This window comes from Salarias fasciatus, chromosome 6 (assembly GCF_902148845.1).
Source record: "Salarias fasciatus chromosome 6, fSalaFa1.1, whole genome shotgun sequence".
Classification (NCBI taxonomy): Eukaryota; Metazoa; Chordata; class Actinopteri; order Blenniiformes; family Blenniidae; genus Salarias; species Salarias fasciatus.
In genome coordinates, this window is record NC_043750.1 from 20,933,728 (window position 1) to 21,059,446 (window position 125,719).

At 41.0% G+C, this 125,719-nt stretch overlaps 7 protein-coding genes and 1 long non-coding RNA gene across 12 annotated transcripts in view; 3 read left to right on the forward strand and 5 right to left on the reverse strand.

The window, feature by feature from the left end:
- Positions 1-2,416: 2,416 nt before the first annotated feature.
- elmod2 (ELMO/CED-12 domain containing 2) lies at positions 2,417-6,597 on the forward strand. The gene is made up of 9 exons (XM_030093994.1): positions 2,417-2,534; positions 3,891-4,038; positions 4,120-4,148; positions 4,854-4,951; positions 5,038-5,167; positions 5,441-5,574; positions 5,805-5,873; positions 5,972-6,105; positions 6,230-6,597. Exons 2-9 carry the CDS (start codon positions 3,894-3,896, stop codon positions 6,385-6,387), a joined length of 897 nt encoding a protein of 298 aa, XP_029949854.1. The 5' UTR covers positions 2,417-2,534; positions 3,891-3,893; the 3' UTR covers positions 6,388-6,597.
- A 1,590-nt stretch (positions 6,598-8,187) lies between these two features.
- On the reverse strand, positions 8,188-10,120 carry ucp1 (uncoupling protein 1). 2 transcript variants are annotated; one of them, XM_030094099.1, is made up of 6 exons: positions 9,995-10,120; positions 9,510-9,708; positions 9,179-9,376; positions 8,989-9,090; positions 8,508-8,688; positions 8,188-8,409 (listed from the first exon to the last, which is right to left on the reverse strand). In XM_030094099.1, the coding sequence occupies exons 1-6, from the start codon at positions 10,118-10,120 to the stop codon at positions 8,295-8,297; spliced, it is 921 nt and encodes a 306-aa protein (XP_029949959.1). In that variant the 3' UTR covers positions 8,188-8,294. The 2 variants fall into 2 exon arrangements, with proteins under 2 accessions (XP_029949959.1, XP_029949960.1); XM_030094100.1 differs by having other exon boundaries at positions 9,504-9,708.
- A 4,457-nt stretch (positions 10,121-14,577) lies between these two features.
- On the reverse strand, positions 14,578-35,755 carry tbc1d9 (TBC1 domain family, member 9 (with GRAM domain)). Its single transcript, XM_030093799.1, has 21 exons — positions 35,111-35,755; positions 28,984-29,094; positions 27,189-27,307; positions 26,534-26,762; positions 25,590-25,851; positions 24,853-25,060; positions 24,234-24,440; positions 23,922-24,086; positions 23,476-23,626; positions 22,253-22,467; positions 22,047-22,164; positions 21,032-21,317; positions 20,781-20,910; positions 20,438-20,536; positions 20,242-20,310; positions 19,330-19,570; positions 19,080-19,145; positions 18,251-18,337; positions 17,130-17,198; positions 16,631-16,734; positions 14,578-16,450 (listed from the first exon to the last, which is right to left on the reverse strand). Exons 1-21 carry the CDS (start codon positions 35,229-35,231, stop codon positions 15,680-15,682), a joined length of 3,828 nt encoding a protein of 1,275 aa, XP_029949659.1. The 5' UTR covers positions 35,232-35,755; the 3' UTR covers positions 14,578-15,679.
- Positions 35,756-39,149: 3,394 nt separating this feature from the next.
- On the reverse strand, positions 39,150-47,163 carry LOC115391066 (aminoacyl tRNA synthase complex-interacting multifunctional protein 1-like). The gene is made up of 5 exons (XM_030095161.1): positions 46,679-47,163; positions 44,100-44,178; positions 42,399-42,607; positions 41,995-42,163; positions 39,150-40,156 (listed from the first exon to the last, which is right to left on the reverse strand). Exons 1-5 carry the CDS (start codon positions 46,970-46,972, stop codon positions 39,990-39,992), a joined length of 918 nt encoding a protein of 305 aa, XP_029951021.1. The 5' UTR covers positions 46,973-47,163; the 3' UTR covers positions 39,150-39,989.
- Positions 44,615-45,400, forward strand: LOC115391067 (uncharacterized). Its single transcript, XR_003931720.1, has 2 exons — positions 44,615-44,763; positions 45,058-45,400. It is a non-coding gene; the product is annotated as an uncharacterized LOC115391067 (long non-coding RNA).
- A 7,471-nt stretch (positions 47,164-54,634) lies between the features above and the next one.
- Positions 54,635-69,241, reverse strand: rnf150a (ring finger protein 150a). The gene is made up of 7 exons (XM_030094801.1): positions 68,745-69,241; positions 59,926-60,176; positions 58,787-58,858; positions 58,509-58,591; positions 57,658-57,754; positions 57,321-57,531; positions 54,635-54,785 (listed from the first exon to the last, which is right to left on the reverse strand). The coding sequence occupies exons 1-7, from the start codon at positions 69,193-69,195 to the stop codon at positions 54,655-54,657; spliced, it is 1,296 nt and encodes a 431-aa protein (XP_029950661.1). The 5' UTR covers positions 69,196-69,241; the 3' UTR covers positions 54,635-54,654.
- A 2,676-nt stretch (positions 69,242-71,917) lies between these two features.
- Positions 71,918-80,117, forward strand: znf330 (zinc finger protein 330). 3 transcript variants are annotated; one of them, XM_030095169.1, is made up of 10 exons: positions 71,918-71,985; positions 72,362-72,515; positions 72,614-72,633; positions 72,719-72,789; positions 73,002-73,078; positions 74,042-74,168; positions 74,295-74,399; positions 74,980-75,026; positions 78,139-78,256; positions 79,596-80,117. In XM_030095169.1, exons 2-10 carry the CDS (start codon positions 72,396-72,398, stop codon positions 79,874-79,876), a joined length of 966 nt encoding a protein of 321 aa, XP_029951029.1. In that variant the 5' UTR covers positions 71,918-71,985; positions 72,362-72,395; the 3' UTR covers positions 79,877-80,117. The 3 variants fall into 3 exon arrangements, with proteins under 3 accessions (XP_029951029.1, XP_029951030.1, XP_029951031.1); XM_030095170.1 differs by having other exon boundaries at positions 71,945-71,979; positions 72,357-72,515; XM_030095171.1 differs by having other exon boundaries at positions 71,965-72,048; positions 72,357-72,515.
- Positions 80,118-109,149: 29,032 nt separating this feature from the next.
- The window catches only part of inpp4b (inositol polyphosphate-4-phosphatase type II B), a 161,030-nt gene continuing 144,460 nt past the window's right edge, over positions 109,150-125,719 (reverse strand). The window contains exons 15-22 of one of the 2 annotated variants that reach the window (XM_030093257.1): positions 124,772-124,944; positions 123,125-123,248; positions 121,693-121,819; positions 119,873-120,013; positions 118,961-119,058; positions 118,567-118,679; positions 117,633-117,787; positions 109,150-110,265 (exon numbers count right to left, since the gene is read on the reverse strand). In XM_030093257.1, coding sequence (XP_029949117.1) covers positions 110,133-110,265; positions 117,633-117,787; positions 118,567-118,679; positions 118,961-119,058; positions 119,873-120,013; positions 121,693-121,819; positions 123,125-123,248; positions 124,772-124,944 — 1,064 coding nt within the window. In that variant the 3' untranslated portion in view covers positions 109,150-110,132. Of the gene's footprint in view, positions 110,266-115,066; positions 115,263-117,632; positions 117,788-118,566; positions 118,680-118,960; positions 119,059-119,872; positions 120,014-121,692; positions 121,820-123,124; positions 123,249-124,771; positions 124,945-125,719 lie in introns of those variants that run through there. The other variant, XM_030093256.1, reaches the window with a different exon arrangement.

A 125,719-nucleotide genomic window follows, 5' to 3' on the forward strand; every position in this document is an offset into this window, starting at 1 on the left:
AGCGTAAACATCCACAGTTCACCAGAGCAAACTGGAGCTGCTGAAACAGCAGCATATATTTATGTCAGTGCTCTGCATCAATTGTACTGCACACTGGGCCCTGTATCCAGCTGGAGCAGCAGTGGTGAACGTATCTATACTTGATAGAATTCTACTTGATAGAATACCAGTATAGATGCTGAATGGTTTCCTGCATTATCTACAGCATGAACAAAGCTGCTGCCTTACCTCAGAACGGCTGTGTGCTTCATAACACAGGACACCTCCACCTCGGTTGGAGGTGGAGGTGGAGTGGATGCTCCATCCTGACGATACTACATCTCCCTTCTCCACCCCGGGACCAGAGGAGGAGGACTCCTGGTCCAGGAGTGACTTCTGTCCTCCTGCAGAAACGTTACACAAACCACACGTCATGCAACACGACAATGCTACATGGGATATGATGTCCAGGTGGGTGCAAAGCTAACTAGCGCGCTGCGTGGATACATATTTAAGACAAAAACCTCAGATTTCAGTGGTGGATTACTGCATGGTAACACTGGTGGTTGTACAGATAAGAGTTTTAAAACTTACCAACAGCTCCACCTCAGCCGGGCGGCCTCTCCGTCCACACAGCCTCCTCTGCCTTCACTCGCAGGTCTATGATCAGAAATTTAGTCCATGACGTCAAACCACCGCCGGTTCTTCCTCAGGATCCCACTGCAGCTGTTGTGATCCTTTATTTTTCTGCAATCTCTCCTCAGTTTCTTGCATTTTGCGCGGTGCTGACCGGGGTCTGGAGCCGATAGAGAGCAGCTGCTCCAAGAAGACTTGGTGTTTTTTTCCCCTTTTTTTCCCCCATTTGCGGTGTTTTTTGTTTTTTTTTTTTTCATTTTTTTTTCCATTTCTAATGGCGCCGTTCGGTTCCTTTGAACCTCCTCTGCAGTGATGGAAAGCAGCCGCTGCTCCTCCCGTGAATACCAGTGTTCAGTAGACTTTTCGGAAGGGTTTGTTGAGTTGTTGCCGGTTTCACCTGTGGAACAGATCGTCACAGATAGCTGGCTGCATCGCGGCTAGCTAGAGTGGCACTTGTCACGGACCAATCAGCAGACAGGGGTGTTCAAGTCCCTCGTTGGTCACGGCTTGTCACCCTTATGACGTCACCACTGGCAATGGAAACGCGCGCATATCCGATCCAAACTGACCAGACCTGAACCGTACCGAAACTGTGGAAACGACGCTATACAGTGACCAACTGACACTATGCACCATAATGGTGATTGAATATTTCAGCACCATGGACAGCGCCTTGGACTTATTAAAACAGTGGCCAACTGATACCATGCACCACAATGGTGGATTGGCTATTTCACCACTATGGATAGCGCCTTTAATTTTACATGATACATTGACCAACTGACACATTGGTGCATAGTATCAGTTGGCCACTGTTTTAATAAGTCCAAGGCGCTGTCCATGGTGCATAGTTATGGTGCATTATGGTGCATAGTGTTAGTTGGTTTCTAAACTAAAATTATTCAGATATTTTTTTACAGTATTTCATTTTGAATGAAAAATGCTTATACAGCTCCAGCTTTAAATAAAACAAGAAACTGAACTATTTTTTATAAAAGATCTTAATTCTTGTTTATTAAATGTAATGAAACACGTTGAGATATGACCACATTTACTGATTTGTAGCATCAGGCAATTAACTTGAAATGGGAAGTGAGGGAATTGATGAGAAAGGATACTGGTATTAGAGTTGTCCCATTGTGTTGTTGGCCACAGGCTTTTGAACTGTATGCTGAGACACCCCCCCCCCCCCCCCCCCCCCCCCCAGAAAAAAAAGTCTTCTTCTTATTTATAAATTACACACCATTCCAACCTTTTTGTATCTGAAGTTATATATGTTAAATATTTAAACCTGCTCTTTAAATTTCATTCGTTGCATCAGTATGTCATTATGACAAGTTCTGCTTTTGGATTGCTCGTTGCTCCTTTCCTGTGAAGTGTGTTCTAAACACAGCTTCACCTACAGACAACAGTTTTCTGTAAATGTATAGATTTGCACAATATATTAATTCTGTATTGATGTTAATTTGCTGTTCAACTCCTAAAAACAATTTGCTGATGATGCATTTTGTGCAGATGGTGCAGGCTGCAGTGCACTGAGGTAACAATGGATGGCGCTGCAGAACCGCGCAAAAGACGAAGTGTTGTGTTCAATCAAGTCAGGTTATTTCTAATATTAGGATTGCAATCCCTTATAGAGAGCCATAAGACTACATTTGAAATAATAATAATGATACAAATTTGATAAAATACTTAAAAATATATTAAATAACACGAGATTGTTCATGTGAATTCGATAAAAATCTTTTTTTTTTTTTCGTAGATGTGTGCTTGTCCCATATGACCGTGAATGCATCGTAAGTGTTGTCATGAGAAACGCTGTTAGCCTCAGTCAGCAGCACACGGCTGGGTCGCTCCAAGTGGATATAAGTTTATTGCCCTTTTTCCCGGTCTGACAACATTTCTCCTACAAAAGTGGGGTAAGATCAACCGCAGCTACTCACTCGTTGTGAAAACTAATCCTCACATCGCCCACGCCACGCCACCTCATCCATTGAAAGAAAATTGAGGAAGCTAACATAGGACTACAACGACAACCTGTTGTTCATTGTCTGACGGGAGTTTCACGCTATTAAGCGTAGATTGTCTCTTGTACTTGACGGAAACTCATTGTTTTTTGTCTTTATGTATAAGCTTTTTAAGTTTCCGAACTCGTTGTGTTTTATTTTGTTGATCAGCCACGTTTATGGGAAGTTAGCATTAGCTTTGAAGCTAGCTCTTGACGTGTCAATTGTTGAAACTGAAAGAGCGTTTGTTGGCGGGTTCTGTGCTCACAGTAACACGACCCTCTTATTGTTGGTGGTTTATGTGTCTGAAACGATGACACGCAGTCAGCCGAGCGTCCGATAGTTATCCATGTCCTGACCTGCTCCTGTCGGTGGGTATTGTCACTGTGACAGTGCCATTAGCAGCTGTGCTCTGGAGCTGTAAGTCACAAGGTGGGATGGATAGAATACAATGGAACAGAATAGAGTAGAAAATAGCACCTCTCATACAGTCTAGCTGAGTGGTTTTCAACCGGCATAACATGTCATCACCCAAATTTATTGAGATTTTGCACTTCTCAAATTGAATAATAAGACTGTGCAGTGTGAACCTAGATGGTAAAATAGAAAATCAAAGTATGCCACCTCAAAAAACAAGTTTCCTGATAAAGGATCGCAATATGTAGCTTTAGCTGAGTATCCACTCATTGATTCGATATATTTTAAGCTGTTCATTCAAGTATTTAATCATTAATCATTACGCTGGCATAACAATCCTAACATTTCATTATCAGCCATTTTTAACAGATTTACTCGGTGTTTTTATGCAACAAGCATGAAATTAAAAGTGAAAGTACTGAGACATATATAAAAAAAAACAAGACAAATTACGCAGCTATAGTTGGGAATCCTCACAGACTGAATCTACCACAACCAACACTGTCCTATGTAGAAAAACTATTCAGTAGTAGTAATTAAAAATGAAAAAAAAAATAAGTGTAAAAACAACCACCACACATAGATCAATGCAAAAAATACAAAATCCTCTTAGTAGGCTGTAAATGTGTACTTAAATCTTGATAAACGGAGCACAATATCCACCGAACTTCAAGTGTCATCTGCAGGTGATTGCACTAAATATTTGCTCTAATCCAATCATACTGACAGATGCATCTATGAAATATAATAACTTCAATAAAACCTGTACACTTCTTCCAAACAGACGTCTGTGGACTGCATTGAATTATTTATTAGGCTGTCAGATTGACTTCATTTGTTCTTGCTTTACAGAAAATGTTGGGCTACATCTGGCATTACTTTTACTCATCCTTCCTGAGATACATTCAGAAGTGGCTCATCAGACAGGTAACAGGGACGTGTGAGCTGCAGAGGATATGCTCTGGATACCAGCCAGGAGCAGCCAGGACGACAAGAGCAGGTGAAAGAAGTCATCCTAGCTCATTATGACCTGACTGTGTGCATAAGCTGCTATTAATCTGCTGCTTGTATTCTTTTATAGAGTACTCTTTGAGGTCGTCAAAGAGCAAGGTAAGATATCGTCACAGGGTAAATTAAATCGATATGGTTCATTATTCTTTTAACTGAATGATAAGTATTTTGTGTTCAGATGAGCTGGGAAGTCTAATCGGAATCATTTGGTATAATTTGAAACGATTAAAGTGAAGTGGAGAGGTCACACAGTGCTTTAATACTAAAAAGCTGCAGAAGGAACTCAGCATGAAATTATCAATACTTATGCTTACATATAAATCTTGAAAATATTTTCACTGCAGCACACAGGAGATGGACACCTGATAAGTCATTTCATAATTTTTAGGGTCTACCAGTATGTAATCAATGGAATCACCCTTCCTTCTTGGTTATCTGTAGGCCTTTGTGTGTATGAATTCAATAAAAAAAGCATATCCTCTGACCTTAATCAGTCCTTATCTTTTACTGCCCTTGCCAAGCTTAGACAAATTGTATCTACATGTCATTCATGTGGCTCAGTCAGCGGTTTCCCATCAGCTGTCAATTCAGTTTAGAAACAGGAATGCCGGGTCATCGTTTTCTCCCTGCCAGGTTGTTTTTGTCAACCTGTTTTCAGGTTGTTTTTGAAAAACAAGTTGTTTTGCTTGTTTTTTGGGGGGGAGGAGTTGTAGATTAAGACAGTCTTCTGTCCAATGGCTTTCTGTATAGTTTCTTTCAGTATTACTACCTCCTTGTTTTATTCGTGTTGTTGTTCTCTTGCAGGTTTTAAGAGGAGCTTTGGAAACAAGCAAGGATAATTTAGGACAAAGTGTGGATCAGGTTATGAAAGAGAAGAGCATCAAACCGGAGAAAGATCCCCAGTGAGTTTGAATTAGTCTCACACTGCTCTGTATTCTGGATGTATCTTTGCATTTCATGATGAATTATTCGTTTCGTCCTTTTCAAGGTTCAAGGAGCGGTTCCACATCTGTCTGCTCCAGATCACAGGATACGGCAGCTTGTACGCATCTGTTGAAGACTTGAGGACAGTGACCTTCAGCTCAGACAACCCTAAGCATGAGGCCATGCTTTTTAAGGTATGGAGCCCTGCATGCAGATCTGTACAGTTCCTACCATCAAACATATTAGAAGATCTGAGGATTGTTTGATAGCACAGTGGTTTATTCTTTATCCTTGTATTTTGTGAGTCTTTTTTAGTGCATTGTGTTTCCCTTTTAATAAACACTGATGGAAACCCCTGATGAACATAACGTTGGAAAGCGTAAATCACATTTGTAATCACAATCATATTGTGTCCAGTGCAGTGATGTTTACAGATGTTTCACCCTAAAATCCCTGATTCTCTTCAGCTGTGGGACCTGTTGATGCCGGCGGTGAAACTGGAGTCCAGGATCACCAAACAGTGGGGCGACATCGGATTCCAGGGAGACGATCCCAAGACCGACTTCAGAGGAATGGGTCTCCTGGGCCTCATCAATCTTGTGTGAGTATTCAGAAAAATAATGTCATGTTAAACTTTGAAAGCGTTAACACAGAAGAACTGCCCAGCAGTTCACACCAAACTTGCATTTTTAAAGGGTGCAGGCCTCTTTTTTTGCAAACAGCGATGAGTTTAAACACCAGAATTAGATTTTGGTTTCTGAATTATTAAATTGCACCAAAATGTAATCAGTCACAGATTGTCTGAATGTGGTCTTTCTTTTCTGTGTGCAGTTTTTTCAGTGAAAATTACACGATGGAGGCTCAGCAGGTCCTGTCACATGCAAACCATCCTAAACTTGGGTAATGTTCAAGAATTACTGCACTTACTGTTGCTGTTTGGTCCAAATTGTACCCATCTAGAATTATTGTTAGTCATCATCATCAATTATGTGTTTTAGGTATTCATATGCTATAGTTGGGATCAATCTGACGGAGATGGCCTACAGCCTCCTGAAGAGTGGTGCTTTGAAACCACATTTCTACAATACAGTTCAGGGCTGGCCTGAGCTCCAACACTTTCATCAGCTATACTGTGAGTACAAAGAAATATTAATATCCTGTCTTTCTGTATCTCTGGTCGTTCAGGCCAACAACTGTAAATGTTAAAAAAAAAAAAAGAAAAAAAAGAAATCTGAATTGTGTTTTTTTTCTCTCAGGTTACCTGGCATATGAATTCGATAAATTCTGGGTTGCGGAAGAGCCGGAGAGCATCATGCATTTCAATCAGTACAGAGAGAAGTTCCATAATATCGTGAAGGCACATCTGCAGGACCCTGATGTGTCTCTCACACTGACTGTCAGCTCTGGAAACTGACAGAAGTCGTCGTCAGCGTGACATTTGATCTCAAACTGGTCGAAGCGGAAAGATTCAGCGAAGGAAATGCTGAATATAAAAAAAAAACTTTACAGACACAAGCTGCCCTGCATTTCACATTTCTCTGAAACACAAACGCCTAAATCCTCCTGTATTCCGTCGTGTAATTCGTTAGTGATATTCAGTGTCTTTACCGGTAGTTTTTGCAAATAGAGCACAAATCTAATAGCCGATACCTCAAACGTGACCATTCCAGCGGGGAATTGATTTCAGACTGAGAGCAGCTGCAGGCGACAGCAGGTTAAATGATGGCTGCATCTTTTGTCAAGCACTTACAGAAAGCGTGTGTCCAGAATCGCATTCAGGACAGAAAAGTGGTGAATAACCGTGTTCTGCTGACTGGTCCTGATTCTGACTGGCTGAACGGCGCCGGCAGAAGACGATCCACTCAACTGTAACTCTGTGTAGAGCAGTGAAACGTCCGGCCAGTAACAGACACAGTCTGCTAAAGTGTTGCGTGTGCGGGAGACGTACTGCCGTGTCCCTCGCCGCCCAGGCTGTGGAGCAGCGCCTTGAACCCTGCGTCGCTGTGTCATGCCACTTACGTCCCCGTTTTGATAAATTAATGTGTGTTTTATCACTGACACAAATAATTGTATTACATTATTTTTATGCTGTGCTTTATTTTTGAAGAATGGATGTCATGACTCACATGTTGCTCTAAGTTAATAAATGGGTTATTCTACTGAATTGGTTCAAATTTCTGTCCCACAATGAAAATCATATTTTAATAAGTGTTCAGACCTCACTTAGATATTAATATAATTTTATTATCTATTTAATCACAAGGCATTAATTGAGGTACTGCACCGTTGCTGTATAAGTTAACAGTCTGTGCTTTTGTGGATATTATTTGCAAAAAATTGCAATGCTGATTGCACTGTGTTGTTTGCCATTTCAGAAGCCAGTTTGTAAAACTTGATTTTTGTTTAAGGTTTGTGACAAAAAAAGTAATTGTTTACATTTTAGCGACTCATCGTTCTGAAAAAACAAACTTTATTTTTTGCTTTTTATGCTTGTAAAGCAAAAAAAAAGATCAGTTTGAACTATTTCAGTGATTGCACCTTTTTTGTTTTTACTTGAAAATATGCAGCGATGCCTTGCAGTGTTGAAAGCTCACGTTTTTGTTCAATGATTGTCACGCAAAGAATAATTTCATTAATTTCATTATATTGTCATTCCGGTTCAAATTTCATACGGAAACCACTGTTATTTCCTTAAGGGTGAATTAATGTTTCATTGGTTATAATACATGTTTCAAGTTGAAATATAGCAAAAAAGACTTATGATGCCACCCTCAGACAAAGTACTACTTTAACTACAGCAGCAACATGGTTGCTACTTAAAACAATGCAATAAACAGCTGTTTTTAGTAAATTGAATTTATCAATTGATCAGTCAGAATTTTATGATCATGATTGGTAAATGTTTGTGTACTTTAACCAATTATGACTTAAGGAGTCAGTGTGATCAGCTTCATACATCTTACAGCTTTTTACATTTAAATTTTGATACATTTGAGTAAAATAAATATTCTATTTTAAAAAAAAATCTAGATTGATTTTGATGCAAAATATATAATCAATCAATATATAGATTGATTTTGATGCAGAAACCACACACACACACACACACGCAGTCTGTACTTTGATAAATATGGTCAGTGTTTATCCCAAATAATCAACAAATTTCACAAAAATTCTAACTCCAGAATTCTCCAAATATGCTTTTGTTTTGATATGTGAAATATGTTTGTCACAGCAGGCGAGTTAAATACATGACAGCAAGTTGAAATCTATTTAATATGTACACAAACATGCTTTACATAAACGGACGCCGGGGCTTGTTCAGTTTGTGGCTTCAGTCCTCTTTTGTGCTACCATCATGGCCCTCTTGATTTGCTCAAACGAGACAAACATCACAACATTCCATGATCCCAACCTCAAGAACGAGGGCACGAATCTGAAAAATGAGAAACAGTTTGGAAATTAGGCATCACTGAGTTTTCATGTCATGAAACATGAGGTGCAGGGATTCCAAAGCTGAGTGGGAGAGTTTACCCTTTGTAGAAAGCCGTTGGCCCCTCTTTTGTCAACATTGTCCAGGCACAGTTGATGGCGCTCTTATACTGTCCCGGCGGTGAGTTCATGTATCTCGTTTTCACTACATCTACGGGCGAAGCGATCACAGTGGTGGCAAAGCCGGCCCCGAACGCCGACACAAAGTGGCACGGCAGATTGTCTGTGGAGGGATTTAGAAAAGGCTCGGATGAAAGATAGTACCTATCTTCTTTTCTCAGGAAGGAAACACATTACTGCAGATTATGTAACTTTGTGGCCGAGAAAAGGACAATAACATTATTATCACTGTATTTATGGCTCTCTGGAGGCGGAATGCACCATGTGCTGCTGTGGCAACATGTTGTTATCAGACGTGAGGGAGTTGAAGAAGAAAGGGGGTGTGTGGACGTCTGCCCAATCACCTCCCTTTGGGTTGGCACTTTGTGTGTGTGTGTGTGTGTGTGTGTGTGTGTAAATTTACCTGACAAGAGGTTGTGCCTGAGGATTGCCTCTTTGATCAAGTCGTATGTAACCAGCTCTGTGCAGTTGACCAGTGCGTTTCTTGTGATGTTGGGTAGTGTTCCTGGGTGACACACAAGAGAGCGTTCCTACTGACTGAAGGGTTTCCAGGCTGCGTTTGCCTGTCGCGATGCGCAAAACTCAAACGACACCTTTCCAGAGTCCGCGCATGCCCTCGTTCAGAAAGATGTGTCTGTAGGCCTGCATGGTGCCGCTGTAGCGGCGGGACACGCTGTTCAGGTTCATCTGGGCCTGGAATCGAACCTTGACCACGTCGGTGGGTTGTGCGAAGGACACGGCCATGGCGCCCGTCGTGCAGCCAGCCAGGATACGGATCAGCACATTGGGGTCTGGCAGGGTCACACGAAAACAGGCAGATGCAGAGTGTGACGTTGTATTTCAGTCAAATATTTTTAGATTGAATTTCTTGATTGATAGAAACAAACAATAGAATTTGTTCTTCATCGAGTCTTACACACTCACTGTCTTTGCCGCCGGTGTAGAAATTCTTGACATTGTCGTAGAGGCCGATTCGAATGGAGGCGAAGCACAGCTGTCTCTGCAGCCCGGCGACCAGCCCGTTGTACAGAGACCGGGGCCCCTCTGTTCGGACCATAGTGCTGATCGTCCCGAACACCCCTCTGTAGCGGATCCCATCCACCGCTGTCTTTTCGCCCTGAATCTGGGGGTCACAGTTCGTACACCAGGCTGAACCAGCTTCACACCGTGAAAGCAGAACATTCCTAACATCACATGTTGCAGCAAGGCTGATGTGTGCGATTGATTCATGACGACCGAAGTTGACATTTTAACTGCTCAGTAAACAGAAGAAACATCAATCTGTGTTACTAAGCACTTTCTAGCCAAACTAGAGCTTTTTTGTGACTCTGTGTAGTAAAACAAAATTGTTTTGGTACGAGAATGAGTCCTGTCTGTGGTCTTCTTGCTCCTTCATGATGTTAAAGTACCTGCAGTCTAACTTTGGCCGTGTCCAGAGGAAATGTGATCATGTCGGCAAAACAAGCTGCTGCTCCGGCACTCGCCATCTTCACCCCCAGGGTAGGAGGCACATCTGAGGGTTTTAGTCCGACCATGTTTCCTGCTACTGGGGAGACCAGTATTCACAAAAATGCACAATATAGTGTCAAGTCAGTTTTGCATCTTCTCACACACACAGACGTTAATCTCCTGCACTGATCATTTCTCTTCTCCGGTGAAAGTCTGACACCTTTCACGGCGTACATTAACCCCTCTGCCTAAACAAAAGTACAGATTTAGAATTAAGAAGGAAAAAAAAAACACACTTACATTGTCTGTAAGTCAAGCTTCCCTTTGATCCTTACTTTTTTCAGAAAAGGTTTAATTGCCCAGGTTTAAATCCATCAGTGGCTCCACTCCACAGAAGAGAAAGAGGCATGTTTTGCTGTGTATTTATATAATTTCTGGCCGACTTTTTTATGACATCCACAGAGAGGCGTTACTGTGTACTCCTGTACACCCAGGTCAAATCAAAGTCCACAGACTGTCAGAAGGTCAATGTGCAATTCACCCCACTGAAAAACAACTGATGTACTTCCCAATGAGTGATGGTGACTCCACTTTTTTTTACTCAAACTGATCTTCCTAAAGTATTGATAACATATAATCAACAACTGTTACAAAACATTTGTAACACGTTTATATATGTGAAGATTCCTCCTCTGTCCTGTATCTGCCAGTAACTTCATATTCAGTGACATTTCACTCCATTAGAATCAGCGTCTGGGCTAAACAGCAGCGATAACCTGGAGTGTCAGACAACCCGCTGGAGGCTTGTCTTTCCACTCACTTGATAGCCGGTGTGTGAAGAGCAGCTGATTGCTTTAATCACTGTCTGTTCTGCAGACTTTACAGCCGAGGCGCACAGCACACTGCCCTCTCACCCACTTTGACTCCTGCCTTCGCCCGTAGTGCTGCATGCGCTCACGATTGGTGTAATGCAACGACTTTGTTCATCTTGTTCATGAATGATTCTTACTGTGTTGCGTTTGGACACGTTGACAGAGACGAGCTGTCGGGGAATTCGGGAGGGAGAATTGTGACATCAGGCGGTGACTGAAGTTCACCATGAAGCAGATAAGAGCTTTGCATCACACCATGTTTGTCTTCTCAGCAGTTTGGCAGAAATTTTTTTTTTTCAACTGAAATCAGCTTATGTAGCTTTAAAAAAAAAAGGAAAAAGGAAGATCAGGAGAAAACCGGATGGATGTTTCCAAATCAATACCGAGTTGAGACGATAAATCCTGACCTGAACCACCAAATACTCCTCCAGAAACTGTCCAATGAGGCATTCATGAAGCACTCTCTACGTACCTGAAGGTGTAAAAACTGTTTTACAAATAGACAAAAGTCACATTTACTCAAGATTGAACAATCTTTTTTTTTTTTTCAGGCATTCTGTGATTACAGAGTACAGGAAGAGATGTAAATAAATGTAATTCAAAGACTAAAACAACTGTACTGACGTTATTTTTTTGTTTGTGAGCTACACCTAAATATGTACAGTGATGTCCATTTTTCTCTTTTTGCTGTTGAGTCTTTCTGTACATTCCCATTAAACTCGATGGGGTATAGATTTACTGGAGGATGAAGTTTGGAGTGGTGAACCAATGAGACGCTGCCTAAAATGCACCAATTGGTCAAAACTTCTTAAAATCTCTCAATATATAGAAATAGGCTGTACATTGGGGCAGTAGGTTAGCACAGAGACTGGTTCGAGTCCAAGCTTGGGGGCTTGTCTGTGTAAAGTTTGCATGTTCTTTCTGCGTATGCATGGATTTTCTCCAAGTACTCTTATTTCCACTCACCATGTATTTCAGGTCATGGTGCCCCAAGGTGTGAATGCAAGTGAGAGTGGTTGTCTGCATCTTTGTGTCTGCCCTGCATGGGCTGGCGACCCATCCAGGATTAACCCTGCTCTCACCCATAGCTAGTTGGAATTGAACAGATTAAAAAAAGATAACCCTAGCCCCTAAACCCTAACCCAATTCCAGAGGCTAAGAAGCACTGCCACAATGGTTCTTCTCACTCTGATGCAGAGTGAGTGTTTGCTGTGGTGGGGCTCACCAGAACTGAAACTAGGAGCAGTTTCACACTGAATTGAACCCTGTCGCCATTTTTGACCATCCTGATGACCGGCCCGGAGCTCTGTTGGTCATTTTCCACTTCCAGTCACTCTAAATTTGGACTCTTTGTGTATGAGGTCCCTAGATCAAGAGATCATGGTGACCTGACCAGGGTGTATCCTGCCCTCAGTTAGCTGGGATTGGTTCCAGCGCCCTGAACAGGACAAAGTGGTACATAAAACGGATGGATGATTCTCAAGTATCAATCTTATCAAAAGCCACACATGAAAACACCGGAGAAAATGAAGAGACAATTCGACATGGAGAATAATTCCAGAAACACAATGGTGCTGTGACTTGAGCAATGTAAAAACAGTGACATGCTGTCATGTCACTCCAGTGAGTCTGATGTGGATGGCCATGTTGCATTATTTAAAATGCAGATTGATTAAAATGTCAAAAAAGGAAAGTCTCCTCCCGGTGGGGAAGACCTAGGACACGCTGGAGAGACTATGTCTCTCGGCTGGGGTGGAAATGCCTTGGGATCCTTCTGGAAGAGCTGGAGGAAGTGTCTGGGGACAGGGAAGTCTGGGCATCTCTGCTTAGACTGCTTCCCTGCTTCCCCCACGACCCGGTCCCGGATAAGCGGTGGAAGATGGATGGATGGAGAAAGGACAACACTGTGGCTTGCTGAATTATACTTAAAATACAGCTTCTCGCTGAACTCACTTTTATTTCTAAAGCACTTTAAAAACAATCAATGTTTACTGCAACAAATTGCTGTACTTAAATAGACATAAAAACCTGAAAACATAAGGTGCAAGCGATGAAACAATCAAAATACAATAAAAACAATAAAATTACGACAGTAAAACCAGCGGCCGAGTCTCAACCTGGGTTGAGACCTGAACCATGACCACTGAAACCCACCAAGTGCTCCAACCGGGATATCAAAATGTCATGTGTTGAACGCAGCAGTTTGGTCCAGAAGAGCAAGAACCATGTCATCACAAGAGTCGTTGGTCAGGAGCATGTCGTTAGAAGTCCTGAGCAATGCTGACTCTGTGCAATGCAGAGTTTTAAAACCTCCAGGTAGAGCTGTACTTGCAAGTGGACAATCTTCTCCAAGATTTTGGAGATAGAAGGCAGCTCGAAGATGGGCCTGAAATTGGACAGAACAGTCTGATTGAGGAAAAGTTTATTTAGAAGGGGTTGTGCAAGTACATGTACATGTAATCTAGAAGGGTGACACCAGAGGACAGGCTGCTGCTGCTGATGGTGAGAACCCGCCGCCTTACGCTGGAGCAGAGCCGCAGGGATCACAGACAGGAGCTGAAATCAGAGCCCTTATCAATAAAAAAAAGCGCAGAAAGTTGTTACATACTTCAGGGGATGATTCTAAGCGGAGCTGATTTCTTAAATGATTCTTATAAGAAGTTTTGTCATCGCACTTTCCTTTGTATGGTTATGCCCTTTTCTGTATTTTACATTTGAAATTCCCAAATCAAAGCTTCTCTTCCGTAAATTCTTAAACAGCTTTTAAATCTTTCATCACAACTGTTAAAAATATTTTTTTTGTTAATTTCATGAAATTGCCCTTATAAATAACAAAATTATTTGAAATCATAACTCAAAAAGCCATATTTGTATATTGAAACACCATGACAGACGCTGTATGTCACATTATTTAGATGCCCCAAGTCCTGAGCTGACACACACTTAATTACTCATGAAATTAACTATAGTTATGTCATGAGGTGTCCAAAGAAAACATGTGGAGAAAGTGCTCGTGTGTGTGTGTGAGCTCAGTGAACTGTGATTGGCTCGCCTGGGCCACAACCCCAGTGCGTTTACCCCGTGGACACAAAGAAAGAAGGACGGTGAAAGAGGACGGTGTTAGAGAACATAGCTGGTAGTTATCTGGGATGTGCCACAGGACCCGGTCCCCAGGAGACCAAGACCGGCAGGCGCCGACCCCGCCAGGCCAGACGTTTTAAAATCATGGTAACTGCTGACGTAATGTTCAAAAGGCTCATATTTCCATTAAAAAAAGGGTCACATTTTTTTCTTTAATAACATATTTCAATAACCAAAGTGCTTTTTAAAGTATATAATTCTTGTTTGCACAGAAATAAAGGGAAAAATTTGTAGCAGGTATTTAAAGGGTATTATGCTCATTTACTGGCACATTGTTCTTTAAACTGGTCTGCACGTGGCTCAAGGACTAAAGTTTGATATCCATGTTGTAACATGAACACTCAGCAAACCTCCTTTAGATGTATTACGTACATGAAATGTCTTATATATAAGCTGCTTGTGCAAGAGATAGTTGGTGGTCAATGACCTTCCACCAGAGGGCAGTAATGCTCAGATTTTTAAAAGCAGATGAGCATTAGTGAAGTGTAAAAGAAAACAAAAGGGACTGAGGCATTGCATTATTCAGTGGAGAGTCAGTCGTACTAATTTTATTTGAATGGAGTGACACACAATGCATCAGCATCCGGAGTAACAACCAGTGGACTTTTAGAACGGGAGAATTCCACATCAGAACAAAACGAGAAGGGACGGAAACTGAAATTTTTAAAAACTGAATTTTTTTAAAAGAAAAGGCAACGTGAAAAATGCTAAGTTAACAGTAAAAATGTAACAAAAAACAAAAAATGTCTGCAGTGCAGACGACAGTGTGGCAAAAGGCAGGCAAATACATAAAATCACGTGAAATCACGATACCGTGTAAACATAAAAAATTGCAGATTCCCGACAGCGTTCTGGTGTCATCATCATTTCTTTAAACATAGTTCCTGATCTGTTGGTTTCTTGTCAGGTGAGAACATTGTAGTTGCATCATGTCTACCTGGATGTTATTTGCTATAGTTGAATATGACACTGTAAAATGATGTGAAGTGACTACAGGAAACAGTATTTTTGAAGGTGAATGATCCAGGGGTCACACGTACTAAAAATAGCATAATTGTCCAAAGTGGTACACGGCTTTAAAGTGAAAAAGAACATTTTAAAGAAAAGAAAAGATTGATAACAGCAACAGAGGAAAATCAAACCAATAATTTTCATAGCTTAGAAGTTTTCCATATTTCAATCAATAAGAAATATCTTTAACATTCTGGATTAGCAGCAAAATGAACTGTAAAGTAAGGAAGCAACAGTTTGACCAGATATAATGTAAGATCATCATATTGTATGTACGGCAGCAGTAGACGATCAATATCCCAAGTTGGAACGAGAACTGTATCTGTGGACATTTACATCTAAATAGCCTAAGAGTACTAGAGAATACAGTATTACCACCTATGCATAATGTTTTATAAAGTACAGCTACTACATAACACACTGATTTCATCAGAGCAGAATCTATTGATTGTTAAGTTAAAAGTCTTTCATTTCTGGTAAAATACATTGCTAGGAGCAGTTTTAATCACAATCATTCAACAACCATACACACTTATTTTACATGTACCTTCATTCTTTACAAAAAAAAACATCACTGACTGATAATCGTGTTTATTTCTTTTCGAACAGCGAAAGTCAATCTCACCCGGACAGGGAGATCTCATAGTCACTCGTCGACAGCAGGGGGCGCCCCGCTTTGCGCACATTCTTGGCGTTGGTTATGCGAGCTGCCACTTCTACGGGCTTCTCAAAATATTGCACCAGGGCCTGCTCGGTGAGGACGGAGGCCAGGAACTGCTCAAACGTGATGGCCCAGTCTTTGTCGATGCTCGTGCTGTGCGGCAGCCCCCGGTCGTTGGGCCCGCCGCCGCGAGGCCCGCCGCCCCGCTCGCCGTTGGTCCCGCTGTCGCTGCGCACCAGCACCGTGTCGTCCGCGATGTCCTCGCACTGCAGCTTCTCGTCCAGCTCGTGGGAGCCCGCGCTCAGCACCGAGTAAGACGACATGGACGTGTCGTCCTTGGTCTCGTCGTCCGAGATGAGCATGGCGGACGACGTGCCCGCGTCTTTGGGAGACGAGTCCTCCAGTTTGATGTCTTGCATCGGCGGCATCTGCTCGCTTCCTTCGTCCCCCTTCCCCTCCTCGAACGTGTTTTCATGGCCCGTGCGGCTGAAGACGTCTCCCAGATCCTGAGCCTCCTTGGTTGGTTTGGGATCGTCTCCTGTACACATGCCGGTCTCTGGTCGGCCCTCCTGGCTGAACTCCTTCCTGCCCGAGGAGGAGAAGAGCTTCCCCACCTCGCCCATCTCCAGCAGCAGGCTGGTGACGGTCGCTGTGCCGTGGTACAGTTCTTGCTCCGCAACATCCTCACTGAACATGCTGTAGAGAGTCTTGCAAAGTTCGATGAACTGGCTCTGAATGAGAAAACATTGAAATTAGATCACGGTGCTGCATTGTGAACACACATCTCGGCAGAGCATTGAAGTAAACACACTTCCTTTCTGCAGCACGTTCTCACCACTTCAGCACTGTGGTTTACAGTTTCACCATTGCTTCACACACTTCAGCGAGGACGGCTGGCGGTGGGATCTCACCTGATTCAGCTTTGGGAGGTCTTTTGTGTTTTCTCGTTTTGGTTTTGGCTCTTGGTTCCACAGTTTCAGGTAATGACCGTAGTCAGGAGTGTTCAGCTTCTTCACTGTAAATACAAAACAAGATGTTCAAGGGATTTTTTTTTAATTCATGAGTTCATTTTTCTTCTTGACCATTACAAAGATGATGATACAAATATTAAGATATTTTTATTATTCTGAGAGCAGTATTGGAAATCTATCAATACATACAATAGAAAGGAATGGTACATCATAAACATGCTTCAGATATCCTTGTGGAATAAAGACGACTGTTTAACTCATTTGAAAACTAAATGCAAAATCACTATCACCTTCACTCAACAAAACTTCAAAGTTAAAAAAAAGAAAATCCCCATCATTCATTTTATCATTATTAAAAATAACTCCATTTCGTGTTGTATTGATTACTACATTCAAACTTTTCGAGACTTTTTGTAATAGACATGAATGTTCTGCGTACCTTTTTCAGTTTTGAATGTAACTCTGACAAAGCCATCATCCTTCTCATTTCTGCACTTTGAGTCGTGGCCTGAGGAGAGATGGAGGTAGTCGCGGTTAAACATTAATATTCTCTCAAATTTTATTTAAGATACTTTTTTAAAAATCTTATCAGATTGTAGCAGCAGCCCTCATTCAGTGTGGAGTTTAATAGGATGGACAACTTTCATTATTGCGAATGCTACAGAAGTCACAACAAGGGGACAAATTGTGGCTGAGCGCTCCGATCACATTTAATGAAAGTATGGCAGCCAATTTAATAAAAATCACTTATTGTATATCTGTAATTTAAGTCGTCATACATGTGTGTCATATTCTGTTTTTAATGTTGAATCAGTTCAGTAATTCAGTGATCTGGAGTCATTTCAACGGATCCCTGGACAAATGTGCTTAAAATAAATGACACATAATCATTTATTATCTGAGAAACCAATAATCAATTGTCTTTTGGATAATTGGTTCAGGAGTCAATTTTGTGTACACGGCTGTACAGTATGCGGCCCACAGATGCATTAGAGCATTAGATGAATCGCGGAATATGAGTGAAATAAACAATAAATACACTGGATAGTTCACACCAGGTTTGATCGCTGCCTTCAGGACTCTCTGCAGGAGGATCACCGCAGGATGACACACATAACATGACCTAAATATTTCGTGTGTCAACGATGTAGGTTTCACCTGTCTTAAATTCAGATAGAACGCAACCGCAATTTCCACTGCAGGTGATGTGACATGCACACAACCACAAAAACCCGAGGATTTCACAACACAACACAACACAGAAACATTCACTGAAACATGCTCCAGCTGTTAATAGTGCAGAAAAAAAACCACAATGAGTTTATCTTTGATAGAAATGTGATCATTTCACATCAGTGTCTGGTTTTGAATATGCATCACAGAAAATTCAGCCTGTGGCATAAAAACAGAACAACCTCCCCCTCAAAAAAAAAAAAAAAAACAAACTCTATGATCTGAATATTTATTTATGTTTATTTAAGATGATATCATCTTACTACACCAACACGTAGATGCTATTTGAGGAAAGTAGTAATATGATATCCATGAAATCAATCTCACCAATGGATGTTTCTGGAGTGATGTCTTCGAAGAAATACTGAGTGGCTTCAAAGGCAGAGTCCGGCTCTTCCTGCTCATGTGTGATCTCTGGAAGCAAAAGTTAAAGTCATTATCCGAAATTGCTTGATCTTTCATTCCCTTATCATTCTGTCAGGTTTTATCTCTCCCTCGAGCCCTTTGACTTTATTGGTGGTAACTCAGTAACAGCAGGCGTGCACTCACACTGTCGTAGTGTTGAGTATGTAGTTTACCGACAGTATATTAAAAGTATATTTAATATACTATGTTTAATATGGAATAATGGAGATGTTTCTCAATTAATTAATTAATTTTAATTATTTATACTAATTTAATAAACAGTATATTTGACTACACAGTGCAACTTGACATGAGAGGCTAACAAAAAGGAGCAGCTGAATACACACTTTTCATGATTTTTTTGGTCTTTTCCATGTCGCTGCTGTCCATGTTGCCCCCATAATGTTTTGAACTTGTTCATATTTTCACAGACATAAAACTGAGATGTATTTTAAAAAAAATATATAGTTTGACCGTTTTATATGTATTCTGTGCAGCAAATAAATTAAATGAAATGTCTCAAAATTGCAATTAAAAGTCTTAATTTTGCATTGTATTTAAAGTTTCATTATCAAATCAACAAATATGTATATTTTTTTGTATTAGACGTCAAAGTGGAAGCATTCCCCCATGAGATGTGATTCAAGCCACAGGGCAAAACATTTCCTCTCTCCCTTTTTCAATGCAGCTAATAATTCAATAAAATTATGGATTTTAATTTCCCCAAAGACAATTTTCTGTGATCCCTCACCAGGTAAGACGTGCATCTTGTAAAGCAGCTTCAGCTTGTCGGTGAGGTCCCCGTGACACAGAACACCTGCAACACAAAAGAACGGCTGCTTTAGAGGTCGACCACATTCACCACATCCAGACGCAATGCATCATTTTAAATTGGAATCAAGACGGCGTAAAAACATCCATTTGTCAAATGAGCAGCAACAATTATGCTACAGGCCAACACGATCACGGAACGCGCACAAGGACACACACTCCGTCCTCACCGAACCCGTTGATGAACTCGCGGAAGTTGATGAGCGCGTCTCCGTTTTGATCGAGGAGATGGAAGAATCGCACGGCGAGGGGGTCGGAGTGGGCGCCGTTGGCCCAGGGGAACAGCAGGTTGAACAGGCCTTTGAACTGCTCCACGTCGATGCGGTACTGCTCCAGGTACGGCAGGCTGGGGTCGTGGCGCTCGGTGGGGTTGCTGCTGCCGCCCCAGTAGCAGCTGGTCAGGTGCTCGGCCTGAAAGAAGGAAGAGAAGCACGTTAACTGGGAAAATCAGCAGAATTTAAATGCCAAATGTGTTATTTGATCAATGTCACTGGATTGCAATTACAACTTTGAAGCACTCTTACAATAAATACCCAAATATATTGGTAACACTTTACTTGAAGCACCCGGTATAACACATTATAAGTAGTTATAAACACTCATAAATGATCATAATGCTTTATAACCGACTATACAGCATGGTTAGAGTTAGGGTTAGGGTTGGGTCCTGATGTTATAAAGCATTGTGATCATTTATGAGTGTATAACTATAGTTATACAGCGCTATAATGTACTTATAATGTGTTATACAGGGGTGCTCCAAGTACAGTGTTACCATTATACTAAAAAAAAAAAAAAAAAAAAAAAAAAAAATCCTTTTTGAGTTTTATTGTATGTATCTAACAAAATTCTGACTGTTTTTTTATTTTTTTGTATGTATTTTAACGTGCCTACTAATCTTTTTCTTGCATTTTAGCACATCATTTCACACAGTTAGACAGCTCCACTGGCAAATTAATCTTTTGCATTTCTTTCTTCAAGCATTGTGCACAAAAATATTTCAAGGCACCAGTAAACAGCTGAAGCAATTACAATAAGGCTCACTTGCTATTCTACGTGTTCTTTTACGGTTTAAAACTCACCTTGAAGAGCACAAAGAGCTCCTCCAGCTCGTCAATACTGAAGGCAGTCTCCGAGACAATCGTTCTGACCTGAAACATAAAATGACATTAAGTAAAGAGAGTGGAACTGCAAGTTTCCAATTTACACCATAAAGTCGAACGACAACGTTCAAGGATTGGCAATTCTGATTATTTGATTATTTGAGTTGGTGCTCACCACATTGCGTTTAGTTGTGTCTTCAATGGTTTGGATGACCCTCAGTCTCTGTTTGAATCTCATCTGTTCAATCACATCTGCTCGGATTGAGCCAAATTTCTGTAGCAAAAGGAAGAGAGAAACAACAGAGAAAAGTAGGTCAACCTGGCTGTGAAATGACTTACTGCGAATGCTGTGGAAACAAAGATGACTGGAGATAGCCGCATTAAAGTAAAGAGACCGCTACACTCCTTTATCACATTAAAAGTACAACAAAGGGGTGATACAATGTGGCAACAAACCACATGATCGTACAGGAAATTCGCATTTATTAGCCCGTTACGCTTTAGGGCCGATACGGTACCTCATAAGAGCTGCGGACCAGTTTGAAGATGTCGACCTCTGGGTGCGGTTCTCCATTATCAGTTAGTAAAGAATGCAGGTGGGGGATGGGAGGGAGGGTGCTGTCCTTATTGGTGACACTGTCCAAATACCTGCAAGGGACAAAAAAAAAAAATAGGCATCAAAACAACGGAAACATCTGTCAGGAAATGAGAAGACGTTCATGAAATTATTATGAAGAAACAACACTACCAAGAACAGCGGCCTCCTCACCTCCCCAGTACAGTCATGGCCTCCCCGTCGTCCTTGCAGCTCAGCAGCTGGTGGATGTTGGCGTGCAGGACGGACAGCGCCAGCTGAAAGATGACCTTGATGCCGTCGTAGAAGAAGCAGTCCACCACCACCACGGCGCTCTCGAACGGCATCACGGACAGGAAGAGGGTGAGGAACCAGGACAGCGAAATAGTGGAGATGACCCCGAGGTCCTGCATGCAGTCGTACAGCTGCGGGACGTATTCCCGAGCAAGCTCCTCAAACACGCCCTGGTCAACAAGAGCTCCTGGGAAAAGAGTGAGAGGGAAAATAACACTGTTACCGTCTACAAAACAATCAAAACATCATTCAAGTAGGTGTTTTGGTGTAGAGAACAAGAGATTACAGGAGTGAGCTTATTATGAGTAGTTTGCTGGTTCTAATCCCATTTCTTAAAGGTACCGTGCTGTGTGTGAACCCTGAGCGAGGTCACACACCTGCCCAGGTTGCATTGTTGAGGATTTTCAGCGTAATGTGCCAACTCAAAATATGCGGATCACAAGATCCACTCTGGCAGTGCAGGAATGGATCAGCTGAGATTAGTATCTGCATCAAGTCACGTCAACAGTAATTCGTTAATTATAACAAAGCATAAATGGTCAAAATTTTTAGCTTTGTTGTTTGTAGAATTGCCTTCTTCACACAGAATATTTAACAAGGTAGAACTGTGATGTGATGAATTTAACAAAATACAACCTGGTCACAAGTGTTGTTGTGTTTTGAAAAGTATGAGTCATGAAAGATGTTGGACATGTGACAAACTTCCACTGATCCATAGTAATTAAATGTGATTGAACATTATAAAGCTACAAATACATTGTTCTGTATCTTTCATAACAGTTTTCATTCTTGCAAAGTTTTGAATATAGTTTCTCAAGTGATTTATTGGGCACGATTATCAGTTTTTCCCATTCGGAAACGGGTTCACACCCGCAAGTCTTCCATGTGATTTCTGCCTATGACTACCCACACTGACCTACGACCCGCGTGTTGTAGTAATCAGGCAGCATCCTCTCGCAGAGCGCCACCAGCAGCCAAAAGGCCTCCTCCTCTTTGGCATACAGCAGCAACACCGACGTCACAATATTCATAGCCTGCGGAGTTAGAGCAGAGCGGATCAACAGTGATCACAGGTGGCCATGATTATGCCAGCTGATGCATGAATAAAGAGAGTTTAAGCACCTGGCAGTATCCAATGTTGGGATTCCTGAATGCATAGGCGGTGAGGACCCTGCGCAGGGCAGCAATCCCCATCTCGTTCTGAAAGGCCGGGTGCTCCGGCAGAGAGCGGTGCAGGTCCCGCTCAATCTCCTCCGTTGCCAGATTGTATTTTCCCATCGATTTCTCCACCAGGTCTTCGTAATATCCGGGGTGAGTGGCCATCTCGTTGATTGCTCCTGTAAAAGCACAAGATTTAAAGGTTGAAAACGGGCTTGATTTAAAATATCCTCCAAAGACAGGAAAAGCTGTGGCAGCAGGGGTGGGTCACAAACAAAGGTAGCATTCAATATTCACAGCTTGAGACTTTAATGACCCCAGAAGAATAAATAAATCATTCCAGCACCTTAAGATCAAGACACATGGACGAAAGTCTCAAAACAGAGACATGAAAAAAAATCTCTTATATAAGTGGGACTGACAGGAACTAAAATAAAACGGAGATAAATTCAATATTTCATCAGATTATATAACTATCACAGCATCTAAATTAAGACTTTATGCAGTTAAGTGTTAATAAACAAATTTCTTCGTCACCAAATGCTCCTAGATGTTTTTTCTTCTTTTCTTTTTTTTTAATCTGTGTGTTGAACTTGTGGAATGAACTGCTGTTGAGAATGATAAACACGATGGAGAAAACAGAGGAAAACAGAACACACTTAATCACACACCTAAACTAATGAGCTGGCTGAAATTTGCCCCCAGGAGCAGCAGAAACTCAAACTGGTTCCAGCAGCTTCAGCTGTAAAATCAAACACTTGACCAAGTTTGTTCGAAGCCAGAACGATCGGTGTTTTCTTAGAGGAACACCAAAGTAAAGAAAACTCCTCCCAGGAGGTGCTGTGAGCCTGACGCACGACCACAAACAGCATAAGTAGGTCACTGGAGACCGAGGGAGGAGCCTGGCAGGTAACGACGGGAGTAAAAACAGCTGCTGGTGTGCAACACATGACGGCTGCTGTAAACAGGAAATTCTGGAGCGTGCTCATACCTGAGTCTGAAACATGCAGCAACAAACCTTGATAGTGTCGGCAGGTGACTGAAGTTTCCATTTGACCTAATATTTGCTGCGCCAGGTTTTTAACGATGGGCTCATAAACGACAAGCCTAACTGTGCAGAGGTGAACATGCAGGGTGTGGTCCAGGTACGGAATCTAACATCTAGTAGTTTGTGTTTTTTTCCTCACCAGAGAAAAGCAGCCACAGTTCTCCTCTCATGTTCTCCGGAATCCCCTTGAGGACGAGCTCCTTGGTCTTCTCCGTGCGGTACATGCACACCCCCTGCCCGTACTCCGTGAAGTGGTTCTTCCACGCCTGCTCCTTCAGAAACTCTTTTGCCTGAGAACGCAGAGGGAACAATTACATGGCTGAGAATCGCATGCAGTTCGCAGCAATCCTCCACGCAGCTTTAATATGGATGCGGATAATAGCGTGAAAATGCCAATTATGGAAGGAAAAGAAAAAATGCATAAAGTGACGGTTTAGAATCCAAGATTACCAAAAAAAAAAAAAAAAAACATTAATGGAAACAGGGTGGATCAGAGCAGAAGAGCAAATTACTCAGTGCAATAGCACAAAAGAGAAAATAAAATCCTTTCTTTTACTGTATTTGACAAAGTGTAATTTAATTCACCAGTTTGGGATTAAACTCCTCAGGTGTGCGGTGGCGATACATGGTCATGAGGGCTTGTGTGGCTGTGGGTACGCTGCTGTCATTCAGGTTGAATGTGCGCTCGCTTTCTGAACCCAAACTGTGCTGCGGACTGCTGGAGAGCAGGGATCCATGCTGGGAGTAAACCTGGGGACACAGTCAGGCCCTTTACAGTCAGAGTCCTGGATCCTTATTCAGTCACTGCAAATAAACTCGTAAGCACGATAAAATAATAAATGTTGGTGGCGGAAGCTCTTCTGATGAAACGCATTTGACACTTGAAACGCTTCTTACTTCATCGTCTGAACTGTTGAGGCTACTGTTGAGTTCCCGCTCCAGGTAGATCTTGGAGGTGGTTTGCTGCAGGAAATCTGAGATCCTCTGCACCAGGAAGTCTCGGTCCTTCAGGTTAGCAAATAGAAATGTCATGCGGTTTTTGGTGCTGATGGAGAGCGGGCTGGGCAGCACATTGGAGCTGTCTGCCTTCTCCACGATTGTCACCTGTAGGATATCAGGACATTGACAGATCAATAAATGACAAACATCTGATATTAAAGGTTTCATTAGAAATACAGAAAGTCAAAATCTGATGTAATTTTGACAATAAACAACCTGCATAATGCAGTTAAAGCAAAGCTGCTCGTTTGTAAAGTCAAAAATCATCTAAGAGAATCACAAATCCTCAAAAGGACATTTAGAACTTGGTAAAGGCTCTGGTTGCATAAATAGTAGAAAAACAGCCCAAACCAAGCATGACTGTGATGGATGTGGTAACTGTGATTCAGTGTGTCAGCTGCATTTTGAGCAGTGTGTCATCCGTTGACAGAACAGATGGGCACTGACAGCTTCCACCTATCGCCATTACTCAACACGTTCTTACTGAATTTCCTCTGCAAAATGTCCCGCAGCTCACCTCACGCAGGGGGATGATGAGGCTGCACAGCGTCTCCTCCTTGCTGGTGAAGCAGATGTAGTTGGTGGAGACGAACATCTGCCCCAAGATGTGCATCTTGTTAAAGGGAGTCCACAGGGTGCAGTCCGTGTGTCCGTCCAGCTTTTCGTCTTTGGGCAGACGGAAGAGCGCTCGGTAGCGCTCACTCTTCGCTCTGGCGTCCAGGTCTCTGAAAGACACAGAAGTTACGTAACACACTTTTTCATTGTCTAGTTTTGAATAGCTGGTTTAATGCAGCCTGCAGAGCATCTCATTTCTGCTGCGTTTCTTCATAATACTTTAACTTAAACTTACTTTAACGTCTCTCTTATATTTCTGTGTAAAGCAGTGTGAACTGAATTGTGTATGAAAGGTGTGTTTTGACTTTTCTGAACAAACCAACACTGTGTAGATACAGTATTTCACTTGTGAACCATCACGCAGCCTCAAACCAAGTGATGCTTACATAAATATGCTGAGCAAATAAAATTGGGATCCTGGGGCCATTTTTAGAGGCGCTTCAGTTTTCCCTCACAGTGTCCTCTTTGTTTTATTTTCTTGTATTTGAGCTGGATTGCTGTTACATATCAGTGGACTCTGCATAACCAGCTTTCCTGCCAAACACATTAATGCTCCACCGACCGCACGTCGTAAACACGTGTGAGCCAGATTCATTATTGATGAGGGGAGAAGTGTTGCCGCTCCGCGGCTGTTCGTACCTCTTGAGCGCCGACACCTTCTTGGGCGACTTCTTCTTGAGCTTGGGCAGCGAGCGGTCCTGCTCGAAGCCTTTGTTGTCGAGCAGCTGGCGCATGGCGATGTTGGCCAGCTGCTCGGCCAGCTTGAAGGTCTCGTTGATGTTGAGGAAGACGGAGAAGAGGTGCTCGTTGGAGCGGGTGCTCACTTTGATCACGTCGGGCAGCAGGAGGGTGGCGCTCTTCTCCAGCTGGGTGATGTCTGCCCAACGGACCACCAGTTTGGCTGGTGCGCATGTCAGAGAGTGAGAATAAGAGAAACAGAGATTCAATGTATTATTTATCATCTGATTTTAAAAAGAAGCATTAGACAAAGGGAACCCTGTTGGATAGATTATTGAAAGGGTTGACACTGAGACGAATCCAGAGAGGCTGCATGCTTGTAAAAACAGGCACAAAGAGCATCTTTTAATAAGGTCAGAAAAAAAAAAAGAATTGTAGCCTTGTAAAGGTTCCTTCAGATATCTGAACAGAGGCCCCTTTAATAAAAACAACAACAACAACATGCACATGGCCGGCATGGAACACTTAACTATTTATCACAACAACACAGAAATTTAAATGTTCAGGATGACTGAAAAAAGAGTCGGGAAAAAGAGAAAATTCACTTTCACAAGGGAATGGCTCCTGTATCACAAAAACACAGCTGAAGACACAAATGTTTCAACTAGATTTGTGCATAAGAAGGCACTTTATCAGTTGAGTTTTCAGTATAAGCTGTTCTAATTTCCTTTCACTGCTTCCAATACTAGCTTGGAGAGAAACGAGAAAACATTAGAAAGAAAACTGAAAACAAAAAAGCAAAAATGTGTCAGTAGTTCCTGATTGTGAGTAATTTTAGAAATGTAATATATAGTGTATCTGTGTGTCAGCTACATGTTTCGAAGCTGTCGGAGTTCACAGGCTACCTTCTTTTCCCAGTAAATAGGAGTAGAAGCAGAGGTGGTTGATGCTGAGGTAGAGCCATCCCTGTCGAGGCACTTTGCCCTTCCAGTAGCTGCAGGAGTAATAGTTGACCAGCTTCTCCTCCTCCGGCATCCCGAACAGCTTCCGAAACTTGGCGCTGGCCTCCTTGAACTTGTCGGTGTCGTCGTCCTCTTTCACATCGTGGTTCTTGTTGAACTCTGCGATGATGCCCTGCGGCGAGGTGGAGATAATGAGCCGGGAGAGCTGGGGTTGTCAAATGACATGCAGAACTGACTTCATTAAGAACACGATTTGACAAATTACTCGTTATTTATAGGTCAGACCGGCTTCATCTTTTTACCACTTCTTCACAAAAGGTTAATAATTGACTCTAAAATATGTGACCGTGTGTGACTGATGTGCCGCTCCTTGTTGGCTTGATAATGGACTAGTATTGATTCGTCCTCACTACTCTCTGCCTTCAGCTACAGTCAAATGGGGTCAGTGCCAGCCCCCAGCGACCCTAAGCTATTAAAGTGTGTCTGTGTGTACGAGTGCGTGTGTGTGTGTGGGACCTCTCAAACAAACAATAGGAGCCCTTCATGAGCGAAAAATCTGCAACCTGAAATCCAAAGATCCACCTGTGACTGTATTCACCTGGACTTTTCCTTTCACAAACGTGGTAATGTCGTTCTCGTTTTCAAAGATGGAGAGCGTCTGAAGCAGGTTGTGTTCCAGCCACTCCCAGTGCTCCGTAATCTCCTTACGAGAGGTTCCTGCAGGGGAGGGAGAGAGGGGAGGAGGGAGAGGGGGGGGAGGAGAGGGGCGTCAGGGCGCTCGGGCAGAGGTAATCGGAGGAGCACGAAGGTGAAACGTTTCACATGCGATACTGTGGGACTGTGGAACAATCAGCTCTTCATTATTCATACTTAACTCTGTAAAATGTGAAATGCAGTCAGGATCATGCCAAGAAAGTGACTGGTAAATAGAAAGACCTTAAATTAGCAATGATCTAGATTAAAGGTTTTGTGATTTTTATTTTTTTTCAGTGCAAAAGTTGCATGATTGAAGAAAAAAAAGCTGTTTCAGATTTTCATCTTCTGTGACAAACTGACTGTCATTGTTTTCAAGAGGTAATCAGTTCAGAGATCAGAGATCTTGGGCTGGGCCTAGATTGAGCCATTTTACAGCAGAGCATGATAAGGCTAATGAGAGCAAATACATACAAGTCAATAGGAGTTATAATTGAAAGAATATCCTGTGTTTCACCTTGAAATGCAACGCTAAAATTACATTTTCTGTTACTGCTGCAAAGCAAGATCTGAAAACTGATCTTTTTTGGCCACGGGAGGAATTGATTGCAATAACGTCTGCCACAGTGACCCATTATCCCTCAACACAGCTGCAAACAGTCCGCTCAGTGAGTGCACACAGACTGCATTAGCCATGTCTGCCAGGCTGCTCCACTCTCCTGCTATCTCTGGGAGGAGGAATTAAGAACTGGGAGGCGAGGAGAGGGTGGGAGAAGGGAGCCAAATCCATTTTAAAACCAAGCCAGGCTTTTGTAGGCCTCCATTTCAGACAGAGCTCACCAATGAGCTCTTTTAATGCTTACTTGCTTATGCACAGAAAACATGTAAATGCTGTAAATTACTGTGCTGTCCATGTCATAAAGATGCGTTAGAAGTTACACATAACTTGTAATAAGTTACATCAATTGCTCAGGTTGCAAATTTAATCATGAACAGTTGCAGTTGTGTTTTGATGTGAGCTGCGTTCCGCTTTGGGCCTCCATCCTTTCCGCTGTGACGCTTTGCTGGTTTCTGAGTTTCAGTCCAGGCAGTTTGCCAGCATAAGCTTAAAGAAATAACAGGCTTTTATTCAGAAGCAAAATGAAAGTGGAAGGTTTTTCTCAATACACACCTAAACGTGAAATATTTTCAAACTCGCGAACGACACCTCAGAGCAGAGTGCTGCCTCTAACCACAGCGGAGTGACACTGCTAATTTGCATGACTTACTGTGACAAAACTGCTGATAAAGCATTCCTGTTTCTAAAAATGGAAAAGAGGAAATGGAAGTTTGAAGGGACAAGTGTATGCAGCTGACATTATTGTGAAGACCGGCCGAAAACATGCACAAACTCTCCTAATAATAAAGCCCTGATGGGCGATCAGCTGGGAAACGTAGCGCCCCTTCCAGTAACCCTTCCCTTTAAAACCACTGGGGCATGACGTAATGCTCTGCATTCACCAGCTGACATGGGAAAAGGCAAGATGGAGGGTTTTATGTGAAGGCCTTGTGGAGGGATTTGCAGGGTTTACAGTTGCAGAGGGGCATCGATGTATCCACGCCTGTATTATCAAATCGTGCAGCGGCCGAAATGCACAAGTCAACAATATGATGTAATGAAGCGTTTGTTGTTAATTAGTGGGGGGTTAAATGGCACATACCATGAGCAATGATCCAGTAAACTAAAGAGTCAGGGGTCTGGTAGAGGATCCTGTATGGGGCCATCCGAGCACTGGAGTCCAGAACAACGTCCAAGGTTCCCACCAGCAAACCTGAAACAACCCAAACCAGCTGTTATTAAAACCAGAAAATAAATTCTACATAAAAACTACTGAAGTACAACATCAGGTCAAGGAGGAAAACCATGAAGTCTCGTGGTTCAGGCTTCGAAAAACATCCTGTATCTTGCAGATCTTTGCTGAACACATGAATATACAGTATAATCCTCGTGTGTGGGCCTCTGGGGACGAATGATGACATTATGACTATTTATAGAAATACTGCCTGCAGTATAAACCAAATTATGTAATGATTGATCCTCCTAAAGAAATTCTAACCAATCACCTTCATCTAATAACTCAATTAACTCTTTCTAGTCTGTTGCTAACCCATCAGTATGACCCAGTGTTTTACTAGTCACGTTAACTTGATGCTGATGAGAGTTCATCCACCTCAACCATCGAACAGACTGTTTCAGAGATTTCAGGAGATTTCAGGACTCATATCTTGGAGTGCTCTTTAAAGACGCTCAGTGTGTGACAAACTGTTGCATGTCTTATGTAAAGCTGGAACAGCTGAGAAAATAGTGCTGGTGGGTCCAACAGAGTGGGTTTAGGGAGTAGACTTCTTCTTTCTCTTGAACGCATTAGTCTCTTTGAGCAATATCTTGGCCTATTTCTCTCATCTTTTAAACATTATGATGTTTCCTCTGTTGCAAGAAAATAAAAGCTGGGGTATATCCCCCATCCCCTGCAGAAAATCACAACCCGACTGTAAGAAGCATTTAATGACACTTACTATGGTTTTTAAGAAACCCCCACTTTGTTGCTCTGTTGATGAATCATCGATAAATAGTTGTGTGCATTGAGATGAGGAAGCTGTGCAGCTTTGGTTTGTTGTCAGTATTCTCCACTGTGGGTCTATGTATGTTGAACTGTCATGACAGACGGGTTATTTTTGCTCTGCAGCTCAGCGCAGCAAACAGTGTGAGTCACACAGACAGCGAGGACGAGCTGGAGGAGAGACGAAAGAGGAGACGAGACAAAAAAAAGGATGATCGACTGTTTTCTGTCTTTCAGGGGAAACTAAAGTCTGAGGGGTAGAAATATAAAAGAAGTGTATCTGTTTGACCTCAACTCGTTTGCTTCATTCTCTCATTACTCAATTAAACATCTTTTGAAGAAATTTAAGCATCACTAAGTAGTTGATAGTGAACATAGCAGATGTTCTGAAAACTGACAGTTGTTCATTACTTAGGTGTGATTACATGATGAGACTCAGACTAACCTCAATAAAAAATGGTCAGCAGTTGAGAATTAATAGCCTCCTAAACACACTGAAACCAGTGAGACAACGCAGCCTGACACTTTGGTCATTGGAGACCAGCAACGTTTGTGTAAAGGCTTCTTCCTCTTTGGATATCACAAGGCTGAAGGCAGCAAGAACAGACAGTCACACATTGACCTCAGAGAAGCCTTTAATGTGTTGAACCATCAGTACCAACTTCAGATCACAGCTGTGAATTAAACACCATTCTGCAGGTGTTCACTGTTTCATCTCACAGCGTTGTGGTGAAAAATGTGAGAAAAGCACCACGGTGGGTCATATTCAGATGATACTGGCACTGCAGAGGCAGAGGAGTTCAGCTTCCAATGTGTGAGCTGAGGTTTTAACACAGGAAACTCACAGATGAGGCCACCTCTGCAAAAACTTCACACAAATGAAGTCGGATGTCTTTTTGTTTTTAATCTCCCAGTGATTTTACACTGTGCTGGTGTAAAGAGTAAATGCTTAGTTATGTGTGGAGGTGAACCTTGACCCCACGCCTTAAAAAACATCACATGTCTCTGCGGCATCAACTCATCAAACCCGAGTCGATGTGACTCCTTCCAGCTCACACCTCTGCCTTCGCAGTGAATTGTCTTTCCTCCTGCTGAATGAGTGGGTGCACAAGAAATACAACAAAGTGAGCACTCGAGCCCCAAAACAAAGCAGCTGTAATGGTACATGGCTCACTTGTTATTTGCTAGATTGGCTGGAAAACTCTAAGGGAGGAACCGCCTCCAGAAGAGAAAAAAAAGCAATAAAAATCATGTGATGCTTTGTGCTTCTCCACTAAGAAACACATTCGGAGGAGTCTATTGTTGGAGCGACACTAATCACCTTCTCTGAGATACAGTGACTTTCCCCCGGTGGAAGTACAGGAAATACAGGCATAGAGGGACACAAACAATATTTTCTATTGTTTACATCTTCTGCCAGAAATAAACAGGTTGAAGACAGAGGCACTGATAAGGAGTGTGTATACTGAACATACAGATGACCGCAGTCTGAACCCGGACTCAAAACTGACCCACAGCACAAAGCAAAAAGCATCTCCACCTTCAAGCTTTCACAGCATCAGTTTAACATTTTTTTTTTTTTTTACTTTAACTACTTTTCTACCCTGCAGTGTTCCACATCTTCTCCAAGCCTGCAGACAGAAAGCACAAGAAGCGGTCTCAGTGGTCTACCAAGGACGGACGTCTCCTGAAGACAGCGTCTGTCTCTTACACAAGGAAAACATAGAGTAGTTATCAGCTGCAGTTTAAAACTGTGTTTCACTGACTCCAACTATTGTGAAATACAATGCTAGAAGCTGTGCAGCACATGACAGGAGAGCCCCTTTTGGAGTTTGTTTACAGTCTGATGAATAAAGGGTTTGTTTTGAATTTTCCACTTTGCTTCGTAAGAGGATGACTCTACTGTCACATCTGGAAAACAGAAGATTTACACTTATAAGCTTCTGAACAAAGTCCCACCTCACAGTCTTTAAGATACTGTTAGTGTAAACAGTTTGTGTATTTACTTTTTGATTTGTCATTTTATTTTGTAACTTTATTCCCAATGTCACAAAGTGCTTAATGAGAATAAAACAACTGATGAAAAACTACTAATCACAATAGGTAGGATCATATAAGAAACCATTAATTGATAAGGAAATCACAGAATCTGGCCAAGCAAAGCCTTCATAAAGGATTTATTAATAGAAACTAAACAAAGGCCTAAAAATAAGATGTAAACGTCCATCAGAACCTGCAGTCATTATATAAAGACAAAAGCTGTACTTTTCAGTTTTCACACTGCTGGGACTTCAATAAAAAAGTATTGTGTCTTCACAACTCCCTTCATACATTCTGATCCCAACAGGAGACTTTCTCTTAGGAGAGAAAGAGTTTTTAGAATCAGACAACTGAAAACCCAAAATGTCTTTAGTTTTCCCAGTGAATGCATATCAGTGGTAATCACTACAGTCACCATTTACTGTCTATCAATGCCTTGTGTCTTATGCTACAGGCTTTTTTTAAATAATACAAAAACAACAACTTCCATCAATCCATCTTATATACCATCCCAAAGTTAGAGTAACAGAAGATGGGGCCTTTTCCAATCTATCACAGGGACCAACAAGCAAATAAGCCCAAAACAAGCATTGCATTGTGGGAGTGTAACGGAATATATCCCAAGAAAAGCCATGTGCAGGAAAACATGCAAGTTTCAAGTAACGGGGGAGCCCAGATTTAAACCAGGACCTTCTGGCTTTGAGGCAGGAATGAACAACGACAGCAGGTAACATCGCTTTAGAGGTATCCCTATGATCTTCTTTGGATAATAAATTATTGTTGCTTTTATGTCATTGAGTACTTCAGTGATATTGTCTCAGGCTGGAGTCGTAGTTGGATGAAATCTAGTCTAGTCAGAAGGAAAGCCATGTTTGACTGATGAGCTTGACAGGGTTCAATTTGAACTTCCCAAGAAGGAACACCTGGTTTCAGTGTTTATTATTATCAAACACCCAGAGTCACATTCGGTCACAGTGTTCATTCTTCTCCAGACCACCACTCAGCTCCACAGCATGCAGCACGGAGCGATTCGCCTTTTCCCTCTGAACCTCACTGGCCCTCTTCCAGCTCCGACGCTGGAGCTCCAGCCCCGTTGAGCTCAATATGTTGATTCAAGTGTGGTTCTGCAAAACGCTTCGACCCGGTGCTGAGGTTGAAATCCCCTCTCTCTGGAGGAACAGCTTGAGGGCAGTGCCACTGTCACAGGCAGGCAGCCGGGTGCCAACTGGCACACAATGGAAGTCAGCAAGCTCAGCTTTTACATAAAAATGACATCATCCCCTAGCACCACTTAGCACATGGTGTGTTGCTACAGAAAACTCACCAGAGACGGAGAAGAGGAGGAGGAGGCTGCACATCCAGTTAGGACAATAAAACCATTTAACATCAGCAAGATCGATACACAAGTCTGCTGGAGTCTCACTAACATGAACAGACCCTAAAATAAATGTTTACATTCTGCCTGACTCCAGCAGATTAGGGTCGGAATCATATTCATTTATGCTTTTTAACTATTATGATCTTATCAAAAGACAGCACAGACATTTACCAGTCAGCTCTCTCATATCACCGTTAGAATATTTTTGGTTTGATTCTAGGCTTGGGGATCTTTTTGTGTGGAGTTTGGATAATCTCTTTGTGGTTGGGGTTTTTCCAGGTACAGTGCTCCAGTTTCATACCACAGTCAAAAAACATGCATTCATGGTTAATTGGTGTCTCCTAATTGCCATTAGGTTTGAAACTGAGTGTGTGTTTGCCTACTGTAGACTGGGATGGGCTCCAAGACTCTGGGGTTTTAAGTCATATGAAGCTGGATTACTGGAGCTTGTTCTGCCACAGTCGTTTTATGGTGAAAAAATTAAAACTGTGCATTAATGTCATTAAGAAGTTTTGCTGGCATCTGATTCTCTGGATTCACTCTCTAGAGATTTTGCAATAATGGTTTCTCCACTACTTTAAGCGCATCTAATGGTCCATTAGGTTCTTACTTCATAATTACAGGTGTAATAAACAATACGGCATAAACACTGCAAATTAAATTAGCTTTTAGGTTGTCTAGATTTCATTAGCATATTTAATCTTTTCAGGATTCTCCACTCAGGGAAAAGTCAAATTTGCCCATGCTTACATTACGAGGTCACATACACATTCATTTTAGAAACTATTTCAGATCAACTCTACTTTAGTTGTGCTGTGAAGGCCTTGACAAAAAAAATCTTGAAGTGGCAACAATACTTTCTTTCCAAGACCATCCACTCTTCATTCAGACCCGTCCTCAGAGATTTGACTCCTGACTCTGCTGAGGATGAGTGGGCAGTGACAATGTTCAGAGAACAGAAACTGAGTTGATGAGCACTGATCAGTCAGAGATTAAATCACCATTATGTGTTCTGACTCAAAAGCCACTGGGACCCCATTGAATTCTAACATAGCATTCATGCAGCAGTTTGCATTTCTAAAAGTCTGCCTTTCATCTGGTTTTACCAGACTAGTTTTCCAGGTCAAGAACGAAACCAATGTTCACAATCCTGCAAGAAAAGAGGGCATCAGATTGTCTAAGTGTGAACCTTGGTCACTCATTTCAATAACCTGTCCCTCCTCCTCCTTCTCTTCCTGCTGCTTGACCCATTTTGGATGGAACAAGCTAGCAGGAGGAGGAGGAGGAGGAGAAGGAAAGGGAGGTGGAGAAAGAAGGAAGAATGGAGAATGATTCAGCATGAGGCAGCAAACACACCAGGTTGCTTCTTGGTGGTCAGACAGACTCACTGTTGTTGAAGCTCCATGGCTGCAATTGTTTGATTTCTAATGGTTAAAATCTAATTTCCCCTTCACGTCAGAGGTTATTCCTTGTGCAAAGATCATTGTAAGGGGACTGCATGGTCGGACAGTTGATCTGTGCTGCCCTTTGACCTTCCAGTGGCTTTGTTGGGTGTCAATACATTTGGTCAAAGTTTGTAAAGAGTGTGTGCAAAATCAGTAAGTCCAGGAAACTGTTCAGATGCATGCAGGTGAAAGGCCACCTGCAGGTCACATGATCCCTGCACTGTCTCCTGGTGTTTGCCAATGCCATAAACGTAGCTGTCTCTCCTTATGCCACCGCCATCGCAAAGCTTCCATTCAACCCGAATTGAGCGCATTATTATTGGTGTGTGTCCTCAGACCCTGACAGCTGAAAGATGGCACTCACCCGCCAGTCCTCCGCCTCCATCCCCGTGGCCCTTCCGTTTCTGGAGGATGAAATACGGATTTGCTCTCTCTGTGATCCATAACGCTCCTGCCAGCAGCACATCTTCGGGACTGACCCACATAGTTCCGCAATTTTTTAAGGGAACATTGAAGACATCGGGCGGCTGACGGCGACCGTCAAACCGGGACGGTACGGTTTAAAAAAGAAACAAAAAACTTAAATAATTAAAACACTGGTGAGATCCTGCAACGCTTTTCTTTTTTTTTTTTTTTTAAATCTATTCTCGGCCCTTATATATTAGATGTCCAGGTTGCAGTGCGGTGCGCGTCCAAGCGGAGCTAAAATTAAACCCGCCAGGCTCGGATCGGCTCGGATCGGCCCGCAAGATGGAAGTCCGAACGCGGCTTCTGGAGCGCGCAGACCTCTTCCACTCGCTGGCCTGCCGAACACATGAAGAGGAGTCGGAGGAGTCTCGGGGCTCAGCTCGGGATCAGTCTTTGTTGTCCACGCTCCGCGGCAGGTGCGACTCTTCGCCGCTTCTCTGCGCTCGTTGTTCCGCTCGCGAGACGCGCCGTGCGGCCGGTTACAGTAAACAGCCTCCACGCTCCTCCAGCCGCGATCTCTGGGCTCGTATCGAAGTATATAGGCGACACTTGTATAGAACGGTATCGCTGCAGTGATCCTCCTCCTCCTCCTCCTCCTCCTCCTCAGCTGAAGCGCCGCACGCGCAGAACAGGCGCGCGTCACGGAGCGCGCAACGTCAGCTGGCAGGAGGTGGAGGCGCCCGAGGAAACACCGATCAGAGATAAACCCACATTTAATAAATGTGTTTCCACCCAGATCTGCTTTCCAGAGTGAGGCTGCACGCAACTGAAAACACAAAGAAAGAAAGCAAGTCAATGTTATTTATGCACTTTTCACAGATAAAAGCAAAAGTGTTTCATGTAAGACAATGATAACATTTCTTCAGCTGTTTGTTTTTTTAGAGAGTCAGTGCAGTCTGTGCTGCATGGAGCCTGGGCTGAAACGCCCCATCCCCACCACCTTCAAACTGAGAGCAACGTCTGACCTGTTGACCTCAGACCACATGAAGAAGAATGTGGTTTCAGCTGGTCAGGCGGGTTTTGGAGAGCCAGCTTTAAAAGTTGATATTATGAAAAAGTTAACACGAGTCCTAAAATTTGCTGGCAACCAATGAAGAGAGGGTGAGACTGCAATAGACCTTGTTTTGGTGCTGGACAGAAGACTTGCCACATTATTTTGCACAGAATGAAGACAGTCCAGATCTGATTTCATCAAACATCAAAAATACTATAATCCAAATGAGATTTAGATAAAAGTGGGCATTATCATCTTAAATTCAGCCCTTGAATTTATCTACCAATATTTCTTGAATAATGAAAATTGTTCCTCATCAAGTGTTTAGAGTGATACTTAAATTACATCTAATTGTCAAACAGGACACACAAGTCTTTAAGACTGGGCTCACCTGAAGAGCCAGTAAAGTCAATGTGATGTTGGATGTTTAGAATCACCTCATGCTCTCCGCATAAGGTGATTCTGAAGTTTGATTATAGCTCCTATAATGAAACTTTCAGTGTACTCATTGTTTAACTGAGGGAAATTGTTGTTTAGCCATAACATTTTTCGAAACTATCCAATTTATAAAATCCAGAAAAAAACTTATCAGTCATCAGCATAAAAATTAAAAGAAATAACATTGGCCAAGAGGGAATAAGAACAGAATCAGGTACAGACTGTTTGAATATTCCACAGGGCTTGTTTGCTGTTTCAGACATTACTCCTTTAGGATGAACTCTAAAAAATCTCTCAGGATGTAAACCATTTTCAATAAACACAACCAATCCCAGATAAATTCTAAAGCCTGTTAATCATGATCTTGTGATTGATAATTTCAATGGCAGAGGAGAGATCAATAACTGTACTCTCCAGAGTCTGGTCCCGTCATGTCAATAAAATGTCATTAGAAGCTTTTAAAGTGGTTTCTAGAGATTATGTCCAGAGCTCCCCATTTATGGTTCATTGGAGCGAGAGCCGCAATTGCTGTTTGAAACTACAAGCACTCAGGTGAGGAGCACACAAATGGACATGGACAAGCTTTTCCATCGCAGTACCAACAGCTGACTGCTGAGTGTTTGATGAAAGTGAGTCACACTGATAACGCATCTCTTCACATGTGGTAGTGTTTAAGTTTGAGATAACATTATAATGCAATCAGTTTGTTCAGTGTTGCCAGTATTTCAAATAACACTGGGTCACATGACCCACAGAACAAAAGTACACTTGTTCCTCCACAGTTCACCCTATATCTAATGATCAATAATCACAACTTAAAAGGCTGATTTTCTGTCTAAACCAAACACTGAAACACATCTGTAGGCTGATACAGTCTTTGGAAATCAATGATCAGGACTGGCCTTTGGAAAAATAACATTGTCACATAATGTAGTTGACTTACTTTGTGTTTCATCTCCACCACATTAGTATAATACACAATATTGTGATGACACATTTAATGGGTGTTGTCTTGTCTAGGTAAAAAAAAAAAAAAACAAAAAAAAAAACATGATTTTTCCATTTCTCTTTTTGCCCCAGATGAACTATAGCTTCTCAAGACTGGATCTGGACAGAAGAGAGTTTAATCTGGGAGCATATATCCATTAACAAAGCCAGCTAACGGCCTTCTGGAGCACAGAACATATTCTACCTCTCTATTACTTGTTTCTATTAATACATTTAAAACACAATGACAATTACAAAGAGGAACATTTTTATAGATGTGAAGCAACAGACAAGTGTCTGTTCTGAAAAAAAAAAAAACAGACTAAGATTATGACTCATGTGGGTTTGATTGTTTACTGCCATTTCATCGCCTCAAAAACAGGATATGAAAAGTGGTGGAGAAGCTCTTCCCTCACAGGTTGACTCAGATTAACTGTAACGCGGTTTGAAGCGGTTGTTTACCAACTTTCCCCTTCAGCAGACCGCCGCATGTCGACAGGCTGCGCACTCTTCCACATGAGAAGTTACTGCAGTTGTGGGGATGGAAATGAGTCGATGATCTTCAGTTTGGTTTCCACAGCGAGGTTTGTGCATGAGCGCACCACAGGAAGGTGTGTGTGTGGGGCGACGGGGTGACATGACATTAATATTGGTTGTTGACATTTTAACAAGACTGGTTTTAATAATGCCAGCCCACAACAGAGAATGAGACGTAAAATCCCCTGATCGGGGTACTTCTGATAATAACCCTGCCCACATGTTTGTGCCCCTGCAGTAAATCTTCGCAATAAATAGCATTTAGTGCAGCACTGAGAGTGAACAAGAGGAGAGGCAAAGCCTTTATCTGAGGCCGTGAGAGGACCATTTGGCTCTGAAAGGTAAATGGACGTTAGTTAAACAGAGCGTTTTACATATATAACACACATTAAAACGGTCCCTCACCCATTCATTCATTCAGACCAATAACAACAGTTACCATACAGGGTGCTTACACACCATGGAGATTCATCGTCTTACCAAAAAGACACATTTCAACAAAGACTGACCGTTCTATCCAGTGATCCAAGTGCACTCCAAACTCTTGACTTTAAATCAAGTCTCAAAAGATTCAGGCTGACTTGTTGGAACATTTCACAAGTGGAATGAAGGTTAGATATCAGCTGGTGTCTTTCTCAGATATCAGGATCAAGACAATTTCAGGGAGAGGACTAATCACAGTGAACATAAAGGTCTGTAGTGCATAGTGTTTTAGTAATGACACATTGATCTGATCTAATGCTGATCATCGCTAATGAGAAGAAATTGTCTCCTAATCTCACTGGGATTGGATTGGACACAACACGTTGTTGGTTCACATGCAACAAGTGATGAAAGCACAGGGGTTTAACGATACCAAACCTGATGGGACTTATTGCAGAACAATGTGTCTATTTTCCTGAGAAAAACTTGTTACCTCCTGTGCAGTTTCTCTTTCGAATATCACTTTCATGTGTAAAACGTGAAAAAATTCCCCTCTGTGTTGTCAAATAATTGCCATAAACTCTGCTTCGAACAAACTGTTCCACTTGGTTCTTGAATCACATCCCCATTTTTATTACATAGTTTCTCAGTTCTTCATTTAAATAAGGGAAGGAAAGCTTTTAGTGTTATAAAGCCAAAACCATACGACCTGACATGAAACATGTTTCATGACACAAGATGTTTGCAATCACAGAATCAATACAAAATGAGATGAAGTTACAGTAAAATAAAACTTCTCTATCTGCATGTGGCTGTTTTTATTTAAATCAGGATGGCACAAATAAGAGATTCTCTACTAAAATAAATGACATCTGGATAACAAATATGATAGAAAATATAAAACAAAAGAATACATATATCATAGATGTATTACAATGACTCATTCACAGTATCAGGAAGAAACAAAAACATTTCAAAATGTATCCATACAGTCAGCTTCAGTTAAATTGCCCCTATATCTCAGGGGAATTTCAAGTTTTGTTTGTTTAGTGGAACTGGACTTTACAGTTTCATTTTTTTGAACACAAATCTCCCAACAGAAGGGGATTCTTCAAAGTACTTTTCTATAATTTCAAACCATGCTGCATATGGCCGTGTACTGCATGATCTCATGTCTGAGTCTACTGAGTTATTCCCCTGACAGCACGCTGTTGTGAGTAATGTAGGGATCCTCTTTGGTCAAACTCAAACTACATCACTTCATTTGTAACAGTCATGCACACGTCTGTCCAGCAGAGGGCTCTCAACTGTCATTTCCTGACTGTGGACAAAAAAAATAACAAATCCATTGCATCAGAGCAGAAGTGAAGGCATCGACGTGCTGCTGCAGCAGTGTTCATTCGATTTGGCTGTTTTTCATGGTCTGGACAGTGCACACTCCCTTCCCTTTGACTTCTAAGGCATCTCCTTTGTAGGTTGCAACACACTGGGCGTCCGTGCAAAGATCTGGCTGAATATGCTCCCACGCCATCTTTTCCAGGGTCGAACCTTTGTCCGGCTCACCTGCAATCAAGAGGCCAGTTTGGGTCAAACGGATGCTCTCTGCACGTCGGTGACCATTGCTCTGACTCAGGATTTATGATTTCAGGAGATTCTGTGAGGCCTACTGTCATCTTACAACCCTGCACAAGCAACAAAACCCAAGGTAGTAATATTCTGCTGCACAAGTATCATCCCTCTACAGACTTCCCACGGGATTATGGAAACTAACTGGGGGGATTTGTTTTCATTCAACCAGAAGAGATGAGATCAGTGAGGCGAGCGGCGAGCTTCGGCCATGACGTCTGCTCACCGTGTCGACTCCAAATCACCCTAATCCAGAAAAGCTTGGTGGTGCATTGATTTTCAGTAGGCTAGATTATTATAACGGTGTGTTTACAGGTCTCTGTGAGAAATCCGTTATGCAGCTGCAGCTCATCCAGAACGCTGCAGCCAGAATCCTCACCAACACAAAGAGGGTGGAGCACGTCACACCTGTGCTTTAATCTCTGCACGGGCTGCCTGTGTGTCAGAGGACTGGCTTCAAGATATTACTTCTGGTCTATAAAGCTTTGAATCGTCTCAGACCTAAATACATCTCAGATATACTAGTAGAATATAAAGGGAAATTTATACTGTATACAGGTCATTTATTTCACAGCTTGTGGGAGTATAATGAAGTCCTGGTTGGAATAAGGCTAAGAGATCCGTTTATTCAGTGGGAAAATAATTATTTGATCCCCTAACCCTTGTAAGCTTGTCCACTTTCATAGAAATTAACAGACTCAGTTTTTTTATGATTATAAGCTGATTATGGCAGTATTCATAATATCAAATGAAAAAACAGATTAAAAAAAACACAATATAAAAGTTATAAAATGCTGTGTATTTTTTTGAGTGACGTACTCAACCAACAACTCACTTAGAACTTTGGCTTTCACAAATTGGCTGGTGCCCGTGGAGCAGACAGCATTGTACAAACAACCAATTAACAATCCTCCTGATTATAACTGTCATAGAACACCTGCTCCACGAATCACTTTCCAACTCCTGCAGCACTATGGCCAAGACCAAAGAGCTGCCAGGAGATGTCAGGGAGAAGACTGTAGATCTGCACATGGCTGGAAGGGGTTAGAAAACCATCAGCAAAAAGCCTTTGGTGAGAAAGTGACAAATATTGGCGGCTGTCAGGTTCTTTCCCCTTAAATAGTTTAAAAAAATTAGGACGCGAACACAGAATGAATCAGGCAGAGTCAAAATTAGTCTGTTCATTTGTACAATGGGCAAACTTACAAATTCAGCAGGGGATCAAACAATGATTTGTCCCACTGTATCTCCCGTTTTGAAGATAACTCATCTACTGCACAAGTTTGAGATAAAAGTTAATATATTATGTCTCCAGCTCACTGCGTTAGTCTTCTAGACGTTTTTCAGCATCTCTGTCTGATGAAGGAGGATTAATTCTGCTTCCTGTTGAACTGCACTGGCGTCAGCAGCCTGTGTTCGCAATGCATCAACATAATTTTGTCAGCTACACTTACAGCAGTGATCAGCATAACCAAAAACTTCTGTGTTTCAATCTCCACTGTTACCTCCTCCCACTTCTCTTTCATCGTCACTCTGCCAGTTGGTGCAGCGTTTGGACCAAGCCAGCAACTCAGAAGTTTGACTTTTGACAGAAAATGCTATTTCTGGTAAGCACTAATGGTGTGAAAACATACAAATATGAACACAAAGAAATGTGTGATTAAAATATAGCTGATTACAATGATGAAAACAGACAAGCTCTCACTGTGTGTATATTGTGAATCCCCCCAGGGGGGTTAGAAGTTATTCAGGTTGCAGTGATCAGGCAGTCGTACCTGAAAATTGTTGAGAAGTGACTCTGTCTCCTGGCACTGCCCCACTGGGAGGGTCGAGGATTTCCACTTTGTCTGAAGATCTGGCGCACAGAAGCACCGCCTGGCTCACAAATCCTTTGGTCATGGCTGGCTTCAGGTTACACAGCAGGACCACCATTCTGTTCTGCACCTGCGTGAAGGACAGGAGATCGAATATCTTTCAGAGGATCATCACAGGACAACAGAAAACAAGAGAAAAATGATCAACTTAAACAATTTATACAGATTCTGTCTTATCTGCTGCTTTGAGAACTGGATTAAGAATTTGATTCGACTGTAATCAAGTTGATGAAAAGCCGACGGTGGTGCTGACCATTGTATAAGAGACATGCCATGATTGCACTGCTCAGTCTGTCACATCACACCTGGTCCACAGATACGTGTTTGGACAGTTTGCTGACCACCATCCTGGGAGAAGCTTCTCCAACGTCGACCTGCTCCATGTACAGACTGTCGGTGTCTGGAAGCTGCACAGCTGTGATTATACGGCCCACACGCAGGTCCAGACCGGACACGTCGGCGCCTCCATCCTCCTGGCAGGGTGCTGCCTGCTTCTTTGCAACTCGTTCTTTTCCTGGCATTAAATAAAGATGTTACAGGAGTCATTATTTTCCCTCATTTGTGCTTTACTCAAAAAAAAAAAAAAAAAAAAAATCAAGAGAAAATATATTTTTCCAGCAAAAAAAAAAAAAAAAACTGCACTGAAAAGCAGAATCTGTGAGGCGCTTCCCACTGCTACATTAACTTATGTAGTAAAATATTCATAGTTTAGTTTAGTTCAGTTTATTGATTTATTTGACAGGGACCATGTACAAATACATTAATCTTTCAAAAGAAAATATACTTTGTACCAGATTTAGCAAATGCTAATTTACATCTGCAGTCCCTGGGCAGGTTCACAACATTAACAATGCAATTACATAGTAACTGTTTGTTAAAAACTATTACAAAACACAATATATTAGCTCATTTAAAATTAATATACATCAGTGTCAAATCCTATGTACAAAATCAACCGGACTGATGCTGACACAGTTGGTTATCAATAATATATTTCTTCAGGTTTCTAGAAAAAATGTTTAAATCTACAGGACATTTCAGACTGTCTGGGAGCTGATTCCATTGTTTCATGGTTTTGAATGAAAAAGCTGTTTGAGCAAAGGCTTTTTGGGATCGCACAGTTTTTGTGAACTGTGGATCGAGATGTTCGAGTTGTTTGCTCAGAGTAAAGTTGAACAAATTTTTTTAATGGAGGTGGAGCAATGTTATTGACAATTTTAAAGATTAAATTTTCAAAACTTAATATTTTATACCTACTGAGAATATTGCAATGATGATAACGAAGAGGCTTTTTTGTCCAGTACCTTTAGTGCCTGATTATAGACGGATCTGAGTGGTTTGAGTGTGGTCTCATTGGCCTGAGACCAACAAGACAGGCAATAAGTGATGTGAGAAATGATCATAGCTTTAAAGTACATAAAAGATGCCTCCGTAGTCAGACTATTCCTAATATGTCTAAAAGAAGAGATATTGCATTTAATTGAATTGACTAGTTTTTTGATATGCTTCTTAAAACTTAAAGTTTGGTCTAAATGGATGCCTAAATACTTCAAATCTGTTGCAATGCTTATTTTTTCTCCATTGACAAAAATGTCAGGCATTTTCTTGGGTTTGTATGATTTTGTGAAAAACATTCCAACTGTCTTTTTAACATGAATATTAAAAATAAGACCAGGAAATGGTGTAGTGGTGTAGTGTATTGAAAGTGTAGCTGCTCACTGTCTGTTAAATGGTATGACACTTTCTTCTTTGTTTACATGCTGTCAAACCTCAAATCTTCACTACAGAGTATAAACTATTATTCAGCAATAACAGTGTTGATCATTGGGATATCCGCACATCTTCTCTGGGCATGTGGAACAATATGAAACACATCCATCCCTTATAGAACTTTACCCAACTCAGCATCAGTAGACTGAGACCAGAACCAGGCCACTCATATCTGTACTGCTCTATGCATACTGTGAACTACACACGCACACGCACGCACACGCCCCTGGACGCACCTTTAGCCTTGCTGTAGGAGGACACCCGGCCACGGAAGCCCATCTCGTGCAGCTCCCGGCGGATGGTGTTGGAGCTGACTTATGGAGTGAAATTAATGCCAAAACCTCTCCAACACAAAAAACGTGTTTTATTCACAGCCGATGATTCACACACAAACACAGTGTGTTTTGCAAAAGCAAAATGTCATTCACAACTAATGCACTTAGGTTTGTCCATCAAAAAAACGTTCCACAAATTAAAAAAATATATATCTGCACTTACATTAGAATATTCTTTAAGTGCAAAATAAAATCTTTCAAGATTAATTTTTTTTTTCCGAGTACAAAAAACAATTCTGCGGGTTGGAGAAAAAAATCTGCAGGTTGGAGAAAAAATTCCGCGGGTTGGAGAAACTTTTCTGCGGGTTGGAGAAACTTTTCTGCGGGTTGGAGAAACTATTGGCTCCCCAGCGTCACGTGACTTTTGGCAGCGATTTTGCACCTTCCTGATTCGCATCCGCAGGACTTAGGATTTATTCACAACTGCCAGTGTTGTGTAATTTGCATGCCACAACAGGAGGTGGCGCTGTTGATGCCGTTTAACGCATAGCACCATCCACCATGGCCAGGACCACAACCGAGTGAGTCAGTCGCCCCAAAACAACACGCCCTGAGCAGCCAACAGGTGAGTTTGTGGTCATTGTTGATGAAAAATTAAATTATCTTCGTGGGTACATGTCATTTCTGTCACTGCCGGAGCTAACCCATGTTGTGGTGTCCGTGGTGTTAGCTGGTTGCTAGCGTTAGCCACGCTAGCTCAGGGCAGTAGTGGCAAATCAAACACTCTTTCCTCCACTTCCTTATAGATTACTGTTGAATTTATATCATAAATGTCCTCACTCATAGGAGATTGACTTTGAGAGTACATTGTAACTGACCTCATGTTAAAAGTCATAATGGGCGTGTGTGTGTTTTTCAGGAGAGCTGCTGATGAAGTGAATGAACCTCATCCAGACTGCGCTCCTGTCATCACATCTCAACACACGGAGGTGAAAGCTGCGGAAAGATTCCAACAGAGAGAAAGGAGATAGGAGAGTGTGACGGCAGTTACTGCACCTGCTGCACCTGAACCTCACACACCTGATGGTTATCAAGCTCCACAACAGAGCGACATGGTGGAGAATGAGCAGTGTGTCAGTTGTAAACTTATGAATGGTGAAATGAAGTCCATGTGTGCTGAGATGAACCGCTTGTTTTGTTTATCTTGATTATATGTGACCAACTTCTGTTTTTCTGTAAATAAAAATTGATGGCTAACAGTCTTCCTCTGCTTCATTCTAATATTTATCCTTAACATTTCATTCTGTCAGGACAGGTAAATCTCCTCAGCTGTTACTGCTCATATGGTGACAAAAACCAGCCTCTGCTTTAATAAGTAAATAAGACTATGGTGAAATTAAATATTGTAGCTCAGTAGCTATTTATGAAACTTCATTTTAATGGGAAATCCTCTGTGAGACTGCGCCATTTACCCATGCTGCAATAATGTCACCATTTCTGGTTTCAAAGTCTTTTCTGTTTATTACCAACCTTCTTGTGTAGCAGCGACACTGTTAAAGTTACAGTTCAAATAAGGTGCAAAAGTCTGTGCACACAAATATCACTGCAACTGTATAAAGTACGATTAGATTGTGCATAAACAAATAACACTGCAAATAAAATGAAGGAAAACATTGTGCACCTTGCAGTCCACAGGCGTCCACACAACTAAGTCACAAAACTTAGCAGCCTCACAAAGATGTGAGTCTGTCTGGCTGTAGTATTTCTGTGTCTGGCTGTAGTATTACTGTCTTCAAGACAAAAGTTTGTGCCCTGACAACCTATAGCGCCGTGCTGCTGCGATGCTTTGATGGACATTTCACTTCCAGGCAGCCTTTTCCACAACAGGAGCGGTAAGTGAGCCCAACCGGGTCTGAACCGGGTCCAGCTGGTCTCCATACAGTCCGTCGCCTTTCTGTTTTGGTCCATTTCTCCTTGTGTTTAATTCTGTCTTGTTGCAGCACAGTACATGATCATTTACTGTAAACACTGTAAACGTGAACGCGCACAGCGCCACCTCCTGTTGTGGCATGCAAATTACACAACACTGGCAGTTGTGAATAAATCCTAAGTCCTGCGGATGCGAATCAGGAAGGTGCAAAATCGCTGCCAAAAGTCACGTGACGCTGGGGAGCCAATAGTTTCTCCAACCCGCAGAAAAGTTTCTCCAACCCGCAGAAAAGTTTCTCCAACCCGCGGAATTTTTTCTCCAACCTGCAGATTTTTTTCTCCAACCCGCAGAATTGTTTTTTGTACTCGGAAAAAAAAAATTAATCTTGAAAGATTTTATTTTGCACTTAAAGAATATTCTAATGTAAGTGCAGATATATATTTTTTTAATTTGTGGAACGTTTTTTTGATGGACAAACCTAAGTGCATTAGTTGTGAATGACATTTTGCTTTTGCAAAACACACTGTGTTTGTGTGTGAATCATCGGCTGTGAATAAAACACGTTTTTTGTGTTGGAGAGGTTTTGGCATTAATTTCACTCCATACTGACTACTGATCCGGAGGCGCTCTGAAACTCGGCTGTCAGGGCTTCGATGGACGTGAAGCACTTCTCCCGGGCCACCCTCTCCAGGATTTTTCGGTCCTCCTCTCTGAGCTTCTGTGGCCGGCCGCATCGGGGCAGGGTGGTCGTTCTCCGTTCCCGTTTCCACTTCACGATGACAGAGCTGACGGTGGACTGGGGCAGAGCCAGCAGAGCCGAGATCTCCCGGGTGGACTTCTTACTCAGGTGGCATCCCACCACGGTGCCCCGCTGGAAGTCACTGAGCTCCTCACCCCGACCCATCCTGCGCCGTTATAGCGCCTCGTTTACCCGAAAACGGTGGTCAGAGTCTCTGAAAACCCTATTTTAATTTTTAAAACAGCTTCTAAGGTGGAACTTTCAGACAGCCGAACCACTACCAGTGCGCATGCGCCTCACGGCCAGTAAATACTTCTTCCGCACTTGCGCAAGCGACAATAACAACAATGGCGGCTGTATAATAAGCTTGAGTCATCGTAACAGCGATACATTTCTCCATTTGCTCATACGAATGTCCATGTACTCACTGTTCACTGTTCATGGTGACTACGGGTGAGTGGGTTCATTTCAAAAACCGTCCCTACAGAGCCCCCTCCCGTCCCCCTCTCCCCTCCATCCTAGTTCAATCCTTCAACCCTCTCAGGTCTTTACTGCTCTCTGCAGGAAACACACGGCATTACAGGACAATTTTAATACTCGCTGCACTAAAAGACTATTGAAAATCTACATTCTTTATATTTTGAACTTTAATCTGAAAGTTAATAAATATAAATATGTTTTGTAAAAGTGTTGTCGCTTTTTCATTAGGTTTGTTGCAAATTTTCTAACAAAATGAAAAGGTTTTGACCTTTTTCTGAAAAAGAAAAAAAACACCACTATATTTAAATATTGTACTAACAAATTTGATCGTAATCATCACAGGAAAACAATCCTTTCCATGAGGTTGATCAGTTAGATTGGTCTGTATTGACAGTCAGCCACACAGTTACGGTCAATAAAGTACAAATCCAAATCAAGGTGCATTACTGCTCACATAAATTCAGTTTCAGTGGTTATTTTCCACCAGCTAAATGAGGAAAAGGATTTTTTCATAAACAATGTACCTACCTATTATCATAAAATCTCTTCAAATATTAGAATTTTTGGATTGTGATTTTGGATGAACTGAGACAAAAACCAATCGGTTGCGTTTATGGTTTTGAGGGATTTTTGTGAAAAAAAATTCTGGCAGGTTTACTAAATAAAGTTGCATTGTCACAAGGTTTATTGTAGTAGCCTGGATGACTATTGCAACATTCAGTTGACACCAGAGGAGCTGGGTCTCAGTACAGAGGGGGCGGAGCATTCTGGACTGGCCCTTATGATAGTAATTTTACCATTCAAACAATCCCTCATGCTACTATCAAACAACACTCTAATGCTCACTTTTATTGAGCCAAGCAAACCTATATGCTTAAGAAAGCAGAATAAAGTCACAAACCAGTTCACAAACTTCACACACACACACACACACACACACACACACACACACACACACACAAATGCAGCCTGACAGCTAGGTGTCAATCTCCGAGCATCCGCTGTCCATGGTGCTGAAATTTCAGATTAAAAACTCACGGGCTAAATCTTTACCATCTTTGATACAGCTTAAATATAAAATGAACACAGCTGGTCTAAAATTACACAATCTATTCAGATAGATATAGACACAGCTAAATCTTTTGGAATTCACGTATATTAGAAAAAAATACTCAGCGGTCTCTTATATTTGAGAGCAACACAAGGCACATTCAAATAGGCAGGTGTTTAAGACTACAGCATTCTGATAAAGATAATATTTTTGAAGGTCTCACTGACTCACCAATGGCTCCGATGTTAGGTTTCGGGTAGTACTGCTAGGGGCTAGCATAGTGTTTAGCATACTGTTTAAGTTCCCTCCAAAGAGTTCAGATCAAGTGCAAAAGAAAAAACTCGTTCATGCCGCACAGCCAATCAGCGCTGGCTTACAGCTCTGATGCATTCACGGACAGTCGTAATGTAAGAATTGGCAAATTGGAGCCCACAATCATATGCGTATATCTTCTCGCACACACTGCACATTTTATTATAATAATTTATTTACGAGTAAATGTGAACACCTCACATGAAACGGGGCCTAATGACCTTGTGGGCCCTGGGACGACCGCCCCCCGCCCCGCCCCCCTTCCCCCCGGCTCCGCTACAGGTTGACACAGTTGAGAAGTAATAGCTCTCTTTGATGTGTGTAGCATCCCCATATGATCCACTCATACATTCACTAGTCTCACCTTTATTTTTATCCTTAAAATTGAAATACATTCATTTTCAGCAATATTTATTGGAATACACAATACATAATTTCCTTGAGAGTCTGGTGTGATTGTTACCTTAGCCAAGAGGTTTATCAGTGGAACATAAATGGGACACACGTGTTGGATGAAAACCCATGAATTACTGAAAACAGAATCGATTTTGAACATTGCATTATCTTGCAAGTTAAACTGTCCACTCATTGACTGATTATGAAAGGAAAGCTGGTAAAAAATGTTTTAACATGTGCTGAGAGACTCAATAATGGGGACTATAGGAGAATATGACAATAAAACAGAACGTGGGGTGCAAGATTTTAATATCACTGTTCTTCTTGCTGTACATTTAGGCCCATATTTTAATTCAACCTGGCATTTTTGATTACTTTTCACTGTTATTAATTGTGTCTTTTTTCTATAGATTTCAGTATAATACTCATTTAATTGAGTTAATAGACTTTTTTTTTTAGTCAAACAAGCTTAATTACCGATTACTATTCTTGCTCATTCTCAGTTGGTCTTCACAGTTAAAAATTAGTTTCCGGAATCATTACCTATGTTCAGCAAGTACTATTTCTTTTTCAACATAGATAAAACAAACAGGTTTGTAAAAGTTTGAAAAACCTGATTTAAATTTATTATGACACACAAAGACATTCCTACACATGCATTGTGCACAGTACAAGAAAAGGACAGAGACATAAGTACTCATACTTACAATGTGCTTATATTACAAAATAGCAATGCTGTTATTTCTGCTGGGTATATCCACCAATCAGCCACAATATTAAATCAATTGTATATTTTCTCATTTTCTTGTCATTAACAGTTCTGCTACTACAAGTCATGGACTCCAGGGATGAGACCAGCAGATTCATAAAGCACTGGAAGTTCATGCCTTTTCTGAACAGACTTTCCTTCTTGGTTGGTCCAACAGAAGTCCAATGGGAAAGAGAGCAAGGAGAATCATAAGGCCATGTGTTTCTTTCACAATTACTTAACTTCTTAGAGTGAAGGTACTATCAATAAAGAAAATAATTTCTGTTGTGAATGAGTACATCAGCGATGATGATAACTGAGATATGCAGCAATGTTAAAATGTATTTTTCTCTACCAAATTGTGTCAGATCACTTCCACCACAAAGTGTGGAAATCATGGCTATGAATTTAATCTAATAAACTGAATGAATGTATGGTTTTGTCAATACTGAAAAACTGATGATCGTATATTTCTGGGTCTAACGTGATTCAACTTGACTCCTTTTTCTTCCATTGCAATTTCTAAAAATTAGCGCCAGGGCCAAACAGAATGAGGGCAGGAGTCACATCTGGCCTGCAGATCGTTGGTTTCCAGTCTGGTGTACATGATCCGAAACAATGCAACGTTAACATCTTTGGCAGAAGGTCGTCTTCCGCTCCTCTAACAGCGTGGAAACACATGACTCAACAGATCAGATCCTCTCCTTTCAAGATGTAATTGTAAAAAGAAATCGAACAGTATTTACCCAACCCATTAGTGGTTTTAAAGTTGTGGCTGATTAGTGTGGTTTACAATATATTGATATACTCTCCATCTCACATACACTTAGTACATTAAAAAAAAAAAAAAAAAAAAAAAAATCACAACATCATCGGGTAAGCAACAATCAACTCCATGCCAAATTCAATACTGTAGCCCTCTCTTTTCAAAACTGTTTGAGAGAAAAAAAAAGACTTTCATTCTTCATTCAGTTCAGCCTTCCTCATTCAGCAGAGGGGTAAAGTGCAAGATAGGAAGGTTAACACAACCAGGACGAAGCAGGTGTTACAATACACCCCAAACAAACAGGACACTCTGGATTATAATAAAGCAATGTCATATAAGGCTTTATTTTACAGGTCCGTCATTTCAGAAAATACTTCAGATTATTTTTAAAATATAGGTGATAGGAAAAACATGTTCTGATATTATTCATTGGGAAAATATAGAAGCCTTTTCCTTTAGTACATTCATGTAAAATTTGAAGTGTGACAGAGAACATATGAATAATCTGTAAGCAAGTGTTTAAATTATCTGAATTCATTATACATTCAGCTTTGTTTTATTGTTAAGGTGGTGTTTTAATATATCTATATCTTATGTATGTATATATATATATATATATATATATATATATATATATATATATATATATATATATATATATATATATATATCTGATACATGACTTTTTTTTTAATGGGCAGTGTTTTAATTTAAGAAACCCCCAAATGAAGTCTTTTTCTCACTTGAGTTTCAAGTATTCAACCCATGTTTTCCCAAAAATTAGTAACAATTTCATATTTCTTTCGAGACAGCTTGATGCAAACAGAATAAAACAGTTTCATGGGTACATTAAAGCCAATTTATGTCATAAGGAATACAAACTGCCCATCTGAATCTTTCAGAAACAGAAAACGCTATGATCGTTTGTGTTTTTTTTTTTTAATTTTTTTTATTATTATTATTTCAAGTCCCAAGTATCCCAAACAGCTGTCCAGGGTGTACCATGCTGTTTTACTCCAATGTGAGTTAAAATTAGCCCCCATGACCCTAAGTTATGCAAAGCAGTGGAGAAGATGGATGGATGCTATTTCTGTAAAAAGAAATGCAAATTGGAAAAAAAAATGTCAGGCCTTATTCGCTGATCACACAGCTTTGTGCCTCTGTGCAATAAAACTTGGACAGCCCTGGCAGCAGTGAATCTTGTGGCACTGCAAACATGTGATTCGCTGTGTACCTGCAGACCGCTGGTCAAGAGGCAATGAATTCAAAATGTGAAAGGAGAAAACAAGCAAAGATAAATTAGGAGAGCAACAAGTACGGACAGGTAATCTTACATATTGGGCAGTTTCATTACTCATGTGAGCTGAACACACACAGGCTCTGGAGTCCAGATTACTTCTATCCGCATCCAAACTCGGAACAGGCAGGAATCACAGTCTTCCTCAACCACCAAGTTCACAACATAAAACATGAAAAAAGAAGAAGTAAGAATTGTTAAATAAAAAAAAAACAAAAACATCAAAAAGGAAATGAAAATGGGCATAAAAGAAAAGAATTCCTCCTTGTATGTATTGAGAATAGTTTATGAAAAGAAGTGATCTTAAACTTGTTGATCTGTAGACAGTATATAACATTAAAATACTGAAGTCACAAACGTTCAACTTTTAAATTTACTGACAATCACAGGGCGGGGCAAGAGGGTCTTTCCTGTAAAAAACATGAACCCCTGCCCTCCCTGTCAACACTGTCAGTACAACCGCAATGCAGTGTTTGCACCTATCAGGCTGCTACGGATGGGAAAAAAACAGTCTTTCAAAAAACTGAAGTTTGCAAGGTTACATCTTAACACACAGTGACCAATAAGTGTGTGTGTGTGTGTGTGTGTGTGTGTGTGTGTGTGTGTGTGTGTGTGTGTGTGTGTGTGTGTGTGTGTGTGTGTGTGTGTGTGTGTGTGTGTGTTATATAACACAATCCCAGGTGACAGTAGGACCTAATGGAAACAATGAGTGGAAAAGAAACACTGCCAGTGCCAGTGAAAACTCTGCTGGCTGCATGGAGCCAGTCCGAGGCTCTGTGCTTCTTCAGTGTGCAAGTCTGCAGGAATGTGAGAGGAAACAGACCCGTCGTGCACGAGATTCAGCTGAACAAACAAAAAGGGGAACAAGAAATTGTAACAGAAACTGTCATGCTATGCTGTGGGTCCAGATAAGGTTGGCACCTTTTTTTTTTTTTTTTAAGCTTATGCTGAATGATAGAATCATTAATGTGAAACTGACATGCCAACTTTCTGGCACAATAAACAAGTACTGAATTAAAAAAATATATATAATTATCCTTTTTTGCCACATGTGTTAAACAGAACAGAAACATCTCTCGCTGTTAGCTTTTTTTTGGTCTGCAACATCTTCTGAGGGACATTTCTGTCACTTGCCACTAACAGCGGTGACTCACTAATGAGTGTGTGACGTGTGTTTGGTCTCCGGCAGGTTGTAGAGTGGGATACTTTACTTAACACAAATGATCCTTAAAAACAGCACAGCAAGTCAAAACTCATTTGCAATTGCAAAAGTGCTCAATTAATGTTTGGTTTTTATCAAAGCTGTGTAGGCAATTGCACAAATGGGAACATTTTTTTAAACATTTGTTTGCACAAGTAGGCTGTAGTGCGCCATAGCGGTTTGCATTTTTGTGTGCAGATCTTTGCAAAGACACCTTGCACCATGAAAACGTCAGTATAGTTTTCCCAACATTAGCTTAGTGTGGACATATTCCACGACTGTAAACATTTTTATGCCACATATGGTACAAAAAGAAACAGGCTTGGGACCTCAATGTCCTCCGTTCGGCCAGAACAATGCATAGTTCCCTTGTTTTTTTCAAATATAGTACTTTGTGTGTGTGCTCATTATTTCTTAGGTTTCATATTGTGAAAAGCATCGTTGTCACTTGAGCCAAGAGAATCAGTGTACATTAAAAAATAACGATGATTAAAGTACAGCAGATGAGCTTGGCACCTGACACGAGAATTTATGACATATTTGTATTCGCTGGCTTGACAAGTGTAGGTTTGCACACAAACACACTGCCAGATTTTGGGAGTGACAGCTGTTATACTCGTCAGCTATATACCGTATGCAGCAGCAGGAGGGAACGTGAGAGTTCCTCTCCTGGCAGACAGCAGGGAGTGATCACACACTTCATGTGCTGTGATAACATGTTGTAATCATTAGCAGCAGTTTCAGTAGGGCAGAGGCTGACATCGCTTCAAACCGCACATGAAAAGTCGTGATTGTCAATTGTGAGCATGGAAACAATTTGCCACGTGTTTGGTGATTTCATCTCTGCGGTGGTGATATTCGGTTGGTAGAGTAGAAGCTAGAAACTAACATCCACACAAACAGTCGCACGTGTAAGTTCAAGAGATTACAGCATAATGTGTGCTTAAAGATTTTCAGACCCCTTAGCGCCACGTGACCACAAGAAACCAGCTTTTCAAGGTTTCACAGGACGATAACATGTGCCCGAGTCAGGGGGTGAACAAGTGCTGGTGGGAATTCACACCACCTGTTCAGGACTCGGGGAATCTACTCTCTGTATGTGCTATATATGTATACGTTACACCAGGAACACCTCTGGAGTTGTTGGCAGTGATCTCATGCGAAGAAGTTGAAGAATCAACACACACGACCTGGTATAAAGAACGTCCTGCAGCTCCTGAGAAGAACAACAGGCTTAATTTGTCAATCTCCTCCGTGATGCGAAGGGCTCCATCTTCTCCGCCGTGTGTGCATTTTAATGTTTAATTAAAGGAAATGACGTGGATAAAAACGGGGCCACTGCCACTAGAACGCTGTGGTTGTCTGGTTGCTGTGAAAGCTGGAAAATGGGCAAGCTGCATGTCTACAGATGCAAGGACAAAACAGAACTTGGTGTTTTGTGCTGTCGATGGCTGTATTGCTCAACTGCCCATCTTTTGCCAAGTCACCTTCTCCAAACAAGCCAGAGCTGTTGCTAATTTCCAGTGGGCCACTAATTGATCAGTCCTGCTCTCTCCCCGTTGTTTTTTCGTGGCAATTCATATTTTTCTTTCACGCTCAGCTCTGACTGGATCTCGATTTGACCTCGTGACACTCCCGCTCCCTGGACAGATCCACCTCCGACAGGCCGATCTCCACCCCCATGATGGAGGTGTCCGAATCACTGCTGAGAGGAGGCTGGTGTTCACCTGAAGGGATAGAAAAGAGTGGGGAATAATTACTTACTCACTCCTAATGCAGTTTAAAAGGACATAGTGTCTTTAGCGTGTCTGTGCCAAAGTGCTGCCACAAACCCAAAGCTAATTATTTGAATCAGTTAGTTGCTACTTTTCTGTTTCACCTCAATAAAGTTTGGGAAAACACAAGCCTGGATGCACGTTGTCACGGGAACGATTTCAGCACCGCCAGTGTACCTGCAGGGCGACTGAGGCGTGTATGAAGACGGATAGACGGCAATAAATAACACGCAACAGCCAGCGCATCCTAAATCTCGGCAAACAGGGCTTTTGCTCTCACTAAATGGAGGACTTTGGAAAGAATAATAGCTGCAATACCATCTACAGCAGCTCCCATCACTCAGAGCAAGGCACGGCACAGTCGCTGCTTCATCACCGACAACCTGCAGCGGCAGAAATCCTGAGAGATCGGCTTGTTCATCTCATGCTAACTGCCCATCAGTGGCTTTGTCTCCGTTTGCTCAATAGCACTGAGACGTAAGACCGATAGCCTCCATCTAACGTTGCAATTAGTCTTTAGAATAGACCTTGCTTGTTGTGGCTCGTCGAGCAGATAAACCTAAATATAAATCCTCGGTCTGCCGACACGTCAGTATTTCTGTGCTGCTGTCAAGCGTGAAGACATGACTCTAAATCACTGTTCATCAGTTTGCAGCCCGATGAAACATGAAGAGAAAGCTAGATTTAAAAGAAAAACCCTTCATTCTTGCTTTATTTTTTGATGATCATAAAGGTCAGAGAATCAGTTTCAACAACTGTGAACGTGACACCTATGAGCCATAACATTAGGACCACCCACACATGAAGTCATTTTCAGTTTTTCCGCTCATATTATCTGCTAGTTAGTGGGTTGATCACGTCAGGATGTAAGTGTCCTCATAGCTCAGATGCTTTAATTGATTGTGACGTATCCCGGAAGTACCACAGGCTAAAATCATATGAGACTGGCTCCAGCATCAAGTGACCCTGAACGTGGACTCTAAAACTGCAGCTTGTAGGTCATTCCTGTTCTGCAGTGCTTCATTGGTCTCAAAACTGTTGCAAGGACAGAAAAGCAGTGAACCTGTGAGAGAGTCATGGACAGCAAAGGCTGACTCAGGTGGTTCCTCCCAACAGATACAGAACTGTAGATCAAACTGCTGCAGAAGTTAATACTGCTTCCATTGAAAAGGTAGTAGAGTGCATTAGCAGCAAAAGCTGGAACTTCTGTGTATCAGGGAAGTGCTCATAATGTTATAGCTGAACAGGTTCCTGTTAACTCCTGTTTTTGATTCATGTAATATCATATAGGAGAAGCTGGAAGGACAAGTTGCACAAAACAGAAATCAAATAACATAAGTAAAAACACAATAAAGTAAAATGCTGTTCCTTGTTTTTCCCTGTAATAAACAACAGCATAGTTTTAATCTTCAACTAAGAGCTCGATTTAGGAGGCAATGAGATCAGAAATGAGAGCATGCGTATGATCCTAAATATGCATATACACAAACACAAGATAACGCACTGATTTGTAAGAAAAAGCTGCAGTCTTTATGCATTTTCATAGGGAACTGAGATGCAACAAATTGTCTAATTAGGTTTGTGAATCATGAGTCAAGTTTTTTTCCCCATCAGCATCTGAGCTGGGAAACACTGATTCGGTTCAGCTTGCAAGTTTAAACATGTTCCCGAACTTCCTGCTGGCAGCCCAGGGGTGCAAGACACGACTGCAACATTTAAACAAATGCTTCAACAGCTGAACAGCTTTTTGAAGACAATGAGGTATCACAAATAACAGAATTATATGGCATTTGTCATTACTAAACAGTTCACCAAAACCACAATTTATGTCTAATAGCTTAAATATCTTAAAATGACTGTGCATGAAAATATGGTCAGACAATTATTGTATCACGTGTGATTCACAACTAATTTGTGGTGTTCAAAAATATAATGTACTGGTAGTAAAACAGAAGCCTGAAAATGACTTTTTTTGATGCATTAGGCTTCTGACAGTATACTGTAAAGTGCTCTCTTTTTAGGTGCAGTGAACCTCATCAGATAATTTTAAACACTTTAAAAAGGGGGCAAAACACAGTGGTATCTATGTTAATATGAGAACAGTCAAGCAGAAGTGTGGACCATTTTTATATTCCAAACCAGTACCAGATATGGTGCACAAGATTGACTACATCCATGGCTATCGTATATCGAGCACCAGTTCAGCTAACTCATCGTAGTTCATTTCGAGGCCACGGGAAAAATGTTTAAGTTGCTAAATATAGTCATTTGCTCTATGAAGGGCTAAAGTTCAAATCCATACGCAAGGATACTGGACTTTAAAGATTACATAGGTTTCTAAAAATGCATGAAAGGAGAAAGAAAAAAAACCCTATCGAGGTAACTCATGATCACTTCTACTTTTCAGTTAATCTGGAGTATTTTCAGCCACTGTCACCGTCAGCAGCCAGTTCATTAATCACAGTAAATGCGGACGTGTGTACGTACTGCTGGCAATGCTGTGGCTCTCCCCAGGCTGAGGCGCTGGCTCCGCCTCAGGGTGGAGCTGCTGCAGGTCTGTCGCTCTCCCAGCTGGATCCAGCACCACCGAGCTCTCATTCACGGTGATTTCACTGGCGCCGCTGATGGGGTTCGTGGGCGGGCCCCCGACTGACGTCTCGTAGTCTGGTGGAATCTCATCTGAACAGTCGGGGTTGAGCTGGAACAAGTCAGGAACATCTTTCAAGTTAGCCTCATGAACACTGTCAGCAGTTTGACCAATACCAGAGATCTGGCAAAACATAAATACATGATCAAGATCAAAATGAAGTCTAAAGAAACTTACTAGGATTCCCAAAGCTTTGAGGATGTTCATTTTGCACATGGGGCAGGTTCGGTGGTCTTGCAGCCACGGGTCAACACAATGCTTATGGAAAACATGTCTGAAAAAAAGTCCAAAAAATCAACACTCCTTAAAAACTGATGGTCACAAAATTCTAATATACCATGGAATGTGTAGAATATAATGTTTCTGGCAGTGGTGTCAAACTCACTCTAGTGCTGGGGTCTCATACACCCTCATTCACCTCAACTAGTAAAATTACGGCACAGTAATCTATAAACACACATTCTGAAAGTCCCCCTTAGTTTAATGGGACAGAAGTGAGATAAGGAAAATGTTAATGTGGGATTCATTTTTTACGAGCTAAGACATCCTGAAAAAAAAAATTCCAATCTGTCATCCTCTTTATTCCAGTCTTTCCTTCCAGAGTCAGCCTGTTGATTCTCAGAACACAGGGAGGTGCAGCGTTTTGCATGAATGTATTTACAAAGTCACCCTCACAGTTTGGATTGCATGTGAAGGTAACATCAATAAGGCAGTTTGCTTTCACAGCAGCATCTTTGGCTGTTAGGTGCAGGGTGTCAGTGCTTTGCTACATCTCAAAATAAAACAGCACAATCCCCAATGGATAAATGTGAAATAGCAGTTACTTTCCACAGCAGTTACAATCCACTTAATGTCACTGTAGTTGTCACGCGATACAAAGTCATCCCCTGGACTGGATTGGTCATTGTTGGCTGAAAGCTGTATGTTTGAAGATGTCCGTCTTTGTCTTTTAATGCAACGGCTGAAATGTGAAACGACTAATATTTGATTTGCGGTAAGTGAAAAGAGTTTAGCCCAGCGAAGCTTACCTGCATGGTAATATCCTCACTACATCATTCGGCCGATAACCTTCAATGCAAACGGCACAGTTGTCGAAGTCTGACTCAGTTTCCTATAACACAAAAGTGTGTTTCTGAATGAGTCAACAGACCACAGAAATAGAGTTTTCAGTGATGAATAAATGCTGTTTAGCTGATGTGAGTATTTAACGTGTATAACTGAAAAAGAAAATCATTTTACTGCAATACTGAAAATGCTTTCAGTCTATGAGAAACGTTTCACTTGCAGTGTGACGAAAGTCATTTACCTTGTCTCCTTTCTTAATGGTGCGCACTTGAAGCTTACTAATGGCCTTTTTGGCAGCATCTCCCAAACGCCTCTGTAGAAACAACAGATATATCTTTAATGTGTGACAGATGCAGTATTTACTTTAACAGTGGACATAAAACTAAAAAGACAGCAATAATGCAAGAATCACACTGGTTTGAAAGTATACGGCAGTCTTGTTTGTTGGTCTGTGTCAAAGCAAAGTGATTAAAAGTTGCAAACTTTTATGCTAGGGTGGAAATAAAAACAGTTACAAGACTGAGACAAGTGTTCTGCAGTCAGAGGTGAACAACTCTCTTTCTGCACTTGAAGCTGCAACGTCTGCTGTGAAAACAGATCAGTGGAACTCGACAATGATTCTTCAAATCAAGATCAAAAGCTGATACATTCATATTGCATTGTGAACAATAAGAAGTGATATATTTATTCCAGTCAAGAACGCTTCCAATAAAAAGCCAAAGGAGTCGGACGCCCTTGTCTCCCGCCCCCATTAGGACCGAGGCTCCCAGAGTGTTTCAGCTCTGTCCCTGCAGCCACTGGCGTCATTAAAAACCCAGAAAATCTTCTGCATGAATTATTCAAGGCTTTTAACAGTACGGGATCTTTGCAGGCTCGATGCATTGAACAAAGCTTCATCAACAGAAACATTTTTAATGTCAAACACAAAGTCCTAATTGATCTGTACAGGTCGAAACAACTTTTTGGGCTCCCTGGAACAACTGTTGAAAATAATTTGCTGATTGTGGCCAAAATCAACATAATGCAAAGAGAAAAGGCAAACAATGGCAGTTATGGCTATGACTTCTGTCACAACACGGCCAGTAATGATTCGTACTGTGCAGACGTCACATGAGCGTCAGAGCAGCCGTTCCTACTAAAGACACGGCAAAAAAATAAGTATTTCCAGCACTGGCTGAAAGGGCCCAAAAGCTGAGGAAGTTGATGGTTCACTGGGTTTCTATGCTGCTGTTTGGCCAGCTGTCAGCTTAATTCTGGCCTTCCCTTACAGCCTCACAGAGCTTAAACCATATGGAAACACAACGGCTGAGACTGCAACGCCGCCGCAGCCCGTTGGCCCTCCAGAAAGAAACACACGGCACACAGCTCACACAGTCCTACCTGGTTGCGATCGCGGGCGTTAGCGTAGCGAAACCTCTGGATGTAGTAGAAGACGAGCCAGGCGAGGGAGATGATCATGAGCACGATGAAGGAGATGGAGACGAACACGACTGACGTCCTGCTCACGTACTTCTGCAGATTTCTGGTTCCTACGGTGATGTGCAACAGGACCATGATGCGCTGCTCCAGCAGAGCCAAGATTTCTCGTCCTTTAGGCTCCGGGATCATGATGGCCACCACATCACCCGTATCTGCACACACACACACGGATAACGAAATGTTTTCACTTCCACCCCTCACCACACACTATATTTCTTGAAGATTTTTTTCATGTACTGATCGATATGTTAAATAGTTGAAAACTTTTGCTTCCCTTTAATTTTTTCGCAAAGAATGAAAGAATGTTTTACAATGAATACTTAAATTAACATAAGTTTCACTTGGTCAAATGTAATGTACAAAAAATATAATGCAGCAGTTAAACTAATTTGTGTAGTGAGAAACATAAATTCGGCTCTTATTGTATCCGCTGGAAGTGTTGTAATTAGATGATGACAGAAAATTAATTGTGAAGCAAAGGGCCTGGATGATTAAATAAGCACTTTCATAACATCTTCAATTAAATGTGAACAATTTTGGACTATTTAAAAAAGAGGATCTGGAGTGAAAGTGAACTATTTGAAGCTATAATCTTGTAGAAATCCACAGACAATAAGAGAAATGGTGGCAGACAGAAACACACACAATGACATTCATGTCAGGAAAATAAAAAACTAGGAGCCAAAAGAAATAAACCCGGTAGAGAATCGAATGGAATATAGATTAAAGCTCATGACATAATGCACACAGTAGATTAAAGATTATGGGTCAGACAATTTATGTTATAGGCAGCAGGAAATTGTGCATTATGTTACATACTTTTGACCCAATCACACACAAGCACACACACACCTGTGTGTGTGTGTGCTTGTGTGTGTTTAATCTTGAGCCGACTGCAGAGAGCTTAGATAAGACAAGTGAAGTAAAGCTTCGCTCTCAGTGTCAGAGGCTTCCAGCCAGCAACCATCTGTTGATTTGCTTGCTGTGCAAAACAAAGTGTTTTGCATTGCAGAGTCACTGAGTTTCTCTCGACCCGTTCAACTGAAACACATTCGGAACGGACAACTGATTTACACAAGGCGTTATAAGTTTTAGGTAGATTGATTGACACTGTTAATCTTTTACAAAAGCCTCAAGACACATGGCCTTTCAAATAACTGTAGCTATGACCTCTACAGGCTCGACTGTTAAACTTGAACACACTCTTTTACGCAGTGTGTTCACACAGGTTCAAGAGACTGTTGAAATCAGGAAATCATTTATCTGGATAATTTGGCTGCCTTCATGCTATTGAGATATGTTTTGGTAAACAGAGTGTGAAAAAGCTTTTCATCATTTTTCCTCAGTCTCTAATCTCAAGATTTCACAAAATTACATGTACATACAATGTTATTTTGTTTATCTTGTTACTCATCTTGCCAAAAGGACTCTGATCCCATAGTTGAACAAACACTTGATGTCACAAAAGCAAAAGGAAAATGCAGGGTTTGTATCAATGTTCACACAGTCATTTCAGTCCACAACCATTAATGACAGAATCTCTTAATGTGTCAAAAAAAAGGAAAAACAACAAATAAGAAATTCATCCAAAACAGATACAACTCATGATAAAACGATGCTGATTGGCTTTTTTTTAAGCTCATGAAAACAACATCACCAGCAGTTTTAGAAATTACAGAAAAACACTACAAATAAAAGTTTATGGGCTCAGGTACCTTCATTTTCTGGGTTCGATATATGAAAACAACTCCAGAAAAATTTCATTTAGTAGTGAAGAGGGAAAAACAGTACTTTGTTGTATATCTGTTATATATCTTTAATGTATAAATCTCATACCAGTGAAAATACAGATTCACAAATGCCACAGAAAATGACATGAAAAATTATTTTCTATCTAAAATAATCCATTTATTTTGAACACAGCTCAATCTCACCATTACTGGTTTTAAAGTCCAACATTAGTTGAATGTATGTCGAAAAAAAAAAAAAGCATGCGTGATGGCGAAATGACTAATAATGGGACGTCGTGGGGGAAGAACACGTCCGTCCTCTGAGCTGAGCAGCAGCAGGTTGATTAGTTCAGACCTTCAGACTAAACACTGTTACATCAGATTCCCTCTGCTGTCTGTTTATTGCAGCGAGCCGTGGAGGCTCTCCTCGGTGGCTCACTCACTCCATCTCTCATGATAAACTGCTCTTGATTCAACCTGTCACACCGAAAACAGAGCTGCCTGGATGTGCAGAGCTGTCGCAGCGTCAGACCGGCGAGATTCCGTCACAGAGGCACTCGAGCCGACAGAAAACACAGAGTTTTGTGTTTTCCGGGGAGTTTAAGGCTTTGAATCCAACAGACAGGCAGCAGAGTGCAGCTGTAATGCATTATTGCTGTTATGCTCATAAATCCCTTTATGTAAGAAGCCTGTTGCAACAATCTGCACAGCTGCCACATTTATACGGCCATGTTTGAGTAAAACTGGTGGATTTATTTATGCAGGAATCAGAACATTCTACTGTGAGTTTATAGACTTGATATGTAAATTTGAAATCTTTTTTCCCCAGGAGATTTTTTTAAATACTTATACAATATATTCTTTTACTTTAAAATCTATTAAATAGTTACAAGATAGTTGTATCTTACAGTGTATGTGTGTTTTGTTTTTTTTCCCTCAGGGTTTTTTTTTTCTTTTCTTTTCTTTTGGGGGGTAATGTGTAGAAAACTTACATCAGGTTATATTTTAAATGCTTCAGTTGTGACAGTGGACCATGGATATGGGAGAAATGGGCTGGAAGAGTCCTTCAGCTGGCTGTATCTCCTCTATCAACAAAAGGATTCAAACATTTATTATGTGAGAGAGTTTATGGATGCTGGAGGCTCAAAAGCAAACACTGCGTCAAACAATGATGGAGAAAACAAATGCTTGTGTTTGGTCAGCAAACAGACTGTAATATGCTGCTGAACACTGAGTGTCTGTCCAAACTTTCAGGGTATTTTCTGCCTCACTTGATCAGTCACATTTTTGATTTTGTCTTTCTAGTAGATATAAAAAGAAGGCCTAAGACGATTTAGGAGCTGACATAAAGAATAAGTCGATATTGATGGACTCCAGTTAATAATTATTCTTTAAATCAACAAGTGAATGTTCAACACCCACTGACAGTGTAAATTCATACAGGTTTGATCTGTGTCATGTGGCGGCCTCAGGCCTGCAGGTTTATGATTTATTAATCGTCACCAAATAGTGCAAAAGGCACATCGTCACGATGCAACAGCAGCCCTCTTGGTGAAACTCCTGCCTCTTGAGTCAAAAGGCAGAACTTTTTATTGAAAAAAAAAAAACACCTTGTAAATTCAAAACTGTAGACCCTGAAAAACCCCCATGTAAGGCCAGCATGATCTTCAAGACTAACAGAAATGAGGAAGGCATATTAGGATATGTAAGATTTCCCTAAGCCTGGACTCTTATCTCCTCCAGTTCGCCGTGACGCAGTCGGAGCAGACAAAAATAGCTGCTTCTAAAACGGGAGGGCAGTGCTGGAGACTGACACTGAACTGGCCTATCTGTGCTTTCACACCCACAAAATGTAGAAGCAAGGAGGGATTACTCTTGAAGGAGGTTAATTCAGTGGCTGCCAGTGTGTTTAATTTATGTAGAAGGATGTTAAATCTGCCGCACAGTGGGTAACACTGAGGCAGAGATTACTGCAGATTTAAATGGTTACCTCTGTATTAACGGCCATGCGCTGAACTAAATGTCACATAAAATAGTCTGCATGACGACTGCAGAATACTGATTCCAGGAATATTTCAACATATTCACATACACTTTAATAACACATTCTTGTAAATTGGCAATACTGAGAGCAATCAGATGTCTGTAAAGCTCTGTCTGCAGAGCGCTCTCACATCCTGTGTTCGCTCTTCTGTTTAATTAATACAAACACTGAAGTTATACTAAAGTGAAATAGGCTGTGACATGTACACTAACCACATTTGTGGATATATCAAGATATAAAAATGGTTTTATTAAAGTAAAAAAAGGGATGAAAATTGTTTAAAGTGCAGTTGTTCTACAGACATGACTGGAGCCTTGTACAACCTCAGGGCCGCAGGCCGGCTGCACCACACCGGCTTGAGAGGGGTCAACGAGGAAGCATCAATCAAATGAAAATTAGAATACATGAAGCATGCAATAAAACTAATTTTCTTTTATTCTAAAGGTGGAATGTTTATTTTTCCACTGATCAGAGTTCATGCTTGTGAGCGAAACTTTGTCTTTGTTTATATTCACTGTTCAAATTGCAGTTTAAATCCCCATTATTAAACAAAATACACAAAGAAATACGGGAACCAAGTGGAAATAGCAACATGTAAAACCATGTAACAATCTGCTTTTAAACAAATTATATTACCACACCAAGTGGCCCGTTTGGGGAAAATTAAGAGGGGCAGCCAACAACACCAATATTCCCATTCAGTAAAGTTTCAGAGGTAATCAGACAGAGATGTGACGGAGCGATCTGACACTAGAGGGTAATTGGATTCAGTTTCTTTGTAGGTTAAAAGAGAAATTCCAGTGCAATCAACTTAGGAGCCATCATCAGGGTTTCTATTTGAAGCCTACTTCTTACTTTTAATCCATTTAATAAACAGATTAAGATTGGAGTACATACTAAATGACTTTGTGCAATCCACGCTGCTTTTTGTTTCACATAACGCAATAACTTACCGCAACAAAGTGAACAAGTGAACTTCTTATACTTTTAACTCTATATGATCTGAAAAATTGTCAGAATATTGAGAGCATTTAACCTGGAGAGTAGTTGAAAGATGGACCAACAAAGAAATGTGAAGAAAAACTCTGTTCAGAACTGATGAATGCAGCCAGTCCGCCCTGACTTTACAAACTGAAGTCAAACTAAGTTTTAAGACGACTCAGACTTGGTGTAGACATGTTAACTTGCCTTTAGGCGGGACTGCCTCGTGTGTGTGTGTGGATTTTTACAGCCCAGCTGTGTTGGCTCCTCTCGGGGAAGCACCTCTTTCTTTCTCCAGCAGCTCATTCAACGCTTTACAGCCTTCCTGTGTCACTGCTCGTCGTTACCTTCCCCTCCTCTCTTCCAGATTTGCCTCAACGCCTCTCCTGGCTGCAGTTTCTGTCGTCTTAAAGCGTCTGGGTGTGTATTTATGTCACGGCTGGAAGCAGAGCAAGACTTAAAAATAGCCAGGTGCCTTTTTCTGGCTGCAGGTGAAACCTGGAATGCACGCTTGAGTCTTTTGCTTGAAACCTTGACGACAGCGGGCGAATGGGGGCTGGTTAATGGTCAAACGAGGCTGTCCGCATTAACAGGAAACATGCTGGCGGAGCAGTTTCTCAAGTACTAACGGTAGTCTAAAAAAGATGTCAGGCTAAATATTACAACAAACTGTTGCTGATTCACACTTTCAACACACACAGGGAAACATTACCTGTTCACCGTGTGCCAAGTAGAACAGCTTGATAAGTGTGTGTGATCAATATACTTTTACAAAAACTAACAAGTTCGGAACTCTCCTCCAAAGCGAACGTAATTCAAAAGAAAGCTCGGTTGTGAAAGCCTCAGTGTCAATGTTTAGTCTCACAGTTTATGAATGAGTAAAAAATGTTTTCAATATAGGATTTAGGATATAAAGGATTTTCACATATAAGGTTAGAAAAAAAAAGTGCCATCAAGAAGACATTAAACAATACAATTTGGAGGATCTCGTGGAGAAGCTGTGAAGAAAAGGCAACAAAGACAGGTGAGTCCTAACATTCAGGAATACCCGTGGCCATCAAAATTACTCACACTCAAACCACTCAACATGGAACGGAGTGAATATTTTCCATACCATTTTGTCAAATTTAGAGTTTCGGGGCAAATTCCTGCTGCTTATATGTGAATGCAGAGTCTATCCTGAACAGGCTGCCATTTTCACACACACTCACACACACACACTTCCATCTGCCCCTCACAGTTTGAAGTCAAGAATCAACCTTAAAGTCAACAATTAACGATAAAGTCACGCTACAGGACTCTGGCAGAGAAACTGATTATCCTGGAGAAAACCAGGGACTCGAACAAGGAACTCGTTTTGCTATGAGATGAGGGGGCGAGCCACTATTTTTATACAGCCAGAATAATATTCAATCAATATGAAATAGTGCACAAAATAATAAATATAGTGTGTAGAAACAATTTGATTTGTTTATGTGTTCCAGTTCTAAGTACAAAATTAAGAAATAACACAAAATATGTAACTAAATTAATATTTTCACATGTCAGATGGTATGTTCTTAACATCTTTCTTTCATTCAGAGTTGAGTAATTATGCATTCATGTATTTTACCCAAATGCTGCAGTTCTGAGCTTTCCTTTTTCTGCTGTGTCTCTCCATCAATATTACAATCAATTTTCTATCAAAGCATCAATTGTCATCCACACAATATCCTGACAATAATGACAGTTAAGTAAAGAACATCTGATATTTGTCTATATTACTAAACTGAAGTTACACAATACACCAGTTACAGCACACAAAGGAGAAACCTGTCGAACGTGCACACTCTGTCTTGGACAGAAACTTTTGCTAGATCATGCCTGAAGGTGTGTTGTTATGACCGTTTTTATTTACAATACATGCTGAAAGTCAAACAACATGTTTAACTATGGGGGGGGGGCTTTGCTTTATGGTTCAGATCATGACTTTTGGACAGACACTTTTGCAAAAATCATGCCTGAAGGTGTGTTGTTATGACCGTTTTTATTTACAATACATGCTGAAAGTCAAACAACATGTTTAGCTATGGAGGGGGAGCTTTGCTTTATGGTTCAGAGCATGACTTCTACTTTTCTTTTGTTAGCAGCACAGAAGAAAAAAAATTCTCTGACAAAACAAAAGTCTGCATCAAATCTGAAAAACCCTTTTAGGAGTCAATTATAGTACTTATCCTCTCCAATCATGAAAGTGATTTTTTCCCCTCGTCATCATCATCTGCGGCTCCAAACACTTCAGTGTTTTCAGGCAGCTGCATTTGCTGCTTCAGAATATCAGGTAACCCCATCAGACGATGCTGCAAACATGATGAATCTGCAGTGAAATGAGAACTCTTTATACTGCAATTCTACTAATCTGTCACTGAAATATTTCAGAAGAGCGCCATGATGAAAACACTAATAGATGTCACCATCTGTCCTGCCATCATAGCAATTCTTTTTAATGAAAAACATACTTGCTTCTCTTTGTTTGGATCTCTATTCAAGAATAAACAACCAGACTCTTGGAAGGAACCGAGAAGTTCCTCGGTTATAAACAGCAGGGTGAAAGGTTTCCATGTTTGTGGCACCAAGTGTCTCGACTATTAAACATTGTTTGGTGCCAAAATCTCTGGGAATCTGTTTGTGTTTAAAACACTGCCGTGTCTCTGCAGACTGGCAAACAAAAAAATGAAGACAGGGGCAAGAGACATGTCTCCAAATGTGAACCAAACTTTTATGTTGATCAATGATTTTAAGATTCAGTGCCAAGTCTTTTCCCCCAAGTTAGACAAAATTCTAACAAAAGTAACGCCGTTGTTACTACATCGTGAAGGCATTCTAAAGTGATCAATACAGACATAAAGGCTATAGCATATCTGAATGCTGTGTATTTTGGTTGCACAGCCAGTTTAGCCGTTGGAACTCTTGCCTCAACGCGAAAGGGTCCCAGGTTCAACTTCAGGTTGGATAAGGAGTCCTTCTTGTGCAGAGTGTGCATGTTTGCATGGATCACTTTAAATTCTCTGCAGGTGTGGATGGGAGTGTGTGTATGATTTGGTGTCTCTCTGATGGACTGGCACCCCATGCCATAGTCACTCATTTTCAGCAGATTTACAATTTGCTGTTGAAGCAAGAGCACCTCTCAAAACATACACATTAATGTTGTATTTCATGGTTACCCAGCTCACACCAGCGCTATTTACAACCACACCACTTCAAAACTATGTATGCTTATGGATCTACATTGATCTTTTAGAACAGAACAGAACAGAATAAAACAGAATAAAACAGAATAAAACAGAATAAAACAGAATAGAATAGAATAGAATAGAATAGAATAGAATAGAATAGAGGCTGTATAGTGGAGCAGTGGTTAGCATTCGTATCACAGCAAGAAGGTCCAGGTTCAAATACTGACTTGGGTCTTTCTTTGTGGAGTTTGCATGTTCTCCCTGTGGAGTTTCTCCCACAGTTAAAAAAGCACGTGTACTAAGTTAATTGGTGGGCTTACAAATCGCCCCTGGCATGATAATGTGTGTGTGGTTGTCTCTCTTTGTCCTGTGATGGACTCGTGGGCTGTCCATGGTGCATCCTGATCTCACCAATAGTAAACTGGGATTGTCTCCAGCATGCTGTGACCCCGCAGGATTAAGCAGCTCTGAAGATTGGTGGATGGAGAATAGAACAGATATTAAACTTTGAATAATCTCAATAATAAATGTGGTTGCACTGAAGAAGATTAGCTACGGGACTTCAGTAGAGGCTAGAGGAACTATTGGCCCGAGCTGATCAATAACAGAGTTAGTTCATTCCACCTCTGTGTTCAACCTGTACGGGAGGTCTGCTCTGGTCTGCGGAGGTTATCTCACCAGTAAACTGTCGATAAAGAGCAGGAGGACAAGAGGGAAATGACCAGAGGGAGCTGATTCTGAGTCGGTTCTTACCTGGATGGGGCATTGTTATGGTGTCGTTACTGCTGCTGGAGCCCACGTTGTAGATGACGACCGCAGAGGCGTTGTGGCTTGCGACATTCCGGATTTTCTCCCGGTACGTACAATTCCCCGCAGCCACCAGCGCCACCCAGGCGGTGTTGGGCAGCACCGGGAACCGGACGCCGGGCTCGCACGCCTGCCGGTCCTGCAGGAGGGCCGGGACCACCACCAGACCCTTGGCCTCCCTCTTGGGCGAGTGCTCCCCGTAGCGACCGCACTCCGTCTTCTCCGTCCTGACCTCCAGAGTGACGGGGTCCAGGTAGGTGATGTTTACAAACGCCGTGTACCACTCCTCCTTCTCCGCCACCGTGAAGTCGAGGCACAGCAGGTGCACGAAGCAGAACGACAGCAGCCACGTCGAGAGAGCCAGACTGCGGCAGGCTCGGATGAGGGATGGAGCCATGGCGCGGCGGGTTTGAGAAGGATGAGCTCCGCGGCTGTCCTCCTCCTCCTCCTCCTCCACCTCCACCTCCACCCCCTCCTCCTCACTGCGCGGCCAGCATCCCGTCTCTGCTTTCAGGAATGAGTACTTCACGGACACATTGAGGCTCGCATGGCGGCGCGAGGAGACGCGGAGCCCACAGAGGCAAAGTGTGGACAGAGTTTGTGAGGAGCAGCGGAGCGCAGCCCGGACCTCCTCCACCACCTGCGGCAGAGGACGGCGCTGTGTTGTTATTCACCGTCAGCTGTTTTCAGAGAGTCATTCTGATTGGCCGAAGGCTTGTGAGCACGTGACCTGCGTGTGTCCAATCGTTTCTTCCGGTGAATGAAGTCACGTGGAGCAACCGAATATTAAATTATTAATATTACAGCAGAGACGTTCAATTTTTTTCTTTATTGTCCTTTCTTTTGCAGTAATATGTAGATTACAGGGAGCATCAGTGCTGCAGAATCATGTTCTGCCCTTTTATTTAATCAGCTTTACAAAGAGACTGAAATAAAGAAAAAACATAAAGTTATTCTTTAAATAAATTGATTTTCTTGTTTTCCTAGAGTGTTTATGGATAAATAGTAATTTACAGAATATGTACAAAAGTAATTTAGTCTTGAGTGTTAAAAAATGTTTCAATAATGTCTTGAGTAGATTGTACACAAAGTTTGAAAACCAGAAATAAAGCATTACACTTAAAGTAAACCATTGTTTATTCCTTAATGCGTTTGTTTGCTGGGGTGCAAACTGTAAAGTGCCATTTATTTATGTTTGTTTGTTTTGTTTTCCTATTTAACAACGACCTGTAACAAAAACAAATGTGTAAAGCTCAAGCTTCTACCTAAAATTGGATTCATAAGGCCCTGTTTCGTGTGATGTGTTCAAATTTACTCGTAAATAAATTATTATAATCAAATCCAATTTGCAAATTCTTACATTACTACTGTCCATGAATGCATCAGAGCTGTAAGCCAGCGCTGATTGGCTGTGCGGCATGAACAAGTTTTTCTTTTGCACTTGATCTGAACTCTTTGGAGGGAAGTTAACAGTATGCTAAACACTATGCTAGCAGCTAGCGGTACTACCCAAAACCTAATATCGGAGCCACTGGTGAGTCAGTGAAACCTTCAAAAATATTATCTTTATCAGAATGCTGTGGTCTTAAACACCTGCCTATTTGAATGTGCCTTGTGTTGCCCTCAACTGTAAGAGACCACCGAGTCTATTTTTTTTCTAATATATGTGAATTCCAAAAGATATAGATAGCTGTGTCTATATCTATCTGAATAGATTGTGTAATTTTAGACCAGCTGTGTTCATTTTATATTTAAGCTGTATCAAAGATGGTACAGATTTAGCCAGTGAGTTTTTAATCTGAATTTTCAGCACCATGGACAGCGGACACTCTGAGATTGACACCCAGTTGTCAGGCTGCATTTGTCTGTGTGTGTGAAGTTTATGAACTGGTTTGTGACTTTATTCTGCTTTCTGAGGCATATAGGTTTGCTTGGCTCAATAAAAGTGAGCATTAGTGTGTTGTTTGATGGTAGGATGAGGGATTGTTTGAATGGTAAAATTACTATCATAAGGCCCATCGAGAATGCTCCGCCCCCTCTGTACTGAGACCCATGCTCCGCCTCTGAACTTGAACAAACTCAGGTAATTTAAGTTATACTGATTTTTGACACCAATCAGTGCCAAGTAAAGCATGCTGTCTTTTAAGCAACATGTTGTGTGTTTTACTGAGGGGCTGTTGGCAAACAAGACACATTTGCACCTCTCTGTGCTCCCATATTATATCCACCTACCAGCTAACCTATAACCTAACCTATAAACATACAAAAACTGTCTTTATTATCTTGCCATATAATAATCAATTCAATTGCCTCACTCAGTTCTCAAAGTTGAGAGCAATGGACAGGAAAACAGGTTGAGTTAAGGACAAGTAACTTGACATCAACCATGTTTTTTTTTTTTTTTTTAAATTAGACATTGATTTGCTGATCCAAATACCTTCTCTGACAGGTAGCACACACACAATGTGTGAAAAGGAAAATAAAACAAAGGGATATTTCTTGAATGCACAGAATTATCTGCAGGTGATTATGCTAAGTATTTAAAATCTGTGATGTCGCCACCTGCTGTTGACTTGTGCTCATATCTCAGTGAAGGGATCGACGGGATACGGGATACGATGTGCCTGTAAATAATAATTTTAGTGAACCATAAATGTTACCGTCCCTCAATTGAGAATATCACCATTTACTCATGTTTTCATGCAAAAGGTACACATTTATTTCAGGTTTTAAAGTAAAGCACATCATTAAGATGTATTGTATAACCAACCATCTTTAATTGTTGTTGTTCACTATTGTTGGGCTAATAAGTTTATCTTCACTCTTGAACCGTGCAGTCATATGTTACCATTGCATGTAAATAAGTCTCCCCTTGGTGCTTTCTTTTCTTTGACCTGTTCTTACCTTTATTCACCCTTAGTCAGTCAGCAGTGTGTAGATTAATTTAGGCTCACGTGTCAACTTCTTAGTTTCTCTTTTTTTGCCTTTTCTTCTGTCATTACAGTACAATACAAGTTCATGAAGCATAATATAATATATAATATACGATATATTGTTAAATTACGCAAGTTTATCGATTATTCCATTCACCTCCTGGGTACCGGAACGCATGTGACGGTAGTGTTTCAGCGAACACATTTTGAAGACGGACCTCGGAGTAGTCACCGTGCTCATCATTTCGGTAAAAATATATTGCAGATTTTATTCGTGAATTTGAAATGACAGCTTTGTCCATCATTCGGAACCACCGGTAAAGCTGCTAGACAGCCTTAACGTTACATATAAACTGCTCAATGTGTGTTAAAAGTTTAAATATACTGATCAGGACACGCTTTGTGTCAATTTTGTAAGAGTCCGCCTGAGATGCAGCTAGCCAGCATGGACAAAAACCTGGAAAACTTTACTCTTTTTAAATTATATCTTCATTCTGTAGCAGATATGTCCGTAACTCCTTCTGCTGGTTATCCTTTAGATGTATTATTCTGTGACTGAATTGAATGTTGTCTTCGATATAGCCGCTCTGCACGTAGATGAATGCTTTCTCTTCCATGCTTGCAGGGAACCAAGCGAGCCGTGAGCCCCTGAGGAGAAACTGAAATGCCCAAAAAGAAAACTGGCGCCCGGAAAAAGGCTGAGAGTCGGAAAGAGCGAGAGAAACAGATCCGAGCCAACCGGGAACATGTCGATGTGGCCAAACACCCGTGCAACGTCAACATGGTGCGTCTTTTTCGTGATTAGGCCTATTGTAGCTGATATGCTGCTACAGATCATTAATAAACACTTTGTTGCATCGTTTCTCTCATGTGTTTCTGTAGGAGTGCGACAAATGTCAGAGGTGAGTCAAACACCGGCCATAAGACACGTTTAGGTGCTGGTCTATTGTAGGAAGACTTCATAAATTTTACTGTCTGTTTTTGTAGGAAACAGAAAAACAGAGCTTTCTGCTACTTCTGTAGCTCAGTTCAGAAGCTGCCTGTCTGTGCTCAATGTGGTGAGTAAATATGCACTACAGCACTTTATACAGCTGTTATATCTTTAGGAAATGATCAGATTTCCCTTTCAACAAGACTGAATTAAATGTAAAAGTACTTGCGATTGTTGTAGTTTGTCAGTTATTGTGCCATTAAAAGATGTAGTTCAGATTTTTTTTTTTGGATAAGATTCATACTTTCACTAATAAGTAACAAGAGTTTTTGTTATTAGGTAAAACCAAGTGTATGAAGTCATCGGATTGCGTCATTAAGCATCCAGGAATCCATAGCACAGGGATGGCCATGGTGGTGAGTTCACGGCAACATCTGAAAGTCTGCAGTTACAGCAGCTCCACAACAAGTTAAATAAGATTGACCTGGTACCAAACAGAAGTATTACCTTAAATTGAAGAAAGGCATATACACCACAACCATCTGTAGACTGTACAAGTGCAATTTATTGTAATGTGCAAAACTAAAAAAAAAAAAGCTTGCAACCAATACTTACAGTGGTCACAATAAATCTTGGATCATTTTATGCAACATTTGTAAATATCTATGATTAGTTTTAAAAGAGAACGTAAAAGCTATTTTTTGTCTAAGGATTATGACTGCAAACCCACAAAAGAGAGATTCATCTCAGAAGACAAACAGTACCTCAGAGGTTCTCAACCTGTTTCATGAGGAGCTCCATCACTGACACACAGAAGAAGCAGCCTTCAGCGAAAGAAGCAGATATTTCAGAAGCTTTACAAAGGATACGCTATATTGAGTCTTCTTATATATATATATATATATATATATATATATATATATATATATATATATATATATATATATATATATGTATGTATGTATGTATGTATGTATGTATGTATATATGTATGTGTGTGTGTGTGTGTATATATATATGTATGTATGTATGTATGTATGTATGTATATATATATATATATATATATATATATATATATATATAAATAAACTAATCATCGATATTTACAAATGTTGCATAAAATGATGTGTGAGATGTGTGTGTGTGTGTGTATATATATATACACACACATATATACACATATACGCGTATATACACACACACACACACACACACACACACACATATATATATATATATATATATATATATATATATATATATATATATATATATGAGAGAGTATAGTTTCATTGACATGAATAGCCAAAGCCTCCGTGACTCCTGCCCAACGAGGAGGCCCTATTGACTTTTGTCCTGTTCTCTGCTTCGCCACAAGGGGGCAGTGTGTGACTTCTGTGAAGCTTGGGTGTGCCACGGGAGAAAATGTCTCAGCACTCATGCCTGTGCCTGTCCCCTGACGGATGCAGACTGCATTGAGTGTGATCGCAGTGTCTGGGATCATGGTGAGATTCCCCTCTATGGCTTGAATGTCATTCACCAGCCACGGCAGTATGACTGACACACGCACACACACACTCACACACACACAAAATGAAAACACCACGAGCTGTTTTTCCTTTGCTTAACAGGAGGGCGAATTTTCCGTTGCTCCTTCTGTCAGAACTTCCTGTGTGAGGACGATCAGTTTGAGCACCAGGCAAGCTGCCAAGTTCTCCAGGCAGAAACATTCAAATGTGAGTCATTTGGTTTCACACTGTCATTCAGAGGATTTTTGTGGTTAATGAGGAAAGTAAAGTTTATTTTATCCATTCCAGCGAATAATATCTAGAGGGTAAGTGTGCATTCAGGTGGATGGGAGCATAGGTGACAATTTTTTATTTTTGCCTGTGGGTTGCCAAATAATATGAATAGCCTACCATCATATAAAAAAGGCATAATTCCGACTGCACAGGGTTGCTCACTGCTTCTGAAGAAATGATTTTACAAAGCATTTCTTTGTTGTCTTTTAAGCTATTATGTTTAGCCTGTTTTAATGGGCTCAGAACACCAAGAGCGCGCTCGTCTGGCCTTGTAAGAATCCACAACACGTGTGTAGGCGTTGGTGGTTCTCTGGTAATGTCTTACCATTCCATTCCCAGGTACTACAAAAGATCTTTCAAAGTATGTTTAGTTCATTTTAAATACATAGTTTGGTTGATTATTTTTTTTATTTGGTGCTCAGTGGGTGCTCAAGCAGCAGAGCGCTTAGGGGCTTGGTGAATATGGATGAGAGTGTACAGTGTAATTTTATTTCATTGTTGTGTTTTTTTTTAGGTGTTTCCTGTAACAGACTGGGACAACATTCCTGCCTACGCTGTAAGGTGAGGGAACATCTGTCTCCACTTGAGAACACTCAATTCAGCCTTTGTGTGTTCCGGGCTGCATCTACCTCAACAAAAAAAAAAAAAGGCTCACGTTGCATTTAATGACGCAGAGGAACAACCTATATCTTACAAATGATCAGACAGAAGTCAATGAGATTCCTGTTTGGTTTAGTTCTGCTTTCAGTTCGCCCGGCAACAGGAAATATTCTTGGTCAACAGGAACTGCGTACTCGCAATGAAAAACCAGAAAACTTTTTGCTTAGTGGCAGCAAAAGAGCATTCCCATCCTAAAAGCAAAAGCAAAACTGTTTGTCAATGAAGCTACCAGGACCATTTCACATTATTTTGTTACTTTTATTACTTAGTCACTTTTATATGTGCAACACTTTGGGTTGAGGATAAGTTCTAAGAACATACTGCTATTTAAAGCAGGGGTATGCAACTAAAATTCACGGAGGTCCGGTCAGGGATATTTTGTTGAATCAAAGGTCCGGAACATCATAATGTCTAACTGAATTAGTGTGATATATGCTGATGTAACCTAGTAGTTCTATGAGCGTCTGCATGTCATCAATAGCTGACTATCAAATCAAATGAATTCATGCACTCCTTGACAACCTCCCCATCACTAAATGGTTTTTTGTGGTGCCCCAAAATCCAAGCAACTCTGAGGGAACATTCATTTGCACGTTGCTGGGCAGTGAGTGACTGTCAGGATCCAGGTGGACTGATCATACTGGGCTCCAGGCCCACCGACAGGGGGGGGGAAACGGGTCTGTTGTCCCGGGCCCAGGGTTGGGGGTGGGGTGGGGGGCAGAATTAAAGGCGGGGGGGGGTGCAATCCAGCACCCCCACTCCCGGATCCCGACGCAGGCACCGCGCCGCTTCGCGCCTCCCCAACCCAAGGCTCGTCCATGCTTCACATGTACGCATTTCCGCGTCCGCTTTGGAGTGTCCACCGCACCACCGATGCACACGCGCTTTCTCCCATATTTCTCCCATACTACATTTTAAGCTCAGCTGTGCGCAACGTTCAATGCAGGAACGCTGATCCACACAGCCTCGAGAAGCTTTTCCGGCACTACGGACTGTTTATCTGCGCCTTTATTACAGATTATTTAGAGAAAATTAAGCACATACATTGTCAGTACATTATCATTAAGTATTAAAGTTTATTTAGCTTTTTTTTTCTTCCTGTTTCTGAATCGCGGGGGCGGCGCCGGAGCGATTAGTTACTTTCACTTCTGTCTGCAGACCTTCTCCTCCCTCCAGACAGTCTCTCTCTCTTTCCACGAGGTTTTTTACTCTTTCGGTGTCTTTAAGTGGAGCCATCAGGCTGGAGCTCCGTCTACTTTTACTTTTACCGTCATGCTTTGTTTGCTGTGGCGCTCTGGCGCATGCGTACACCGCCACGAGCTGCGCGCAACGCGGTCTCAAAATCTGGCTGCTGCATGGACGTCCGCGGATCGGTCCGCGGGACCCTAGCGGACAGGAATTCATGACGATTTTTGCGACACGCAGACCAACGCGCAACGCGCACCATAGACAGGCACCGCGTGTAGGCACTGTGCTGCACCGCTTTGCGCGCCGCCGCAGCGATCCGCACGTCGCACGCCGTACAGCTCCGCATGCCGTTCTGCTAAATATAGTCCGGGTCCGTATTGGATGGCGTCTGGGTCCGGATCCGGACAGCGGTCCGCCAGTTAGTGACCCCTGATTTAAAGTGTACTAGCGGTGACTTTTCACATGACAGCTTAAAATATTGTGCAGGACAGTTTTCCTGATTTGCCTAGGACCATAAAATGAGTCTATCCACTCGGAAGAATACAGTTAATATTGTTGAATATTTGCAACCTGCATTCAAAAGAAGAAACCAAGTGGGACTGAACTTTCGCTGAAGACTTCAACAATTCCAGTTAGACAATAGTGAGATGTCATCTCCTCTCTGATAGAAACATTTATTGTGCAACATATTTATTGTGCACAGTGAAGCAACAAGTTATTGTGCACAGTGAAGCAACAAGTTTCAATAGCACAATTGTATGATTGGGAAATATTTATCCTTGAATTTGCTGTGGCAAGCTATTTTCCTACAATGCAATGCATCATCATTTACCGTAGTAAGCTCTTGCACAGTTTACAGTTTTCATCCGGCATCACATTCACTTATTTCCTGGTGATTATTGGATTGCAAACATTTACAAACAGTCCTCAATATCGGTTTCTGTGCAGGTACTTTCAACTCGTTTGAATGATTGCTTACGCTAACGTATACATTTGCTTTGGACAGCAATCACAGAGATTGGTTCATTATGAATATTAGATAATCCTATTTAAAAAAAAATCTTTTTGGGGTCTTTAGAGGACAGTCTGGACAGGTCACAAGGTCATCACGGGGTGAACACACTCACTCACATTTACACCAAGTTCATAGGTGACCTGGCATATGAAGGAATAAAGCTAACACCAATTCTTAAAAACATCATCTAATACAATGAATCTCAGTTGAACACTGTAAAATTCATATGTGGTAGGAGTTGAATACACAGCTATCTTCTGGTTGAATACAAATCATGTTGTCTGATATCCTTTAACTGTGAAAATACTCATTCTGTAAACTGAATGTCAGCAGGCAGTTTTGTATAGAAAAGCTTTGGCTCCTTTCCTGTGCGCATTCAGGTTTTCTAGTGAAGTAATTCACCGAGGCTCCTCTGAGAAAAAGAAAAATATAACAACTGACTGGCACGTTTACATAAGCACCTCTGCTGTGTCAATGTGGAACAATACAATGGCAGTGTGACAAGCCGGCGTTCGAAAGTCTGCAGAGTGAATTTCCACTCAGCCTTTTTAACGGAGGAAAGCCTTTGTAATGTAGACGTGCAGAGGGGGAAACGGAGAGCCTTCAAACTGCACAAAACAAGAAAACACAGCAGGTGAAGCTGCAGTAGGAGGGCAGGAGAGCCGCTTTTGAGTCAAGGCAGGAGAAAAAGGGGTTTGCATTCCAGTCAAATGTTTTTCAAGAGGAGCTTTGAATTTTGCATCAGTGCCATGTATCTGCTGCTTTTCCTCCTGACGGCTGAAACGTGAACTTTGCGTTCATTCCTCCCAGGCCTGTTACTGTGATGACCACGCCAAGAGTAAAGTCTTCAAACAGGAGAAGGGAAAAGCTCCGCCGTGTCCCAAATGTGGCCACGAGACGCAAGAGACCAAAGACCTCAGCATGTCAAGTAAGTGTCTCGCATAGTTATCGTGATTATAAAAACATGACAACTGAGGCTGCAGTTTGGAAGAAGCTCCCGAACCTGCTGAAGGCAAAAAGTGTCCATGAACGACCTTGATCACGGCATCCTGTATAACCGCTTTAGTTACAACACTGCACACACACGTCAGTCACACAGAAACTTAAACATTCTCTCAAACGCACGCCAGTCATTTCAAACTGCTGAGATCTTCAGGAGAGAGATATGAGTGCCTGTAGTGTAACAAACACAAATGTTTTATCCAGTGTACAGTTATCAAATGCAGCATTGAGGTTTAATCACATGTTGAAGGATCAAGAAAATGTTTTTCCTTAATTGTCATTGATTCTCATTTTCAGCGTATGAAAACATCTTTTTTTCTTGTTTTCATAACAAGGACATTTTTCCAAAGGAATGGATGCTCATGGTGTAAGAGCCTCAAAGTGAGCTGAAAGGAAAGAAAAATTAATAAATAGTGATTAAATATAAAAAGATAAATCATACAAATGAACAGTTTCTTATCTAATTTACATTTTTCAATTCATTTTGTTCAATCCGGGTTGTTTTTTCCTTATTAAGAGAGAGGAGGAGGTGCAAATTGACACAGATCACTGACCACAGTTAGTCTGCACTTCATACAGTGAATCTGCTGCCTGTCAACTAAATGTTGCAGCTTATAACTCAACTCCTGCAGAATAATTATGTTTAGTTAAACAATTTTGTAAATTGAAATTAATAGGCAAAGCCCGCCCACCCCTTTTCTCATTTTAATCTTAGAATTCTAGTGTGATATATTTCCCTTCAGTATCCAGTATTTAGTGCAGTATAATGCAGCAGGTGAAAGGTGGACTGTGGGGACAAGTGTCTCAGATCACTCTGTGTGAGTTCACCTGGTTTCTTCCTCTAACTCCTTCCTTTTTAAACAGATTTTACAGTATTTAAATGGAAGATAGAGTTTGTTCGTATAGCTCTTTCCCCACTAACCACACTAACATGGCTACCGAGCAGAAGTTAAATGCAGAAATAGATTATTGGAGATATTTTTCAAATTTGAAAAAAGAATCAGGGTCATTTCCCAAACGATAAGTAGCACTTTTCAAAAAAAATGTTCTTTTATCCCATGTTTGCCCTTCTTTGTTCTTGTGAACAGTTTCTTTGCTTTTCATTAGTACCATAAAGGTTTTCTAGACTCTCCAAACTCTTTGAATATTTCTTACTAGTTTTGGCTTCGGCTGACTGTAACAACATTTTGCCATCAAACATAATCCCCTCATACGTGAAGAGTTCCCACCCTGGAGCTGAAGTCTGGCTTGTGCGCTCGTTCCAGCTCGCACGCTGAAGTTCGGACGGCAGGCCGACGCCGACGACGACTACTACGACGACGGGGCTTCAGGATACGACGCCTACTGGAAGAAAGTAGCATCCGGAGGAGGGGGAGATCGACAGGATGACTACGAAGAGGAGGAGGAGGACGACGAGGACGAAGACGAGGACGATGACGAGGAAGACGAGGAGGAGGAAGATGAAGAAGATGAGGAAGAGGATGCTGAAGCAGAAGTGGCCTCTGATTCCGTTGGTCGTCTCAAACTGGACGGGGCTGCTGCCTAAACAGAGCGAGTCTGCAGAGAGCGGCGGGAGACGGTTTGTTACTATTCAGGAAAACTCCTCAAGAATTTAAATGGTATCTAAGTTAATACCAGTGCTGCCAACATTTACTCTGAGGAATATAGTTATGTTTTCTACAATACAAACACAAGGTGTTTTACTAAAAGAATCAAATTCAGTACTGAAATAGCAGTTTAAAAGCATGAATTCACTGATTAAAATAAAAAAAGGATTGTTTTTGTGACTGGTTTTGGTTTCAGACTATCTTTGTTTTTCTTTATATTCATTCATCCACCCACCTTCCAATACTGTTCTATAACTTAGGGTTGCAGTGAGCCCACCCCAGCAGACAGTCAGGGGGGGAGAGCAAGGTGATCCATCACATGGAAATCACAGAGAGATAAATCACTCGAACCTCTTCACAGTTAGTCATTTTGTCTTTGTACTGTTGGATTAAACTGGCCGTGACCAGGAAAACAGGCACAGGAAAGACTCAAACCGGGTTTATTCTCAATGTGACACAAGAGCACCTGCCACTACACCACTGCTGCCCATGTTCATTTAGGTTATTAAATCAAGAAATAGTATGCAGACCTGTGTGCATTTAGTTGTTCAGTGGTCAGTTACTCAAAAACAAAGAATTGATCTATTATACTTTCGTCCTGCTAAAAAGGCAGAAACATGTTGTGCAATCTTTATTACAGAGAAGATGTGTAACCTGACAATGTGAAAGGTTGTCAGTGGTTTAGTCTCCTCAAATTTGAGAATGTTACAAAATAAATACATTTTTGATTGTATATTTTTTAGGGCTGGGCACGTTAACGCACTGCTTCCTTAACGACGACAAACATTTTCATCAGGCGTTAACGCCCCCCCCCCCACCCCCACCCCCCACCCCCCACCCCACACACACACACACACCCACACACACACACACTGCGCTCCAACTGACCACCAAAGAAGCACACACAGCTGCGGCGCTTTCTGCGGTGAAACACGGTCCATTCCTCATTATTTGCCATAATGTACTCAGCCGAATTACCAGAAAAATCACGAGGAAAACGCTGGTATGAGGCACAAACTGAAATAAGGAGCGCAAATATGACGAAAATGAAAGTGAAACTTAAATCGCGTCTTTTACCGGCAGAACGCTTCCGCCCGCTGGGCAGTCTTCAGGCTCTGAAAACACGCAAAATAAAGTAAATTTCCCTTCAACACACCATCTGGCTTAATGAGGCACAATTCGATGTGACTGAATTCATCCTGTCTTCTCTGTATTAGGGTGAGAGACAGAATGAAGTCTGAGGAAGTGTGCACTCATAACAGACTTTGTTTTTCATCTGCTCTGCTCTTGCTGGTGTGTGTGTGTGTGTTTGTGTGTGTGTGTGTGTGTGTGTGTGTGTGTGTGTGTGTGTGTGTCTGTGTGTCTGTCTGTCTGTCTGTCTCTTGGGGGGGTCGGGGGTGGCAATCTTGGTAAAGACTTGGTATTTTAAGCTATTAAATATATTTGATGAATTGTAAAATTTTTATTGTAAAAATATACTTCTTGCAAAATTCTGGCAAAAAAAAAAAAAAAAGTTCCTGTCCCCAGCTGGGGGCAGGATGATCATTACAGAGTACTTTTGAATTCATTTATTGTATTTTGCGCATAATGCGAGTAATTGCGATTAATCACAGAAAAATTATGTGATTAATCGCGATTAAAAAATTTAATCGTTGCCCAGCACTAATATTTTTGCTGTGACGTGCAAGTAAATGATGATAATGACACGAATACAGTGCTCTCTTCTCTGAGCCAGCCGTTACATTTTTGCTGATCAGAGCTGTGATATATTTGCTCCCATATTTAAGCTTTTTCTGCATGTCAGTCAGCTGTTTGATCTCTAATTACTTTCTTTGCCTTCGATTAGTTTCTCTGAAGAACAGATTCTTTACTGAGTCCAATTCAGTTCAAATACAGGACTTTAATAATCACTGATTGACACAAACAGACCCAAATTATGGTCACACGAGCATCTGACTTCCAAATGGAGACATTTGAAATGGACATTTAATGGCAAGAATTAATATTTCAGTTAATCATTTGCTTTAGTAACTAGTAAAATTAAAATTCTCTGTAACGTCTACAGTGCTGATAAGGGGGAATGTTGGTGGAAAGTAGTGTTATGTTGACTTTATAGTGTAATAAACTGGGGAAGCTGAGGATAAGTAACTGCTTTAGGCTCAAGTCGCCTCATTGCATGAGCAAATACATGCAACGTGTGCTACACGCCTCTACTGACCAAAGTGTGCAGGTATCCCCCTATCCACCACCACTAGCAAAACGTGCACACACCAAGGTAAGGATCGAAGGTGATAAAAATTCAGATGATCTGTCACAGGCTCCACTGCCATCCTGGCTGACGGTCAGTATCGATCCAGTCAGCGCTCAGAGAGGACGTCGGCTCAGGTGAGGAGGTGATGAAGAGCTTTTAAATCCAGAACAAGCTCAAGAAGAAAAAGAAGCTCAAGCTTTTTTTCGAAGGTTGGGATGACGTGGTGAATAAACATGTAAAAGTTTGTCCATTTTATCTGCAAAATAGATGAAGCACATTTACCATTTAATTTTTTTTTTATCAGTCATCAGAGCTGTGTTCCCATATTTCAGTGCAATTCCTTTGATGAAAAGATTTTTCCAGCATATGTAGATTTGAGGGTGTTTTACTTCCAAGATATCTCCTCAAACAACTGATTTCACTGAAAACAGTGATGACAGGACAAGGGTGTGTTGCTTACAGTAAGCACTCTGTTCCCTCATAACAAGGGAGTTTGGTTTCCTTCCACAGTACATGAGTCTGGCATACTCTGCCAATTTTTTTATGCTTTTTCCCTCCACATATTCTGGTTTCCCCACACAATTAGAAAGCATTTATTTGTACTGGCTCCAAATTGATGGAAAGTGAAAGTGTGTGTTTTTCCATTGGTGGCTACTCCTCCAGCAGAAGAGCCGACATTATCCCTGCAGCTAGATGCAATAGTCAAGAAGACGGGATTTTCAAGTGTAAGATTGAAGTGGGAACTGTTACACAATGTTACTGGACCTGTGCAAAAATAAAATATTTGTGGTATGTTTTCAAATTTGAACTAGGGAAAATATTTTCATTTTCTGATACTAGAGTGTAATCCATTATTAAACATGTTACTTGGAATCAATGATATCACTATCACTGGAACATATGAAAGGCGAATCTACAGAATGCTTACATGTTGTGTGAGGAAATTGAACTGGATTTCGGGATAAGGTGCCAAGCAAAAAATAAGTGGCATCAGACAGTACTAGATTATGTGTCTTTGGACTACTTAACCTGCAAATAAAATGGTGAAGATGATGTTCAAGCCAGATTGTTCTGTTCTGTGTTTTGTTTTTGAAAACAAAAACTTCAATAAATATATCTTGGGAAAAATACATTAATAGACTCTGTAAGGTGTGAACTGTTTTTTGTTTTGTTTTTTTCAAGAAGACGAAATTGTCATTTTCAGATGAAAAAGCTACACGATTATCCCATCAAATTAAAACATTATCTAATATTTTGATGTAATCAGTAGATAGTTCTTTCGGTCCTTTAATCTGACCCCCTGGTATGGAGGAAAACATGTTTCTGTCACTCATTGATGAAAGTTGGCCCTGGGATCCACAGCAGCAGCAGCTGGAGGCTGCAGTGCCCTGAAGTGACGGCTTGGAGGAGGAGGAGGAGGAGGAGGAGGGAACATAACTCCACGAGCGCAGCAGGGCGTATTGAGAGCTCGCGCTCTGGAAATCTGGCCCTCAGTCAAGCCGCGAGTCAAGTGCTCCCGACGCCGGACACACACCAATGAGACACAACGGGACTGTATTCACAGATGAAATGCAAAAACGTGATGCTGGCCTGCTGGTCCGCCGGTTAGGAGAGCCGCCGCTGCGCAGATGAAGATCCTCTCTCAACTCACATGTGTCGGAGACCAGCGCGCGGTAAGCTGCCTTCCACTGCCCGGGGTGCCACCTTGTCACGGCTCCGTTTGGGGCCTGTGGTCGGGGATCTCACTTAGTGCGCGCGTGTGTGTGTGTGTGTGTGTGTTTTCAATTGAGAGGAAAAAAAAAACCCTAAAGTTAACGCCGTGAATAAATGGTGCGCAAAGATCGGAGGTGTGTCAACCCAGAGATCCACGTGGATCCAGGCGCGCTCATCCAGCTGCTTCTGGCACAGATGTGTGAGCCATTACGGTTATTTAGGTAAAAACAAGTAACGCTCTGACTGACAGTGCTTTACTTTCACTTTCAGTAGAAGGGCAAATGTGTTCTCCTGCAGGCTCCTCCCCCCGCACGCACTTTGTAAATAGCCTCAGGTCGCTGTTCACAGAGTGATCTGCTCTACTGAGTGAGAAATCAGCTCTTGTCACAAGGAAGATACGCACACCATAGGCTCAAGTTAATTATAATGTGATAGTTGAACATTATATTTTACACAGCTGAGGTTTATGCTTCTTTTACGGAAGAAAAGCTGGATAAACTGTTGACGCTTTCCCCTGAGTTTGCATTTTCTCATGGTACTCCAGCCTCCTCCCTGGCCATGCATCCATCCATCCATCCATCCATCATCCATGCACACAGACACAGCCACACACTGATATTCACACTTAGGGGCAATTTAGGGTCACCAGTTAATCTCACAGCACTGGCCTTATATGAACCCAGGACCGTCTCCTTGTGTTCCACCATGCAGCCTTCAGCCATGCATGTGAGGTGAGATCAGTATTCTGTGTAAGGAACCAGTCTTCACACAGTTGAGATTAGTTCCAGTTCCCCGTTGAACCAGATAAAAAAAAAGTATAGAAGATGGATGAATAACCTAGGAGGGTCAGACTCCTTCTAATACTGGGACCACACCTCACCTCATTATGTAATAACGCCACATTTTCTAATAATCTGCAGCATTTTGTATTAACTTGTTAGATATTGCAACAGTTATTACATAATGCAGGTCTTCCTCTTTTATTTGGGGAGAAAATGCAATAATTTGGTGCATTATGTAACAAATCATCATAATTGATGCCTTGATTAGAAAAACCATTATATTAGCTCAAGATTACGCTTTTCAGCTTAGTTAGAATTGTTATTTCATTGCTCAAGTCTAAATCAAACGTTACTGTATTCATTATAAAGGACAATGTTCACAAGCTAGAAACAAAAGCTAAACATAAACAGATGCATTAAACATTCCAGCTTAATGAGAATCATTTGGTGCATTATGTATCATATTTTGCCCTTCATGTTTATACATGATTTTGTGTTTTATTATAAGGAAATAACTAAAATGCCCTAGTTGGACCAGCATGCTGTGTCACTGTTTTGCTCCTGTAATGTCAACATAGCATTGGCAGAACACAGGTTTCTAAATCAGGCTTAACCATGTGGATCACCTGACTCTGCTAGTGGCTGATAGTGGCTGGTAGATTATTAAAGTTACAAGCCAATCAGCATTTCACCAGCCTTTTGTTTTGTCTTGAGGAAATGAAACCAGACTGGACGTACCACTGACTGCATTTAATCAGAGATATTTCTTCATGTTCTTGCCTGTAAATGCAAAGAAGTGTGTGTAAATCAATTCCTGTGAGAGAGAATGTCTTGTGTTGGGGACTTGGAAGTGCAAAAAGTGCAAATAACTTATTTTATGTAATAAAAACTTTGCTTGTTAAGCAGCTTTGGAAACAGAATTGCAAAGCACCCAGAAAACATTCACATTATCACTGTGCCTGATGGGAGCTTTCAATTCCCAACTTATTGATTCTGAGACCAGTCGTTATCTTGCTAAGCTTCAATATTGGAGAGATTCTGTCATAATGTTCATAGCTCTATGTTCACATGCAGGCAAATTAACAAATAACAACTATAACTAATCTACGTATTAAAATCCATCAAGTCAGGCTAAAGTTTCCCCCCCAGCAAATGTTAAAGGATCCCCTGCCTGAAGCCAGCTAGTGACTGTACGGTGCAGACCACACGAGCTATTAGGAAGAGCAATGGACCTGCTTCTTCATGCAGTTATCCACTCACTCAATCTTTTAGGCGGGAGTGCATAATATCCTACAGATACAGTCGGGAAGCATGGGCTAATGTTCACACAGAAAATCTGATGTAATTGGCTTTGGTATGATTGGTTGCAGATGAGCTGGTAGGAGCAGTTCTTAGACACTCAGCTGTTGAGAGAGGTCGTAGGAGAAGCACCAGAGAGAAAATACATTTCTGAATGGATACAACTTTGTGCGTTATAGTTGCTATTAATGATGATCAGAAAAAAGTGTTGAACTAACAACATCGTTATGAGTGGCCATGAAGCGAGTGAAGACTGAGCTGTGTGGTTTAATCCATCAGTTGAGGTATTGTAACTCAAACTGCTGCCTGAGTTAATGTTGGTACTGATAGAAAGGCATCAGAGTACAGTTTACCTCCCAGCCTACTCAGGCCGGACATGAGTGATGCTTTTTGCATGATGCACGGTGCTGCTGTGAAACCTCGAGTCCTGCCATCCATGTCGATGCCACTTCAGCGTGTGTCATCTCCCCAGATGCTGGCGTCCTCTTTCAGCAGGATCAAGCGTCCTGTCACGATGCAGAAAGTTTGCAGGAGTAATTTGAGGAAAAACGACTGATTTTGAGTGTTGGCTTTTTCTCCAGACTCCTCAGTTCTCACTTCAGTCACACAAACAATTAATTTCCATGGAGGGTTAGAGTCAAAACCACCTCATGGTTTCCAGAACTTGAAGAATCTGCTGCGAATATCTTGGTGCAGATAACACAATACACTGTAAGAGGTCAAGAGGTCGAGTTGTCAGTCTGTTGTCAATATTCACAGTCAGGAGACATTAATTTGGAGAAAAACATTCCCATGGTCTTTTTGTAGTTGCAGAGCACCAGATGTGAAGCACTTTGGGAAATTCAATACACGTAACAGTGCCTGTTTTGCTGTCTGAATACAAAAAACTCTTACATTTTGTTGAGTTACACAAGCATACGGGACAGGCGTACTGTGGCTGCATACAAAAAGCACTTTTATAATTAGCATCACAAGCTGCAGGAATAAGGGCTCTGGATTCTCTCATATGCCACGTCGAGAACTTGTGGAACAATCCCTGTTTGATATGTACAACCTATGCCTTTTAAATCAAACAAGGGCTGAAATTACTGTCAGAAGATTTGTGTCGCATCACATTATGTCATTTAATGGATTGATCGATCAATAATGTTATGGAATTTTGGGTGAAACAGAGCCAAAGATAAGGAGTCAAGGAGTGTGAGGTTACAGATAAGTCAGCTGACTGAGAGTGAAGGTAAGACTCGCACAAAACTCCACCCTTCTCCCCAATAGTTTCTATCAACCCAGTTTATTTAGGTGATAACATCCATTGTTATTCAGATGAAAGCTCAACTCCTCTCAGCCCAAGTCACACAGTTTCCTTGAACGTGAAGTCAAAATACTCCAGATCAGTCCCCCCTTTTTAAAATTAATTTTAAACAAACCAAAAAAAAAAACAAAAAAACAAAAGAAATATGAATATGAATTTTAACAACTTTACAAAGACAGCAATGTCAGACAAAGTAAAACCACTTTTCATTCTTTTCACATTTCAGAATTATTGTATGCCATAAAAATCAATAAGATCAGTAACTCCAAGTGTGTCACCATTTTTTTTTTCATATGTCCTATTTTATCTATATTTCAGTGACCATTTCCAATTGATCCACTGTCCCACAATCAATAGTCCCACACCAAATTATGGATGACATCCTAACCAAATCAGCATGCCCTGAGACAGTTGAAAATACTTTCAAGCTAAACTATCAATCCTGGTCCAGGCCAATTAACCAGGAAGATAAAGGACAATCTTAATGATTGAATCAGCAAAAACATTGAGAAAAAAAAACCAAAACAAAAAAAACATCAACCACATTAGACAACAAAATCACAGAATCATATAATGAAATGAAAGTGCTGAAACGCTAACTTTTTGGTCTCCTTCAAAGTCAGTCATCAATCACAATGTTAGGAAGTTAGTTCATCAGTCTTCACACAGTAATAGTCAAATTAAGTCTAATTAATCAATGGAGCAGATATTTTCAAGGTGACATTAAAACCACCCAGAGCCGTACTTTCATATCCAAACCTTCCTGCTCCTGACATGCACTTTGTGCTTCAGTCAACAGCAGCACAATGTAACACATGCACTATACATTCATTATCATGTACCAAAGGCACTAGAGACAAAGTCCTGCGGGAAGTGTGTGAAACATTATTTACCCTTTTTGAGGTGAATGTAAGTGAATATCGGCTTTCAGGATCCAATCTGAGTGAAAATTATGCAGCAGACAGGTCAGTACCTGAATAGTAGCATGAGTCTGGGGCAGAGAAGACAAAGTGATGTTAAAATCAGCAACTATTGAAGTGACAGGTGACAGTTTGAAGTGAAGTAAAGTGACAGTTTGGTTTATTTCTCTGAAATCTTGAAAAAATCTGCCTGATAAGGAGGGGTTTATTAGGGACCGAGCCCGGAGGGCATGGTGGCCAAAGGCCACCATGCCCGGAGGGCAAGGTCTCTATTGTTATTCGTTCGTTTATTGTCGTCGTCGTCGTCGTCGTCGTCGTCGTCGTCGTCGTCGTCGTCGTCGTCGTCGTCGTCGTCGTCGTCGTTCTCTATTATTATACTAACGCCCAAATAAACGCCAATTTGACCCCCTAAACATGCACGAAAACTCACCAAATTTGGCACGCACATCATGACCGGCGAAAAATTTGATAAAATCCAAAAACAAACACCATCGGCTCTCTAGCGCCACCTATATCCCAAAAAAACGTCTAAAACAGTTGCTACAGCCCGCAGGAATGTCGCAGAGAGATCAAACCAACATTCACGCGTTCGTCTCATCGAGATCTAAAATTCACGCGCTGACACCCCTGACCTAAATCCAACAGGAAGTCCGCTATTTCCCTTTCAAAGTAAAATTTTGCTCAAAATCACGCCTCACGAAAAAATTATCTCCTCCGAGACCATTTGTCGTACAGACATAAGAGTCACGCGACGTGAAAGAGGACAAATTTCTCTACAAAAGTTGTGAACAACTTTGTCTAAAGTCTAACGGTGTGGATTTTATTAGCGTTCAAAGTTGGAATTCTGAAATCCTGCCTTGCTCCGGCCCTCATCCGTTATAATGGGGAAAAAAGGAAAAAAGTCGCCTTTTTTCAGCACCTCGAACAAGTGGTGACTGCGGCTAAACCGTGACTCCTATCAACAAACCGAGCACACGCAAAGTTCCAGCAGGTTCTCCCGAACAAGATGATGTAACATAAGTGGGTAAAATATGATGATATATGTACGTTTACACAGGTAAGAAAAGGTGTGCGCTCTGCATTTTTTTTTGCTCTCAGTAATAATGGAGCCAGATGGGGAAAAATCTCGCGCTTCTCACAAACTGAGGCCTCTACAGTCCAAACTAAAAGTCTGACCTCTCTGAAAGCCTCACCAACTGAAAGACAACAAATTATCCTATCAAACGTGATATTTTTTGTTCAGTTTTGCCAAAAAGCAAAGGAACAAGGAGCAGTTGTTTCCCCAAAAAAGATTTTTATTTTCTCCTCTCTCCACTCTAACTCACATTACCATATATGGGCATGCAGTGCAGTTACACAGCTGACAGCAGCTGTCAATCAAACTCTGCCACTGATTGCCTTTATTCAGTGACTCTCAAAAGCAGATGGGAGAAGCTAACAACTCCATGTTAGTGGATGACTGATGCCACCAGCTCCATGTTAATGGATGGAACATGCTAACAACTCCATGTTAGTGGATGACTGATGCTACCAGCTACTTGTTAGTGGATGGGACATGCTAACAACTCCATGTTAGTGGATGACAGATGCTAACAACTCCATTTTAGTGGATGACAGATGCTATCAGCTACATGTTGGTTTATGGGAGATGCTAACAACTCCATGTTAGTGGGTGGGAGATGCTAACAACTCCATGTTAGTGGAAGACAGATGCTAGCAGCTACATGTTAGTGGATGACAGATGCTAACAGCTACATGTTAGTGGATGGGACATGCTAACAACTCCATGTTAGTGGAAGGGACATGCTAAAAATTCCATGTTAGTGGAAGGGACATGCTAACAACTCCATGTTAGTGGATAGGACATGCTAACAACTCCATGTTAGTGGATGGGACATGCTAACTACTCCATGTTAGTGGATAGGACATGCTAACAACTCCATGTTAGTGGATGGAACATGCTAACAACTCCATGTTAGTGGATAGGACATGCTAACAACTCCATGTTAGTGGATGGAACATGCTAACAACTTTATGTTAGTGGATGACTGATGCCACCAGCTCCATGTTAATGGATGGGACATGCTAACAACTCCATGTTAGTGGAAGGGACATGCTAACAACTCCATGTTAGTGGATAGGACATGCTAACAACTCCATGTTAGTGGATGGAACATGCTAACAACTTTATGTTAGTGGATGACAGATGCTAACAGCTACATGTTAGTGGATGGGACATGCTAACAACTCCATGTTCGTAGATGACAGATGCTAACAGCTACATGTTAGTGGATGGGACATGCTAACAACTCCATGTTAGTGGAAAACAGATGCTAACAACTACATGTTAGTGGATGGGACATGCTAACAACTCCATGTTAGTGGATGACAGATGCTAACAGCTACCTGTTAGTGGATGGGACATGCTAACAACTCTATGTTAGTGGATGGGACATGCTAACAACTCCATGTCAGTGGGTGGACGTCTCAGTCGTGGGCCGGCAAGGAGGCTCGGTCCCGACCAATGCCGCTTGCGGCTTTAATTGAAAGAACAGTTTTTTTTTTTTTTCAGTTCACTTTGGAGAAGTTTGGAACATAAAATGAAAGAACTAATAAATTTGCAGAGATAATGTTTTAAGGAATTTGAACTCCTTTCCAAAAAATGAAATACAGGATGTCTTTCCTCTCCAACCCTGAGAAGTCATCCAGAGTTCTTCATTTAATGGCTTCTTCCCCTGCGCACAGCTGGAAGTCTTGGAGAAATTGCAGTTTCCTGTCACAGACACTTTAATCATTCAATCTTATTTATTTTAATAATTAAAATCTATTTTGTTATAAGAATTCCCTTTTTTGTTTGAATGTTTTGTTTTTTTAAATTTGCATAGAGCAGTTTCAACTTTTAGATCACAGAGGGATTCCTGGTCAGGGAACCAATCACAGTACAGGTTGATCAGCCTGGCCGCGGTCAGACAGGCTATTGTCTGCAGGGATGCAGACTGAAAGGTTTGAATATATATTCAAATTTGTGGTCGTACCCTGGAGCGACTTTTGATTTTAAAAGTAGCGGAGGAGATTACATGGTGTAAATTGTACTCAAGTATGAGTAAAATTACACACTGGAAAAAATACTCCTAAAAGAAGAAGCTAAAAAAAAAAAAAAATCCACTTAAGAATTATTTCCTTAAAACCTACAAATTTCCCACTCAACAAGCAACTTTATTGACTTGTCGATTGGTTCTTTTGAAGAAAAAAACATTATCTTTGGTCCTTGTAGTGCCTTAAAATTGCCTGCCAAACCTGCTTTCTTCTTCATGAACTTCCAGTTCCTCCTCTGACTTACCAGGCTCTTCATCTGACTGTCTGTCACCTGCACATGTCTGATCGATCAATCTGATATGTCTGTAGCAGTACTACTGTTCCCATGATGCTTGGTTACCCACACTGCTTTGGGGTTGTTTATGTTTAGGGTACTGCCGTTGCCGGAGTAAAGACTGTTTACAACCGAGTTAACTTGTTCGGTGAGGTCACGCTGTCATAAGCGGCGAACTACAAGTCTCCGTAGTATTTTCAGGTTCAAATAGTGCAGTTGTAGCAGAAAGCTAGAGAGGCCGTTGGTGCTGAAAGCTAAAGGAGTGCTGCAGTGTGTATTGGCGTTGCTAGGATACGGCCCGTCAAAACACATGCCAGCGGAGAGAGACGTACAGAGAGACGGAGCATCCCTGAGTTTTGATCCTGAACGTGAAGAAACGAGGGATATAACTATTAAGATGACGACGTCTGTACGAATGAACCCCCCAGAGCCGTTTGACTTCTCATGTCCTGTAGAATAGCCAAGCTGGATCAGGCGTTTTGACAGATTTTGCATTGCAATGGCTATGGATGGACTATAAGGTGAGTTCAGTCCTGTATGACATGGGACACATGGCTGATGACGTTTTGGCTGTTTTAACTGTTTTATCACTGACTGATGCAGATTGCAGATAAAAAGAAATATGGAGCTGTTAAAGCAGCATTTGAGCAGCACTATGTAGGAAAACACAATGTAATATTTGAAAGAGCACAGTTCAATTCCGGATGTCAACTAGAGGGAGAAAGTGCAGAAACATCCATCATAGCTGTACACAAACTTGCAGAAACTTGTGGCTTTGGAATTCTGAAAGAGGAACTTATAAGGGACAGGATTGTTGTCGATGAGAAGTTGTCAGAACAACTACAGATGGACTCGGAACACTCACAAAAGCTATACAGAAAGTCAGAGAGAGTGAAACTTTGAAGAAACAGCAAACAATTGTGCATAGCAAACACGGATGCCATAAGGATAAACAGGAAATAAGAAAAGGGACGGTCTTAGCAACAGTCAAAGATGGGACAACAGATAAGACCAGTGAAAAAGAGTGTGGCTGGTGTGATCAAAAGAATAAACACTCATGGAAGCACTGTCCAGCCATTGAAAGAGACATTCAGTGTCGACAGTGCCATAGAAAAGGACATTTTGCTGTAGTCTATTGTTCAGGCGAAGCGGCAGAGCTATGTGTGTTTCTAGGAGAAGTAGGCACAGAGTCTGGAAAATGGAGATGGAAAAGATCAAAATAAGTGGGAAAAATGTTGAAGCTGGGTGCTCAAAAAAATTCCAGCAAGAGGGACTCACTCTGAATAGTAAATTTGTGTTTGCAAAGACTGACATATTTTTTGTGCTTCACAATGTTTCAGCAAACAGCATTGAGCCCAATCCAAATAAAGTGAAAGCAATCCAGAAGTTAGCTCAGCCTACAAGCGTGGAGGACGTGTGGCGTCTCATGGGCATGGCCAGTTATCTTGCAAAGTTCGTGAGAGATTTTGCCGCAATAACCAAACCACTGAAAGAGCTGCAGAAAGAGAGAAATGAATAGATTTTGGCAGAGTCCCAGGAGACAGATTTTCAGAGACTGAAAGAGATGCTAAGTTCTCCAAGAGGTGCTGCTTTCTGAGCATTGCAACACAGCAGAGACAAGGGTTGCTGCTGACGCATCACCATATGGTATTGGAGCCATTCTTACACAGAATCAGGATCGAGATCAGATATCTTAAAGCGTTTGCATGAAGGCCATCAGGAGATTTTAAAATGCAGAGCCAGGGCTAAAGAGTCTTTATGGTGGCCTGGCATTACTGCACAGGTAGGTCAAATGGTGGAGAGATGTGAAGTGTGTCAAAAACACAGGATGCATACTGTGAACCACTGTTGCCCACTCCAGTTCCAGACCGTCCGCTCTAAAAGGTCAGGATGAAACTGCTTGAATGGTCTAGAAAACAGTATCTTTTGATCAGAGACTACTTCCCAAGATACACTGAGGTAGGAGAGCTCAAGCACTGTTCAGCTGAGGCTGTCATTAGACATTTTGTATTTAGGTCAGATGAGGCACAGAACTTCTCTGTACATTGTAAATTCTGCCTCCCACCTGTGAAAATGCTCTCAACATCTAGGGACTCATCATCAAACCTGAAGACACATCCACAGGTATAATACACACCTGAACTCACAGTGAAGCTAAAGTGTTAATAGCCTGCCTACTGAGAACTGTAGCCTCACCAAGCTGAACTCAGAAGAATCTGATGGAGGCAATAACATCTTCAGCCTGTATGGAGGATTTATTGGAGACTGCATGTTTCCTTCTGTCACTGAGGAATTAATCAACTCTGAACTCTTGAAAAAATATTGTGCATGGCCGACCTGAACACAAAGCACTGCTCCTCACTCCAGCAGTACAGTTACACGGCAGATTGAGTATATAATAGAAATGTGTGTTAACACTGTCAATACGGCTCCTGGTGCTGCTTCTGGACTGTAGAACTACTAGAGGAACACAGTCTGAACTGATGAAGTTGATCCTGAGTCAGAAAGAAAGAAAGTCAGATTCTCAGTAGGTTTAGAGGATGTCATGTTGTTGGTATTCATTGGGGCTGAGCACATAGTTCAGCAGAGTTCAGAACATTCAGAGCATTCAGTGTTTACTGTGTAGAGCTGTCAATACACTGAGGATGACACATTGTATTTGTCTTTATTTTTTATGTTTTATGTTTATGTTTTTTTATGTTTTTATGTGAAGTAATCTAAAAGTAACTAAAAGTAATCTGGTACATTACTTTTTAATTGAAGTAATTAGAGTAAGTTACTGATTACATTTTTTGACAAGTAACTTGTAATTGTACCAGGGGTCTATTTCACCGAGCCGGTTTTAAGAAAACTCTGTATTCAATAGCCCGGAAATGAGGGAAACTCTGAGATTTCCATTACGCAAAGGGAGAGAACTCAAACCAGAGACAGAGGAGTAACTCCAGCCTGTTCCACTAGGAGAGGTAACTTAAAGCGATACTTCAACATTTTGGCAAATTGGCCCATTTAGCGCAATTCCTTAGTCATTTAGAACAGCATACTTACTTTTTTTGTGAGGGCGAGCTGTTGTTTACTCAGAGGCGAGTCGGGGAAGGTTTTCGGGACGGACACAATGGAAGTGAATGGTATTTTTGTTCCCCCTCGTCAAACTCATCAAATACACAATCCAACAACCCCAAACACTTTGGTGGACATGTTATAATCCACACATTCACTACGCTGTGGAACACCAACAAATAATATTGTAGCGTTACGACACTGAAGCAAATACTGGGAACTACTTTTTCTTTTGAAATCACTACGCCCAGATGCCATATTTAGTAAGTAGTTCCGTCTTAGCAATCTTCACATAAACAACTCAATCTCATAATCTTGCATTAATATTTCACAGTGTAGTGAATGTGCGGATTACAACGTGTCCATCAAAGTGTTTTGGGGTTGTTGGATTTTGTATTTAATGAGTTTGACTAGGGGAAGCAAAAATACTATTCACTTCCATTGTGTCTGTCCCGAAAACCTTCCCCGACTCACCTCTGAATAAACAATAGCTCGCCCTCACAAAAAAGTAAGTATGCTGTTCGAAATGACTAAGGAATTGCGCTAAATGGGCCAATTTGCCAAAATGTTGAAGTATCCCTTTAAATGAATAAAAAATCCACAATGGATAAACACATGAAACTGTTTAAACAGCTAAAGGGGCCAGCATGAACTCATGAAGCCAATTGAATAAGGGATAAAATGTCTTCCATATCATAATTCCAAGCAGAAATACAAAGCTGGATATCAAATCTGTGCGTTTATATTAAGGCACTGGTGTTTGCAGGCAGCATATGTGCAACTGCAAGCATGGAGAAACCCTGCAGAGCAACTGCTGCACCCTGGAGGAGCAGACTACTTATTTACCCAAAATTTGAAGGGTTCAAACACATCAAGACCAAAAGTAGCTGTGTTTCTGCAATAAAAGTCAGGAACACTCTGTTTATGTTTAACTTCGTACGATTATGCAATATTATCCGGACAATATAAACAGACAGCACTCTGATCAATCAATGTGACTTTACTCTGACTCAGACGTTCGGGCAGAACGCTTCGTCGGTGCCCTTCCTTTAGTTTGTCTTTTTCCATTGTGTTCTTATGAAACTCGGCTCCATTGTGCGAGCACGCTTTGTGTTGGGATATTAATTCATCACTGTGACGGCATCCATAAATTCATGTTTCTGCACTTATGCCATGTGCGACCGTTACTATTAATCCGATTATTTCAGATGCATCCCTAGTGGAGGTAAACGGACTTGGGAACAAGTCAAGAACAAGAACGAAAACATATTTCATGCAGCCAACGAGAAAGCCATATTTTATTCTGTTATCAGGGCCATCAAGGATTGCATCTCTCCCTAAAAGCCCCTCCCTAAGCACTCCTCTCACGATCTGCACTTTAACAGTAATCTGCTAAGGATGTTCAGGTAATTTTCCAAGAGATCTGATTGGTTGGAGGTAGTGCTTTTATACTTGATGATCTCTTATTCAGAATATTAAATGTTCCAGAGCAGTTTGTACTTGCAGTTACCATGATGATTTATCCCGGTAAGAAATTAACCTGTGTTACAGGATGGAAAACCCAGGCTTCATCCCTGAAGTCACCTCAGTTCTCAGGCCACACAACATCTCAATAATGCTACTCTGTTAGATTCAAAGTTTGAAGTTAAGCATTGTAATTGCTGTGTTTTACTGGTTACGTTGTTTGTACTTCCATCTACAGAATTAACCAACATTTCATTTCCAACTGCTCAAACATGCTCATTTTCTTGTTTCACAGCGTTAAGTTTGTTTAAATAAAGTATTGGGACATTTCGCTGTGAAGTCCTGTAAGTTTCTGAAACTGACATTTGAACTTTATGCAACACACTTTCCACAGTGATTCATTAGATGTGAGAAAGTTACCAGGCTTTGAACCTTCCCTCTCAAGTATTTCTATTACATGTTCTCTACAGCTGAGCGCAACTATACAATGCCCTTGTACTACAAGCCTCAGATTAATGGTTTTGAACAGCTATGAATATATTTTTTGATGTTTTTGGACCGTAGTTTTTTTTTTTTTTTTTTTTTCATGTATTTTTTATCCTAGGCCCTTTGGCAAAGCACAAACCACAGTATCATAAACCTCCTGAAAATAGTCAGAGAAATGCAGGAGCATTTTTGTTAAAGAAGCAGGAGATCAGAGAACTGGAGACAGATAACTGTCATCTGAACAACAATGCGTCTGAGTGCAAGAACGGTGCAAGACATGCGCACGCATTCTCCATCATCCTGTAGAAGTGCTTTAAGACCTCAGCCTAGAACGCTGGCTGACTGAAAGTCTTATATAGTCGCTATTAATTTATGACTGTTGTGTCAGTGTTAACTTTGGACTTTTCTATCTTTACACTCTCTCCCTTCTCTTCACTCTTTTGTTGTTGTTGTTGTTGTTTGCTTGTCTATTCAATTGGTCGTTTCTTTCACATTCTGTCTCTTTACCTGTCTTTTTGTCCCCCTGTCAGGCCCAGCAATATCATGTAATAGTACTCAAATAAAATAAATTAAGAAAGCATGTTAAGAAGAGGAGCTTTAGGACAGGTTAAAAAAAAGAAAGAAACTTTGGACTTTTCACCTATATTGTATATTTGTTGTTGTATTGCACAAAGTCAAAACAACATTCATCAGACCTCAAGCTCAATCTGCCTGCAGCTCTCCAAACCAATTTTATGAAATATTCCTTTTCAGGACAAACTGAGCACACATTTACTGGCTGGATGCATCACTTTTATAAATGACTTTCAAATCTTTTTATGACATTATTTCTTTTTGAAGGTAAAAGATGAGGCATTAGCACATATAGGTAATGTAAATTCCAGTTCATTACTGTACATTCAATGTATGCATAGTGGATGATATGAAGTATCTTAAATCAGCATGAGTGTTTTAAATAATTCACCAGAAAAAGGGAAATGTCGACCAAAGGAGGAGTATAGCTCCCAATCCAACTTCACTTTGCTTAAGTTAACAAATAGACAGGCGGTCTGTCTTTCAACTGGCTTTCACTGAATACAATTTCCATTCATCTATCAATGAGTCTGAAGGGTAAACACAGTTTCTCACACCATTAAAACACTCTTGAAAACTGAAAACAAGAACTCTGTCAGCCCCAGAGCTACATCAGAATCAGAAAACGTGTTTCTGATGGTCAGCAGTTCGCATGAACACACAGAACAACAACGTCGAGCACGGTCACGATAGCTGAAGTCAGCCGATCTTAGATTTAACTGTGCAGAGAAGAGTTACGGCTGCTGGTTTAGGAGACCAGGCATCAGGAAGAAGACCACTGACAGAAGGATTATATTTTTGAGCGAACAAGGTCCTTTTCCTCATTCTTTTTCTTTCATTTTTTAAAATTTGTAGTCACTGAAACCAGACAAATATGAATGTTTAAGGAGTTTTAAAACTGATCGATCGTAACAGAAAGAAGAAAAATGTAAGATAGATTTCAGTCTCTGATCACTTTATCTTTTGTGTCATTCAAATCTTTGATTTTAAATATGTAAAGAAGACTTTGATAATTAAATACATATTTTAATGGCAAGCTTTGAAACTTTTTTTAGCCTGTCCTGTCCAGCATGGAAGCAGCGGAATGGAGGTCTGGCTGCTCCAAGAGGAGCTTATAAGTATAAAGCTCATCTTGTCAACATGGCTTCTTACTTTATTTGAGTGCTGATACATGAGTACTGATACTGCTTTAAACTTTTTAGATTCTTTTCTTCATGTGGGTGTCTTCTCCACTGCCTTCAAGACTGCAATTATCAAAGCAAGATTTTAACAGAGTTAATGATTGTGGATAAACCAGTTGTTGATAATTACAGACCTGTTTCCAATCTACCATTTTTGAATAAAACATTTTTTTTGTGACATGAAATTATTTCAGTAAGTTCAGCTGCATCTTAGAAAACATGTCAGTCTGGGTTTAAAACTTCACAGCACTGAAACCGCTGATGTTCAGAAATGCTTTCTTTTTTAGTGTTACTGGCTACTGTCACTTCAAACAGACTTCACAGTCTGCTGGACTTCTTGGTTTAGTTTTTGACTGGTAAAATAGTATTTCTTATAAGTGCTCATCAGGTTTTTATGACATGAGCTGAGGTGTTCCTCATTCCTAGCCCCTTTGCTTTATTATCTCTATGTTTCTAGGAAATGCCATCTCGTGACACAGCATCAAAGTTCAGAGCTACGCAGATGATACAGTGCTTTACGTGGCTGTGTCTGCAGGGCAAATGGACACTGTTTTCAGAACGTATATCAGGCAGTAATTTTTAGATGACTAGTAACTTCCTATTGCTCAAGCAGACCAAAATCATTATCAATACATTGAGAAGAAGTCTTTAGTCTGTGTACAAGGAGCAGATAAAGAGCCACATTACAATTTTAAAGTCTCTCCACTGACTTCCTGTTGCTTTTAGAAAATATTTTATGGCTCTTTCCTTGGTTTTTGAAGCTCTTAATAGTGTCGCTCCTTGTGAAGATGTTATTTATTCAGACCTAAGTAGGGGACAGCCGAGCAGAAGGCCAGAGGGCGCAGCCTAATGTTCATGCTTTGAAAAGCAAACTCCATGTTACCTTTTTTAGCCCAACTTTTCAGCTTTGTTACCAGCATTCAAACCTCATACCACTCACAAGGCATGATGTCAAGTATCCATTGACATTGGAGTATACAGCCTAATATGATATGTCATGTTGACTACAATTACAGGATCCTGAACGCATATTCTGCCTACATTCACTAACCTATTCACTGTCTTGTTCTTTTCCCCACTTGTGACAGTCAGGGTAAAACATACTCCACCCTCGCTGATACAAAGAACTGATTCACATTCTGCCTCATCTGCAACACTCTGGTCTCTCTGTTGTGGAACAAACAGAGATAAAATGATGCCTCAAAAAGCAACGAATGTGCCAGAATGAGCAGCACTGTGAATCCAACCAAAGAGTTTGAAAAGAGACCTGACCCATAAGGACCTAGAACGACATACTGACATTGCAAAAGTCAGTGAGAAAACCAAAAAAACAGGAACTACAGTTTCTTAGGAAATCATCCAGTGTCCATGAAACCAGCCATGTTTGTACCCACTCAATCAGGGAATGCCAACAGGGTTTAAAATAACACATAACACATACTCTTGAGTAGAATTTGGGGATTACAGTCAGATCGGCACCAATCCAAGTCGGCCCTGGCCAACTCGGCACCGCCCCCGTGACATTTGGCGTCACGTAAGCTACTCGGTTCAAACAGAACGTCAAACATGAAGCTCCAGGTACATTATCCACCGCTAACCTGTCAGTCACCATAATCACACAGTTTGTCCTCCAGTCCCCCGCCTGCTACGTGAGGAGAAGTGGCGCAGCCGGCACAAAAAAAAACTGTGCAAATCGTCGCGCCGCAGCCGGCATCATGATTAAAAAAAAAAAAAAAAAGAGGCCTTTGGCCGAGTTGGTAAGCAGCTTACAGTCGTCTGCACCGACCAACTCGGCCACTTGAGAGCCCCCCCCCCCACGCGAGGTTGACTTGGCTAGATGCCGACTTGGATTGATGCCGACTTGACTGTATCCCAGGGCCGGTGCCGAGTTGGCCAGGCCTTGGATTGGTCCAGACCTGACTGTATCCCGAATAGGGCCACACTGGATGCACTGATCAAATGAAGCTACAAAACAGAAATTAATCTAAAAACATTTGAATTTGTTTTGGAGCTTTGTGCTATGTGTGTACATGTCTGACCTTCAAATCATGTTTGGTTTTACTGTATTCCTAACTTTAAATTAAACTCCTGTAAACTTAAAATAAAGTGTCAACAAAATGAAACAGTCCTTGTTTATCTGCTTTTGATCACAATCTTGTTATTTACACGTGCACAATAAAAAATCAGATGATTCACTAACATTTCCTTGTGCCATTTTCAGAAAGGTGCCCAGTTCCAGTCGACTTGTAAGCTGTGCCGAGAGAGCCACAAAACTCAGGTGTGGCTTTGTTTCTTAGTTCTGAGGTAGGCATACAGTGTATGGCTTTGTTCAAAAACTGAATATTGGTATTTTCAACTTGGTAAAACACACTAAAGACATGTAAGTCAAGTCAAACAGCAACAGAACCTTAAATCTGAGGGAAATGTTTGAGCTGATGAAATCAGTTGTTTGATTAGCAGCTTCATGTTGATGTGTGCACAGATTAATGTACTGTAAGGCCTTCAAGACGCACAGTGTAGGTAAGCTTAGGTTATCATAAGCAACCTTGGGTAGTTTATAGCCACTGCTTAAAGAGCCTGTGGAACAATTAAAAGGATGATTTTATGACTCTTATATAATTGTTGTATTCATTTCTCTTGAAGCTTCTTGAGTGTATCTACATGTGCTACTTGCTTGGATGAAATAGAAGATCTACAGCATGATATGGAGAACGTGAAACCCATGACCAAGGTGAGAAATCATCTACCGATTGTCTGAAAAGATTTTGGTTAATTCTTGGCTTTTCTTGCTTTTGTTTCCATCTACTTTTGTTGTAGGGGTGCCAAACATATGTTCTGCAGTCTAAAATCAGACCACCAAAAACCCAAATTTCAGGCCGCAGACTGACTGTATGAAAAGGCCCAAAATTGCAAAGAAAACTTTAACTTTTTTCAGTAATGACACAGTAAACTCTTGCTGTTTGTGGTTTATTTGCTAGGGGTGGGCAGACATAAAAATTTTGGATGGTAGCATTTAGTACAATTTCAGGGTGGCGATATAAAAACAGAAATTGAGAAGCCGCAGACTTTCAGATCTTTCTCTGGATTTGGAAATAAGTAGGTAGAAAACTAAATAGAGAACACAAGAATTGTACATTTAATTATATTTTGACCAAGACAGCACAAAAGAAATTTCACATAGACTTTCACATAGCACTTATATTTATATATAGATCTAAACTTGTTCAAGTTTTGTAAAAAAAAAAAAAAAAAATTGAATGAACTTTGCATTTTTTTGTGCTGCATTAAAACAAGGGGAATATTTGGGTTGGGATTATAAATGTCATATTGCTGTTTGTGTTCACTTGAATTTAAGTTTGACTGTGTGTCTATTTAATATATTTTAGTAATTTCTCCTTGCCTTTGCTGATTGTGTTCTTTTTTAAATCCCCTTGCAGAATTCTGATGCCATGCTGTATGCCCCCATCATTGACAATAGAGTAAGTGGTGAAAGTGAAAATTCAGTTTTCATTTCAATCTTAGCAAATAATAAAAACATCAGCTGACTTACACTTACAGACCAGGGGCCTCATTTCTAAATGTTGCTTACACTCAAAACAGGGCCTGAAAGTGGTGTTCACCACTTCCTACACCAACATTGGGATTTTAAAAAAGAAAAGTCCTTGACATGAGAATGAGCACGCCACAACCACATCTTTAACCCTGGCATACCGAGATTTTTGGACTCAGGAGAACCGAACTGCTCAGATGGTGAGGTGGCGAATAAAACTGAAGCCAGATCATCTCATACATTTAATTTCATCACTTATCAGACTTTCAAGACTCAGAAGGTTTGATAATAAGACAGTAACATGTCTGCAGCATCTTTCTGGCAGCGTATTGTAGCATAGTTCAAGCTGCATTTTCACACAGACATCACACACTACTCATCATGACTGTACATATTTGTTAGAGTCTTCAGCTCAGTGTTGGTCAGGATCCGGACACACGGTGTGGCGGTGTCATGTCAAAGAAGTTTCCCCAATCTGAAGTGTTTCTCTGATGCAGAAGCACTTTGTTTAAATATTTGTTCTATTCTGTACGTTATTGTTGCTGAAGTTGTATTAATAGTGCTGCCTGACAATGTCTTTTCTTTCTTTTCACTTTGATAAAAAGTCATGTTGCACAGTGATCAGCCCGCTACCCTTATGAAACAGAAATATATTGCAGTATAAAGGAAAATATCATTCATTATATTTGGTGACATATTCCTAAATATTTGATATTTTGTATTTTCTAGTACTGAATATACTGAATATACAATATACTGAAATCAACAATTATTTATACATTTTGCAATATATCACAATACACTTCAAGAAATACACTGGGAAACATATTTTCCTTTAGTTTGAGTAATTAAAACTGTTGCATGATCAGAAATAATTGCAAAATAAACCACTTTAGTACCTGAAGATCGGTAGAAATGTCACCTGTATATCTTTGCCAATCAAATCATGATCATAACAATCCACATTTTGTTCCATCAATAATCTGAGCTGATACCTAAACACAGACCTGCAGCTCCGCAGCAGTGAAACACTCTCCATGGAGGAAACTATGACAGGACATCTGTCTCCTCCTCGTCTCCCACTGCTTCTGAGAACACAACACATCATCTGACCACATTCACTGAATTTTCTTTTATTAATGATTCCACTGTCACCACCGAATGTCATTTTCCTGCCTCCTTCTACCCCACAAGCACTTCTGTTTCACTCACTGTTAAATGTTCCATGCCTTCTCTGCCACGATTGATCCATTGATCAGTTGGCAGAATCTACTTTGCACTGACAATTTATGGTAGAGGGTGGGCGTGTCCAGGGTGGGGCAGGAGGAGAATCCACCTGGATGACATTTTTGGCTTTTCGTACGTTTGGTTGTCGTACGTCAACTTTTAGTATGTATCCTACGCCATGTTTTATAAATGAGGCCCCAGTTCTTTAGCCACACTCATACATCTAATCTGATGTAAACAAAACACTGACATACATAATGTTCACTTTGAAGTGGTGCTGATATAAACTGAAATCTCAGAAATACCTGTTTTTCAAAGTTTAAACCAAAACTGAACATTGTTATTTTTTTAAATATAAACTTTATGACCGTTGCACTCAGTCTCGTCTGCATTTTCTCTGTACTCCAGAAACCTTCATTCACAGATATTAAAATCAACCACACTATTATACGACAATCAGCTTCAAGTACCAAAATTAAAACCACTAACAGGTGAAAAAACATAAGTTATCTTCATCGAACGGCACCAGTAAATACGAGGGATATGTATGTGATGCAGTCAATGAGCTGTTAGTTCTCGAGGTGGAGTGATGAGCGGATCAGGGTATCCACAAAATAGCAGGTTTTATTCAGTGTTACAAAACTCCAGTGGTGTAATACAAGGATATCGCTGTCAGAATACAGTTTTCTCATGTATGAATGGTGTTAAATGTGTTCTTTTGTGATTCTTTTTATATACGTTCCATGAAAACAAACAACTTGATAAAGAGATAGAAACAACAGATGATGTAAGGAAGAGTAGAGTCCTTTTTGATGTGTTTTGCTTTGCAGAGGCAGTGGGGCTAAGCGCTCTGACTTTCAGTGAAGGAAGGGAGCAGCTGTTGATTTTCTTTTTTTTTTTTATCCTCCTCTGCAGAGCTTTCTTGTCTGTGATGAGGCACGTTAGGCTGCCCTCGATGGCCAGCAGTAGAAAACTACCAGCAGCCTCCTACACTGGTTATTTCTCTCAAGGGCCTGTTGGAAATACTGACGCTGCCTCTTAACAGCTTTGGGATATGGGAGGGAGGTCAGCTTTGTACCTTCTGGAGTCTCTGATCAGATCTTTGGTTTTCTTGGTGTTTCATAGTTGTGGAGCAGCTTGTTGATGAGGATGTTGAATTAGTTGAACCTCTGGTCTGTGAAGAGCATCCACACCAAGTTTTTTTTTTTACTGTAGGTTGGTGGAGAATACAGTACATTTATGGTCTCCATATTGAAATGAAAGAGGAACAAGTGCTTGTTGATGCTGGTTTTGAGGTGCCTCAGCACTCATCTTGAAGCCGTTGGTAGCAATGGGAGTGAGCGCAACAGTTTTGTAGTCTGGAGTACTGCAGGCTTCTTTGGGACTGGGATGATGGCAGCTGATTTGAAGCAGGTTGAGCTGATGCCTGTGCCATGAATACATTAAAAATGCAAACGAAGACAAGCTTCAGACACTCGGGAGTATCATCCTGAGTGAAAAAGTAACACACAGTCACAACGCCTTATTTTTTACATCTTCAATCTATCAAACAAGAGTCACGGGTAAAATAATAAAATTTTTGGGAAGAGTAGATTAGGCAAATGTTTTTGATGGGTTGATCCTGCGAATGCAAATTTAGCACAAACCTGATGCCATTTTAAAGGGAAGTATACAGGCCTGGCAATGACCCATCCATCTGTTGAGAAGCACAAAGAAAAAAAAAAAAACACCAAACACAAACGTCCACACCTTCTAATTATAGCTTATGATCACTGTCAGCAATAACAATAGATAGCTGAAGTCACAATAGGTCTGACTTTTGTTCATAAAGGAGCAACTTCATTCTAATCGTCACTGAATATGACTGAGGCCAGTTTGGGCACCGTGGGTGGTCGTGGTGGAGCAGATTGAAGCCTCGTGATACTCTGGACAATGTTCTGCTGGGAAAACCTGGAATCTGACAGTCAATGTACTCCCTCGTATTTACTGATTTAAACTCTTCAGCAAAACATTACTCCCAGATAGCTCTGGTCTCTTTTTCTAACACGATACAAGGCAAAGATCTTTTGTTTGTTTCAATGTGGTTCCTAAGTGGTGTCAAAAGAGAATATTGTGCTGTTTATGCATCAGATATGACGTTTTTGTCATCAGTACCTGCCTGAAATGTTGTGAGGATTTTCACCAGTCGTCTGTTTTCACCCATAATGACAGTCTTCTTTTCTTTTCTAGGCTAACTGTACATGTAGGTATCTCGACTGTTACATTTTGGAGTTGTTGATGGTGATGAAGGAAGAGGGAGTTTCGAAAGAATATGGTTCAATCCGTGCTTTCCACGAAAACATGTCTCGTGAATTAAAGCATGATGTAAGTTCTTGTTTCTCGCATGACATTTTCAATAACTGTCACAGTATTTGGTGCAAACTCGTTTATGCTGATTAATAGAATTTGACTCTTTGAATTTTCTTAAAACAAATGTTTAATCTCGTCTCCTCTGAATTTTAGGATGGATGCCCAACATGTGAAGAACATCCACTTGAAAACATCACAATATTCATGGACAGACTAACTAACCTGTTGCAAGAACTCAACGCCATACACAATCAGCAGAAAAGAAAAGCGGACACATAACCTGAAGATACGTAGAACCATATAAATACTGTAAACTAAGTGTGAATTGTATATATTTGTATAGAAGTGTTTATATTTTGTCCATATGTCATAACCAAGTCTACCTGTGGTAATACCTGATTTATAAGGATGCATGGAATTTTAAATAACATTTGTTGTCCATTATTTTGTACTATTGACAGCATCAGATACGTTAGAATGTGTAGCATGACAGCACTATTGCATCTCAGGTCTCAGTCTGCTTGCTTTTAACTGCACTGATAAAGTCTGTCTGCATCTCACAATGTGCCTTTTACACACATTCACCACTTTATGAGATAAAAACACAGCCTTAACTTGCATGGACCTCTTTGTCTCTCGAAGTTTCCCAGTTCTTAGAGGCAGATATTCAAAAAGGTGCTGGAAACATTCCTCAGAGACTTTTCTGCAGACCTGTGGGCAGCATCTTCGTGATACTAATCTGCCCAATAAAACATGTCTCAGGGTGCATCACCCAGCTGAAAATAAGTGGCACAACATATTTGTTGTCATAATGCAGGAAGACATTGTCAATCAACAATCCTCAAGTTGCTTTTGGTGCCTTGTTGTTTCTGAAAGACTCGCTTTCAAAGCTACTTTTATTCCTGATTGCACTGAGCTGACTGTACCTGGTCACGGTGCACATGCATAGCTAATGAATCGGCCGGTGGATGTTTGTTTTTAAGCTCAATGTAAAAGATCACCGAGTGTAATGTGTTTGTACTGACGGCACTGTAAATGCCCAGTGGACAACAGCATCTCCAGTGTCTTCATCGTGTGTCGACTCCAGTAAATAAAAACTCAGCCACATTCAATTTTCTTTCACTTTTGACCACCTGGACTCGGGCAATGGCGAGGCGTATCTCAGATAGGTATCACACAGACACGCACGCACGCACACACACACACACACACACACACACACACACACACACACACACACACACACACACACACACACACACACACACACACACAGAGCATAAATTCAAATGTACAAGCAACTCAAGTCAAACTACCGGAGTCAACCACAGCTTCAGCTGTCCCAGGCGCAGCAGTGGCAGCTGTCGGCTTTTTTTTTTTTTTCCTGAAAATCAGTTTAGAATGCAAGACAGCCAGTTCTATTGAAGCAGGCCAATAAAATTCTGAAACATGCAGGGTAAAAGTTTATCCACAATCTGGAACATTAAACACATACTCCCCTGGCCGTGTCATCTGTCAGCCCCTCCAAGGCTGCAGAATATTTATTGGACTGGGGGGATTGTTTATAACAACTGGGAAGGAGTAGCGTACCAGATCTGACAAGCAGGAATGCACAGACATCCACTAGAAGACATCTTCTCTTTTGAGGCTTTACAAGTGTTATGTGACAGTTTCTCAGATTGTGCTGGATTATAGTTTCTTTGCTGCTTTCCTCAACAAAACTGTTGTTGTAAACAGTTGTTAACCGAAGGGATAATTGTCTGATTATGTCTGAATGATGCCTTCCTCTTAAACTGTATTTCAAAATATATCAAAACTATATTCTGCAGCTTTAAGTGTTTTTTGTGCTGTGCACAACATTTAGAATTTTGACTTATGAAAAAGTCAAAATTCTTATGAGAAAATCAAACTTGTGTTTGATTTTCCATTACCTGTTTTCTCAATGGCCTTTGTTAGCAGAAGTTTTTTCTAGCTTTATATTTAAAATAAAACCGTCTTTCATTGCATTGTGAGTAAAGGCGCTTCCTTTTTAATGCTGACATCAATGTCCTGGTTGTTAAAAAGAAAAGGCACTGGCTAGCATGATTATAAATCAAAAACGATGTGGAAAATGACCCACTCTCCTGAGTTTCTCAGCTGCAGTGCATTTCCTTTAAGCAACTTAAGTACATTTTCCCACTACTAACTTGTTTTTCGAGTCGTGCACTCTGCTAGAAGAATCCAGACCTTCTCTGTTGAAAGAAGGTCAGTTTGATGCAGTGAAGATGTTGATCAAGGAGCCAAGCAGGAATTTCAGATTTTCTGTGAGGTTTTATGACAAATATTTGGCTCCGTCTCTGCGATGCCACTCGAGCCCAGAATCAAATAGTTGAAGCAAGACTGTGGAAACCAAAGGTATGTACATGTGGGTGATGTCAGGACACCCGGCGAACGCTCCCTAACAACAGAATTGTTGAAGTCAAATTTTGAGTTACTTCCAGTGTGGGGAAAATAAAAAGCATTTTTCTAAAAAAATCACCAGAAGGTTAGACTTCAAGGATAAACTGGATAGGACAGCATACTGACAGTGTGTGGTGGTGCCGGAAGAAATAAAGGAGAAGTGCAAAGTCCTTGATGATAGCAACACAGAAACCGGTCAAGAGTCACACATCCAGATCCGAGTCCAACAGCAGAACACGACAAGATGCTCCAGCATGTTCACAGCTGGGATCAAGATGCATGCCGGGACAGCGTACACTGACGGGCATAACCAGGCAACGCCGGCGCACAGGACGAGTTCAAAGCCCGTCGAAGTTCCGATGGAAAAACAACTGAATGTAGTGGAGAAGAGAAGAGCTGTGATCCAGTGACAGCTTGAAGATCCACACTGACAAGCAGCTGCTGGTGACTACAGACATGTTGGCGTGTGACAAGAAGCGCGAGGGAATGGTTGGAGCAGATTTGCTGAAAAATACATTCAATTCATTTATGTAATGTCTACGCATTTATATACAGGCTCCTGAAACAATCACATCTGAAATACAAACTCTAATGATTTCCTGTGAAAAGCCACCTGCTGCAGGCAGTTTGAAGACGTCCTGAATTTGGGAAAGTTAATGAGGTATTTGGTGAAAAACAGACAAAAAAAAGAAAAAGAAACTTTGACTTGAAACTTTCAGTTAACTAGTATTATATTACGTCTGCCTGTTTGAAGCATTTGTAAGAATACAAGTTGTACATTAAGAGTTAAGACCTTCATTGGTCACAAGCACAATTGTACACAGTTTAATATGTAATGAAACATGTTCCACCTGTTCCAGACCTACACAACTAATAATAAGAGTAAAGATTAAAAAGTACAATACATATGTAGATATACATTTGTAGAAAACAGGCAAATAAATGAATCAAATAAACCAAATTGTCACATATTTGTGGAGAAGCTATCTAACTTTGCAGTTTGTTAGAATTTTATGCCTTTCCGTTATATTTGCCTTCTACCTTTCAATCCTACTTAAAAATCACAAGACCCATCACAGTACAAAAATCCCTAACATAACCACATCGCTCTCTCCTTTTGTTCAGGCTTCAAAACAATGAATTTACATCTAACTTTGAGCTTAAATAGCATAAATTTGAAGTTATTAAAAATAAATGCTGGACATCGAAATCAGCAAGCAAATCATCACACACACACACCAGTGAACAATCAACATTAAACCCATCTTTAATCTTGGAAATGTGTGAATGTAAAGCATTGAACATATGTGATCATTATAATCATGCACTAAAAGTCAAACACTCAGAATATAAAATCCCTTTATAATAAAAATATAAATAATGACACTTATGATCTGTGGTTCGATGCTCAGCTTCCACCTGTCAGGCTCGGCTTAAACACAAAGCATATACAAAAAAAATAATAGAACAAAGTGTAACATATGTGTGTTAATAAATGGATGTTTTGAAATAGTTAAAAAAAAAAAAAAAAAAAAAGAAAAAAGAAAGAAAAACACCCCACACGAAAAAACAAACTAAGGTTTGGACCTGAAACTAACCAGCTGTTGGAGCACAGCTGGAGGGCATCAACTCCTGAACACAAGATTATGCTTTGATGTTTGAAGCAGTCATGTAGTAAATTTCAATTCCTATTTTATCAATGATGATGGATGTTTGTAACTCAAAAATTAGTGGAACCCCAATCCTGAACATGGGAACTCTAAAAAAAGGTCAAGGTCAATTTATGCTTCTTTTGTTGAGACAGTGAGCAGAGACAGGATTAAAAACAAAAAACCGGCAAAGATTTCAAAGCTGACTTCAGAGGGAAGATCATTTTACAGAAGAGAAATTCTTCAAGCACTTATATGAAACAGTGAATATCTACAGATACGGTGACTCAGTCAACACCCAATAACTGCTTGGGCCACAAAAATGAGTAAAGAAATAAAAGTGAAAGTGCATTTGTTTTGCAACACATTTGGCAAACCGATCCTGGCATCAAGTCCTGACTCTTCTCAGAGCCTCTGCACGTACCCTTCCACAGCAAACACAGCAGAACTGGGAAACATCCAGCAAGTACGGATTTTTTTAAATGAAAATAACATTTCACATACTTAATATTATCTAGATAAAACACAGGCAATGTGCATAGCAGTGAAGAGCTTTATAGTACATGGTGTTTGTCCTTAAGAGTCGACTTTGCCGTACGTTCCCTCGGGAGGTCGGTAGCACTTGGGAAAGGCCATCAGCTGCAACATGTTGAAGGCGTACTTCCTGCATCTAATATTCTTTTGAACGTTTTCAATCCGACATCCTTCTCTGATGATCAAATGAAGAGCATGAAAGGAAAAGCATGAAGGAGGAACAGAAAGGAGAACAAAAAAGGAAACATGAGTGAGTCTTAAGATTTGATGTTTGTGGTATAAATGACAAATGCTTGCAGGAAAATGTTATTTTGATACAGAACATAATGAGTGTTTTGAATATGAAAATATGCTATGAATAAAAAAGCTTTACAATATGCAGTACTTTAGTAATTCATCTTAAAATTACATTTTAAATAAATATTGATACAAACTGCTTAAATGATCAATAATTTCTATATTAAATACAATAAACACAGTTGCATTTTGTTTGCCTCACAAAGTCTCACACCACCTCCGTCTCCAAGAGTGTTTTTCTCTTTGGGTGTTTGTTTTGTTTCGAAACTAAAGCAACATTTTTGCGTAGCTAAATTGTATAAAGTGTATTTTTTTAATTTCAAAGGTAAGCTGAAAAAAAGGGAAGACTATACTAAAAGTCCTAGTATACTCCTGGACAGCTGCAGCCGATCTTTGCTGATGTTTTTCAGAGGCGGGGAACAGCAGCTCATCACAGGGGCAACACAGAAACAGAAAACCAGCCTCACATACCTTCATCTCTGGCCTCAAATTATTCTCAAACACATACTTCTTTGAGCACATAGGTACGTGGCCGCTTTCAGAACAGTGATGGTCAACCTGGCAGCACCTTATCACGGCAGAATTTACAAAATCTTATGAAACAGCATCCTACAAATGCAGCAAACCTGAGACATTGAGTGAGGTAACATTTTAAAATCAACAATATGGGTTGTACTGGATTCAGGGTAATATCTGAGACGGCACCAGATGACCAGTGTTTCAAAAGTACCATTCAAGCTGTATTTTGAAATGACAAACACTTGAAAGATGAGATTGAGGTGACTCATACAATCGTACCGATCCTGCTGGATGGTTCCAGACCAGCATTAAAATAAAGACAAGGAAAGCTGATGAAGCACTGACCCTCTGGACTGTTCTTCCAAATGATGGGAGGAGTTCAAACTTAAGGAACAGTTCATCAAGACAAACGTCGGTACGTGTGTGTGTGAGTGTGTGTTCTGCTACACTTGGATCTGGAGGGAAATATTTGAGCTCCTGCAACAAATCATTTTTAAAGGAAACCATATTAGACTCAATTTCAATTATCTGCAATCAGATATCTGATCAGATCTGTGTTGCATAAATTCTTATGAACTCCAAAAGAGGGAATCATGACTTTTATTTGTGGAATTTAACTGCTTCAAATGAACATATCTGAGTTTTTCATCAACATTTTCTGATGTTCAAAGTAATCATGGTTGTATTGCCTATTCGAGACACATCGTCACTGACTCTGATGAGCAGAAGAAGATTACTGGATACGATTCAAGACTGCTCAAGTGTTACTTGAAGAAGGAAATGACTGAAATGGGTTGTGGGTATATTTGCACTAATTAAAACAAACATGAGCCTCAAGGTTAGAGAAGCGGGCTTAGGGTCGGAGGTCTGCAAGCTCAAATCCTACAGCCGACAGGTTACCAGTCTGGATCCCAGAGCAGAGTCCTTACCCCCCTACAGGCGGTCAAAGCCTTCTGTCTGAACCAGGAAGCAAGGGGTTGAGATGGCTGCTGCTACTGACAGACAGGCACGGAAGATCTGAGAGACAAGTCACAGTCTTTCTGAAATAATGTTGTATGGATGATTCTAACAAAACACAGCTCTTCAGGAGCACAGTTTAGAGGTGTCGAAATGAAGACTATAGGGAAAAGTAAAGAAAAAGTTTCTGCGTCGCGTCACGCAGCAGCAGCCGCAACGCAGAAGTTAGACGGAGAGTCTTTTTTCTCCGCATGTGGCAGCAAAACAGGCAACGGACTGGAGGATAAAAGAGGGAATTTTGGGATGCCATGGAAAACCAGGAGCCGGTCTTCCAAAATAAAACTCTTGTATCGGCACATCTTTTACGCTCCCAACTGTTGCCAGTTGTCAGAGGTATTTTTTATTTCCAACATGGACAACAAACTTTATTCTAGAAGTCAATCGTATAATCAATTATTAACAAGCAGTGACGTGTTTTTCTGAGCTGCTGAAAACAACTCTGGAGCTTTTCCCCCCCAAACTATGTAAGGTGAGAAATGTTACATGTCAGCTAAATGATGAGTTAATACACGCCAATATGTCAAGCGAGTTACTAAGAAAACTGATGCTGTTACCAACGTTACATGCCTTGCTTGTTAGTGCATGTCACAAAAAAACCCCAATCCTCTATCACTTCTGTGCAGAACTTGTGCTCAATAAAGCTTTTCACAGTTAAAAGAAATCCTTATTGCCACAATAGAGAGAGCAGAGTCAGGGAGGAGACAGGTCACAGGACGTAGACCAGCGGACTTAGACCAGAGGACTCAGACCAGAAGAGGCAGACCAGAAGAGACAGGCCAGAAGAGACGGGCCAGAAGACGTAGGCAATTTGTTAGGATAAAGTCGCTCTGCTGGTGCTGTGACTCTGAATGATTACGTGGTTCTTTGGTCACCAAAGAGGTTCAGCTGAATGTGAGAGGATGCTAAATCACTTATTAGACCTCTGAGATGACGATTACGCCCAGATACAGGAGAAACAGTGCAGACTCTGTTCTGCTCACAGAACCACAGGCCTGCTATTCATCCTCTCAGAGATTGCCAAGCGGGCATGGAAGTTCACCAACCCATTCCACATGTGTTTTGTATACTTGGAGAACTTCTCGGACCATGCCTCTCGGGAAATCTAGTGGGGGGTGGAGGGCTGCACCAATGTTTTTGGTGCTTATTGATGTCTTGGCAGCATCACATAAGGGTCTCCGGTGTTCACCGGGATGGTTTTCTGCTGAGCGTGAAGCAGCTGGGCTTGGGGGAAGGGGTGCAGGCCTTCCTCAGTCCAGGTGGCTGCAGCAACACAGTCACTGTACCGCACTGTTGAGGTAAATTGGGAACTAAACTGTAATGCAGAACTCTGTTTCCTGGTTGGTCTTCATCACCGCCCTCGTCTACGGTCGTGATTGAAGAGAGGACTCGCTGATACAAGCGGTTGAAATGAGGGAGGTGGGCATCACTCCGAGATAGACTGATGAGTTCACATACTGGGTAGAGACTCAAACTCAAGCTGCTCCTTGATCCACATTAAGTAGAGCCAGTTGAGGTGGATCCTCTGATTAAGACGCCCCCCAGTCATCTCCCAGGTTCTCATATCGTTCAATTCACTTAGTCACTTAATTATGTGAAAAAATGTGAGAATTGTAGCAGACACATCATTAAAGGAGAAACAACACTGCGAGTGGTCACCTGACAAGAAAAACATTTGTGGAAAAAATTAAAAATACTATTTACTATTACTGTTATGAATGGTCAGAGGTTAAAAGTTACGATCATTATAAGTTGGACACAAAAATCAGCACAAACAGCAGTAAGAAAAATATATACAAATGCCATTACGGTTGATTAAAACTGGTAATTTGTACATGTATTGTCTTTGCAGATTGTATTTAAATTATAGTCCGTCTGGCTGACATGATGAAGTGGCCTCACTGACCTGTCAAAATTAAATGAGTCGAAAACAGAAGTTGCTAAAATTGGTAATGAAGCTGACATAGATGTCTGGCTCCGCAATCAAAAAATTAAACTAGAAAACTGTTATTTTAGACTCAAATTAAAACTTTAAATCACACATGCTCCATGTGACCAAAATGTGGAATTCATTACAACTTTGTCTCTTTAAGCTCTCGATAAACTTTTAACCTGGACTGGCATTCTCATAAACTGTTATCTTGTACTTTTGCTCTTGTATGTTATGTATTGTTAGCCTCGTGAACCAGCCCCGCCCACTCCACATCCACGTTTGGATTTAGTAGCTGGGGTGGGTCTGGAGACAAGTCAATACAAACTCTGTGCAGGGGACGTTGGTTACTCCTTTGACTGACAGTGCACTTCAGCCAATCAGCGCTTCAAAACAAATACGTCATCAAGATGCGTTAGCTTCTCTAAGAGTTAGCTTTAGCTCTTTAGCTCTAGCTTCTCTACACACAAAGACACGCGAAAACGCCTTTTTCTGTTAGAAACTTTACTTATTGCAGCTTTCAGATGATGGTTAAAGTCCGTAATCTCCGCTACGCTCGTTGATGACGTCACTTCCGGTTTAGCCGCCAGAATTTGCCAAAAAAAATTTGAAAACAAAAAGCGGCAACGCTGGTTGGCTCGGCCATCTCATGGCCGAGCCGCATTGTCTTTCTACTGGCTTGTCCCCAGACCCACCCCAGCTACTAAATCCAAACGTGGATGTGGAGTGGGCGGGGCTGGTTCACGAGGCTAATGTATTGTTAATGTATTTCAAAATTTATTTTACATTTTCATCTCGATGTTTTTCCTGCATATTAAGTCTTCTGTATAGTCCTATTGGTTTCAGTCTGCTTGTAAAGTTTCCTCTCTATTTTTTTCTCTCATTTTTTAAGTTGTGAAGCACTTTGAGTTGCATTTTGGGAGCTGGGAGTGCATTTTTTGTCTGAAAAGTGTCACATAAATAAATGTGTAGTTAATCTGTGTCAACTTTGAGTTCACAGGTTTGGCCCAGTTAGATTACTACATTAAAAAAAAAAAAAATCAGCAAAGTTAAGGGGTTTTAGACCAAAACCGTTTCTATTCTGTGTGTGTGGAGTAACGTCCCACGGGTTCACATCAATAATAAATGGCTCGCTCTGATATCTCTCACACCAAAAAACTCAACAGGCCACCACTCATAAAAGATTAACCCACAAACACAGAAAGGAGGACTAAGTAGAGATGGCATTGTCAGCAGTTTATTGGTATTTTGCAAGCAGAAAAACAAGACTTAAAATGAGCCACACCACCAGTAGGTGGGAGCTAACGAGCAGCAGGGCAATGGGGTAAAAGTGTCGTGATGCTGGTTTGTTGTCTGTCACAGTGCCAGCCTCAGGGTCCTCCCACTGCCCAATGTCTCCCTGGGTCAGCCGACTGCGGGGGCGCCCGTCGGAGCGAAAGAGAGCGGACAGAGACAGATCAAAGCGCTGTAGCGTTAGTACAGTATAGATGCAGCCTAAGTGGACTGTCACCTGAGAGCCCTTACAGGCTCAAATGGGAAGTTCCACTTAGGCATGGAGCCATTAGTACAGATTGAACGCTTCGATGAAAAGCCACAGACAAGCAGGCGGTGATGGATGGAGCGGAAATGTGGAGAACATGCTGGCGGGAAAATTTCACTGTGAGACACAAAATGAAAGGACTGAACGGGGAAGTGAAGCATGCAGCTTTTAATGCAAATCTGTAACAACATTTGGCTAAAGATAATTTTTTTCACATTACAGCAGTGGTTAAACGTGTTATTGTAGAGCATGAGACTTGTTTTGAAGTTTTTTGCAGTGCTGTGTCAAGTTTCTATCAAAGAGTGACAGAACTTCTTACTGATAATCGCCACCTTTGGAGCTCCAAGTTGTTTGATTCAGTGTGTGAGACCAAAGGTCAATAAACAAACCTGAGAAGGTTTATAGGTCATTTATTATACAAAGGTAGGGACGCAAAGAGAATATGTGGCTGCTCATAATCCGACATAGTAAAAGAAAATGAAGATAAGAATTAAAAATGTATCATTCCACTTAAAATCTCGGGAACACATACTAACATTAAGCTATTTCAACCAACCAAACTGTTGTTATACATAATCCATCAACTCCCACGATTTCAAGTACAAGAATTCATCATGTCGGTCTGCTGCAGTTGGTTTGTAAGCAGTCATTTCCGTATTTCAGTCCTGTGGATCAACATGGCCAAACCAGGAATAAACAGTCACCCAAACAGAAAATCCACCAACATTTTTCGACGACAAACTCTGTCACACAGATTCTGTTACAGAAAGCGGCTTCTCTCAAAAGGTCTGCAGCGCCTGCCAGGCACGATCAAAACCTACAACTTCACATTTTTATGGAGGACATCAGCACCACCCTGTCACGTCTGTGAGGCTGTTTCACCACACTGTGCTGTAAAATGTTTACTGACACACCTATATCAATTATTTACCAAAGTGAAGACCTTAAATTGAGCTAACACTGTCATGCAGACACGTGCACCTTCCTGATAAAACCCAATCAAAAACCTTTCCCATCAGCACGACATTTTACTCAAGGTTCAATCTGTGTCCTCACATTACCGTCTACTGGGAAAACATTTCATTTTAAATGCTGCCAATTCCAGTAACATGCCAACCTTTTTACAAACTGACAGAATGTTTTTTTTCCTGCAGCAGTGCCAACCCAAGAGAAAACATGTCGTAAACTTTGACAATCAATTCAATATTTTCAATCATGAGTACAGTAATATGTATGTAAAGCTAACTGTTGGATTGCAGCACTTATGATAGAACACAGGAAGTAGGTCCGCATTAATTCTCACAAAGAGCTGTATGGCACAGATCTTTCAAACTTCTGGACAATAAAATGTTTACTACGTATTACCAGTAATTCAGAACAATATTTTTTTTAAATGCATTTTCTACTTCTGTGAAGAGTTTAGAAAATCAGAGCTACTTATCATAATCCCACCAGAGAAAAATAAAATGAAGTGTCAAAGTGTGCGGTAATCAAATCTGTAATCAGCAGAGCACCGCCTGAGACAAGAAGCACTGAGGGGCTGATTTGTAATTCACTAAGAATTAAGATTCATTTATTCTATTACTAAGTTTAACTAACAACAATTATTTGCAGTGCATTAAACGTTTAGCCGGCAGACAGACAGTGCAGCTAAGTATTTGTAATGTGAGCTTCCTTCAGCTGACCTACTGGAGGTCTCGGCTAAAGGCATCTCTGCTGCGAACCTCATCAGAGTTCTCACCAAAAAAAAGAAAAAAAAAAGTGAGATCTTATCAAATGAAGACAGATGAAAATGTTTACCCTGCTGGCAAACACAAACATTGCAGGCAGTGAGTGGTCCCTGCAGCACTGATCCAACATGACAACAACATGCACGGCTGCCTTCAGATGTGCGAACTGTGGTGCTGATGGTGGAGCGAGCATGTGGTGATGGTTACACTGGCGAAGCTATTCCTGGGAAGAGATGTCTTTGATGTGTGCGACCGACGATGGGTGCAAGTTATTACAGTAAACAGACTTATCAGATTTAATTTAGTTCTAAACCAAAACTGGTTACAAGTAAAAAAATATCTTGAGGGTTTTGCTAACTTTGGCAGCAGCAGCAGCTGAGATTTTTTTTTTTTTTTTTACATTTTTTTCTGCTTTATAACACTTGCAGCATGGCCAGGATCAGCTGTATCAATAACTTGCACCCTTAATAGCTCTATTATTTATTCAGCTTTGATTTTTATTATTATCTTACCTCCGCATACAGTCCAGAGCGCGGACGAAGAAGTCCTTGCTGAGCTGGTGTTCATCACGCAGGAGAGCACACTGCTCTAAAGTGACAGACATGGATGTTCGGTCTTTGGCACTTTTACAGCTGGTAAACCTGATGCCATTTAACCTTCGGCAGATCTGAAAGAAGGCAGACAAAAGCAAAACATGCACCAACACACATTAATTAAAACAGGTTTGATCTTTCAAACAAATTGCTTTTACAAGTTCAAAAGATTTAGTTTGTCCCAAAGTGAGTGATGAGTTCATGTAACAAAACAAAACGTGTTTTCATTTCATATTCAACAGTTTCAGATTCTCCTTATTTCCTTGTTCATGGAGCATGGAACCGCCTCAATGAGGCCCACCCGCACTGAGAGAGAATTCCTGTAATTCATTTCTGGCATCCCACAGTGACATTCTGTGAAACATGCAACTTGTCAAACAGAGTTTGAAAAGAAGAAGAAGAAGAAAAAAAAGAACTCCTGCGGTTGACATGCAGGCTTGTTTTTAAATGTAAGATCTCATTCATTGAACTGTGACAAAATACAGAAGGTATGTCCTAGTCACGCTGTTGACTATTCTAAAGTGTGCTGTCGTGCACACAGCAGCTGACCTGGCTGTAGACTTTGTCCCATTATAACAATATTTCATTTACTTGTACAATGAATTACTGGGACACCAAACTTACTCGTAGCTACAGAATCATAATAAAGGTCAGTGACCGTACGGTGTTATCTTCCGCGGTCAGTTAATCATGTTCTGACAGCTCTGCTGCAATCAGTCCGGTGCGCTTGTTAAAGCCTGTGAGACATCACTATATCCCCAGCACAACAGTTTGAACCGGTGTGACACAAATGAGAACGTGGCACGGGTGAGTGAAAACTATCTCCCTTGACGAAACGAGAAACCCGACTCACCGTTCCAGCAATCCACAGTATCTCCACATTCTTCCTCTTCTTTGTGACTACATTCTGGCCCAGGGTTTCAAGTAATTCCTTTATGTCAGTCTGTGTCTGAAAACACGGTAGACCTGTTTGGAGAAAAATATGGAAGCACACCACCAGTGAATATTTCATTATTTGTTTTGCTTTGGGCACAGACAGCGATCAGTGAGTTTCACTGTTTATCGCGCCATCTCATACTTGCGGAAAAAAACAAACTTCAGCAACTGTTGCCAGTGTGATTTCAAATAGAACAACAATGGGGAGATATTAAGCATTTTTTCTTCTTTACAGATTACAATCATGAAACAGTATGTTCCAAACAAAACACAACTATTACTAAACAAACCAAAAAAAAAAATGCACTTACATTCTAGTGGTACCTTTTCACTTAACGATTTGTAATAAGCTTCTAATGTCTCAAAGTTCTTCTGGTTTATTCTTTCTTGTAGGGAAATATCTCCAAACCTGAAATAATCAGAGAACAAAACAAACACTGTGAGATATCAGCTTTTTATAACAGGTTTTTTTTTTTTTTTTTTTGCTGTACGGTAATTCAGACCAGTAGATGCAACATTTAGGGAAAACTAACATTTAATGTCAAGTGTCTGCTCTGCACCAACGAAATATTAAGAATTTAAATTTAGCAGGAGGAAGTTTTGCATATCTAATTTGGAAAATCTGGAGAAAGACAATTATACAGTTGAATTAAAAAAATATTAGCTCCCCGATGAAACTTGAAGTTAAAAAAAAAAAAATCCCAAGTGCTGTCAAACAGATACATTTACTTTTAACACAACTTTTCCAAAAATTCTAGTTTAATTTTTGGATGCCTGCATTATTTTACTTTGCACACACAAACACAAATATTTCACAAAAATCAAAACTGCCTGGGTCAAACTTATCAGCCCCCTTAAGAACTTACCTTTTTATTGAGCCAAAGCATGAACCAGGCGTGCAGTCATGTGCTTTACGTTTGTAATGCTCACAGCTAATCAATCAAGCAATCAAGTTAAAACTCAGGGTTGTCCTGTACTTTACAGGCAGTTATAAACCTCAGCATGGGCTTGAGCTCTCACATGGGAAAGCAGCATGTCAACAAGAAAAGAACTCAGTTTAGACTTGAGAGGAAGCATTTTTTGCAGCTCAGAAAGTCGGAGTAGGATATGCAGTTATAAAAAAAGAGAAGGATTTACATCTGTAAATGCCTCCTGTTTGTGACTGAAGAACACCGGCGTGGAAGTTGTTCACAGTAAACGAGTGATCAGGGTGTCAGCAGTACCTCTCTGCTATAGTTTGTTGTTCATTGATCCCCACGTTAAACAGCACCGGGAATACTCGTAGAGGCTTGCCCTCCTTGATCTCCTCTGGCAAGGTCTGGAAAACCACTTGTGGTAATGGCACTTCTACAGTAAAGTGACCCCTGAATGCGAGGAGAGAAGAAAGAGTTACACGTTAAAAGAGAAACAAGCAGTTAAAAAGAAATCCGAAATGCTTCACAGCACTGTATGAACGTGAGACTTTGGGAAGTTGAACAATTTGACACTGAAGACAGGTCCGAGCAAGCTGGAGGAAGAGAACAGAAACTGATGGCGTGTGTGTGTGTGTGTGTGCATATGACAGAAAGTGGCGGTCAATGTGACAAAGTCCATAACTGACTGATATAAAGTGGAGATGCTGAGAGTGTACTTTTTTTTTTTTATAACAGACTTGGATTTAGACCCACTATTATAAGCTCATATAAAAGCTGCTTGACCTTGTCATATCAAATGACTCATGAGTGAACTTTTGCTCCGTTTCCAAACAGGAGACACGGCTTGACATGAAGTTATTTAACCACTCTGTGCTGCAGTCAGAAAGCGGATCACCTCAAAAGCAGGTGGAGTAGAGGTCAGAGAGATTTAAAAGTGAAACCATCTTCCCCGTTTCCGGCTGTTCAATACAGCTGTGCTGCTTGGTCAGCAATCAGATGGCATTTTTCCATTTTGCAGGTCACTTGAGGGTTTTCTTGGCCAAAGCAGCAGGTGCAGTCCAGCACCAAGCTCTACGGTCCTTTCGATGCCTGTCATGCTGATAATTCCAAGTGCATGCTGAAGCACATATATCTACAACAATTAGTGAAATATTGACTGCCATAACAATTTAGTAACGCGGCAACAAACCGAAGTATGTGATGTGGTCTGGAACTGGATCCCAAGGCTGTAAAGGGCTAAAAACAGCATAAATCATCCTGAAAAAAAGCACACTGACTTTACAAAAGGGAAGAATAAATCCTTACAAACCAAGAGATGTGTTGAATTAAAGGGCTTATTGTGAATATTTTATATTTCTTTCTTTCTTACATAGGGAAGTGGGAAGTTTAGGCATTAACATGAGGTTTCTGCTTCCGTTTAATCCTGTTGAGTCAGTAAGTTATAAACATACAAATTACTTTGTAAACTGTTCAGTCAGACATTACAACATATCTTCACATAAACAACGTAACAATTTATTTATGGGAACTTCAGTTTTGCTGCCACTACTACAAGTCTCCATATTGTGAGTACACAGATGCAGGTCTTCAGAGCAGGACGACGTGAATGTATGCACGAACACCTTCTTATTAATAAAACTGCTGTGGGAACAACAAAAGCTGTTCCCATGACAAAACAGACACAATGAAGAAGGCTTCATCCTGTATTCTTGAATTAAATCCAGCAGAGGAACATTAAGGGCCATGTCACAAGGACATCTTCAACTGTTTAAACTCGGTCAGTGTGGTGACAGGAGGCGGCTCTTTTTATTAGAAAGCCCACTGAATTTTCCTGGAGACACATCCTGTTTGTTTTCCAAGGAATCCTCAGGAAAAACTGTACAGCTCTTAAGTAAATAATCCAGTAACAGTGTTCTGACCCTACAGGAACTGGTGATGACTGAGTTATTTAAGTTCTCACAAGCAGTGCTAAAGTTCTCCACAGAAATCCCCATGGACAGTCAGGTTTATTTTGGGGGTTTTTGTACAAAGAGGAAGAACATGGAGATGCTGCAGCACTGGCAGAATTATGCTGAATTTATAATGTACATTTGTGAGTGAAGGTGATGCCGGTGGAGTCGCTGGCTTACCGTCGGCCACACACTAAAGGCTGGAGGTCACTGAGGTCATCTGTCTTGGCCTCTGTGATTTTGAACACGACTCTCTCGAGGTCCGAGATGCCGACCTCCATGTCCTCCAGCATACCGATCTCCTCGCCTTTCACAGGAACACAAAACCACATCAGCAGGGACGGAAAAGTCTCTCAGCACATTCAGCACGCAAAGGCTAAAATGAATAAACAAAAGAAAAGTTTCCAAGTTCATTTTAATCTGGTGACAGAACATCCAATTCAGAAAATGAACAGTTCAACATTTCTCAATGGCATAAAAGCCTCCAAAAGTTTAAAAGGCACCAGTCGGGAAAAGAAGGGAACCTGACAAAAACAGATGAAACATGGAAAAACACCACATTTCAGACATGGAGGAATTTTGTTGAAAAAAAAAAAACAGTTTTTTTTCTCGATCACCCCACATAAGAAAACAGGCTCTAATACCGGTAACAACCAGTGCTGAATAATTTGTGACTGTCAAACAGAAAAACCTCCAATGCAGTCTTTTGGGAATGCCTCAACATAAAAACTCACTGGAATGAAATATGGAAGAAAAAAAACGCATAATGCATAACTAAACAAGACGAACCATTTTACCACATTTACCCTTTAGACTTGAAGAATGTATAGTTGGAATTTAATTCTCTGGAACTTAAAAGTATTGGCACAAATTTAATGGGTGGAAAAAAGAATTAACAGAGAGGATTGACTCAAACTACAGGCCCTGGATAGGAAATTTTACAGAATGCAAACCTCTTCTCTCAGTCTTAGAATGAAAACTGTCAAGCAACATAGTGATTTATTTATTTAGCCTTTTAATTAATTTTGTTTAGGAATGCATTGAGGAAATATCCGTAGCACCTGTTTAAGATGATTCACTAGTGTGCTATGATTATATAACTGATACAAAAACCTCAGTTTTTACATTTTGGATTTATTTTTATTCTTTTTTCTCTTGATGAACATAGTCAATTGTCAAGTATTGTTAAAGGAACCTGTCAAAGTCAGCTACAGGCAATTACAGGCTTTTCCAGCCCCCGCAGCACTATGGAGTACTTTAGTATTATTAATATTAGGAATTCTACATGCTGTGATTTCAACACAGGAGTCCAAAGAACTCGACTTCACTTGACCACGTCTCTCCCCATATCGGCAGCTCTCATATTCACACGTCACCCCAGAACCGGCAAAACAGCACGGCCACGACGAGCATAGACATATCATGAATCCACTGAAAACTGACGTGAATCATCGACCTGAACCGTGCCGCAACTTGTCAAAGACTTATTATCCATCAACTGAGCTGTGATCTCCTGACACAACAAATTATATTTGGATGTGGATGTGAAGAAGCGTTATGTCCAGGGAAGTTTTTCCGGTCGTTCTGAGTTCTGGTTTCCAGGTTGACTCACTGTAGGTGCTGAGCAGGCTTTCAAACTGGGCCACCAGGCCAACGAGGTGGAGCTGCCTCAGGAAGCCTTCGTCCTGCAGCCCCGCGTACACTCTCATGACGAAGCCACAGGCCAAGGCGGAAAGCTGTTCGAATGCACGCACGCACGCGCACACACACACACACACACACGCACACGCACACGCACACGCACAACAAATACATTTTTCTCACGTAAACTCTTCTTGCTTGATAAGAATGAAGTGATTGTTGGTTGAAAAGAACAGAGGGCCTGAACGCAGGATATGACATGACATGTTATTGTTAGAAGGGTGAGACGAACATGAGTTTAAAACGGTTCGCTGCAGTCACGTCACAGCCGCCCAACGGTGATACCTGGACATGACAACTGTGGCCATTATCATTCCCTTGGTTCAACATATAGTGCTGGAAAAAAAAATGCTGCGATGGTTTTTAAGGAAATAATAGAAACATTTCAAAATGTAATATTTCACGCTTTTGATTTTTCCTCAACTGCATCAAGTCGATAAAGATCAACAATTATACACTTTATCAATATCCAATAAGACATTGAAAATGGACTAAAACCACTACTTTTATACGTTATAATTTTAAAATCACTGGAAATCCGGGAAATAGGTCTGAAAAAATGGGGTGGTCTTAAATTCAGGGTCCAAAATTCAGCTTCCGGTGAAAATGCTGATTTCTACACAATGGGCCATTTTCACAGCTCCACTACTTCCTGAAATTAACTGTGCACATTCATTTCCTGTCTTGCATTATTGGCCAAAATGATTAATCCAGGTGTGTCTTGTTGCAGCAGTCTAAACCAGACACACCTGGATTAATCAGTTTGGCCAATAATGTAAGACAGGAAATGAATGTGCACAGCTATTTTCAGGAAGTAGTGAAGCTGTGAAAATACCCCATAATGGTAACAGAAACAAGAGGAGGACACTGGATGTGATGGGCAGACGCCATCTGAGCCGGTGAAATGTCAGGAACGGTCAGCGGATGGCAACTTAGTGATCGTATCGGGGGACAACCAAAGAGTTGGAAGTGCTGGAAGAAGAACAAGAAGTTCAAAGATTTTAACACGCATGATCTTAAATCTTATAGCAACAGCGATTACGCGTGTCCGTGTGAATGTTATTAAAAAATGTAAAAACAACTGTCAGTAATGGACAGATTGGGTCTGCCTATTTTTTTCCACAAATAAGACGTATAAAAGTTGTTGTTGTAGTGAGGCTCATGTGACATTCACTTCAATACATCAATGCTCAGCTGGTTTATGGACAGACCAGTGTTATTTCTTCCTCATTTAACTTAAATGAAGCAGATAAAAAGTTGTACATACTGCAAGAACAAAACAAAATAATCTCAAATCAAAGCTGTAAGTCTACACAACAAGTGCATCTTGATTGTTCAACTTCACTATTGTGGCAGTGCTTCCAACCAAAACGCTCAAATTTTCAGGTGTCTTTCGGTCTGCCCGAATGTGGGAAGTAATTTCATCATTCACGCTCAGCACATGTTGGGACAAAGAATGAGATAGCGGGCGAACACAGTCACAGCTCAGATAAGCTGAATGGTTTTTTTTGTTTTAAGTTCTCAGCCAAACAAGTGAATGAATTGAGCAACCACCTACTGCCTGACTGAAGACCACATCCCTCCTCTGCTGCAGGAGAAAGCCCTGTGGGATGCTGCATGCTGCCTCCTGCAGGAGCACAAAGGTCATGGCTCGCTTTGCCTTCTCCATCACCTCCATCACACACTCCTTTAGCCTGGTCACCAGAGGACACAGCTGCTCCTTCCAGTCACCTGTGGTTACAAATATATAACAGTTACTATTTACAACGAGTACTTCATCTATGAGGGGAAAATAGTTACAACAAAATATAAACATGAAGCTTTGTTTGAACAGAATTCATAAATCTTCATTAAAATGCATTTTTGCTTCCAAGGAAACATAGTTTGATACCCAGGATAGACGATTCTCCATAATCTCGAACATAATCACACTGTGAAAAATGACCACTGTAATGCATGTAGGCGTGTGTGCAGCTGTTTCATAGCTACTCCTGTCATTTCCCTGTGATTTAATGATGTTAAGCAATGGACGGCTGTGTGCAATGGGACTGTGCTTTGGCACAGTGGACCTCATATCAGATGGGGCGCAATTCTTAACATGTGTGTCCTGCTGCCTTCAGATGGCTGCCGGGATTTAATGAAGGACAACCTGCTCCTGCAGTCCGAAGCAGCTGTGGACAACACATTAAACATTCATTTTTGATGCTGACTAACACAAATACGGGGTGGGAGTGGACGGATTTGTTGTGATCTCTTGCATTGTTCAATCATTTCTGAACATTTGCTACAAATGATGAGATTTCTGTCCTTGACAGAGGCCCTGTGCTTGACAGCCTGATGAGTTTTACGCTTCAAGCCGACGTGGATTGTGAGCTAAATTTTCAAAGAGCTTATGCTGGTCAAAATATCAATAACTCACCTTGAAACTACTCATGTTAATGAACACCCCAGCTTCTATTCAATTCTCAGATCATAATGCTCACCAGAGTGGGCATCAAAAACCATG

Bases quoted from the DNA above. Each gene is read 5' to 3' on its own strand.
- rnf150a (XM_030094801.1), bottom strand. From the start codon at position 69,195: ATGGCTCCATCCCTCATCCGAGCCTGCCGCAGTCTGGCTCTCTCGACG. The intron at 58,859-59,925 runs GTAGGACTGTGT...TTGTTTCTACAG, and splicing joins ACGCCCGCGATCGCAACCAG to AGGCGTTTGGGAGATGCTGC. The intron at 58,592-58,786 runs GTAAATGACTTT...TTTGTGTTATAG, and splicing joins CCATTAAGAAAGGAGACAAG to GAAACTGAGTCAGACTTCGA.
- znf330 (XM_030095169.1), top strand. From the start codon at position 72,396: ATGCCCAAAAAGAAAACTGGCGCCCGGAAAAAGGCTGAGAGTCGGAAA. The intron at 75,027-78,138 runs GTGAGGGAACAT...CATTCCTCCCAG, and splicing joins ATTCCTGCCTACGCTGTAAG to GCCTGTTACTGTGATGACCA. The intron at 78,257-79,595 runs GTAAGTGTCTCG...CGCTCGTTCCAG, and splicing joins CAAAGACCTCAGCATGTCAA to CTCGCACGCTGAAGTTCGGA.
- LOC115391066 (XM_030095161.1), bottom strand. From the start codon at position 46,972: ATGGGTCGGGGTGAGGAGCTCAGTGACTTCCAGCGGGGCACCGTGGTG. The intron at 42,164-42,398 runs GTGTGATGTGAC...TCCTTCACGCAG, and splicing joins AACACGTATCTGTGGACCAG to GTGCAGAACAGAATGGTGGT. The intron at 40,157-41,994 runs GTACGACTGCCT...TCTTGATTGCAG, and splicing joins CACTTCTCAACAATTTTCAG to GTGAGCCGGACAAAGGTTCG.
- tbc1d9 (XM_030093799.1), bottom strand. From the start codon at position 35,231: ATGTGGGTCAGTCCCGAAGATGTGCTGCTGGCAGGAGCGTTATGGATC. The intron at 24,087-24,233 runs GTAAGAAGCGTT...CTGTGTCCCCAG, and splicing joins TCAACAGTTCAGACGATGAA to GTTTACTCCCAGCATGGATC. The intron at 17,199-18,250 runs GTGAGATTGATT...ATCTCTCCTCAG, and splicing joins CACTCCAGAAACATCCATTG to GCCACGACTCAAAGTGCAGA.
- ucp1 (XM_030094100.1), bottom strand. From the start codon at position 10,120: ATGGTCGGACTAAAACCCTCAGATGTGCCTCCTACCCTGGGGGTGAAG. The intron at 9,709-9,994 runs GTACTTTAACAT...TGTGACCCCCAG, and splicing joins CGGCCAAAGTTAGACTGCAG to ATTCAGGGCGAAAAGACAGC. The intron at 8,410-8,507 runs GTAAACTCTCCC...CTCATTTTTCAG, and splicing joins CCAACGGCTTTCTACAAAGG to ATTCGTGCCCTCGTTCTTGA.
- elmod2 (XM_030093994.1), top strand. From the start codon at position 3,894: ATGTTGGGCTACATCTGGCATTACTTTTACTCATCCTTCCTGAGATAC. The intron at 5,168-5,440 runs GTATGGAGCCCT...GATTCTCTTCAG, and splicing joins ATGAGGCCATGCTTTTTAAG to CTGTGGGACCTGTTGATGCC. The intron at 6,106-6,229 runs GTGAGTACAAAG...TTTTTCTCTCAG, and splicing joins ACACTTTCATCAGCTATACT to GTTACCTGGCATATGAATTC.